The following is a 144,179-nucleotide window of genomic DNA, read 5'->3' as shown; positions in this document are numbered from 1 at the left end:
GTGAGCCAACAAACATTTTCTCCTTGATATTAACATCACTCAGATGTAAGAATTTTTTCTTTAAATAGTAGAAAGCTTCTCCTTCTTGATTCATTGCCTTCATAAAATTTTTCATAAGCCCAAGTTTAACATGTAGAGGTAGGTGGCAGTATGATGTTATCACAGACAATTAAAGGAATACACTGGATATTCTTGTTTCCAGACTATCACTTTCCTTTCAGACTATTTTTTTTAATATAATGTGAGACCTATCCCAGTTGTCCCACTTACAGAGAAAACAGCAATATTTGTTATTAAAAGAGTTTTATTGGGGTTACCACAAGTAGTTTGGGAGTTAAGCTTAAAGAGCATAAGTATTATTTAAAAAAGAGGTCAAACAATACTGTACTGTACTTTCTCAAATGGCACAGTTGGAAGGATCAGTGGTAAAATGGGATGAGGCAGATATAATTAAATTTTTTACTCTCCAACATTGCCAACAAATGCTGAAAAGATTGAAATTTATAGGGACAAGTTGGAAGATATATGTATTAATGCAAGAGATGCAGACTACCATCTGCCTGGAAGTACAGTACATGGTTTAAAAAGAAGTATTTTAGAAGCTCCTAATTTACCTCACTCACTATTATTTTTTTGTTGTATTTCATCTTATACAGTAGAGTCTCGAAAACTCGGCCTAATGTGGACCGAAGGGTGACTGAGTTTGTGAAAATGCCGGGTTATTGGAAATGGGGTTAAAAAAAATAAGTATGAGTGTTTCCTCAAAAAATACTGTACTGTACTTGTATGTATTGTTTACTTGAAAATACAACAGAGAATAAACTGCCCAAATACCCTTAAACAAAGGAAAATACGTCCGTTATGAAGGCATAGAGCCTTTACTACATGAAAATGAAAATTAATGAATACACTGTGTACAGTAATTTACCTGATAAGACAGACCTCAGAAAAATACTTTGAGGCATAAAGCTGTCTATAATGAAAATTAATTAACTAAGGATTTTTTTTTTTTTTTGCCCTACCAGGGTGTGGCTGAGTTATCCGGACTGTCGGGTTATCGAGTGCAGAGTTTTCGAGACTCTACTGTACTTTTATTTTTACATTTCTGTTAGATTGATGTTACTTGCTATATTTATGTATTACATTTTGGTAGTTCTCTCTCTCTCTCTCTCTCCCTTTTTTTTTTTAGTTTAAATTTTCGACATTCTATTTTGGAACACTTTGTAACTATTGTTTCAAAGGTTATGTAAAACTTGAGGATGGCCTATTGAATAGGTAGAAAACGTTAGTTTGTATAGAAATAATCTCAGCAAGTTAAGGTGCTTTGTGGGGATTGTGTATTAATTTAATTAATTAAGTCTCTGCTGAGTGTGATGTTTTGATTGAAAATTACTCTTGATTAAACCTGAAACACAGGAAATTATTTAGAAATAACTGAAGGTTTGCTTGATGTAGGTTTCTGTAAGTGCAATAAAGAAAGTCTGTAACCAAAATGGCTTTCCTTGGAATAAGATTTTCTTGAAATAAGAACTCAGTTTGCCACCTCAAAATTTCTTTAACAAAACCTGAATGTTTCATTAAAGAGGAAATTTTTGTTTTTTATGAAATTAAGATCTAGATAAGAGTTTAAATGTTACAATCTTATTTCTTACATGAAAATTAATAAGAATTGACCATTTTAAACTTGGAAATATTTTTTTTCATGTTGACCAGTGTTATTTATTGTTTACTGCCAGTTTGAGTAAAATTTATATAATTGAACTAAAACTTTAAAGAAAATAATTAAGGATACCTACAGAAACAGATTTATAATACAGGAAATCTTCATTAGTACAAAATTCAAGGGATGGAATAATCACAACTTTGAATTATCCGAGATTTACATATATCTGTACAGTATGCCAAATGCAGGGCTGTGGAGTTGGTAGATTTTTACACGACTCTGACTCCAACTTTTCCTTATCATTCGACTTCGACTCCGACCAGGGGTGGACTTATTAACAAAGTAGACCTGAAAATTCCTATGTCATCATGTGACCTCAGAATATAAGCTTCAATAAATATAGTTCTAATAAAGATAGAACATAGAAACTTTTTTATTCCAAAGCTAAAATACTCCTCTAAGTAATGACATAGTCAATTTATAAATATGTATTCGATAATTTTTACTTTTCCAGCTGTTATATATAACAGAGGAAAAGTGTAGTGATCAGTAAAAAAATGATCCCACCCCAAACTTTTTGCATTTTTGGACTCAGAACCCCTCAAAATGTGATATGCAGAACACCTTGAGATATGTAAAAGATTTTTTTTTTATGTACGAATGTTAGACTGTATGGGAGGCAAATTTTGAATCAGTGTCAGATGGTTTAACACAGAGTTATTAAGCTTCAAAATAGTTGAACTAAATTGGTTGGTACACATTCTAACATCTGTGCGTACAGAAAAACCCAGAATGCTTTTGCACTTCTCTAAGTTTCAAGGCTTCTTGAGTCCAAAAGAGTAAAAATCTGGGAAAGTCATTTTTTGACTGATCATCATTCTTTTCCAATGTTATAGGCCTATACTGTATAACTGCCGGGAAAGTAATAATGACGATTCTGATTATTTTTTAAAAATACAAAATAAAATGATTTTAAAAAACTAATTAAACATTAAAATTTGACACATCTACTGAATATATAAATTCATATTTATTGACTTGTTTGATGATGGCAAAGAAGTCAATAAATATGAATTTATATATTCAGTAGATGTGTCAAATTATTCAGTATTTGGTATGCATGTATGAATAAAAATAGAAAATACATTCATACACCAACAAATTACTTTAATAAAAATGTTGTACATAATATATGAATATATTGGATAATATATAAGTACAGTAGAGCGTCATTTATCCGAAGGTCGACTATCCGAAACGTCGGTTATCCGAAACGTCGGTTATCCGAAGGAATTCCAGTCAACAAATTTAAATTTTTGCCAGTGCTGTGGCGCTGTAATCTTTGGCTATGTCTTCGGGTACTCAAATATTTTACGTTTTTGATACTAAATTAACTTCTGAAGTATAATTTTTTATTGTTTTTATATTTTTCAATATATTTATTTTGTTTGTACAAAATAAAAAAATAATTTTTAACGATACAATAGTCTTCATTAGGCTTAACATCGATGAAAATTCAACGCGAAGCGACACGCAACGGAGAAAAATTTCAACACGGGATAAATTAATATATTTTTTTGTACATAATTGGTTATCCGAAAAATAAGTTATCTGAACAACCCCAGTCCCCAATTGATTCGGATAAACAACGCTCTACTGTATACAGATACATTAAACTAAGCCAAGAATATAACATTTAGACTGGTAAAGAAAAAGGTTGCTTATTTTGCCATGTTGATTAATGTATTATTTTTCATCTCTGTTATAAACTGAATTACTCCTTACAAAAATAAATCACTTCTATTAAGTCATCATTCACTGAAGCTCTTAAATCATATTTAATAATTTTAAGAGCAGAAAATAAATGCTCTACCGAAACTTGGTTGGTGGCAATGTTGTGACAATCAATGCTGTATCTTGGATAATGTCTGGATAGTGCAGTATTGCCATTTTAACATTCAAACTTGAAGAGTGGTCAATGTGATTTATTTTTTTCAGTGCATAGTAAATATCATCTTCAAATTTTGTAAGATTTCCTTTTCTGTCTGTACTCATATTAAACTCAAGCTTAATTTTGAGGGTAGAGACAAGTTTTATAAAAAAGAAAACTAGCAGATGAGCCAGATGTTGCTTGGACAAAAAGTAATGATAACGAAGATTAAGATTATTAAACTATAACCAATCTTAACCGTTTTCATTGGGTGCAAGGATTAGCTCCCCCCTCTTCTGAGACTAATTAGAGAATTTTTAGATGGGTCCAAAAGTATGTTTGATTTTTTGCAAAAATGCAAAAAATTACATATAAAATAATACAGTAGAAATGCGAGTTTTTCAGGGTAATCCTCCCTCTCCCCCTGCAAGAGGAATTTCAAAAAATCCCTTATTAGTGTACTGTACATTCTTATGATGTATTCTAACTGTATCAAATTTCAACTTTCAACTCCTAACCATTTGAACTCTGAGCTTATTATTATTGTTATTAGCAGTCTTAATCTTATAATATAATCAAGACCGGGTTGATTATGATAATAATAAGAAGCACAGAGCCCAAATGGTTAGGAATTAAAAGTTGAAATTTGGAACACAGTTAGGGTATGTCACGACAATTTACACTAAGAAGGGGTTTTTCAAAATTCCTCTCCATGGGGAGAGGGAGTGAATTAAGGCTTATCCTGAAGAACTCAGCTTCTACTGTACTATTTTAGATGCACTTTCTTGTGTTTTTAACTGCGTTTTAGTAGGGTACGTCATGAGAATGCAAACTAAGAAGGAAATTTTGGAAATTCCATACCCCAGAGGGAAGAAGAGAAGAGAGTTAGTTTTAGTCAGTATAAAGTGTAAATAATACAGAAGGAAAGTAAATAGTGGCACATATAGTACACATTTTGGCAATTAATATTAATTTAATCATTTTCCCCCTTTCTGGCAACTCAAAAACAATAAATCCAAATATTTGAATTTGTTCAAAATATTTTATTCAAAATATAATGTTCAAACAATTTTTTAGATNCACGGATTCACTCTGACATGGTTCGAGAATTGGGTAAAACCCTCATACAACAGGAAATGTAATACATTTTTACATATTTAAGTAATAATAGTTCACAAAAATTATTATTTTCGTGAACTATTAGTACTTATATATGTAAATTCTCTCTTCTCGCCTTCTGTTGATACACGTGGTCCTTCTCGAAACTTGTTTCATGTTGCCAGATCTCGATGCTTCTGCTTCTGATGTTGCCAAATGTTTTTCCCTTATTTCATACTTGCTTTACTCTTCATAAGTGCTTAGCACCATATAAGGAAATTTAAAAAGACCTTTTAATTAGAAGCAAGCAATCTAAAATTACATACATTTTGCAAAAGGTAAAGCATAGAACTGAAGATAATGCAGAAAAATGCTCAGAGGATAAGGATAACTTGCCAAAAAGAAAACGCTCTCGGTTAATTAATAGTGTTTTTAGTAATGACGAAGAAAACAATGTTTAATTTATATTAATATGTATCACTTAAAAAAATTTTAATGAAGATATTTATCTTAATTATGAAAATATATTAGCATGATTTTTAATTTTTGGAACCTAACCCTTCTTTTCGTATTAGTTCTTTGTTTCGTATAACATGGATTCACATAACATGGCAATTTTTTGGAACGTAACTACCGTGTTATACGGGGGTTACCTGTATTAATACATAACAAGTTTGGAAAATGAAAAGGAGTCAGAGTCGGGAGATTTTTGATGCCTCTGACTCTGACTAAAACTCCATGACTCCAACTCCACAGCCCTGGCCAAATGCCATGTAACTGATGTAATTTATTAAGTAAATGGAATATGATACATATACAGAATGCTATTTTCATTAATTAAAAATGAATAATAATAATAATATTAATGTGAAGGTAAACAGCACATATCCAGTAAGAACCTCACAGGTTCCTGGGTAGGTTTTATAAAAGTAAAGCAGAATTCTTCTAACTGTTGCTCAAAAAGTAGTAAGTTGCTTGAATATATTAGCCTAGAGTCCTACAAATATCTATATACAATTATCTGTTACGTGTAGCCCAATTTTGCATTCCCGAAAACCAGTCATATTTTTTTAAAACGAGAAAGAAAAGGGTAGTCCATGGATGAGGTTACACCCGAAAAATGTATTACTGTAAAAGCAAAGCCATATTGATCAGATTAGAGTTGTTCTTGGTCTATTGTTCTCTTATGGTATGGAGGCACTTTGAACTAAATGAACAAGTTAACATATGCATATCACAGTTTGGACAGAATTTTCACTTTGAACTTTAAAGTAGTCGTATTTCAAACTAACCAAATTCCTTAACGTGTAAATTTCTATATTCCGAGCTCGGACAAAAGTACAATTATGAACTAACAGAATTTCAAACTACCTGAGTTTGAATTAACAAGGATTTCCTGTATTCAAATCTGCTCTATTTTACTTTTCCAATTAACATAAATAGTAAAACTTTAAATGCTAATTTATTTACTGTAAGTTCTCATCAAATTAATTGATTTTTGATAAAAATAAATGCTTTAATTGAATATTTATACACTTAATTATCTTTTAGGCTCGATCAGCTACAGCTACAAGTAGTTCGAGTTTAGGATCGCCTGAAATGAATAATGGTGGAATGTCACCACTGCAATCTACTGGACGAATATCTCCTAGAACTCGAAGTAACTTTTCTGCATCTAATAGTCCTAAAGTTTCTGAAAGTCATGTAGAAGAAAAAATCTTAAAATCTCCAGAGAAAGGTCTGTTAATTTTACAATGATAATTATTAATTATATCATTTGTTGCAAATTGTTTTTTCCTTGTTTTACTTATAACCTCAGTATCCAGTCCTAAAGCAAGCAATTCAGGATTGAATAATGAAGCTTTCAATTTAAATAATCGTGATGAAAATGCAATGGCCACTACCACAGCTTCTGCTTCGGCAGATCAATCTATTTTAATGGAAGATGAATTTTCACTTATTGAAACTGCTAGCTTTATGAACAGATTACCACCTTGCATTTTTGGTAAGTTCTTAATTAAGTTTTTGTTGATATGACTATAAATTACTTTTTTTTTTAATTTGAAACTTGCATTAAATATACCTTAAAATAGGATTTGTTGAATGCAAACAACTTTATTCAAATTAAATCATATATCTGAAAAACAATGATCAAATGATAAGGTTGGATCAAATTGGATTAGAACTAAAACAGTCTTATCATTTTATCATTAGAATAATTCAGACTTAAAAAATAATACTGATATTTCGGAAGTAAAGAATTTAATTCAATATTTTTCCATTTTATTGTCTCAAATTCAAATCCAAATTGAATGTGGAAATTTCACTCAGAAGTGAGTGAACTTTCCATATTCCTCATGTATGACTGAAAAAATTTTCTTTTCATACATTTCTCATATATAGACCATTATTTAATGATTTTTTTCCACTTCATTTTTACTTTTCCAGCTGTTACAGATAACAGAATGGTCAAAAACTATCCCCAAGATTTTTACATTTTTGGACTTGGACACCTTGAAATGTCTAAAACTGCAAAAAAATTCAGGGGTAATTTCTGTATGTATAGATGTTTGTGTGGGGGACACAGTTTCATTCACCCTCTTTGAAGCTTAATAACTCTTATCGAAAATTTTGCAGGGAAGTTTGTGTATTGGAGAATTGATGCTATTAAACTTTGGTGGTTAAAGGTCAATGGGGTGGGGAGATAAAGGAGATCATGTCATATGTCAAATAGTCTGACATAATGATAATTTTACTTGGTTTTAGCATTTGCAATTTTTTATGAAGATCATCCCTACCCTCAAAATTAAGCTTTTTGCCACTTTATAATAATTAAACATATAAAAAGTTTTTAATAATAAAATATTCTAACAGATGGCACAACATACAAACACAGTTTTAAATGTTGCTGGGAAAGTTAAGCAAGTCATCACTGAATTTTGTTTTCTAGTGGTCTGTTCTAATCAAATGAAGAACAATAATACAATTAACATTTAATGTACTTACATGAAATGCTGTAAGAAGTGTTTAAAATTTTATAATAGGTTTAACTACTGAAATCTCTTTATGTATCGTATCTATTTATAAAATTAAATCATTAAAAAAAAATGCTTATTTTACTCCAAAATGTTCATTATTGTATAATAAATGTGTTTATAAAGCTGAGAATCTAAATTAATGAAGCTTTATTTAACAAACTTTAATAAGAATAATAAATAGTAATAAACCATAAGTTTAATTAAAATTGAAGACAGTCTATTAGAGAACAGTCACCACTTATTCACTTACATTTATCCAGAATACTGCTTTTGACAGCCAACCTTTCTTTGTACGCTGCTTTGGCCACTGAAATTTTTAAAAAAATTCCCTTCAAAAACAATGGAAAAAATATCTGACTAGAAACATAAACACCTCCTTTCTCTCCATTCCATATTGGGACTTAATTACTTCTTGAACTTTTTATCTTTTAAGGTAAGCGCTGGTAAATGTAGATTTTTAGCTTTCCCTGACGACAAATCTTTAAAATTTTTTCACTGGATAGTAATTAAGTTAAAATTAAATATGTTAGAGAAGAGATTTAATCTTTAATTTTAATTTTAACCTTAATTACCATTAGGCAAATTATGTTTTAAAATCATTATTTTACTTTTGATCTCCATAACTAAAATCTTATTTGTCAATCAATTTGTAATACACTTTTTATTGGTAAGATACTATGTCAATTGATTGATCTAACTGTAACATAATGGCTTGTTTGCAAAATTTATTAAAATTTTTTCCACAATGGATAACTTAAAAAAGTAGTAATAAAACATAAATTGCCAAATTTTTTAATATTAAACATTATCAAATACATTCTTATTTTTGCACAAGATTGTTTAAATTGTTTTTATATTCCTTTCTGAATAATTTTATTATTAGTTAGTGATATTCTTTTACCATTAGTAGTAAGTTCTGTATATCTATTTCAGTATTTAGTATATTCAAGGCATTCCTTTTAAAAATAATAAACTTGAAGTATCATTAGTAGAATACAATGAAATACTTTCACTATGTTACATATTTTATGACAGGGTAATGAAAACTTAAATATGATTTCCAGCTATTCATAATAGTTAAGTAATGTCAATGTACCAATATATTTTATAATGTGATGTATATAGACCATGTCATTTTAAAACTGTAATATATTCTATAAAGAAACTGTAAGATTGGGACAAAATTTATCATATTTCCAGCCATCTTTTAAATGGGCACAGTTATTTTCATAGATCACAAACAAAATGTTTATTCCATTATACAAAATAATAAGACTAGTCATATCATAAGGAAAAAATGGTAAAACCAGTTTGAACTATAAACATATTAGATCATTTATTATTCAATTGCTACTCATTCTCTTGATAGTTCCTTAGTAATAGCATAAATTTTGCTGAAGAGAACAAATAATACAAAGAACACATCAATAATTGACAACTCCAATTATATTATACCAGAAAATGCATTTTGTGCCTTCTGCTCCTCTTCAGTCCTTTATTTTAGATGTTTGGCTATTTCTTAAAATTATGCTAGTGACCATTGGATAAATCAACTTTGTATTCATAATCTGATTAATAGAATTAAGTTAACAAAAGGCTATAATAAAATATTTTTTTTAATTTAAATAAAAAAGAGGTTATATGCCTATATAAAAGTGAAAGTAAATGTAAATTTTTATAAAGGTTGATTAAAAAAGAAATACATAAAATAAAACTAACATAAACTATGATAAAATTACAAAGTAATTTTTAAAAGCCATAAAGGTGTGTAAAAATAAATGTAAATGCTTTAAAATGTTGAGTTAAATATTGAAAATCCTTTGAAAATAAAATAAAAAAGAACTTCTTAATCTCTTTAAAAACTTCACTGCATTGTATACATGTATCCCTCAATGCTACTGTGTATATCAAAATTGCATTAATTAAATACTCTTACTTGACCAAACAATTGCAATCTTCTAGAACAGGGATGGTGAACCTTTTTGAGTCTGCGTGCCACATAGTAAGCATATTAAGCATACTTTTCTTTAAAAATGATTATGTATGAAGAAGTTTTAGACTTGTAGTAACTATATATAAATTTGGTGGAATGGCCAAGCGGTCAAAGTGGTAGCTTATCGCTCTTGTGAACCCAAGATCAAAACCCCAGAAAATTTTCAGGTGGTGATCCATTCTTCACCATCCAACTATTTTATTTGGAGTTTGCTAAATAAAAAAGATCTCTTAGTGCCCACAGGACGAAAATAGTTTTAAAAAACTATATTTAAATAAATAAAATAATATGCTGTAATTAGAGTAAATGTAAAGAACCTGATTGAAAAAGATGATAAACCGATATTGTATAAAACGTTGCGTGCCGGATGATTTCTTCGACGTGCCACTTTGGGCATGCGTGCCATAGGTTCACCACTTCTGTTCTAGAACAAATATTCAATCAATAACGAATATTTTTATTTTAATTTTGTCATCTGTAAAAAAGTTTTCTATGATAAAAATGAGTAACTAATTTAAAAATAAAATGAAACCTTAGAGCTGCCTATCTTTGTCAGACAAAATTATCCTTGATCCAGTTTTTTTCACTTAATTTATGTGGAACACAATCATCATATTGATAACACACTAAAGTTTGTTGCAAGTTCACAAGTTACTAATTATCAATTTTTAACAACAACAGTTTTTGGAGCTCCATACATTTTGTATCCTTTAGTTGAAAAGTTCCCAAATGAAACTTACAAAATCACATTTGGCACATCTGACATTTAAGAGCATAGCATCTTCCCTCACACTATGAGTATTTTTTTTTACTGTTTAGTATTATATTCTTTACAAAACTTAAAAAGCATACATAATATGCCCAATATGCATTTTATCTGCATGCACATCAATATTATTTTATGCAAACAAAATGTGAAGTAAAGTTTTTAAATGAGCTTCTAAACAAAGAATACAATATAACCTTAGCAGTAATGTGTTAAATTTCACAACTGTCATAATTAAACTACAAATTTATGTTGGAAATCACTCTCATCATGAAAATAGCAAATTAACCAATACCTTACTTGCTGAGAAAAATACATTTCATAATGAAAGCTGTTAAAGCCATGTTAAAACTTCTGCTGTGTATTTAAAGGGATTGCCACAATTAATATTGTGTGTTAATCAAATCTTGCATTAAGCAAGAGATATCTGTATTCCTCAACCAAGTTGATATTTACAGACACAGAATACACAGTGCATTATAAAACATGAGTGGTGAAAGGGCTCATCTAATTTTGTAGTATTGGCTGCCATATCTCATTGATGGTTATTCCTGCATTTAAATTTATTCTGTTTTCTTTAATTTTAATGATTTCTAAATGTTCATAAGTTTTCTTTTTAAGAATTTTAGCATCATTCAGTGAGACCTTGCAGCCCTCTTGATTACAAAGTATGGTAACTGGTGGAATTGGTATAATTGTACTTGACTGCGTGAAGATGTTCTCTAATCCTAGTTTTTCGTGTTTTTTCAGTTTCACATACATAATAATGTTTGGTTGGCAGTTTCTTTAATCAATTTTTTTTTTTTAAAGAATTTTTGTATCTTTTCAAATACTATAGGAATATAATCCAGCTTTTTGTAGATTACTTCATAGTTGGTCATATTGTTTGTTCTATATTACTGTTGTTAAGCCATTTTTTCAATTATTTTGTTTGGGTAATTATTTAATTGGAAGTGCAATGGATATATTCAATTCATTATTTTGATCTACAAGATGGCAGCCATTACTACAAAATTAGACAGGTTCATTGTGGATATCTTCCAACTTCCCATTCACCATCCATGTTTTATAATGCACTGTACATCCTGTATCTGTAAATATTAAGTTGGTTGAGGAATATATATTTCAGTAAAGCTTTTAAAGTGATTAATAAGTCCTTTTAATTTTATTTTAAAAGGCCTTCCTTTATTTACTCAACATTTTAAAACATTTATTTTTACTCAAATATACACACCTTTTTGGTTTTTAAAAATTTTTTGTAATGTTATCATAGTTATTCTATGTATTTCTTTTTTAATCAACCTTTATAAAAATTTACATTTACTTTCACTTTTATACAGGTATATAACCCCTTTCTTATTTAAATTTAAAAAAAATATATTTTATCATAGCCTCGTTTTGTTAACTAATCCTTCTGATGTCTCATGATGATAGTTTTTTTTTTTTTTTAGCAGCTGAATATTGTGGTCTTTTCTGTTTATATATATATAACCAACGGTGTATCCAGGGAGGTGCAGTTGCTCCTCCCTACAAGAAAAATAAAAGTGTAATAATTGACACACACACACACAGCCTAGACTTATCGATTTAGTATCAGTTTAAATAATGAATATTGTGACTGGACTAGAGCCTAGAGCCATCTGTCATGAAATCTTAGAACTATTTCGCTGTTTGCTGCTATTCTTGCACTCAAAGAAACTGAGTTGTCTCCCTCTAGTTCAGATTCTGGGTATGCCACTGTTTATAACACATGGCAAATTGCTGTCTTAGATCAACCAATAGTGGAAATTCTGAATTTGTCTTTTCTATACAAGTAGAAAATCCTATTATTTCTACTTCTTACAATTCTGTTCCACAAAGCAGGATTTAATGCAGTGTAATATCTTGCATCTACTTGAAATGTCACAGGCATACACAGATCTCTTTGCATACATGTAAAAAAAGTGACAATAAACATTTATAGGTAAAATTGTGAAATTTATTTCTTCATCTCTAATCATCATCATGATAATTATTCTTTTTTTAAAAAAGGATTACGTAAGTTATAAGGATTACATTTAACAAGCACAATTAGTTAATAAATTAGAATTTTTATACGGTTGGAATAATGACACATTATGCTCTTATTAACTATCATTAATAAATAAATTATATGTACATTTTATTTTATATAAATTAGAATATGATGATATAAATATTTATTTAGCTCAATCACAAATCTGTTCAGCTATATTTCAATCTGTCCAAATTTATTTTTTCTAAAATAAAATTTTGATGTCTTCATTCAATAATTGTAATATATGACAATTAAATTTTAATCTTTGTTAATATTAAATGTAACATATTTAAATACAGTATCTGATGACTTTCTGCCCTGGTTAAATATGTTTAAAATTCTAGTAACTAGCCTCATTTTGAGTACCAAATATCATTTGATACTTTTATTATTTATTATGAGATGGATTAAAAATTCAGTTGGAATTTCGATTATACAAATTACATTAAAATAAAAACTGATTTAGCAATTTTAGTAATTATTCTTTGATTATGTTGAATCCTGATATTGATAGATGAAGTAATTATTAGAATATATTTCTCTCATAATTGAAATTAAATGTATCATCACACACACACACACACACACACACACACACACACACCTATTAATACTATGTATATGTAAATGATTTCACAAGACATTGATCAGGTTACTCCAATTCCAGAATTGGTGTGATGTCCTCTTGATGATTTAATGTTTTTGTCCTCTTGAGATGGACAAAAACATTAGATGCAAATAAAATGTTTTGTTCTGCTGGAATTTTAAAGTGTGAGTTTCATTAAGAGTCAATAAAAATATGCAATATAAATAATGAAAGTAAGACATGATTTTTTAACCACTTCCTCCATGAATATAATGAGAGGATGAGCAGACTGCATTCTTTAATGTTTTTTTAAAACAAGATCTTGGTATGTAAGCATCTGGGGAACTCTAGGATGATATGTATAATTAATGTTTATAAAAATAGAAAATTTTGCATATTGAGATGGATGAGAGCCTCAATATCATAGATTTTTGGCAGAGTTGACTTCTTCCTGAAATGTTAAAAGACAAAGTGAGAAGATACTTTATTCGTTTTTTAAGATTTTTTTATGAACTTGAGTATAATCAATCATCCTGGAATTTTTTATAATGCTATAAATTAATTCATCCAATTAAATGTATGGTAACTTTAATAATTTTTTATTATGTTTTCAGGGCTTACCGACTGGGAAGATTCTGATATTTTAGCACGAGTACTCGCCGAATCCCAGCAAGAATATCTGGATTCTCTCAAGCGTTCCGCGACCAAGGATAACGAACAGTCAAGCAGTTAACGTGAATTAAAACTTGTACATTGTGTGACGGGAGCAAAGATCTTGGCCATTTTTAAATTGTGCCACAGTGTGCAATGCTCATCCGGGCATTGCACCACAGGAGTTAAATGGACAGGAATCTTTATTTTTATTTCTAAACAAAATCATTAGTATAATTTCACAAAGTAAGAATAACTGGTGCTTGCACCACTGTTTATACTGTGATCTTATGTGCCCTCTCCCATTTCTTGCCCGGATTGTACACATCATTTCGGGGCAGAGTATTTTCAGAATCAAGTAGTAAACATTCTAAGTCAATGATTGTTTCAATGTGGCTGTGCTTCCTGTAGATTTATTAATCTGTGCCTCTTTTCCATTGAGTAAGCATAAACAGTGTAAGGTTTCATGCAAAGCAATTAAGAGCAGACTTGTCAGTTTTTAAAGGGAGGGGGAATTAAAAGGGAAAAGTGTACTGTGATGTGTCTTTATTTTATACCCAGCAAATTTTTAGGCTTTTTTAAGTGATATTTTAGTTTATTATAACTTTGCAAAACGACCAAAAAGAAATCTTTATTACTAAAATTCTTTTAAGTATCGGCATTAGACTTTTACTTCCCTTAGAATGACTATTTTTTTCCCTCCATAATGATGTGAGAATTTTGTGTAGTTATTTAAAAAACGAAAAATTCAAGACATTTTCAAACAGCTTCAATTGTTAATCAAGCACTAAATGGTTTCTTTATTGACAACTTGTTATAAGACAATTTTCAAAGCGTAATCAAACGGGAATGCAATATTGCTGGGATGTGCGGTCATCCCGATGTGATACGCAGATCACGTCGTATATAATAATCAAGTATGGCTTTTTATTCGTCTAGCGTATAGTATACTGTTTCAGGTAACTAATTCTGTTTATATCTAGGATTTATAGCAGCTGTATAATTTGGCAATTGCCATAACATTTCTTCTTTAAGATTGCGGTACGTATATTTATATACTATTAATTTTTTTCCGGTTCTCGCTCAAGTGCCATGAAGTTTCTATTTTTTTAATTAGTTCCAGTAATAGATTAATTAGTTTAACAAGCAACAAAGTATGCTGTAATTATTATTTAGTAATTAAGTAGATGTAAACTCTCTCGGACATCTGCTTGAAATTATGGAAATGTGTTGTAAAATATATATTTTTCCTTCCTTCCTTCCTTCCTTTTCTATTTATCATTGTTTTGATCATGATTTTGAAGATGAAAACTGGGGAGTAAAATTGATGTAAAAAGTTAAATAAATCGTCAAAAAATTCTGGCACAGTTGATCAAAATTGCTCTGTCAATTATAGTTTAAAAAAGAAGACATGTTTTTTTGTTTGCACAAAACTTCTTGATAATTGTAAGTTCTCTATAGATAGGAAATATTAAAATTCTTAATATTATGTTCACGTAGTTGATAGATTTTTGATTTTGTTTGAGGAATTTAGTGTTTAATTATCCAAAAAAAGGAAAGTAAATTAATATATGCCTTTAATTTTCACGTGTAATTGTTATACAGTCAAACCTCCGGACAGTGGCCATGGACGGAAACGTAAAAATTGGCCGTTATTTGGAGGTTTTTGTATGCATTTTGGTTAAAAAAAAGGCCGCTGTTTAGAGGTAGTTCGACTGTAATTACTTGTTTAAAATTAAATGTTCTCGAAATAACGGTCAAAATGAAATTATAAGTCAGTTGCGCATCACACAATTGTTTTTGCAATTCAGAAAATGGGAGACGACTACTTTCACAAAATGTATTACAATACGGTTAAAATTTTTCATTAATTTTATCATAATTTATACTTTTTCGCTCAATAAAATTTCCGATGAGTTTTACCAAAATTCCTCTCACGAAAGTTCCGTTTTATATATGAAAGTTGTAAATATCCAATGGTTGACTAATCTGAAATATGAAATTTTTCATAAATCAGTGTAATTTCAGTAAATCTTTTTTGTCTAGACTATCTTTTCCCAGCGTTATTTTCAACGATCGAATTAAAATAATGGTCCAGTAAAATCGCCATGAAAACGATTTCTTTCACGTTTAAAAGTTGGAAGTAATATTAAAAGTAATATTTAAAATAAAGGTTTTTTAAAAATAAATAATACAGGAATTAAAATATTTCCAGAGACAGACCGAAATGTTTGTCTAATTTAGAATTTCTCATTTGTGTCAATATACAAAGGACGAATTCTATAATATTTGAGTGGAGAGGGAATACAGTATTTGTTTAAAAAACACCTGGTTTTACTCAGAATAATATAAGACTTCATACTTAAAATACGGATTAATTCTTAAGCAATTCTCTAGAGTAATCTCATTAAATTTTAAATTGAATTTTTATAAATAAAGCGAATTTTACTAATTACCTGAATCACGTCAAATTTTCTCTGGACAAATTGTCTTGTGTTTTATAATTGAGCCTTAAATCGCTTATAATTTAAAACTGTTTACATCCTTTTTTAATTGTATAACGGATTGCATTTTAATTTCAGCGAAAATGAATCGTTCCTCTAACCATTCAGATGACCCGACGTTTCTTTTAATCCAATTAAATAAATGAATGTACGCAGGGATTAAAAAAGATAATGAATACGAATTTACAAATTTGGCAGGACGATATCACACGACCTTTATTCTGACGAAGAAGTCCCTTCGGAATGTTTATCGTGAGTCAAATTGTATTTGCTTTCGTGTGAAGTTCTATTTATATCGATGGATATTGTCTCACTTAACTCTTCCGAAGATGATTCTTCTGTCGGAATCGGCGGAAGTTCTCTTAATAAAAATGGTTGGGAATCATTGATGATTGCAGGTCCCCCTTCAGGCTTATCATCATTGGATCGTTCTTTCATCTGTCGCGACTTCCTCTTCTTCTCAAAGTCCACTTTTGCGTAGAGTGCCAACAATTCGGCATTTGTAGATTTGGAAGTGTTCCTACCCGAGCTCTTGTCCTCTTCTGTAGTGTCTCCCACGGACATAGCCCTCCTCGCCCACAATGCTATCTCTTCGTAAATATTCTCTTTCGAACCTGCCGCAGAACTTTTCCTGCTGGGTGGCAGTGGCAAACTACGCACTTTCATATTGGGCCTATCGTACGCGGACCATGCATCATTCAGTCTTTTGGGCACTTCTTCCGCAGATTTGCACGCTTCCTCCGCATCCTTGGTCGAAGTGATGAGGGGCGGTTCCAAAACAGGTTGACGATCGGTGGACACGGGTTCGGAACTGATGACTTCTTTTGGTCCTGGAGGATCAATTTCCGTCATTGTTGTCGGATCTTTTCTGAAAATAGAACTGTTTCAAAATCCGACTTTTTAGATTCGGTCCCGAAATTAATGCAACATCGTCACTGACCTTTGCCACACTATAAGAGAAACTGTCACGATGGCAATGGCTATTCCGGCAAACACAAGAGCAATCAGAATGCCTGAAAGTGAGAAACGTTAACGAAAATATCGATTTATATTGTATGCGTGCAAAATTATCTTACTAACTTTCTGTGAATTGCAATTCCGGTTTAAACGACTGCATAACTGCTGCGCCTGTTACGAAGACATTAAACAATTGGTATCAAATTTGGTAATTTAATTTAGTACGTTTATAAAATAATTGAACATACTTCCGTAAGTGCAGTTCAACTCTACCAACTCGCTCCATTTTCCATCATCTTGGCAACTAATGGTGTAATCTATGGCATCGTTATTTTTGCAATACACCTCTGCTAAACTTCCGTAAGTAGTAGTACCATTTACCAGCGTATAATCCAAATCATCATCGTCTATTTCAGGTTTTCCACAATAAATCGCTAAAACAATATAATAATAATAAATTCTGTTTTAAAAATATATAATTATCATCATTATGGAGTCACTTACGGTGGCAAGTTGGAGCTTTTCCACTCCACGTTCCGTCGTTTTCGCACATTCTTGTCGAATTTCCAGAAAGCATATAACCCACATTGCACGAATATAAAACTAAATTTCCGGATGATGGATGTCCCGATTGTACCGCGAAAATGTCAACTTTTCCGTGTAAAATGGGCGGTGGAATTGAACAGTTTGTTTCTGTAAATATAATAATGCAATAAATACACTTGAAATTATTAAATGCGCACGCATTTTTAAAGCATTCCTTCTTCGTATTACGATTGCTCAAATCACGCCTTACCCACATTTATCTTACCCAAACATTTTGGTGCACTTTCGGACCATTGTCCATTGGGCATACACACTCTCTCTCTCGCTCCATTTAACATGAATCCGGACGAACAACTGTAATGAGCGCGACCCGGTGATATTTTTGCCACGTGCGAACCAACGTGTCTGTCCGGCTCTCCACATTTATATTTATCTGTAAAAAGAATTGATATAAATCTCGAAAATTGAAATATGGAAGAGGAAAAAATCTTTACCTCGTTTTACGTAAATTTCAATTTCGCATAACTCAAATTCTTGTCGTACCCTTCTAGTGTCTTCTATATGAATTATATTTCCTCTCAGTTCCTCGGCGCAAGAGAGGAGAAGAGTCTGCGACACTAAAACAATAATTATTTATTCATCCAAATCGCAATATTTAAAAAAATCTACACTTTGAAATCTTACCGAAGACTCCTTCGAACGTGGCACATTTCAAGTAGACCAAACTGGTGCTATTTTTAAAGATGACATAAAGGATAAATTTATGTTTGACTGAAAAGAATTTCGATTGTTGTAACCTTCAATGCAATGAGCATCATCATCAGTGATTAATCAGAATTACCTGCTGTATCCGGCATAGTAACGGCAATTGCCTGAACCGTGTGATAGTCGTTCAGACTGACTCTCCACCAACGCGTCATACGAGGTTTTATACGGGTGCAAGTGTTTTTATCTCCATCTATAGCTAATTGAGGACGGTGCTGTAAATGATATTGCGCAGCTAGAGGTGACCCCAAAGGATGTAACGGAGTGGCTGCAAATTTCCATAAAATTTATCTTTGATAGACAAACGAAAAATAATAATAAATTTCGACTCACTGCAAACGGGTATTTCGTCTGACCATCTTCCGTCGATTCTGCAGTCTCGGAGGGAAGAACCCATTATGACGGAATCGTCTTCACAAAAATACGTAACCGTTTCCCCCACGTGATATAACTCTTTTGGTGGCTGAATACCGCCGTTGGCTGGAACACCTGGAAAACCACATCCTTGGCCTGAAAATATATGTAACTTGTAAATAATAATTACACCAGATTATCGCCGAAGCTGCTGATGATATCTTGTTACAGTCAAACCTCAGGTTTCGAACAAAATCCGAGGATTTGACTATAACAAGATAAATTCAGTTTATGAACAAAATTTTCAACGACATATACGCCTCGGTTGCCGAACGAGTTACTCGGCAAGAGCCGGCCACAGTCAGATTAGAGAGAGAGAGACGGTCAATTCCATATACGACCCGACCAACCAACGACGGGACTACCGATTCAGAAGTTAGTGGCGCCGATATTGCTTCACGTCATTAGACATCACGACACGAACCATCGATGACGTTGCTATTTAAATTAGATTTCAATGCTCGTGCGTGTAAGATACTACTTCCGTTTATGGGTACGCGTCGTAATTGAATTCAAATCAAATTAATTAATAAAAATCGCGTTAATTTGTATCCACGAATCGGTATTTAAAGGTTCTTAACTCAAATTAAATAACAAAAATTTATTAATATAATATCATATATTATAACTTTAATATTTATTAATACTAGATAGCCAGTTAATTAAAACGAAAAAACTAAAATAAAAATTCTTGCCTTTACACTGAAACCAAAATTAAAAATAAAATCAAAATTAATTAATTAATTTAAATCAAAGCAATTGAAACTTAATATTTCGGACAGTGTGTATAAAGTACTTGTCTGTCTTGATTGATTTGGTTATACAGTCGACCCCTCTATAACACGGGTTCCTATAGTTCGGATTCCTATATCACGGAGAAAAAAATGCGACCGTATTCGTACAAACATGCTAAAAAACTCATATAATTCGATAAAACGTCATCGCCGACTCGTGTCGCGACAGGATTGGTCAAATCTAGACCAATAGCAGATATTGTACAAACCGTTGAGTTTAAACGAGCAGCGGACTACTAAAAACCATTTATTATTTAACATCCATAAAAATTTTATTTATATTACTGATGTCTCCAAAGTTCAGCGAATTTTTCGCAAAAAAACATAATTTATCAGGAAGCACGCCAGCGCCATTCGATGACAAGCTCCACGACGAAAACAAGCTTAAGGAATGCCGTCGTCGAACGGTTTGCACCGTTCGACAACATATAAACTATGCTATAAACAAAAAATCGTAAGATTACTTACGATTTTTTGTTTATAGCATAGTTTATATGGATTATTCCCAAAAAATTATACGTATTTCGGAAATGTTGAGTCGAATTAGTCTAGAATCGATTAATTTTATGGAAGAAAACCTTTCAAACAGCCGTAGTCCGTAAACTGCATACGTGCTGGGCTGTGATTGGCTCATGTATTCAAGGACTCTTAGAACATCAATTTCACAAATAACGGAACGTATCTACCGTGTTATGGGGGGGGTCGACTGTATTTCATTCAGGCAGAGTTGAGTCTNAAAAAGAAATAATTTTAGAGCGACTTTGTCTTTAATTTGTGAAAAAAATAATTTATTCATCCGACGGAAATACAAATATATCGTTAATATTCGTCACCAGAGGGATATCTTGGCGTAATCTACATTTGTCAGCGCTAATCCACAGTAGATAAAAGGAGCCAGAAACCCACGTAGATAAGGATGAACTAACAAGACGTCGCAAGATTTACTATTCCAATTTTAAAGAAGAATTTTTAATCTTTATTGGTTTTTTTGTGTTTTTAAGGAACTTTTTTAAATGTAGGCAGTTGTGTAGCCTAAAAAGGAAGGTCCAGCTGTCTATTATTTGTTCTAGAACACTGTAAAAATGGTAATCGTCTAAAAAAGAAATAATTTTAGAGCGACTTTGTCTTTAATTTGTGAAAAAAATAATGGATATAGATAACATATTATATTGCATTTGTAGGCATTTTTATACATTTTATACACCTAAAAAGATAAGAAAGACTTTGTGTCAGTGATCGGGAACTGATTTACATTACATTATATTCAATTCTTACTTAATTGTATTGTAGAAAAATACAATTATTAAGAAAGAATTGAAAATTAATCTGACTCCATTGTTTTATATGTTTTTTTCATTTTATATTGTTTCTTATGGAAAAATTGGTTTTGGTTTGAGAACAAATCTTTTTTTCCGAACAATTTTTAGGAACGAATTAAGTCCCAGTTTTGATTGTATTTATAAACCATTTTATGGGTCAAATGGCTGGATAGTGCGCAAGCTTATCTCCAGTTGTGCTCGTTATTTTTCACAAATTACTAATTTGATCAAACGTACTGTAGAGCATAAAAACAACTAACAAATTATTCTCCGTGTGTGTTGGTTTATCGCGAAAAATACGCGATTTGGTAAATTTTCAAAACAGTTTTAAAATTTAAAATTGTTCTTTCAAGCAGTGGCGTGCGGTGACATTTGATGATGGGGAAGCTATGCTGGCCTGGATATAATCATTGGAAGCGTTATACAATATTTTGATATGTAGCATTCACCAGCTCAATCGCGTGAGGTCTGTAAAGCGCATGCGCACGCCAAAATATTTGAATGGTGTAAAGCTGCTTTACACCATTCAAATATTTTGGTCGTGGAAACTGTCCCGTATTCGCCAATATAACGCTTCCATTGGAAATATGCATATACGAATATACAATAGCAATCTTATCATTGTTTTTCACATGTATATACATTTGTAATAAAATACATAATGCGGTTATAATAAAATACAGTAGAACCTCGATTATCCGGACTAATTGGGGATGAAGGTAGTCCAGATAAGGAAAAATTCGGATATCGAAACAAATACTTTAATTTGTCTTTTAATGATAATACAACACGTTTTCTTTTCGATGACACATCGGTAATATTAAAAGTAAATACTGTGAATTTAAATCGTGATCAAATTTTCAAGAAACAAACGTTCATATTAAATTTAAACTACTACTGACCAACGCTAACAAACTACCTATTGTTTAAAAGGTCCTCTGGTGGCGCAAGAAGACGGGTTTTATAAAATAAAAAGCAGTTGAAACTGAATTTTTATGAATAAAAATTTGACAAACTATTTATCGTTTTATGACGAGTAAAATTTTTTCGTCGCGTTAGCGGCTTTTAAGTAATGCATAAACCTTCAAAACACGAGGCCCTTCGGACCGCGAGGCGTAGGCGGTGGCCCATGTTGCCCATGCCTTACGATGTCCTTGATCATAGAAATGATGTAATTTGAAAATAAAATTATTTATAAATACGTATGTCAAGTTATATTTTTATTACGACGCAAAATATATTTAAGAGTTTACGGCCACTGTGCCGGGTGAGACGTTGTTGAAACAAAAAAAAATTACGCATTCCATCACGTATATAAACAGTATCGTAATTCGCCAAGTGCAAATCAGCAAATTCGTAAAATTTTTGTTTATTTTGAACAATCCGGATAATCGAAAATCCGGATAATAGAGGTCCGGATAATCGATGTTCTACTGTATTAATTTTAATTAATTCAAAGTACGTTAAAATATGAAAATACAGTAATCGCACGATATGTATTTATATTTTAAAAAATAAAGAGAAGGGGCGCTTCCACAGCTTCCAGGGACGGCACGCCACTGCTTTGAAGATTTCATGGTATATAGGTATTCTACTTGTACAGGATAAACGTTTTATGGGCATTGTTTTTCCTTTACATCCAATATAGGCTATTTTCAGTTTGCCCATTTCATAGTTTTTTAATTTGATTTAGATGTGAAGTACAAAGGGGAAAAAAATTTAAAAAAAAATACAGTACATGTCTACAAAGTGGTCTGTTTTAATCAATCCACTGGAATAACTCGAATAACACGCATCTTGCAAAAACTTCATTGAACCAAAAATTGTCTTGTCTATCGGTTTCGTCACAGATGACGATACAATCGGTAAAAACGGAGTTAACTTTACTTTCTTAATTGTAAACGTCTATTTTTATAGCATATTTTAATTATATATCAAAAGCAAACAAACTTTTATCAGTGATCAGTAGCGCGTTATAGCCTCATGGGATCACAGGCAAATTTGAATTAGGGGACTCCATGAACAGTGTTGACTTCAAACATTTTTATTTGGGGAATCCCCTGCTATCCTCGTTTGTTTTTAACGCGACCTTGGTGCATCTAGGGTATGTGGATAGGGGGATATGGCCTAAATTTACATTTTGATATTCTTGGTTTTTGGTTAGATTGGTTTGGAAGTCCCAGACAATTACCCTTTTGGCCATAGGATAACGCGTCACTGACTTTTATCTAAAACATTTTCGAAAGTTATACATAAACCGAAAGAATTTACCGACTATCGATAAAATTCTTTAGACTCGGCGACTCGACCTCGAATTTTATTATTGATAAAATGTGAAGTACGAAAAATACTTATAAATTAGTAGCTAAAAAATTTCTTAGAAAACGGATTCTTCTATAAATTTAGATATCAAAATGATATTCACTTATAAAGGCTATTTCAGACCAAAATTTTATGCATATCGCACGCGACGTGGTCTATACTTTCAGAAAATAGTTTTTATTAATTCTAACAAATTATTCACATCGCATAGAGATCTATACCTTCTATGTAACATATACGCCAGGCTTGGTGTTTTTTGCCATTACGAAAATATTTTTTGGTGGAATCATTCTTTTTCTTCAGATAATGAACCGATACAAAACTCGTGCCACAACTCGAGCTCATCTTTAATTAAAATGAAAAATGTATTGAGTAAATTAGTGGATTGTTTAATTAACGTAAGTGATAGTTTTTCTTTTTTTCCTATGTCAAACATGATTCACAAGTAAAGTGCAACAGCTTAATTTTCATGCCAAAAATAAGCAACTTGTGAACAATTTCTAAGAGAGTATAGTCAGCCATAATTATTGCTCCCAAACTTATTGATATAAAAAAGATTACAAAGAATAAATATTTTTAGACAAATGCATAAAACCTTTTTATCTCGGTCTAGTAGCGAGACCAACGAGCTAGAATATAATACATAGAGTGGTGTGTCTTTAGATACAGCGCTCTTGGTGGCAACGACGGGTACTATCGACCGCCATTTTATTTTAAGTCAAAACACTGAGGTCTACATCATGTTTTGGGCAAGATTGTTTCTTTAGAATCTATTTTTCTCATCTAAATCTATATTGTTTCGTTTGATCCTAAATTTGAGATTTAGGCACTTAGATAAGTAATTTAAATCTAGATTGTTTCATCTTGAATTTAGCTATTTTCTACATTTTATTTAATTATTATAAAAAAAGATAAGATCAGAGTAGTACTTAACACTCAATATAACACTATTTTTATAATCAAAAGTACGAGCCAGGTGTTGAAGGGCTTTACTCTCAACCATACGATTATTTATATACTGAGGCCAGCCTTATCCGTACCATACTCAGTACGTTGTTGATTTTTCGAACAGTGATTTTTCTTTTGCAGAATATAAATAGTGTTCTTGTGTTTTTATAGTTATAGTTTAGTTTGTAAAAATTTTGGTTTCAACGTGTAAAAATATTTACAATGAAAAACTACATTTTGACCTTTGTCATGTTATGAACCACATTGTTGAAGTTAAAATTTTTCTAAGAGATAATAAGGAGCTAATAATTGTGGGAAATGTAAGAAGTGTTGCATTTGTATATTCAAAAATACATAAAGAAAACGTGATAAGTAGAAACTTCACCATTAGTCATTGAAATACGTGATATGTAGAATCTTCAAATTGTCATTACATGCATCATTTTGGATAGCAAAAGTACTGTATATTAACATGAGCTAAACTTTTATTCGTAATGTTGTAGACAACAACCTTAGACACTGAAGCCATAAGAGGGATTGGAAAATTACTAATCTGAAATGCATTGTAAAATATGCGAAATAAATGAACTGTTTTAATCTCTGTTAATTGCGGATAATTAAGAAAAACGTGATAAATATCAGTAGTCTCACTATTGGAAGAAGAAATCTTTGGAAGAATTTTGAAGGTAGAGATGAGTTTTTTAAAAATTTGTAAATTTAATAACGAATAACATCATTAAGCCTGATCTCTCTCAAGATATGACATTTGACACTCCTCTATCTCCCCACCGCTTTAACTTTTAACCACCAAAATTAAATAGCATCAATGCTCCTTATACACAAGCTATTATGCCACATTTCGTTTCTTATAGACGCAAACACACATACATGGAATATTTTGTTCCCTTTTATGACTTTTTTGGATTCAGGAGGTCAGAAAACGGAGATTTACAAAAAACTCTGAGGGTCAAATTCGATACTATTCCATTTACAGTCGACCCCCCTATAAGATCATTGATTTTTCCGTTTTATCTGAATTACATGTTGTACGAGTCACTTAGATTTTACAAATATGTGAGCCGTTCACAGCCCGGCACACGTATTTGTAAAATCTAAGTGACTCGTACAACATGTAATTCAGATAAAACGGAAAAATCAATGATCTTATAGGGGGGTCGACTGTATACAGCTGGGAAAGTAAAATTAAGAATGTTTAGAAATGCATCTAACTTATCGCTACAGAATATTTTGTCGTGTTTAGAAACGTTTAAAGAGTTAAAGAAAGAAATGTCTTATTATTTACTTTCAAAATTAAAAAAAAAAAAAAAAAATACTAAGTAGGGTCATTTTGAACTCGCACCATCTCAGTTAAGGGTTAAAACTCCTCCTTTCCTTCGCACACATTTACACAACGAGTTAGAATATTCTAGCTCGTTGTCTTTACAGAAATGGCACGGCCCCTTGACTAAAAGGAAAATGGCGGACGTGTATTCAATTTTCTTTTAACATGGCGTCGTTATAGTTACGCTATGTAGAATATTCTAGCTCGTTGGGCGAGACACTGTGAAACAGCGCTACCTAATTACTGAGACAATCCACACAAGAACTCTGCTAAAAGTTTAATTTTTTAATTAAACTTTTATAATCTAAAATTAAATTTAATGGGTTTTTTTAATATGATCAGTTAAGTTTCCACGACCAATTTTTTAAACGTATTTCGATTTATTCTGTCACCATCTGCAATAATATGTAATGTAGAAAATTTATCATCATCTAATCATTTCAGTATCTGATAAGTTAAATTATATAATTTTTCGTAGTAATCTTAATAATGTTCAATGGTTTTATCCATACTTGGCCGAGTGGATTAAAACAACCGAAAATTAGTAGTCGATGGCAAGTTTTTGTATGACCAAGGGGTTTGCCAAGTAGTGTTTTCCTCATTTCCTTCTCGTATCTAACACATAAATAAGAACCAGTTTTCCATAGAAAATTCTCCCGAGACGACGACAACACAACAACCATCCTTAAATAACTATCCCTCTCCTCCTGGCATTCACTTTAGTCTTTTAGGATTATGAACAAATAATCTTTTAGTGACCGCGGGGCAATGGTTAAAAATAAAACTATCGTTTTCTTCTAAAAATGTTATCTTTGCTGATAATGTTTTGTTTGGGGAATTAAAATTTTCCAATATACTCACGAATTTGCAATGCAATTAACCTTCGATGATTTCAGAAATATTTTGAAATTTTTTTGTAAATTCAGATAGATCTAGGAACTTGGCAGTTGTGGCATCCGTCAATTTAATGAACAATAGTATTGCAGAAAATTTATAGAATCTAAAAATAAAGCTGTCGTTTGTTCGCAATCCAATAGATCTAATTGCGAATACACCCCAAGAATTACTTTTAAACTTTTGATATCTATATTTTTCTATAATATAATTATTTATCATTCTATGAATAATATTACAACTACAAAAATGATTAGAATAGCTTAGCCAATCAGCATTAAATAGCTTAATAAAATCTCATAAGAAAAAATCGAGGGTGTCAAATCTGGGAAAGGAGATAGACACATTTTCGATCCTGCTTGATCGACCTGGGAAACTTCAGAGAAAAATCTGTGACATTTGTACGTTAGTGAGGTGATGAGCAGTCTTATTGAAAGTGTTTGCGTCCTTCTGTGGCATAGTCGTTTAACTGTGGAATAAGAAATTTTGCCGCCCTATCCATATACGTAATACAGTCAATGGGAAAAGAAAGGACCGTAGCACAAAACACATTTACTTTTCGACTGTCACCAAAATGTTCCACAATTGCCTATGGATTTTCGAAACCCAATATTCTGCAGTTATGGATATTTACTTCACTGCCGAGACGAAATATCGCCTCATTGCCGAATGTCTACAAATGCTTCTTATTCCTAAATTCTATCAACGTTTCTGCACAGAATTCCCGACGGGCCATCATATCTGTGTCAATAATTTTTGCAGCATTACAAATTTGTATGATTTTAAGTACAAATATTTTCATAAAACTCCCAAATCGTTAGTGTGAAATTTCGGTTAGTCAGAAATGCGAACAAAGCCCGCCCTCACTTGTTCCTCCGAGAGAATCAGTAAGACGTGAGTACAGTAATACCCCGAACTTACGCGATAGGTGGGACCGAGCGATAACCGCGTAAGTCGAATTCGCGTAAGTCGGGGTATATTTTCGCAATTTGTGTAAAATCCAAATCTGATGTATGTAAACTAATAAATGTTCTCGTTAACCTTATCTCGCCTTTTGATTCGTTCACGATTACAAGAAATCACCACATAGAGTCAAAAGTCTCCTTAGATATAACAAACACAGAAATCAATAACACAAAATAAATTGTAGCTATGCCTCGATTCCGCTCGACACATCCGAACATGTAAGCTGAACAATAGTGTGGGGGAATGAGTAATCAAGAGTTGCATGGCGTTCAAACAAAAGACGAATCGACGAGATTTGAAAATCGCGTAACTCCGGGTTCGCATAAGTCGGGGTAGCGTAAGTCGAGGTATTACTGTATGTATGAAAACAATTTCATTATAAATTTTAATATTATAAATTTGTTTGAAAATTTGAGAGTATAGTCGGAGTTGACCGTTACGTTGGTTCATCTTTGTGTGCTATAGGGGAGATTGATAAGACGATACGTCTTTTTTCCCCTTAACCTGTAATCAAGAATTTTTAATAAATATAAATATTTAATAGAAGATAGTGATGCTGATGTCACTAAGTAAACTAACCACGCGTACTCGATCCCTTTTCAAGACAAAATAAAACCAAAGGGAGTATATGAGTACAGTCGACCCCCCTATAACGCGGTAGATATGTCCCACTTTATAAGAATTTCAAGTTGTAGGTAGGAATCCTTAAATACATGAGCCAATCACAGCCTAGCACTTGTGCAGTTTACGGACTACAGCTGTTTGAAAGGTTTTCTTCCATAAAAGTAATCGATTCTAGACTAATTTGACTCAACATTTCCAAAACACGTATAATTTTTTGGGAATAATCCGTATAAACTATGCTATAAAGAAAAAATTGTAAGATTACTTACCGAGTGTTCACCGTTCGGCGACGCCATTGCTTAAGCTTGTTTTCGTCGCGGAACAGCGCACCAAATGGCGGGCAAGTTTCTGATAAGTTATTTTTCTTCGAAAAATTCGCTGAACTTTACAGATATAATTAATAGAAATAATTTTTATGGCCGTTGAATAAGAAGTGTTTCTTCACAAGAAATGTATAAAATTACAGTACTGTATTAGACTTACAGTACCTAATTTATACAGTAGACCCCCCTATAACGCTTAGATACGTTCCACGTTAATCGAATTTTACGTTGTAGGAATCATTAAATACATGAGCCAATCGCAGCGCGACAAGTGTGAAGTTTACGGACTAAGGCTGTTTGAAACGTTTTCTTCTATAAAATTAACCGATTCTAGACTAATTCCACTCAACATTTTCAAAACACGTATAATCTTTTGGAAATAATCCGTATAAACTATGCTATAAACAAAAAATTGTAGGATTACTTACCGAGTGTGCACCGTTCGACTACGCCGTTGCTCAAGCTTGTTTTCGTCGCGGAACAGCGCACGAAACGGCGGCCGCGATTTCTGATAACGAATTTTTCGCAGAAAAATAACTTGACCTTTGGAGACATCATTAATATAAATAATTTTTATGGCCGTTGAATAAGAAATGTTTCTTTCACAAGAAATGTATAAAATTAGTGCTGTATTAGGCTTACGGTACCTAATTTACATACTGTACAGACGATAATAAACTCAACTTACTAGCCTAAACTCTCCTTAGCGTAGCGCTAGACGGCGGAAATTATATATATATAATTATAATAAAGTTACAATACAATAAGTTAATATATAATTATATATACAGTACCTAATTTATATATAACTAATATATAATTATATGTACAGTACCTAATTTATATATAACTAATATATAATTATATGTACAGTACCTAATTTTATAATTTATATATAATACTGTACAGACGATAGCCAACTCAATTTAGCCGCCTAAACTCTCCGTAGCGTGGCGCAGGGCGGAAGAAAGTAGTTCGGCTGCTCATCCACTATTGGTCCAGATTCTATCAATCTTGTCGAGACACGAGTCGGCGACGAAGTTTTAGGAGTTCCTTTATACGAATATTGCTACAATTTTTTCGCTACGTTATAGGAATTTCCGTTATAGGAATCCCTCGTTATAGGGGGGTCGACTGTATATTGTACAAACGATAGTAAACTCAACTTATCCGCCTAAACTCTCCGTAGCGTGTAAGTAGTTCGGCTGTTCGTCTACTATTGGTCCAGATTCAACCAATCCTGTCGCGACACGAGTCGGCAATGACGTTTTACCGCATTTTAGCGTCTTTATACGAATACGGTCGCAATTTTTTCGCCGCGATATACAAATCCGCATTATATGAACCAGCGTTGTAGGGCTGTATTCATAAACAATCTTTCATTCCTTAAATACGCAAAAATGAACCAGCCCAAGGTCCATCTGTAATTGCGCGGACTATACATTTTGCAAATCTAACAAAACTTGCAAATTTGTAAAATATTTAAAAAGAGTTTTCATTTCGTCGGCCTATTAGCCGAGAATAATGAGCAACCAAATAATTTCCTGAAATTAATAAACGAGGAATTTGAGAGAAGTGTGTGGCATAACAAAGAGAGACTATGTGAGAAATGAACAAGCGTTGGAAGAGTTTGGGGTGAAATAGAATGTGGTTGAAAAGGTGCGGAAACAACAGCCCTATGATGGTGGCCGAATGGCCGAGCGGTCAAGATGACAGCCTACCGCTCTGAAGGACCCGAGATTCAATTCAGACGGGTCGAAATATCCCCAGGAATTTTTCGGTGGTGGTCTGTTTGGATATCTCGGGCCCAGTCCCTCACCACCCGGCCGCCCCATTGTGGGCCTGACCGAACACATAATGGGCTTGCTAAAAAGAGGGAGCATTGCCTGTTAGTGGCCACGGGGCAGAAAGAGTTTTTAAAAAAATAAGCCTATGGTTCAGTGGTTTTAATCCACTCGGATTGTTCGGTCATGTTGAAAGAATGAAAGGAGAACAATTGAAGAGAGCACACATGGGAAAAGTGGATGGGAAGCACAGTAGGTTACACTACTGGCAGGGCCGGATCATCGCATAGACAAATGAGATAAATGTCTAGGGCCCGTTCAAACTGTCTATTTTGAAAAGATTTGTAAATAAGATAGTTTACGTTTTTGTTGGACAACTGTATAATACTGGTAAAACTGGTAAAATATTATATTATTTAAATATTAACCAAAAAGGTTAAATTAAACAAGTAAAACAGCAAAACAGTATTTGGGACACGACTATGTCTCCGAGACACTACTAAGCGAAATCACTTTGACGCTCAAAGCGGATCTCGTTCTCATTCTCCAAACTTTTTCGGTATTGCTGCTTTTGGGCGCGATTGTTTAAACTTCGCTAGCCACGATGCATTTTCGATGAAATTAACCTATCCAATTTCGAAATTTCTCTCCGTTGCGCGGCGGCCCGGGTTGAATTTTTGTCGATGCCTAACGAAAATTTCCCGTCTTTGAAAAAATAATCGTGGCTATTGTATCGTCCGAAATTATCTTTTTTTTTTTATTTGGCACAAACAATATACAGTTTAACCCGATTATAACGTCAAATTTTTATCGGTCCCACGATTTTACTATACTAGATAATTAGAGAGGTTGCGGCCGACGTTTTCATCGCGAAAACGTGTACGTCGGACGTTCAGCACCGCCTTCTTGTAAGCCTAGAAGTTTGACAATGGTGTTTGGATAGTCAGTGAAATCATGCTCGACATTCCAAACACCATTGTCAAACTTCTAGGCTTACAGGAAGGCAGAGCTGAACGTCCGACGTACACGTTTCCGCGATAAAAACGTCGGCCGCAACCTCTCTAATGTCAAAAAACCTACTTGTAATGATAAAACCCTGTTTTAATGTCATATCTGAAGCACTTCCAAATTGACAAAATTAGATTACAAATTTTATTTAACAAAAAAAAAATACTGTACTACGTATTCAGTTTTAGGGTCAGAGTCCATTTCCTAGAACGACTGTGGGTGGTACTCTCACCACCTGACTTCGGTTTGCCTGTTTGTAGAGAGAATCGCTATTTTGTATTTTACTTTGACTCGGTTCTCGGTCCCCTGAGTACCTGCAAGTCTGGATTTTTTTTATGCGCGCATGATTTGGGCACTTAATACTCTGTGCCAAATTGCAAATTCTGACATGTACTCCTTCATACCTCTAAGCTGGTAACACAGCAGGCAGTACGGTTTTATAAACAAGACAGTCTTATTGACAATTAATATTTTAAGGTAATATTGTTATTGTACAAGAACTTTTGTTAGACATTTAATAAAACAAATTTCAATTTTTTAAATTTATAAACAAACTGTTCAAACTTTTCTAGAAAAACTAAAATTTATTGTTGTGTATTAAATATTTTTTATTAATGAAAATTTAAGATTTGTTTTAGTTTTTCACATTATTTAATTTTGTTTTATTTGTTTTATATTTTTTGTGTGATCTATTTCTTGTGAGAGAGGGAGGGAGCCCGGTTAGAAGAAAATGTGTAGGGCCCCAAAGTGGATTAATCCGGCCCTGACTGCTGGCCAATAAAATGCAACTCCATGATGGACTATAGATATTGAAACAACGGAAGCTTCCTTTACGGTGTTGCATTTTGCATGGCTAGCAGTGTATTTGGAAAACTATTGTAGTACTGTACATTGATCAATGTTCCTTCTAATTTTTTTGTCGATGAGCGGAACATATACTTCTCTGAGCAAAAAAAGTTTTTGCTGAGCAGATTCTGAGCAAAAAATTTTTCTGATCATATATAAAAATATAATCTTATTTTTTTCTATAAAAATTAAAATAATTAATTATAAAGTAGAGATTAAAATTAATTTTAAAACATTCTTTTATACAAAATATTATCTCTTGTCAATGATTTAATGTATTTAATTGAAATATATGTAGCAATAATCATGTTGCAGACAGAGTGAGGAATAAGTAAACAACAATTTAAATCGGTGTGCATGATCGCCTGCGCGACACATAAATTCTCGTGCGCGGCAACAATTTGAGCAGTGCGCGGTCGTACAGCCGCGCAGCTTAGAGGGAACATTGACATTGATATATCTGGAGTAAAGCGAGTGTATGAGGTATAAACGCTAGATAGCGGAAATTATCAGCATCATCTAGCAATAGGATACCAAAATTTTGCTAGAGTCGCTTTAAGTTGCTGATGGAATAAAATTTCGATTTTGTAAATAGTTTTATTTCGTATTTTAATTGAATTGGGTGACGGAAATAGCTTAAAGAAAAAGTAGTTTGATTTGATGGGATACAGCAATACAAAACACAAGTAATCTGCCAAGGAGAGTGCTTTCTAGAAGAGCTTTCTATACGAAACTAATCCCTATCTATGTGTTAGACACGTATAGAATAGCCGGCAATTTCCGTGTGGTCAGGAGTTTGTTTTTATTAAATTAAAAGAGGAAAGTCAGTTAATTCAAAAAATTGAAAAGTTTTTTATGAAACAGTTTTTGTTATAGTTTTTTTTTCATTTTCGTTTTTGAAATTTTCCACATATAGAACAAGTTCCATAGAATACCCTTTCTAAATATTTACTATAAAAATTGTAGAATTATTTTAATAATTAACAATAAAACATATACAGTATACTTTTTAAGCGGTTTTAATTTAGACTGCTCGAATTCGTTCTAAATATGGCGGTACAATATTACCATTATTTGTCTTTATTGTAGATAAATGGAATTCTAATTTTGCAACGTTGAAAACTTTTTTTAACATTGAATTTTGGGCTGTCTAACCTGAAATAAGACAAGATATTACTTATTTTACTAGTATACTACTATATCAGCATTATTTTTTTACATCGCACATGAAGCATAAAGCTTCTGTTACAGTTCTTACAGTTAAATTAGAAATCGTAGAATATCTTTAATAATTATAACTTTACAATTCTTAAAATTATACTTGAATATTTTTATCCCTCGGAGTGTTACATAGGTTTGGTAACATTAAACTATGATTATTTCATGCTAACAATTAATACAAGGCTTGGCTAATGTCTTACTAAAAAACGGAAACATGCATCATATTTAAATTACATCTAGTAATAGCCAAAAAGTTGAAGAACTAATTTTTCTCTGTTCGTATTTTATTTATTATTATATTTTTCTAGAATGACATGTACAGAAAAATATCGATTCTTTTGTTTTTAAATGAATGTCTTAAAAGAAAATCAATGTTACACCAGATGATCGTAATTACAATACCTCGTTTCAATGCTGTCTAGAGAGAGATTTAGCAGTCAAAATGCAACCAAATTTGGTATGATGACATTTCAGGACACGAAGGAAACATTTCCTTAAAAGATTAGTGCTAAATGCCATGACTATGCCATTTTTGGCAGTGTAAGCAAAACATTTAGTTTGTACAGACACTCGTGCTATACACTGACCTTAGTGATGCAGGAGATACTGCTCAAGCGGTATCAATTCTGAATATGCAAACCTGAAGACGATGAATAGTATGCATGTGGGTAGCATTAGAGAGGATCAATTACTGATCCTCTATGATGTTTTCCAAATGCAGTGTGATATTGTCTTTCACGGCTGCTAATTTCCAATACGGCCTCAATAAATCGCACATTTTAAATGTGATTTATTGAGGCCGTATAACCAAATATTACAGCTTTAAGCTTCAAAGCGCCAAAAGTTCCACAAGCTCCAAAGCTATTATTTTAAGCTCCAAAGCGCCAAAAGTTCCATAGTGGTGAGTTCTGGTACTAATTTCTATTTTTATGGAAGTTCCTTTCGCATGTTCTGAAATGGCACCTTACCAGATTCGATTGCATTTGGATTGCTAAATAAATTTCTTTATAGACAGCGTTTAATAAAGGTACTTTAATTATCATAACATCCAATACAAGTATTCCGTATTAATTATATTAAAAATAGTCTTATACAACATGGCCCAAAAGTCAGTTAACAATTCTAAAGACTAACTAAATTAATTCAATAATATATATATATATATATATATATTTTTTAATCGTGTTTTCATCAATTCTGTAATGAAAATAGGCGTTGTCCCTAATTCTGTGTCATTTTGTATATTTATNTACAGTCGACCCCCCTATAAGATCGTTGATTTTTCCGTTTTATCTGAATTACATGTTGTACGAGTCACTTAGATTTTACGAATATGTGAGCCGTTCACAGCCCGGCACACGTATTTGTAAAATCTAAGTGACTCGTACAACATGTAATTCAGATAAAACGGAAAAATCAACGATCTTATAGGGGGGTCGACTGTACTTTAGATTTTATTATAACAACTGTCTAAAAAGTTTGCTTTAACGAATATAAAATTTTAAATTTTGAATGATATGATTACAATTCCACTTTCGCAAATATTTTTAGACATCTCGAGATTTCAAAATACAGTGTAGTTATAATTAAACTGACCTATTGCAAAGTAGGCAGACCTACTAAAATGGGTTGCATTCAAAGCCTGAAAATCATTCTGCGCGCCTTTATGTTATTGTTAATACTGCCCTTACAGAATGAGGACAGGGCTTTGCTGATAAAAACTGTTTTATCAGAACGGCAGCAATAGCTTAGTTTTACTGCGAGAGTATCGGCGTTTAAAAGAATTGCGAAGAGGGCCCCATGTTAGAGAATGGTTTGTTTGTTTAGTTATTGCAACGCAACACTTGGACGATTTGCTTAGGGGGATGCCATCCGAGAGGTCTTTTTAAGTTTAATGTACCTGTCTTGTTTTCGTTTTTCTTTAGGCGCCACATTTTCACCTGGTGGTGGAATTTTGAACTATTTTTTATTGCAGAAATTTCTTCCCTGTGGTCTATATAACATATGTACCAAGTTTAATCAAAATCTGATAAGCAGAACAGGATCTAGAGGGTCTGAATAGGATCAGTTTAATTATAATCACCTTGTATAATTTAAATAAATAAAATTTCATTAAATTCTTATTACAAAAATGGAGTTTCTATGAAACTAAACAAACGCAAAATGATTTTTGGCTAATCACTTTAGCCACGAGGAAAATGAACCAATAATTTTCTTGTTCTCTGAGATCAACAAGTAAAGAACAAATGAAATGTAGCATAGTATTTTAGTAATTTGTAATGTATGCAAATTACTGAAGTGTGTCCTTCTCTTTTTTAAAAATTAGCCTGTATTGTTCGGGCGTTAGTAACTTGAATGACTAGAGTCTTTTCTTTCATTCAAGCTTAATTATTTTTTAATTTGTAAAATAATTTACAGTCGACCCCCCTATAAGATCGTTGATTTTTCCGTTTTATCTGAATTACATGTTGTACGAGTCACTTAGATTTTACGAATATGTGAGCCGTTCACAGCCCGGCACACGTATTTGTAAAATCTAAGTGACTCGTACAACATGTAATTCAGATAAAACGGAAAAATCAACGATCTTATAGGGGGGTCGACTGTACTTTAGATTTTATTATAACAACTGTCTAAAAAGTTTGCTTTAACGAATATAAAATTTTAAATTTTGAATGATATGATTACAATTCCACTTTCGCAAATATTTTTAGACATCTCGAGATTTCAAAATACAGTGTAGTTATAATTAAACTGACCTATTGCAAAGTAGGCAGACCTACTAAAATGGGTTGCATTCAAAGCCTGAAAATCATTCTGCGCGCCTTTATGTTATTGTTAATACTGCCCTTACAGAATGAGGACAGGGCTTTGCTGATAAAAACTGTTTTATCAGAACGGCAGCAATAGCTTAGTTTTACTGCGAGAGTATCGGCGTTTAAAAGAATTGCGAAGAGGGCCCCATGTTAGAGAATGGTTTGTTTGTTTAGTTATTGCAACGCAACACTTGGACGATTTGCTTAGGGGGATGCCATCCGAGAGGTCTTTTTAAGTTTAATGTACCTGTCTTGTTTTCGTTTTTCTTTAGGCGCCACATTTTCACCTGGTGGTGGAATTTTGAACTATTTTTTATTGCAGAAATTTCTTCCCTGTGGTCTATATAACATATGTACCAAGTTTAATCAAAATCTGATAAGCAGAACAGGATCTAGAGGGTCTGAATAGGATCAGTTTAATTATAATCACCTTGTATAATTTAAATAAATAAAATTTATTAATACAGTAGAGCGTCGATTATCCGAATCAATTGGGACTGGGGTTGTTCGGATAACTGATGTTTCGGATAACAGATTATGTACGAAAAAATGGTTTAATGTATCCGATGTTGAAATTTTTCTCCGTTGCGTGTCGCTTTGCGTTGAATTTTCGTCGATGTTAAGCCTAACGAAGACTATTGTATCGTAAAAAATTATTTTTTTATTTTGTACAAACAAAATAAATACATTGAAAAGTATAAAAACAATAAAAAAATAATATATCAGAAGTTAATTTAGTATCAAAAACGTAAAATATTTGAGTAGCTGAAGACATAGCCAAAGATTGCAGCGCCACAGCACTAGCGAAAATTTAAATTTGCCAACTGGAATTCTTTCGGATAATTGACTTTCGGATAATCGACGCTCTACTGTATTTAAACTAATGAATCTTTATACAGTACAAGTATGAAGTTTCATAGATTGAAAGCTCCTATAACTTGGAGGTAAAAATGTTTTTGCAATGCTGAATCTTGCATTTATTAATTCAGAAATAACGATGAATATTCGATTTAACGTTTATGAGGAAGCTGTGTGTACTCATTGCATCACTGTATGAGGATGGCGTTACATCGAGGTTTGACAGTACAGTAGAGCGTCGGTTTTCCGAAAGTCAATCATCCGAAACAATTCCAGTCGGCAAATTTAAATTTTCGCCAGTGCTGTGGCGCTTCAATCTTTGGCTATGTCGTGGGCTACTCAAATATTTTACGTTTTTGATACTAAATTAACATCTGAAGTATAATTTTTTATTATTTTTATATTTTTCAATATATTTATTTTGTTTGTACAAAATAAAAAAAAAATTTTTAACGATACAATAGTCTTTGTTAGGCTTAACATTGACGAAAATTCAACGCGAAGCGATACGCAACGGAGAAAAATTTCGAAATCGGATACGTTAAACTATTTTTTCGTACGTAAATCAATTATCCGAAATATCAGTTATCCGGACAACCCCAGTCCCCAATTGATTCGGAAAATCGATGCTATACTGTACTTTATACAAACATACTTCCTAACTTCTTTCAACTATGATTATTCATATACCATATATATCAATAGTTCTTATTAATTTATTTTGTTATTTCCTATATAAATAAGTTGCAAAACGTGACATATGCAAATATGTATTTTCGTGTGGACTATTCACGGGATCGTGAATAGTCCACACGAAATTTGTGTTTAAAACAGGGCTGTGGAGTCGGAGTCGGAGTCGTGGAGTTTTGGTGTTTTGGCCGGAGTCGGAGTCGTCAAAAAATTTGCCGACTCCGACTCTCTTTTTACTTACCAATTTGTTATGTATATGAAACGGAGTCGGAGTCGGATGGTAAGGAAAAGTCGGAGTCGGAGTCGGAGTCGGTAGATTTTTACGTGACTCCATAGCCCTGGTTTAAAAGACACTTTGATAATGAGTATGGATTATGCGATGAGGAATTTATTAAACGATTTTAAACTGTAATTACAAACTTGTCCTTTAAGAATGAGGTACAGTATATTGTGTGGCGTGAGAATTAGTGAAGGTTTTACTTTAATTCTAGAAATTTTTTGCGGAGTATACGCCACCGCGAGTTATATGCACCAAGATATTGTATTCGGTATTTGTATGCTTCAATTAATATTGACAAATTACAAAAAAAAATAATTAATGCTATTAACTATCTGCAATTTATTTGCAAGCTAATGACGACCATAAAGACGGACAGAGATGTTACTTAATAAAAAATAAAATTTTGTTCTTGTAGTTAGCAATTATCTTTTGAACGATAAACTAATAGATATTAGCACAAATTTTTCTATATTTTTCACAACTAATTTGAAAAGAACAACATACTAACTCAGGGGTGGCCAATAGTTTTTGCCCCCAGGCCGAATTGCAAAGAAAACTTTTTTCACGGGCCGAACCTGATGCTGCCCTAGGAAGATTTTGAGGTGGTGCGAGATCTCATTGTGGTGTCACACCGTAGAGACTAAATTGTACATAGAGATTACAGATACATTTTTCACATTATCATACATTATCAACATTCTACGCTGTACTTAAGAGATTTGTAATGGAGGGTTAACTCTAAACGCACAGTGAGTTGTTGACTTTTTTTTAGGCATCAAATTTTTCATCGAGCTATTCGTACTTAAATAGCTAACATTGAAAGATTAATCGCGGGCCACATAAATTCATTAGACGGGCCAGATCTGGCCCGCGGGCCGTATGTTGGCCATGCCTGTATCATGGCCATAACTGCTTGGATCGCTTATTAATTATAATACCAACAATTTTAGTAATGTATCATGACAGAGTAATTTTTAATTATATTCAGGTTATCTAAATGATCGCTCAATGACGTAATTCGCTCATCACCGTAAGGGATTTCACCCCTAATTTGTCATTAATAGTAAAGAGCGAGACGTCGTTTCTCATAACTTATTCATATTGTAGATCAAGAATTGAATACATGAAGAAAATTGAGGTCTTGTACTCTATATCGTCATCTAAATAATTCTCATGATATAATGCGTACTAAGACTTCAGTTTCTTAATAGAAAAGCGGGCAAGGACTCTTGCTCACTTTCTTGGCACTCGAGTAGGAGGCTGAAGGGACCATTAGGATGTCCGATAATTTTCAGCTATACTCGGATCTAAAATTCAAGTAATAATAAAAGCTTAAAAGGAGTAATTTTGTTGTATTATGATAAAAATCTTTAAAAGAATATTTAAGTTGAAAAAAAACATTATGGCACTAGCTCAAAGTTAAAATTGTGTGGCGCCATCTGTTATGAAATGTTATTTAAAAAATATCAAAAAGTGTTAATATTGGGAATGGAGATTTTTGAAAAAAAAAATACATTGAAACGAGTACATTTATTTTTCGGTAAACTAAAAACTTGTAAGAGTAAAAACATTACATAACTCAGAAACTTTTGAGATATAACCCCACCCCCTTTATATCTCATGAACTTTTTCCTGAAAATTTGTAAAATCATTTCCCCTAATACACAAATTTCCCTATAAAATTTCAGAAATTTTCGACAAAAGGCACAGGGGATATTACCATGTAAGCTTCAAATTCGGTGAAAAATCATGTTTCACACATACTAACATTCATTCATACAGGCAAAAACAAGAATTTTTTTTTTTTTTTTTTTGCATTTCTCGACGTTTCAAGGTCATCCAAATCTAAAATTTCAAAAATCTTGGGGTCATTTTTTGACTGATTGTAATACTTTCCCTACTATACATAACAGCCGGGAAACTAAAAATTATATTGCAACATGCACCATTTCATGAAAAACATTTATTGTTATTTTTATTACATACATCAGTTAATTTCTTTATTTCAAAACGAGGTTGAAAGCCACTGGATGAGAATACAAAAAATATAGCTTGATTAAGGTAATAAAATAGAAGATATATATAACATAACAATTATAGTTTATTCCATACCATGTACTTATGAAAAACCGAAAAAGTGCATAAAAGAAACAAAAAGGAAAGTAGGAGTAAGACTTAAAGAACTTGTCGCCGATTTAAAATATAGAAGAGTGAACTTAGTCTTTTACGATCATTGCACAATTAATAATTGCAATATTAACAAAGAAAAAAACTAAAGATTTTAAACAAGGGAAAAAATTGGTACAATAAAAAATTTAAAGACAGTTTTGAAATTATAAAAAGTCAAAAAAATATCAATAAAAATTTAAGTATAAAGATTAATGGAAAAATTGGTTTAAAATATTATAAAGCAGTATAATTATAAATACAGTAAGTTAATTATAAAATGAAGAAAAAATTATGTATTAATATATAGATTAGAAGATCGGTAAAAGATAAACGCGAAAATTCAGTAACAAAATATAATAATATAAATTTATGTAATAAGTACAACAGATAAATATAAAAAAGAATATTTTATTACGTATATAATTTATATGTTTCCAAAAACAAAAACAAAAATTTTTTAAAATGAAAACGAGATTAAGAAAAACCTGGTGGAAACCAACAACACCACTGTCCAGAAATTTTAACTGTAAATATATGTATTTTTAAAAAGTGGGCCCATTAGTGGCCGCACTTGAGTGGACTAGATCCTGAATACTGGGAGTTCGGTCGTGGAATCGCGCCTTGCTCGGACGGACTGGCAGCAAGAAGTTTTCCGAGTTTTCTCCATGCCGATGACGCCTGAATAGGAGCCAGTTTCCCATAAAAATCCTCCCGGAAGGCATTCTTTCAACCGCGCGCGTAGTGACTAATTTAGACCTTCGCGGGCCCTAGGCAAAATAATATTTATGGACCCCTTTACAAATTTTGTATTACTGCAAATATAAATAAAATTGTAATATTTAAAATTAAAGTATTCTTATTTTTACATTTGAATATCTTACTTACATTGTATTTTTGGGACTACAATAAAATTATGCAGCAATACACATTATATTTTTCTCAACAAACACTGCTTTATTCTGAACTTCACCGAACAGATCTAATACGCATATACAAACATTATCTAATTCTCAGTGATGTTGTTAGATGTCGAATGTTATTATTAATTATTAATCCTTGAATATAGCGCTAATAATATAGTAATTCGCAATACTAATGAAACAATGGCAAGTTTAGAACCTATTACGGGCCCCAATTAATTACGGGCCTCGGGCAAATGCCTTGCCTGCCTTGTGCCAAATTAGGCCCTGCGCGCGCGTTTAGGCCATTTCAATAAGACCGGTTCTTCGGTCGCATAGCGATCATCACAAAGTCTATCGGAGAAAGAGCACGTAAAGCTAGAATCTCCATATAAACCATTAAGAAGAAAAAAAGAAAAGAAAGTATGTGTATTACTTAGCACCTCTTTACTAAATGTCTTAAAGAAAAAGTACGTTGTAATTTGCCGTTAAAAAATTCTAATATGAAAAAGACATATCATATTTTACTCTACAGCGGACGGAAGAGGGGCGTATGCCCGAAACTCGTATCGGTGTGTAAGATATTCTTGAATAAAGAGTGATGTTTAATATGCCCAGTGTCTACCTACCCAGTTGTGAAGTAAAGAAAAAATTAAAAGAAGACACGGTTTCGGAATAAGTCAATAGTAATAAATTGTAAAGTGTTCTATTATTTAATAATTCTTATTCCAAATATTGTGCAGTGAAAAATAAACGAAATCGTTTAATTTTCACTGCACAATAAATGTTGCTTTATCACATCAATCCCACAATCCTACAGAATGAGATTTTGTAATACGCTGTACTCAATTTAATGGATGGTATAGTGTTATCTTATAATCGTTTAGTTGTATTGTGAAGATAATTATTAATAATTATTTATAAAATAGGAATAGTAAATTTATATTCATCTAATTCAACATATGTTTTATAAAATATAACCAATTTTTATAGAACATCTTATAAAAAGTAGTAAATTAGAAAATAAAAGATGTTAAGAAATGTAATGCAAAAGAATGAGAAAAAAGTCAATATCATATAGGACTTATCTCAGAAAATTCAATTAAAGTATAATTTAAGACACGGTCAAATTTAGGCACGTAAAAGCGTTTTAAGAATGACGTTATGATCATTCATGTTTTGGTGAAGAACCATTAAATTTCTAAAAATAAGTTTCTGTTATAGCCAAGAATATTTTGGCTGAAATATTGGAACTAAAATATTCTTACTCTTATTTAGCAATGAAAATAAGAGTCCTTCCACGGTGTTATGTTCTAGAAAATTTGATGGAAAGTGCAAGCAGTTCTCTCTGATTTATATCGTTCACGGAAGTATTTATGTTTAAACTATTGTCTGTGTGTGTATATTTTTTTAACGTCTAAAGTATTTTATTTTTGTACTTTAGTTTCATTCAAAATTTGTGGTTTGTGTTTAACTTTGGCAAGTAGTCAATGAGATAGCCTAAATAGAAAGAAATTTAATCTAAACATGGTAATATCAGTGAAGTTATTGTTTCTTTAATTGGCAAAAGCAAGGAAAAAATTCTGTAAGCAGTTTTATCTCAGAAACAGTTATTAAAGAATATATTTTAAAAATTGAATATACTATAGTTCGTTTGATTCTATAATATTTTCAGCTTTTCTTTGCATAATCGAATTTAGTTAAGAAGCAAACATCTATGTAATGTATAGAGAAGCCAACTGTAACTGAATTATGTTCTAACGGAGGGAATTTATAATAGAAACAGTAATTGTGATCATATAGCATGATAAGCTCTCAAGTTACAGTAAATTTTTAAATGTGTCTCGATAAATTAAATAGTTAAAGTTTTAACTAAGAACAAGTGATCCACTAATGACCGAGTATATAAACCAGCCACTGGGGAAGGTGTTGTTAGTCGCGGTTTCGCGTCCTTCCAAGAGGCTGGCAATGTGATTTCCAAGTTTTCTTTACATGCCTAACACCTAAATAGGGGCCAGTTTCTCATAAAAGTTCTCCCAGGAGGCACCTTTCTTGGCAGTTTATCGAAGTGTTGAGTTGTCTTATTCCATCAATCTAATCCGAACAAGTTTTGAATTCGTTCTCTTTTGAGACCAAATATATCTCATCTAGGCAGATGAGATATATTTGGTCCCTCTTTGAATGAATACGAGATTCGGTCCCTCTTTGAATGAATACGAGATTTATACACTATAATCCGATTATACTGAAATAAATCAAGAATGAAATATTGTGAAGGTTACTGCAATAAATCTGACAGCTTTCGTTGTTGCTTAGTCTTATCAACAAGTATAAAGTTTACACTTATGTTATTAAACGAACATTATCATAATATATAATTCGAAGCGTTGTTTGTTTACTAATTAGAATACATAAGAAGATATTCTATAGATCTGGATTCGATGTTCATGCGCTCGAATAACAACAGAATCCGCTTATTGTAATCAATGTTGAGTTCATTCGACAAATAACACTTTAGTGTTATTTGTCGAATAGTGTTAAATACTTAATAACACTTTAGTGTTAAATAAAACTACAATTAATGAAAACTTTGATTTCATTGACTAACACTGAAAGAGCATGTTAAGAAAAATGTATATCTTAATTGAGGATTTGTTAATTATAATTATTTAAGACACGTTAATTATGATCACATTAAACGACTGTTAACAATATTCGTAATTAAAACAAGCAGATTCTATTGTAATTTATATCTTCTTTCAAAATTTTATCAAATTAATTAGTAATTCAGCTGAGGATTTCTGTAATAGTTTCAACATTACAAGAAAACCAAAAATAAAACGAAAATAATTTTCTAAAATTAAGTTCATAAAAAGTTCGAAACATTTCATATTCAATTCTTTGTTACTATCAAAAGATACTTTATCAATAATATCACATAATCGTGATAATCTGGAGTCAAAAGGAGCGAATTGCCCTGGGCCTCAAAGAAGTAGGGTCCTTTATACAATGTTGTTTTTGTTTACTCCCTTTAATATAATAATTTAATTTGCTAGGGCTCCGTTGTGTATTTTGCTCGAGCCCCCATTATACTCTGGGCGGCCCTGGTTATTTGCTTATTTTTAATTAATTTATTTAAATTAATTATTAAATAAGAAAATAATTAATCATTTGCTACAATTAAATAGTTGACTAAATATAAACAAATAAATAATTAAATAGTGATAAGCAAATAATTATTTCTTTCTTTCATTATTTTTAATTTAACTACATATTTGCCAAAAAATACATTTTTATTTTTCAAAATTTACTGTTTACTCTTCTATACACAAGAAAAATATTTTCGAAAATATCAAAGATTATTATTATACACCAATTATAATGTTTATAATTTAAAATTTATTTTCGTAGGAAGATTTCTTAAAGTCTTTCTAAGAAAATCATTAAAAATATATTATTACTTGGCTGTTTAACGCTAACCGATTTAATAAGCCTATTAATGCATTTCCCTTATGACTTGAGTAGTGTAAATGCATATTATTATATTATAAAGCGAGAAATATCAGATTTATTTATATTAATTTCTGTCATAAGTGCTATCTCAATACCCAATTTATATAAAATAATACTGTTTATTTACAGCAAAACAGCAGAACATTTTTTTAAAAGCTGTCTTAGAATACTTAAATTCAGCAAAAAAAAAAAAAAATTCGTCCTTGCTTGATATGTGATCTACATAGCTTTGTTTTCTATATCTGTTTGAGTAGTCTTTGTGTAATGCATCCTTTTTTCCTAATCGTCTTAGAAGCATTTTGCGGAATGTTTAATTAAACACATAACTGAAAACATTCCTCACGAATGAATCCAACTCCATATATCGTCAGGATTATTCCGGAAGGGGGAGAAGAAAAACGATGAATTTTTTTGTTCCCATTTCAAAGAAACAAACAAACACACGTTCTATCGAGAGAACGAAACTGTTGTGTTGCCCAACTGCTGATTTTTTCTCGTTAATAATCCACAAGTGTAAAATGAACCTCGTGTAGATGAGTAAGATGGGAACGAGAACCAGATACGACCTCCCTGTACCCTGTCCACGTGACATGTCCGAGAAGGTCGCATCGTAAATTTCAACCGACGGAATTACTTAACTTATTAGACGAACTTAAAAAAAAGAAGATAAAAATGATTCTTACTTGCGTACAAATATGTGATGAGTAATATATGCCCCACTTTCGAGTGAAGATTTGGCAAACGTTCAAGATCCGCTGATCTTGTACATGAAATAACTTTATTTTCATCTTCAATCTGCATTTTATTTCATTAACGTGGTGCAAAATAATTTGTTTACAAGTGTAATTTGTAGAATTTTCAAAGGATTTTAACGTTAATACGAAACTTTCTATTTTCGGAGCAGACGAAGAAAGTTAAAATTGTCGTCTGCTCCGATTCTTTTTTCTTTTTTTTTTTAATCCGACTTCTCCGAATTCCTGTTTATTAACTTCTCATTCTCTCATAAATACGTATAATTAAAATGTATATATATATATTTGTAAACTTACCTTCGATATATCCGATACACAATGCTAAAACGTTCAAGAAAATCGCAATCGTATCCATTTTCATCACTTCCACATTTCTATCTTCTGCCAGACTCTTAGCCCAGTTGTTCTATAAATGATCGTCAGACGTCGCTTTTTTCATGGCGATGACGTCACGTCGACGTCACTCAGGAAACTTCAGCGATCTGCAGTTCCTCACCATTCACACTTATCGGCTTTTTCAGAAAAGTCATGCATCGAAAACACTTATGGGTGGAGAAGAAAATGTATATATATAAGAAGCGAGTTCACATTATCTCTTAAGGAAACGAATAATTTATATTATAACAATATTTCTATTTATTAATTGAAGCTGAAATCTTAAAACCTATAATTTTCTAAGTTAAAAATTTCAAAATTAGACCTAAAAATCGTTACTCTTATCATTTAATTTATTAATTTCTGTTCCCATTTTTTATGTTAAACTATCTCTACATATGAATGAATTTAAAAAAGAAAACGTTTTATCGTTTCATCATTCATCTACTGATGTTATTTTAATTGTGAATTATTCTTTAATTAGAATTACTTGGAACTTAATAAAAGAGGATATACTCTAATTGTTATAATAACCTGCTTTATATTTAGGTAAAAAAATTATTTCTAAAATTTTTAAAATCAAGTTATAATGGATTTAAATTTGATTGAAATTTTAATATTTCCATTGTTTGTATTCATTGGGTAATAAAACAAGTTATTTTATTATTTTACTATTTGAAGTTAAAATTAATCTTATTTACAAGGAAAAGTTAAGAATGAAATGATATTTTATACCTTCAACTTATAGGAACTTCATTGTGATCCATAAAGGTTAACCAAAACCGTTTACAAAGATAAAAAATATAGAAATTAAAAATTCGTAGAAATGCATTAAAATACTGTAAATTGTTTACTAAATATAAAAAATTTCATTCGGAAACAAATTTTAGCTTTGTTAATAAAAAAACTATCGTAAAACAGTTAATTAATTTTTGAATCACTCTTTAAACATGTATACGTCAGGTGTCCCATAAGTTTAGAAAGAATTTAAATTATTGTGGTGAAGACACACAGTGAGCGAGAAGTAATAGAAGAGTTGCATCCTTGAATGTGATTGCTCGGAAAAATAAAATAAATAAAACAACAAAGATCATCATAGCCTAATTCCTACGGTTCCGAACTTAAGATATACTCTGTACACTATCTCCTTTATCCTCGCCTTTTCCCATGAAAGGAAGAAACGTATTAGAGAAGGAAACGCCGACCCGTTCCTTCTCTAATACGTTTCTTCCATTTCTCCCTATCGAGGGCTTCTTCTCTCTTAAGCCCTCTCTGGTTCAAGTCTTTTTGCACCTTATCTTTCCAACGCATCTTTGGTCTTCCTCCTTTCTTCTTTCCTTTTATTTCCAGTTTCCCGATCTTCTTTCCAACATAATTGTCGCTTCTTCGCTCTACGTGGCGAAACCTCCTCAACCTGCATTCTTGCATCTTTTTGCTCAAGGGGCCCATCTTAACAGAATCTCTAATAAAATAATTTCTTATTCTATTCTTCCTTGACATTCCAAACATCCATTTCAACATTCTATTCTCCGTCACCTCCATCATTCTTGGGCTCTTGTTATTGCCCGTGTCTCCGCTCCATATAACATTACAGGTCTAACAACTGATTTATACAATTTTCCTTTCAGATTGCAGCTAACTTTTTTGTCGCATAACACATCGCTCAGCTTCTTCCAGTTCGTCCATCCACATTGAATTCTATGCTGCACCTCCGAGTTCAATCCTCCTCCTATCTCGACAAATGTCCCAAGATATTTAAAACTCGAAACCAAAGGGAGCGGCACATTTTGGATTTTAATATTAGAACTCGTCTAACCTGTACACTATATACTATACTAAATACTACATGGAGCTCTAAATACTGCTTACTTAATCACCATGCACATAAAAGATCATTCTAGTCTACTCTCGAAGTATTCTATTTTTATACAGTAGATCCCCCTATAACACGGTAGATACATTCCGTGTTATACGAATTCCGTGTTGTACGAGTCACTTTTAGATTTTACAAATACATGAGCCGTTCACAGCCCGGCACTTGTTCAGTTTAGGGGGTACGACTGTTTGAAAGGTTTTCTTTCATAAAATTAATCGATTCTAGACTAATTTGACTCAAACATTTCCAAAACACGTATAATTTTTTGGGAATAATCATATAATATATGCTATAAACAAAAATTGTAGGAACAAATTGCCGAGTACGCACCCAAAGACCTAGATTATATTCTAGGACGTTGGTGCGCACCGTTCGAAGACGGCATTGCTTAAGCTTGTTTTCGTCGCGGAGCGGCTCATCGGACGGCGGACGCGTGTTTCCTGATAAGTTATTCTTTCTGCGAAAAATTCGCTGAACTTTGGAGACATCAATTTTATTATTTTATTAGACCATTATTTTATAGAAATACCTGTATAATTTTTATGACAGTTGAATAATAAATGTTTTTTAGTAGGTCCGCTGCTCGTTCGTTTAAACTCAACGGTTTGTGCAATGTCCATTATTGGTCCAGATTCGACCAATCCTGTCCAGACACGAGTCGGCCATGACAATCTGTCTCATTCTTCTACCGTGTTATACGAACACGATCACAATTTTTCCGCCATGTTCTTTCTTTCTTTTGTAGAATGGTTCATATGGAGTTTTGTGGCTATTCGTCTTTTACTCCGCGCGCGTATAGGCTGTTCTATAAGGCCGCCTAGCCTTATAGAACAGCCTAAACGCGCGCGGGGAAAGAATGCCTTCCGGGAGGACTTATGGGAAACTGGCCCCTATTCAGACGCCATCGACATGGAGAAAACCCGAAAAACTCCATGCTGCCAGCCGTCTGAGCGAGGTGCGAACCCACGACCGAACTCCCAGTGTTTAGGATCTGGTCCACGCAAAGTTTCCGCCGTGTTATATGAATCCGTCTTATATGAACCCGTGCTATAGGAAGGTCTACTGTATATATATATTTTTTATTTTATGATTTGCTAATTGCGAAACGAAATGATGATAACGTATTTATTACGTAAAATACTGTTCTGAGCCAGATGCAATAACAAAACGCAATAACAAAAGCTTTTTGATTCCAATAGCATAATACAGTATAATTTTATACTCGCACTGAGCTTTTCAATCTAGATTGTGACAAGATCGGCGACTGTGCCGTGGTGCAACTTCTCTCGACCGTTTAAATCTCGATTGAAACAAAATTCCATCGCGAGGCCCACCAGTGGCCGAACGGTCTTCGTTCCCGCACTTGAGTGGACTAGACCAGTGTTTCTTAACAGGGGGCCGCGGCCCCCTAGGGGTCCATAAGAGGTTTGTCGGAGGGCCGCCAAATTATGCAAAATTTCCTTCAGAATATAATAAAAACAAAATTGATATATAACCGAATATCGTATTGAAAAGTGAAATAAGAAAGATAAAGTTTTCGTATTTAGTTTTTTTTTTTTTATTTATTTCTTATTTCTCCCTACTTACAACTTTGTTAGTACAGAAGAAATAAATGCAAATATACTACTTACACCGCAGTATTTACTTCTTTTATTCCAAAGTAATTCTAAGAAACTATTAATGCTTGGAATTTTGGATACAAATTCGTGTAGAATATCCTCCCGTTTTCAGCAGCAATTCTAAATTTGCTGCCTTTCGCTAGTACATATTTTCGAATATTTTTTGTTTTTTCTATAAATTTTAAATGTTTCTTATTTTATTTTTTGTTAAAAATTAATGAGTTTTTATGTTTATTTGTGTTGTTTGAATGTTATTTAAATAGATAATGAAATAATAAAGTTATGTTTTACATTTATTATATAAAGCAGTCCGCTTGAGAAGGACCCGGCTATTGCACGCGATAATAAAACTGACATAACACGCTGAAGTAATTTTCGTCACCAGTAGTGTAGCTGTATCCATATCCGTTTGCTAACATCGGCGTTCAAAGACGCACGACGTTAACAGTAACAGTTCTTTATTTCCGGGAGTTTGTACAGGGGAGACTACTCACTATTTGTGGTACAGGAAATACTCGATAGTTCGAAATCCGTTAGTTTCTAACTGTACTTTTGTCCCGTCCGAGAAAATAGAGATTTACAAGTTAAAAAATTCGGTTAATACGAAATACGGCTACTTCGAAATTCGAAGTGAAAATTCTTCCCGAACCGTGATATGCGTATGTTAACTTGTTCATTTAGTTTAAAGTGCCTCCATACTATAAGAGAACAATACACCAAGAACAACTCTAATGTGGTCAATATGACTTTGCTTTTACTTTTCAATGACATTTTCAGATGTCATTATATCCATGGACTTTTTTCCCTCTTAACTTATAAAATACGGCTTGTTTTCGAGATTGCAAAATTCGGATACAAGTAACAAACAGATTGAGATATTTATAGGCTCTAGGCTTCTGCATTTGGGCAACTTATCACATTTTGGGTCACTTTAAAAATAATTTGGCTACATTTCGAGGAATTCTGCTTTACTTTTTATAAAACCTATCTGACGACCTGTGAGGTTTTTACCGACACGCATTGTTTACCTGAAGTTTATCAGAGTCTCTAGATTTACTGGTCATTCAGCTTTCAATAGCTGTAATGCTACGATAGTGGAGTAATAAATATCTCTGCCACATCGAGCGCTGTAATCGCTTTGAGACGAAAGTTTTGATCGCGCACAGCCAAAGTCACCTGTAAATATCCGAAATTCTTTCTAAAGATGAAATTTTTCTCGTTTTTTACTCAGATATTGCTTTTGTTTTTTAAAAGACTATTTGTAAATACTATTTTAATTTGGTTTTAAACATTATTTATTCATAAATGTCGCTAATATTTATAATTCTATTAACTGTCATTTTAATGATTTTAGACTTTAAAAATTGATAATATTGTGAGATCCGGAATTTTATTAAGCTAAAAATTTAATTATTTTACTTCTGTTTATATAACGGATTGAAAGAAAAAACGACCTTAGCCGGGAATGTGTAAACCCTCCTGTCATAACTATCAACATTCTATTATTCCCATACAGCCTACAGCTCGAGTTGCACAAAGTTTATAGTTAGCATCCAAATTGCGTCACTTGTGTAGGTCCCTGGAACACCTATAACCTTTATCTCATATAACAACCAATCACTTGACCGATTTTCTCAGCAAAAAGCTATAAAAGATGTTTCCTACCCCCTCTCGGGGGAGTCTCTTAACGAAACCCTGACCGACCACATCTAGTGCGTCTCCGAACCGAGAAAATTCCGATCCTCTAACAACGATCTTCGTTTTCTTTAATTCTTAACAAAGCGGTGAATTATTTTTTCTAATAATTAGTGTTCGTTTTAAAATATTTTTGGAGTTTTCGTTAAGGGTAAAAAAAAGGTAGTCAAAAAATCTATAGTTAGACCTGTCTATACATTATTTAATATGGGTTGCCCACCAAAAGAGATTAGAAACAGATTGGAGACAGGAGGATTAAAAGCCAATAGAGATCAGACTTTCAGAAATCATATAGACAATTCTTGAAATCAGATTGGACCGTTAGAGGAAAGAGAAAAAATTAGACTTCAGGATAAGTTTTAAAAAATGGAAATTTTAATTTTTCATATTTACAGGCAGATAATGAGTTAGAGGTTGATAAATAGAATAAATGTAAGATGGCAAAAACTCAGACAGTATTATTAGATATTGACATGATAGCAACTATATAGAGTCTAAAAGACGTTTGACTTGACATTTTAATCATATATATATTTAAAATGATTCAGTAATAGTAAATGGTATTTAGGATGTCATACACTTTGTATTTTTGACACATGAAATTGCATTTCTTATAATATTTACATTGTGTCTACATATTTTAGTACAGTAGAGCGTCGTTTATCCGAAAGTCGGTTATCCGAAAGAATTCCAGTCGGCCTAAAGTATAATTTTTATTTGTTTTTATATTTTTCAATGTATTTATTTCGTTTGTAAAACATAAAGAAATCATTTTTAACGATACAATAGCCACGATTATTATTTTAAAAAGTTTACGTTAGGTTTAACATCGACGAAAATTCAACGCGAAGCGACACGCAACGGAGAAAAATTTCAACACGGGATAGGTTAATATATTTTTTCGTACATAGTCGGTTATCCGAAAAATAAGTTATCCGAACAACCCCAGTCCCCAGTTGATTCGGATAAACGACGCTCTACTGTAGTGTATAAGATATTCTGCACCAGTAGAATATGAATGAAGATTGATTTATTGATAGCCTATTCTGACATTTGTCCTTGTTTATATCTCATAAACTACTAAAACATACAGACACGACGTGAATGTCATAAGAAATGCAATTTAATGTGTCAAAATTACAAAGTTATGACATTCCAAATACTGTTTATTATTACTGAATCAAATAAAATTGTACATTTCATATAGAATTAAAAGTAATAAATTATTTGAAAAAAATAAAGTTTGTCTTTATCTGAGTTTAAATTTCTGTGGCTGCTTAAATGCATTAGAGAATAAGCTAAGGTTTTTCCAATTATATTGTCACAGATATGCAATGAAATATAAAGTAGAAAATGCAAATGTGCCTATTTATTAAACATATATCATATATACAGGAAGAGAAAATTATGTAGAAAACTTGCATTCACATTACGTAATAATATATTAGTTTTAAATTGAAACATTTAAAAAATTAACTCAATTTAAAACTAAATAAAAATGTAAAAAATACTAAAAATTGTTGAGATATTATATTAAATTTTGAATTTAATTTATCCAATCTGAAAAGGGGTTGATGATAACAGTTGATATGCTAGTATCCTTCAAACAATTTTAAATGTTCTGGAACTTTAACGGACAGATATAACGGACAATTGGAAACATTCGAAGGATAAGCATTCAGTGTTACTTGCCATTTTCCACGGAAAATCTCAGCTCTTTTACCCTCAATTATATGCACATAATTCTTAATCAGAAATCTTTCATCAAAATGGAAGTCACATATTCGCGATTTTCTTATGAGTTGTAAATATTTTCGAGGACATACGTTTCCGTTTATCTAACTGGTTCGGAAATAGTGAAAAAAAAGTCATTCTCAGCAGATTTGCAGTAGCCAGACTCACACCCAGTCACAAAACACTTACTCTGCATACTGTTGTTTTTTTTTCTCGTAGAAAAATTACAAAAATGTTTGAAAACGGCAAAACTACCTACTAACCAAATGGATAAACCAACTTCTTCTCGCCTCAAAGCGACTCGAGCGCCAGCTATCGGCAACCTGACACATTAACTCTACTTTAGAACATAGCTCAGAGACCAGTATATCTATCGACTCTGTTATTATTGGACTAAAAGTTCAAAAAAATTGTGTACCTATAAATTTCCACTGTCGTCCATCCTTCCGCGTGTACGTCGTCTATTCCACCTTAATCTCGAGAACGGAGTTACGTAAATAAAAGTCAAGACCAGATTTAGAGAGGTTAGAGGCAGGAGGCCCGATTAACTGTGTGTGAATTTCCGATGCAAACCGAAAGTCACGTTATTTCAATTCAAAACTTTTCTCCTGAGAGCAGTTAGATAGATGACGGCACGACTCTATTGCTAACGGAAAAGTTTGATGTACAGGGGCAAGACACTACACTACAGTACTAATTTGAGGTGGAGAGCATATATTTTTAATTAAATAAATTAAAAATATGAGGAAATTTCAGCCCGGCATTGTAACGATGTCACAATAAATAATTGCTCGTTATTAATTACTAGTTAACGAAAACAGTATTCTGTATATGTTTCCTTAAAAATTACACCAATTGCATGGCATTTGGCATATTGTACAGAATTGTAGATCTAGATAATTTGAAGTGGCGGTTATTTTGTCTCTTGAATTTCGAACTAACGAGGATTTCCTATATTTGTCATTATAGATTGTCCGTTACAGAATGTTCCTTTTAGATGAGTTAAAATAAATAAAACCACACAAATCGTACAGCCTCAAAGAACAAAATAAGGAATCTTACTCTGGTCCAGTAGCGTAGCGTGGGTGTCAGCCGCCCGAGGCGGAGGAAAATTTCGCTGCCTCCTTATTTAGGTATCTCAATTTACAAGACTAGAATTCAGTTTTGTCACAGAATAAGTAATGAAAAATTCCGTGCTCATTTCAATCGGTCCGAATCGTAGGTGCCACATAAATATGAAATGAAATGGTTCAAATTTTTACAAGATATTATTATTATTTATTGTTAAATTTTGCCGCCCCCTAAAAGTGCCTCCCGGGGCGGGCCGCCCCTGTCGCCCCCACTACGCTACGCCACTGCTCTGGTCTTTTCGACGATCGCGCGAAATGATGTATCAGAGTCAATCAGCAGCACCCAGCTTATACGGTATGAGTTCACTTTCGTCCAATGGATTGCCCCATTTTCGACAGAATGTGCTATTCTCATATCTTCTGGAACTGTGGTTCTAATAAGGAGTACGCGGACCAAAAGTGGTTAATGTTCGCCGCGATTTTTTACGGATAATCAATCATCATCGGTGGAGAAGGATCGCCGAGTTATGACGATAATGATAACGAGTGAATGGGTGTCCCAGGAAGCAATTTCTTATTGAGCTTACGCGAGCAACCCGCAAGAAACGTGGCTACGCGTACGAGTGTTGGTAGGAGGAATGGTAAGTGTGGTGGGAGAGCAAGCTGGTCGTCTTTCTCAAGTGGCCAGTCCGATATAGCTGAAAAATAGGCGGATTATATTGGTAGACTGTCCTATTCCCACACCTATGGTATTTTTCCACGGTCATTCACTGTTTCCACAGTGTCACATATTCAGATTTGGCTAGTTGCAATACGCCTAAACTCCACGTTGTTTCAGCAGGCTAATGATCCTTGCTTCTGCTATCTTCATTTGCTTTCTTCGACAAGTTGTCGCTTTGTTTGTAACGTATAAAGTAAGGACAATTTCAGGTTTTTTCTAATTCTGATTTGCGAATCGCATGCAGTTTGTGGAATAATTTTGGCGTGTTTAAGAAGAATAGACAACTGAAAGCTGGGCGGCTTAATGTTAAAGAAGACAGCAGCGAAAAACATCAACTGGTAACGGTTCCAGTGCTATTATTGGTTAGCCAAGGTCGTATTCCCGTCGTATTCCTTTATGCCTTCAGTTGATTTTCGTTTGTTTTCTCGTTGATATTCAGATGTAGGCCCAAACTCTGTGCTTGCGTCATCTGCGGATACGTCTGAGAATTCTGAAGTATTTCTCAGCACCCAAACACAGTCAAATCACCTCAAGTGACAGAGAGAAATGAAAATGGTTACCACGTCACAAAAGCGGCGTAAATATAACGCTTCGTATTTGCCAATTGAATTTACATGAATTGGAGACAGTGAACACCCTCTTCCACAATGTGTTATCTGCTGTGAGGTTTTGTGAAATCCAGGGCTGTGGGGTCGTGTAAAAATCTACCGACTCAAACTCCCACCAGGGTCGGACTTCTTATCAAAATAGACTTGGAAATTCTGATGTCATCACATGAGCTCATAAATAGATTTCTAATAGAACGTAGAAACTTTTTTATTCCAAAGTTACAAGACTCCTCCCTTAACGCCCACCTGTCATTAATTATGATGTAATTAAGCATAAAAAATACATAAAAAATACTTAAAACTGAAAAAAACGAAAGAAATGCGTTTATTTTGAAGAAAAAGCTTCGAAGTTTAAGTTCCTTCGTCTCGCCTTTCTGCGAAATTTAACACCGATGAGTCATTGTTTACACAGCTGGATGACCTTGAGAACAGCTGGAGTCGGATTTTCCGGGGCATTCTCATACACGTTTCGGGAGGACAAGGGTTTAAAGTAGGGTGAATATGAGCGACGCCTATATTTTTAAATATTTTAAAAAAATTAAGATTTTAATTGCGATTTCCGACTCCCCTAATTAATTAAATTTATATAAAATAAAATATATTAATTTAAAAAATTCAAAAACTTTCGGAAGTCGTTTTTGACATCAGAAAGCAGCTTTAAATAACTTTACCGAAGGAAAATCCGTACGCTACAACTTAGGAACCATGAAATAAATTTGATAAAACTCCCATTAAAAAACAATTAAGCTTTAATCGAGCCTTATCAAAGGCTCATTAAAATCGCGATAAAATTTTTTCGCGCGGGTAAAAATTTTTGCAAAAATTTGTGGACTTAAAAAACATTCCAAAAATTGAAAAAAAAAAATTTTGTCAAAAGTGGCCTTAACTACCGAATTTTTCGTAACGCAATGAAACTTGACGAGTTGTCTCGTCAATGGGCGTTAAGGTGAGTAAATATATATTCAATAATTTTTTACCACTTACCATTTTTACCGAATGCCACTTTCCCTGTGTTGTATATAACAGAGGGAAAGTGGCGATCGGTCAAAAAATGACACCTTCCAAATTTTTACATTTTTGGACTCAGGACATCTTCAAATGTCGAGATATGCAAAAGATTCGGTGTTTTTTCCTGTATGGATGGATGTTAGATTGTGTGGGGGGACGATTTTGTTCACCCTGTTTGAAGCCTAATAACTTCTGGTTTTTAAATTGGAGTCGGATGGTTTAACACAGGAGTTATTAAGCTTCAAAGTGGTTGATCTAAATCGTGCCCCCATACACATTCTAACATCTTAGGAGAGAACATCCTAACGGCTTTTACTGTACTATTATAAAATGACAAAATGCTTAATTTTGAGGGTAGAGACGAGTTTTATTTTAAAAAAAATTGCGAACGCTAATAACGAGTAAAATATTCAATAAGTTCGACCGCACTGGAGATATGACACAGGGCCCAGTCTGCACCTGGTCGACCTTTAATTAAGAACCAAAATTTAATAGCATTAATGCCACTTTATACACAAGCTACAGTGCTAAATTTCGTTTCCCATTCTGAGATATTGTTTAATATCTCAGAACAAAGAATAAAGAAATTAAACAAATTAGACACTAACACACTCGCGCGATGTTTTCCCCTTTAATTAATTAACATTCTTTTGGGTTCGGGAGGTCTACAAACGTGTAGATTTTCAGAAAACTTGGAGTGTCAAATTTGACACGATTTCAATACTTTTCCGTTTTATATACATAACAAGTTGGGAAGTAAAAAGGAGTCGGAGTAGGTGGATTTTTTGACGACTCCGAATCCGATTGAAACACCAAAACTCCACGACTCCCGACTCCACAGCCCTGGTCAAATCATTCTGTGAAACCGTCAATTCTGTTACATTTCCACACTAACTACTAGGATCTTGTAATTGAATTTTTTTAAAGGAAGTTCAAAGAACTGAAAGTGAAAATAAACTGCTTGCATCAGCCAACATCGTCAGAGTCAAACAAAATGGGGATAAAGGCATCCTATCTTCTCTGCTGCTATTTGGCTAAATCAGCAAATCCAAACGTTAGCAGAATCTCTAATTATGTCTGTTGGAAAATACATTGTGAATTGCATGCTGGGTGAGAAAGAACGGAAAAAATTGATCTCATGCCTACTTCGAATGACCCTGAATGACTCTGTTTTGCGTCGTATTGGCGACATGGCAGATGGTGGATCGTGTTAAGAATAGTTTGTACTAATCGTTGCAAATCAACGAGTCAATTAATGTAGCTGGATTGGCGCACGTTCTAGTTAATGTTAGATACATATCAAATACAGTAGAGCGTCGTTTATCCGAATCAATTGGGGACTGGGGTTGTTCGGATAACTTATTTTTCGGATAACCAATTATGTACGAAAAAATATATTAATTTATCCCGTGTTGAAATTTTTCTCCGTTGCTTGTCGTTTCGCGTTGAATTTTTGTCGTTGTTAAGCCTAACGAAGACTATTGTATCTTTAAAAATTACTTTTTTATTTTGTACAAACAAAATAAATATATTGAAAAATATAAAAACAATAAAAAAAATTATACTTCAGAAGTTAATTTAGTATCAAAAACGTAAAATATTTGAGTAGCCGAAGACATAGCCAAAGATTACAGCAGCACAGCACTGGCGAAAATTTAAATTTGTCGACTGGAATTCCTTCGGATAACCGACCTTCGGATAAACGACGCTCTATTGTAATTCCATTCAGGAAGATCTCTTTTGTCAGCCGTTAGAAAGTACGTCAAGAGGAAAAGATATTTTCTCTCTCGTTGATATTTTAATGTCCGAAAAATCTAGAAACGAGGCACGTAACTTTCCTGACTTTTATGAGATTTTATTTTAGAAATAACATTTGTACTATTAATAAAAATAAATAACTAAAATTGTATGTTGCACCATCTGTTACGAGAGTTTGTTATAAAGACTTTTGCTATTTTATAATAATTAAAAATATATAAAAACTTAATTTTGAGAGTAGAAATGAGTCTTATAAATGCTAACAACAAGTAAAATCTTTATTAAGTCTGACCTCTCGCAGATATGACACCTCTATATCCTTAGCTTCTTGACCTTTCACCACCAAAATTTAATACCATCAATGCCCCTTATATACAAACTATCATGCCAAATTTAGTTTTTTCACCTTCACCCCGTTCTGAGATATTAAGCGAAATAGACGCCAACACACACGTCACAGATTTTTTTTGGTCCTTTTTTTCATTTTTGAGAGTTCAGGGGTCTCAAAACGTGGAGATTCCAAAACACTCAGGGGGTCAAATTTAACACGATTCCCATACTTCCTTGTTATAATAGCCGGGAAAGTAAAATGGCATTGAATGATCCAAACGTGTATGCATTTGCACAGATAGAATAAAGGACAAAAAGACACGATAGACTTGTCGGTCACATTCAAAGTAAATTGGATACATTGTACTATTCACCGAAAAGCATTGGCCGCCAAGAAAATGCCCGTAACTTGCAAACTGCCCTCAATGAAGTGGTCAAAATTGTCAACTTTGTAACGGCTCATGACTGAAAGGATATTTCAAAAAATCACTTATGGCAGCTGCTATTTCGTTGTGAATGTGTCTCTTTAATCCGATTTTCAGTTCGGTAGACTATCATATACAGCTTTCAGGTTAGGAACTTCTTTTATTGGTTTGTCAAATGCATTTCGGACTTATTTGTATTTTAAGTCCCTCTTCAGTTCAAAAGTACAAACTCAGGTTCTGTTTTCTAAAAAACCCCGGTGTATAATTGGTAACGTTGGAAAGAGTTTAAAAATACAGCCATTTAAAAACACTTCAAATACATATTCACATTAATACGGTGCACTTTTTACAATTGTTCATAAAAACTTTTATAATTACAACCTTTAAAAAATGCGTATGTTCTCCATTGAAATGTTGCAGCAATAATGAACGTTTTTACAGGTTAATAACACGTGGTATATTACCATTAACAACATTCTCAAGAGAATACATCCACCTAAGAAAGGATATTTACTTCTATTTGCAACGAAATGGGTAGTGAGCAAGTAACGCTCGTTGTTGCCCGTAGAAGTCCGCTGACTCTCGCGAAGTAAAGTATTGACACATATAATGGAGCTGCGTGATGAAGTTAAGTTTTTCTTTTCGAAGCATCCTTTTGAGTTAGCAATTGTCTTCTAGACTCAATTTGCATCCAGAGTGTCGGTGTTTGGCAGATATTATTTCCTCGCGTTAATGATTTAAATTCAGATCTTCTGGTGGTCATCCACAATGGCCGAGTGGATAAAATTATTGAACACTTGTAGTTCATGGGTTCGCGCTTCGACGACAGGCTGGCTACGCGTAGTTTTCCGGGTTTATTTCATGTCTGTAACGTGTAAACAGGGGCCAGTTTTCTACAAAAGGCTTCCGAGGAAGCATTTCCCTGAGAGGGCCTTTCTCAATAGACTAATTTCTAGACGTAGATATTTCATAATTGATTATTATTTTCCCGGCTGTTATAACAAGGGAAATTATGGGAATCGTCAAATTTGATCCTCTGAGTTTTTTTCGAATCTTTACGTTTTGAGACTCCTGAACCCAAAAACTCAAAAAAAGAGGCAAAAAATTTCGTAGATGTGTGTTGTTATGTGTTTTCGCCTAATATCTCATGACGGGGTGAAGAAAGATAAACAAAATTTGGCATGATAGCATGTATAAGGGGCATTGATGCTATTAAATTTTGATTGTTAAAAGTCAAGGGACTGGAGAGATAGAGGATGGTCGCATATCTCGCGAGGGATCAGACTTATTGAAGATTTGACTTGTTAGCATTTATAATGTTTTATAAGACTCATTTATACTCTCAAAATTAAATCTTTTGCTATTTCATAATAATTAAAAATATATAAAGTTTTTATAACAAAGTCTCATAACAAATAGTGACACATATAACTTTATTTGTTTATTTTTATTAATAAATCAAATGTTATTTTTAAAATAACCTTTTTCCTCATTTTTAATTTTATTTCTTTCTTATAACAGGAAAGTGTTTTAAGCTTTGTCAAAATACAAGTTTTCAAGATGGCGGAATCTTCACAAACTGTCGATCAGAGTTGCCAACCTTACGAAGAAAATTATCGTATTTGCCTCCTTGATATTGTATTTCACTTAAAATCATCATATAGCCACTTCATCATATTCACTTAAAATCATCATTACGCCCTCACTCAGTTCGTTACACTTACGCCCTCTATCGATAGAAATAGTAACTAGGTTCCTCTATGACAATCTCTTAAACTTTATATCTGTGACTTCTTTCAACAAAAAATTTTTAGATTACATTTTACAATGCAAAAGTTTTTACGACTTCCTCTTGTAATATATGGTGCAAAACAAACCTCTTTCAGATGGGTATAGTCTAAAATATACTTTTTTCCATATAATTTCAACATATCAAACGTTAACAAATATGTAACACACTTCTTTCATTATACAGTAGATCCCCCTATAAGACGGTAGATACGTTCCGTTCTTTATGAATCAATTTTGTAGGAATCATAGTTTACGGACTACGGCTGTTTGAAACGTTTTCTTTCATAAAATTAATCGATTCTAGACTAATTCGACTCAACATTTCCAAAATACGTATATTTTTTTGAAAATAATCCGTATAAACTACGTTATAAACAAAAAATTGTAGGATTGCTTACCGAGTGTGTACCGTTCGACTACGCCCGTTGCTAAAGCTTGGTTTCGTCGCGGAACAGCGCATCAAACCGCGGCCGCGATTTCTGATATTATTTTTCTGCGAAAACTTCGTTGACCTTTGGAGACATCCTTAATATAAATAATTTTTATGGCCGTTAAATAAGAAATGTTTCTTTCACAAGAAATGTATAAAATTACAGTACTGGACAGACGATAGGTCGCCTAACTCGCCGTAGCGTGACGCTAGACGGCGAAAAATATATATTTAATTATAATAAAGTTACAATAAATTAAGTTAATATATAATTATATATACAGTACCTAATTTATATATAATTAATATATAATTATATGTACAGTACCTAATTTATATATAATTATATGAACAGACGATACTAAACTCAATTTATCCGCCTAAACGTCCGTAGCGTGGCGCTACGGACGGCGGGTAAGTAGTTCGGCTGCCCGATGACGTTTTACGTATTATAGGAGTTATTTTTACCGTTGTTTACGGATAATGCCACAATTTTTATAGGAATCATAACTATAGGAAACGCTTTTATAGGGGGATCTACTGTATAATTATTTTATCTGCATAAACCTTCGTTTTTCCAAATTTTGCGAGTCTAAAATTTTTAGTCCACTCCTGGAGTGGTCGCGAACCCCTAGTTTAAGAAACGCTGCGCTACCTGAAAAAATGTCTTTGGATAGAAACTATTCTGTAATAAAATGTATTAATTTAATATATATATTTTGTACAAGTAGAAACATAATGGCGTTTCGACAGAACGTTTATTTGTACAAATTATTCTATTTGTTGTATAAGCGCAATGTAGCTTAATACAAATGCCATCCTTAGATGTACATTACCACAGGCGGGAACCATACAATATACATTGGATTACCTCAAATACTAGGCCAAAGACTTAACTTTAGTTGGTATACACAAAACTGACTTTCACGACCAGGGTTTCTTTTTTAATTTGAAGATCCCTTAAACCTCCATGAAGTCTTATAAAAAATGAATATAATTAATGTACCTAGTACGTAAATATTATGCTATATACTTAACTTATCTTTACATACACATTCTCAGAAGACCCTCGGAGATACAAAGGGAAAACTGGAATAAACGTGTAGTACAGTTCTTTCTTCTTTAATGTTAATACCAGTTGTACGTAATCCACAGGACTGAACTTCTCTTTGACTAATCTTTTTATTCCTATTCAGTGGCGTAACGTGGGTGTCAGCCGCCCAGGGCGGAGGAAAATTTCGCCGCCCCCTTATTTAGGTATCCAAATTTACAAGACTAGAATTCAGTTTTGTCACAGAATAAGTAATGAAAAATTCCGTGCTCATTTCAATCGGTCCGAATCGTAGGTGCGACAAAAATATGAAATAAAATGGTTCAAATTTTTACAAGATATTATTACTATTTATTGTTAAATTTTGCCGCCCCCACCACGCTACGCCACTGTTCCTATTTAATGTTAGTGACAGTTCCTACATAATCGACGGAACTAAACTTCAATAAACAAAACTTACTCTAACACCTTGTAAACGTGCAGCCAGATTTATTAACTTCCTAACGTTTTCGGTCATGTTAAATGACCTTTATCAAGAAAAAACCTTTAAAATTCTTCACTTTGACGAATCTTTTTGTTCATCTCTCGGCATCTGGTAGCGTTTTTCCATATGGTGATTTGCATAAGCATGCGTTCTTTTAAAGTGGCGAGCCAAGACTTTAAACCATTTTTAATCGTGAATTCTAAAAATTTTTAAGGATATAATTTCCATTTTTAAGGATATTTTTCAAAAATGTTTTCTTTCTAAAGCTGCTCTCCAGAGAATTCTCTCTAAAGAATTTTTTACAGTATTTTAAACCAATTCTCATTGATTTTTAAACTTAAGTTTTTATTTATACAGTGTTTATTTTTTAAAATTTCTATACTTTCTTTGAATTTTCTATTATAAGTTTCTTTTTCTTTATGTAGGATTTTGACATTATTCTGATCAATATTGCAGTTATTTAGTGTACAGTATTCAAGAAAAGCTGAATTAATTCTGTGATGTTTTAAGTCTGCTACATGTTCTTTTAATCTAATTTTCATCTTTCTCTTAGTTTCTCCTATGTAGAATTTTGTATTTTCACATGTACACGGGATTTGATATACAATGTTTTTTATCTCATCTACCTGTTGTTTTTCTTTTGATGTAGATTTCATAGTATTTAATCTACATAAAAAATTTTTATACTTCGGAGCAAGTTTTACGTTGGTGTTTTTTTTAATCTCTTTATTAATTTCTTCATGTAAGCCCCTAATATAAGGGAATGGAATATATTTTATTTTGGTCTGTTCTTTATTTTTTCTAGAAGTTTTTTCATCGTCTATTCTATTCATGCCAGAATTCTGTTCATTATTTATTTTATTATTTATTTTTTTAAATAATCTATTAGGATATCTGTCTAACAGGAATTTCTTCTTCAAGTCTTTAATATTATTATATCTATATATATGAAATTGCTTGTCCTGACTGACTCACTGATTCATCATCGCCCAGAGCAAACCGCTGAACCTAAAGAGGTGAAATTTGGTACACAGTTAGGGTACGTCATGAAAACGCACACTAAGAAGGGATTTTTCAGAATTCCCCCAAGGGGGGAGAGGGAGAGGATTAAGGCTTAACTGGAAAAACGGCTTCTACTGTACTATTTTAGATGCGATTTTTTGTTTTAAACTACGTTTAGTCTTTATTGAGTACTTAGGTATATTAAATTGATAACATTTCAGACATTATACAATCTCTCTACACACCAGTGTTTAAATAAAATAAAATAAAAAACTCTTCAAACCTTTAACCGGAGTGCTTCTATTTTTAGAATTGTGAACGTTTTCATCGCCCCTCCTGGGCACTTCTTCAGGCTATAATGAATNGTTTACTATCGTCTGTACAGTATGTAAATTAGGTACCGTAAGTCTAATACAGCACTAATTTTATACATTTCTTGTAAAAGAAACATTTCTTATTCAACGGCCATAAAAATTATTTCTATTAATGATGTCTCCAAAGTTCAGCGAATTTTTCGCAGAAAAATAACTTATCAGAAATCGCGGCCGCCGTTTGATGCGCTGCTCCGCGACGAAAACAAGCTTAAGCAATGGCGACGTCGAACGGTGCACACTCGGTAAGTAATCCTACAATCTTTTGTTTATAGCATAGTTTATACGGATTATTACCCAAAAAATATACGTGTTTTGGAAATGTTGAGTCGAATTAGTCTAGGAATCGATTAATTTTATGGAAGAAAACCTTTCAAACAGCCGTAGTCCGTAAAGTGCATACGTGCCGGGCTGTGATTAGCAAGGACTCATACAAAATAGATTCATAAAGAACGGAACGTATCTACCGTGTTATAGGGGGGGTCGACTGTATTTGAATTGTATTTCAGGGTTGTTTGTATTGAACAAGATTTTTTAAAAGTTTTAAATTCTAATTCATTTTTCTTTCTTGTAATTGTAACATCCAAGTAATTTATCTCTTGATTAGTTTTCCCTTCTTGTTCTATTGTAAATTGTATTGTTTTGGTTATTTTATTAATTACTTTCGTTATTTCCTCTATTTTAACTTGTGTTTCTTTATATAGAATAAAAATGTCGTCTACATATCTCTTATAAAAATATATCCCTGGTATCTCATTAATTTGATTATCAATATCTATCATTACAAGTTCAGCCAACTTTGGACCGAATTACGGAACCCATACTAATACCTTCTGTTTGTGTAAAATATCTGTCTTTAATTTCAAAATAGTTGCTTCTATATGCAAACTCCATTAATTCTATGATTTCTGGTTCCATATTTATCTGTGTAAGTTTATTTTCAATCATTTCCCAGGTTATTGATGGATACATGTAAAGATAAGTATATAGCATAATATTTACGTACTAGGTACATTAATTATATTTATTTTTTATAAGACTTTATGGAGGTTTAAGGGATCTTCAAATTAAAAAAAAAACCTGGTCGTGAAAGTCAGTCTTGTGTATATCAACTAAAGTTAAGTCTTTGGCCTAGTAATTGAGGTAATCCAATGTATATTGTATGGCTCCCGCCTGTGATAATATATACATCTAAGGATGGCATTTGTATTTTTAAGGTACGTTATGTGCTACTTGTATAATCAGTATTTCTTGGATTTATGTGTCGGATTGTTGTTGTGTATGTAAAAATGGTTTTATATTTTTATTTGACTGAAGAGGGACAAATGAAGCCCGAAACGTGTGTGTAAATGCGTATTACGCTACATTGCGCTTATACAACAAATATAAAAAATACGACACGGTTTCAAAATATGACAAATTCTTCTGTTAATTTATACAAGTTCTTTGCACATCAATTTGATAATTTTTTCAGTTGTTCTAAAAGTATAGCAGTTTTCTTTATGTTCGAAATATGAAGGATATTTTATTGATGTTGCTGCTAAAAAACTCCAACAAAAACTCTCAACGGAAATACCAATAACAATTATGGTGGTAGTTCCGGTCGACGTCAAACAATTCACACCAACAATGCAACACACGAAGCTACAAACATAGCCATTGCAATTAAAAATTAAACAAAAATTCATTTTCGACATTAATGTAGAATACAAGGCAGAAAAGTGTATTTGATTTGCATAACGAAGAAATCCACGTAACAAAAATATCACGTGACATACACATCTACGTAACAAAATATCACGGCAGTGACATCATAAATTTGATCGATAATATATGAACAATGACGGAAGAAAATGATCAAAATCAGATTTGAATACACACAAATCTTCTTCCCATAATCAGTAATCATCGCGAAAAATTTGATTACGATTTTAAGTGTAGTTTTAAAGTTATTATCCCTGAAAGATTGCATTGGATCTGCTTGTAAGGAGTTCTGCTCGCTCCGTTCAATGAGTAAATCCGTACATAACAGAATAAATTTTAAAAAATCACAAGCAAATCATATAAAAGAAAACTATAAATTTAATTTCAAAACTATTTAAACCGAAAAGAAAAAGTTACGTTTTTTCTTTTCTTTTTATTGTACAAAATAATTAACATTTGAACGTATAAAAAATATATTCAGATTCTAATTATTTTGTACAGTTCTCTATATGAAGAATGAAAATCCATAACTTCGAATGCATACAATCTAGGCAACTTTATGCACACAACTTAAACTTAAAATATTTTATAAATTTCCAATCAGGAGCTGAGGAAGATGAGACAGAGCTGGCCTCATCCTAAAGCCATAAAAGAAATAAAAAGAAATGGAAAGATTTTTCCTATTTATTCAAAGAAGCTTTTATTTGGATCTATTTCAATTTTTTCTTCTTTTTTTACATAAATGACTAATTTTTACCTTCCCAATTCTGTTATATATAACAGAGTTAAAGTATGTAAATCGGTCAAAAAACAGCCCCAAGTTTTTTTACGTTTTTGGACTCGGGGAACCTTGAAACGTCGAGAAATGCAAGAAAAAAAAATCAAGGTTTTTTCTTTATGTATGGATATTAGTGTATGTTTGTGTGGCACGATTTTGTTCACTCTGAAACTTAATAACTCCTGTACTTTTGTCGAAAATTCTGCAGGGAGGTTTGTGTATTATGGAAATTGATGCTTTAAATTTTGGTGGTTAAAGGTCAACGAGGTGAGGAGATAAAGGAGATCGTGTGGTCGTAAGTACGGGGTCGGACTTAATGACGATTTTAATCGTTATTGGCATTTACAATTTTTTATAAAATCTATACCTATCCTGAAAATTAAGCTTGTTGCCATTTTACAGTATAATAATTAAAAATATAAAGTTTTTAATAAAAAAAAATCTCATAACAGATGGTGCCACACATAGTTTTAAATGTTGCCGGGAAAGTTAAGCAACTCGTTAATGGATTATTTTTTTAAAGTGTTTTTGGTGAAAGCCCTGGGACAAATGGCTCTGCTGATTCATCTCTATATGAGTTGAGTGGAATCATACTTTGTGCGATATGGAGAGCGGATGAATTTACAATTACTTTTATAAGAATGAATTTTAAAGAGAAAATCTTATATAAGTAACATTTTGCTTATAGGCACAGGAGTCGTTTTTAAGGTGTTATCATTGCACCTGATAATCCTTGACATTTTACATCTAAATCTAACCAATTTTTTGTATCGCATTAATGCATGAAATGAACATAATAAAATCCATGGACTGAACTGCGTGCCATCGAGTATGGTTGATAATTTCCCAATCACTCAACCAATTAAGATTACTGTAATCTGTTCCTGCTCGCAACACCATGTTTTCCCTATTGATGAGTACTTGAACTATTTTTTATTACCAAAATATTTTTCTGACTTATAATGTGTAATCCCAATACACCAAGAATAAGACGTTATGTCCACTGTTTGTTTCTGCAGATTGTTCTGAACAGAACTACAGTACTTTAATTTGAATCATTCTCTACATTATCTATACAGAGTATTTTTTATATTTTCACATTGATTAACATAACATACTAGCACATTGCTAACATGGTTACCATAATTAAGCTCATTATGGATATTAGAGGCAACCAGTATGATGAGCAATGAGAAACAATATCCTAAACTTACTCATGATTGACATATATATGTAGAATAATAATAATAAGTATATATATATATATAAAATTCATCAAAAATTAATTTATAACAAAATTTTATTAAAATGCATTATAAATATATGAAAAATACAAAACATAAAATTTAATTACTTTTACATAATTACGAATATTTATTATACAAATGTAATATTAGCAAATTATTATATATTTTATTTACAAGATCGCTTCAAGTGATAGCCTGTAGAGGGCATTTGTCAGTGAAAAACTTTGTTTTTAAAAATAAATATAAAAACCTTTATATAAAAAATAACAATTAATAATTAACATAGAAATAGAAATTAAGCTTAAAATATAAAGTTGATGACAATAATAATAATAATAATAATAATAATAATAATAATAATGGAGTTCAGCGGAATATAAATTCTAACAAAATATACATATCAATTCTAAAAAAATTGATAAAAATTTCTTATTATTATTATATATGTAATAAAATTTATTATACAAAATTGTTTCTCTTTAATTTTATTTTTTCTCAAAATTTCATTGAGAATTAACAATTTTCTTTCTTGATTTTAATTTCTGAGTTTTCTGCTTCTGTTGGCAGGTGGCGACACCTTGAGGAATCATTTCTTTTGCCTTTTTCCTGGCAACGATCGTCTGTCTGAGAGTCAATAGCGTTTTAATACTCGCACCAGTTCCATATTTGACATGCTTACCAATTAATGCACGCGGGGTTCTTTTTCTATTTTTGACACCCGTACCAATCGTATCTAATTTAAAATCGTTCGAATCACAGTTTGACATTTCAAATTTCGTCACTTCGACGTCATCAGCGGATCGATGCCTATTTCTTCGATGGTGTAAATCGAAATTGAAATTCGGTATCTGAGAACAACTGAACGATCGATTTAAATGACACGATAAATCGATTAATTTCTCTTGATCGATCGAATCTGTTTGGCCAAATGTCTTTAATCTATCGGAGAATGGATCAATCGAAGATCGATGCGCTTCTATAGGTTTATCCACTAACAAATTCGGCGCGAGGAATGGCGCTAAAAATACTCTTTTCCACTTTTCCCAAGGGTCTGGAGATAGGCGGATGCGTTCTCTTTCTATCGCAGGCTTCTTCCTTAAATCAATTGGCTCCTCCAGGTCATATCTGCTCTGGACTGGAATGTCTATCATAATCGATGTTAACTGAAATAGAAAGCAGAAAAATTAATGAACTCTGTTACAGTTTCCTTCGTTACAACTTCATATCATGTAGCAAAACCTGAATTAGGCTACATGATTAATGGACAAATTCTCACAATCCAGAAATTTCATAACCTTTGCGAAGAAAAATACTAATAAACGTTTGATTTTAATTACTCTTTTTAGAAAATTTATTCTTCAGTTAATCTAGTTTAACAGAAAACTGAATCTAAAGTTTATTCAGTTCCAGTTTTTTTTTTTTTTTCATTTAATAAACTGAAACTGTTCAGTTCAGAACACTGAACTGAATAATACACAAGAGACTGAAACTGTTAGAGTTCTGTCTCTTGAACTGAAATTCAGTTTATTTTCAATGTCAGTTCATTAACAAATAGAAATTGTTCAGTTTTTATAAATGAACTGAACAATTTATTTATTTTAAACTGAAACTGAAAAACTACAAGTAAATTAAATGAAACAAACAAAAACAATTTCAATAAATTAAATTCCGGCTTATTAATCACTCTCAAAGATGTTATCAAGCTTAAGTTTAATTAGACTTTTCAGTTTATTTAACTGAAAAATTTTGAACCAAATGAACTGAAAATTAATTAAATAATTTAATAAATTCTATTTTAAAAAGTCCAAAATGACAAAGTTAATTTCAAAAATGATCTTTTAATACTAAGCAGGAACAGATTTTNTCTATACCTATCCTGAAAATTAAGCTTGTTGCCATTTTACAGTATAATAATTAAAAATATAAAGTTTTTAATAAAAAAAAATCTCATAACAGATGGTGCCACACATAGTTTTAAATGTTGCCGGGAAAGTTAAGCAACTCGTTAATGGATTATTTTTTTAAAGTGTTTTTGGTGAAAGCCCTGGGACAAATGGCTCTGCTGATTCATCTCTATATGAGTTGAGTGGAATCATACTTTGTGCGATATGGAGAGCGGATGAATTTACAATTACTTTTATAAGAATGAATTTTAAAGAGAAAATCTTATATAAGTAACATTTTGCTTATAGGCACAGGAGTCGTTTTTAAGGTGTTATCATTGCACCTGATAATCCTTGACATTTTACATCTAAATCTAACCAATTTTTTGTATCGCATTAATGCATGAAATGAACATAATAAAATCCATGGACTGAACTGCGTGCCATCGAGTATGGTTGATAATTTCCCAATCACTCAACCAATTAAGATTACTGTAATCTGTTCCTGCTCGCAACACCATGTTTTCCCTATTGATGAGTACTTGAACTATTTTTTATTACCAAAATATTTTTCTGACTTATAATGTGTAATCCCAATACACCAAGAATAAGACGTTATGTCCACTGTTTGTTTCTGCAGATTGTTCTGAACAGAACTACAGTACTTTAATTTGAATCATTCTCTACATTATCTATACAGAGTATTTTTTATATTTTCACATTGATTAACATAACATACTAGCACATTGCTAACATGGTTACCATAATTAAGCTCATTATGGATATTAGAGGCAACCAGTATGATGAGCAATGAGAAACAATATCCTAAACTTACTCATGATTGACATATATATGTAGAATAATAATAATAAGTATATATATATATATAAAATTCATCAAAAATTAATTTATAACAAAATTTTATTAAAATGCATTATAAATATATGAAAAATACAAAACATAAAATTTAATTACTTTTACATAATTACGAATATTTATTATACAAATGTAATATTAGCAAATTATTATATATTTTATTTACAAGATCGCTTCAAGTGATAGCCTGTAGAGGGCATTTGTCAGTGAAAAACTTTGTTTTTAAAAATAAATATAAAAACCTTTATATAAAAAATAACAATTAATAATTAACATAGAAATAGAAATTAAGCTTAAAATATAAAGTTGATGACAATAATAATAATAATAATAATAATAATAATAATAATAATGGAGTTCAGCGGAATATAAATTCTAACAAAATATACATATCAATTCTAAAAAAATTGATAAAAATTTCTTATTATTATTATATATGTAATAAAATTTATTATACAAAATTGTTTCTCTTTAATTTTATTTTTTCTCAAAATTTCATTGAGAATTAACAATTTTCTTTCTTGATTTTAATTTCTGAGTTTTCTGCTTCTGTTGGCAGGTGGCGACACCTTGAGGAATCATTTCTTTTGCCTTTTTCCTGGCAACGATCGTCTGTCTGAGAGTCAATAGCGTTTTAATACTCGCACCAGTTCCATATTTGACATGCTTACCAATTAATGCACGCGGGGTTCTTTTTCTATTTTTGACACCCGTACCAATCGTATCTAATTTAAAATCGTTCGAATCACAGTTTGACATTTCAAATTTCGTCACTTCGACGTCATCAGCGGATCGATGCCTATTTCTTCGATGGTGTAAATCGAAATTGAAATTCGGTATCTGAGAACAACTGAACGATCGATTTAAATGACACGATAAATCGATTAATTTCTCTTGATCGATCGAATCTGTTTGGCCAAATGTCTTTAATCTATCGGAGAATGGATCAATCGAAGATCGATGCGCTTCTATAGGTTTATCCACTAACAAATTCGGCGCGAGGAATGGCGCTAAAAATACTCTTTTCCACTTTTCCCAAGGGTCTGGAGATAGGCGGATGCGTTCTCTTTCTATCGCAGGCTTCTTCCTTAAATCAATTGGCTCCTCCAGGTCATATCTGCTCTGGACTGGAATGTCTATCATAATCGATGTTAACTGAAATAGAAAGCAGAAAAATTAATGAACTCTGTTACAGTTTCCTTCGTTACAACTTCATATCATGTAGCAAAACCTGAATTAGGCTACATGATTAATGGACAAATTCTCACAATCCAGAAATTTCATAACCTTTGCGAAGAAAAATACTAATAAACGTTTGATTTTAATTACTCTTTTTAGAAAATTTATTCTTCAGTTAATCTAGTTTAACAGAAAACTGAATCTAAAGTTTATTCAGTTCCAGTTTTTTTTTTTTTTTTCATTTAATAAACTGAAACTGTTCAGTTCAGAACACTGAACTGAATAATACACAAGAGACTGAAACTGTTAGAGTTCTGTCTCTTGAACTGAAATTCAGTTTATTTTCAATGTCAGTTCATTAACAAATAGAAATTGTTCAGTTTTTATAAATGAACTGAACAATTTATTTATTTTAAACTGAAACTGAAAAACTACAAGTAAATTAAATGAAACAAACAAAAACAATTTCAATAAATTAAATTCCGGCTTATTAATCACTCTCAAAGATGTTATCAAGCTTAAGTTTAATTAGACTTTTCAGTTTATTTAACTGAAAAATTTTGAACCAAATGAACTGAAAATTAATTAAATAATTTAATAAATTCTATTTTAAAAAGTCCAAAATGACAAAGTTAATTTCAAAAATGATCTTTTAATACTAAGCAGGAACAGATTTTAACCTAAATAATTTTAAATTCTAGAAGTTAAATTTTCCTGTAACACATAAATAGAGTTTTTTTTTAGAACTTCCTGATCATCAATTGTTGATGTTTTTGGCTTAAATATAAATAGCATGCTAATATCCAAATTGGGATAACTCTTCTAATACGATAATGAATTCAAATTTATTCCTAAGAATTCGATAAATCTTAAAACTTGTCGATGGGTTGCATAGATGTGTATGAAATTTAATAGATTAAAAATGAGTGAAATTTAGTGTTAAAAATGAGATTATTTCCTGGGCGGAAATTGTCTTCCGACTTTTCCATTTACTTGTAAATAAATAAATAAAATTGATCATTTATTAATTTTTTTTGAAAAGAAATTAAATTATTTTATCATGACAATATAATTTCATGATAAAATAAGTGAATTTTCTGTTAGTCTTTAAGATTTAAGGGTTATAAAATACAATTCTTGATTGGCTTAAGAGTCATTAAAGATTAAAAACACTTCAGCATTCTTATCATGAAAATGTATGAAACTTATTCACAAATATAACTTTAAAAAATAATTTGCTGTTTAGGAAAATTAAATTTATTTTAATTTCCTGAACTTAGGTTGGTATAATATTTAAAAAACCAAATTACTAAGTTCAGGAAACTAATTTTTGTTAATAATTTGTTAATAATATTGTTTTTTAAATATTACACCAACGTAACAAGTTTCATACATTTTCATAAAATAACTAGATTTTTTATGAAATAACTTTACAAATTCAGCAAAATATACTAAATATTTATTATAATTCAAACTTTTCTAGGTAAATTTTATAATAACCTTATCAAATCTCTGTTCTAAAATGAATTTTTTCCTTCTCTTCATTGAGTTTTATAAAACTTTCTCATCATATAAATTTTTAAAGAATATATCATTTAATACTCCATATTTTAATTACTTACAATTGATAGAAATGCATTTTTTTCTAATTAAATAATTTATATAAATGACAGATTCCATTTATTTAATTTTAACAGCACAATTATATCGTAACAAATTAAATTATTACTTATAAATGATTATTAATTGACCTAATTTAGGTTAAAACGTTGGTTTATTTCTCTCTAATCACACAATGAAAAATACATTTACTGATTAATTGTTAAGTTTTAACCTTTCATGTTTCAACTAAATTTCAATTCAATAAATATTCAATACATTAAAGTTTAAATTGCATTGAATCGAATTAATTATTTAAACTTGTAAATTTTAATTAAAATAATTAAAATTTTAGGCTTAAATTTTTATCAGTTATTTTAAATGAGAATATTTAAACACCTGCATCCAACCTTATTGTTATCTCAATATCTAGGATGGCCCAAAAATCAGTAAACTATTGTAAAGATTAAATTGCTGATTTATTACTTTAACGAATTTGATTTACGATTTGCATTCACGAATGTTACTAGGTTAACTGTCTTTTGGACCACCCTATAGCCAGTAACAAATTATCATTATAATATATACAGTATATATTTTTTCTTCCTTCTCGCTTTGTAATAAGCCAAAAATAAATATTAATTATATTTATAATGGAATGCATAACAGAAGTATGCAAGTAACTAAGTTAATGACTCTAACTTCTATTATAAAATAATCATTTCAGTATCATTTAAATGTTAATTCAGTATACTGAATAAGAAGGTTATATTGTCTATCCTTGGCAACTTTCAAATCAATATCAAGTACAGTATATTATTTATTTCTTTTTTTATGAACTGCGTGAAGCTTACTAAAGTTTTACAATGAGATTATCCAGAACTCTAAATTATGCTTTTTTCATCCCTTTTTTTAATTTTCTCGGAAACTAACCGTAAACTTTCGTATAAATACATACCTGCTTTCGGTATATGAATTTAATAAAATAAAAATACAGTGTGGCCCAAAAGTCACTTAAGTATTGTAAAGACTACATTAACGTCCTATTCAAATACTTCATTACTTACTTGTTCAAAGTATAATGCTTTGACATACTTTCACTGAATTGTTAGAAAAACACGGTTACCTGACTTTTAGGACACTGTATTAATTTATTTCTTTATTTATAATCGAATTAAAGAGCAGAATTTATATATGTGGCAGCAATTGATGTTAAGACAAGCCTTAATTAATAAAATATATATTAAACTGTAAACGGATATCCGCTTTGCCTCAATTCAAGTTTTATGGATACTCTTATTTTAATAAGATAATAAATTATTAACCAATTTTAAGTTATTTAGGGTGCGATACTTCACATTCAGTGAGGATTAAGACATTCTGGGGCCCCCATTATAAGCTCCTAAGTTTTTCCCGGATCCGGAGAAAATTTAGGAGCTTATAATTGTTCTCACCTTCTGTAAATTAATATTTTAATAAAGAAACAAACGTCCTATGTATTTCACTTGTTCAGAAAAAATGATAACAGAAGTTCGCTCTACCCCGGGCTCTTGACAGTCCTGTCACTAAGCACAGAAGATTGGGGCCTCTACATAATCTAACTGTGGCTATGGAATTATTTATAATTGTGATGTACAAATGCAACATTAAAATTGTTTCATTTATTTCTGATTTAAAGACACGGTATTGTTCTTAATTTATTCAAAACAGTTAATATAAGCATAAACTAAGACAGTTAAGGCCACACACATATTGGGCAGAACTATAATCTAAGACAAGAAAGAAGTATAAAAAAAAATTCTTACGTCGTTGCCAGTTTCATATTTCACATTCCAGGTGTTTACTGCATTATTTTATCCCATAAGCCTATTTATGGCTCAAGGATCAAATTTAGATTAACAGAATTTAAAATCTAACCTTCCTTTCTGAGCCCCAATGTTATTACTTACAATGTCAGTTAAAGCTGAAATTTCTAACAGAATAATAATGCATGTAAAGTCATATCATGCTGAAGACTGTAGAGAGCTTACATAACCCAAAAATTAAACGTTTGCTGATATATCAAGAGATTATCAACCTATTTAACATCTGAAAGCATAGCGTCACGGAAGTTTTGTCTTGTAGGTCTATTGACTGAAAGAGATTCCATCAGTTACATATTGCATAGATAATCGAATCTTTGTTGCTGTTAATGATTAAATTCGTCTATGGTTTAATCATAAAAACAGCAAAGATCAGTTAGAGAATGGTTTCAATCCTCAATGATTGCAAATTTAGAGGATCCGATTGTTTTCCTCGTTACTTCATTTATAATTCACTTCAAACTATTCATTTGCAGAAGTCTTTAAGCCATTAATCCATTAATGCATGCAAATTTTCGATCTCAAGCTCCAATCAAACCCCTACCAAATTTTCGAGACAAGAAGAAAAAAATCAAAATTAATTTTTGAAATAATATTTCTTTTTTAATTAATTGCTGTTATTATTATAATCAAGAGAGGTTAAATAAAACTGAAAAAGTAATTAAATTTATGGCTCTACTGCATAATCTTTGATGCGGAATATTTATTCATTGGAGCAATGATTATCCCTAAAAAAGTTTAATTAATATTTATACAAAATTTATTTCAATAAATAAAACTACACATTTTTTTCCCTTTTTTTCTTTCTTGTCATGAGGCCACAAAAGCAATAATTTGACCTTAATCACCCTTCAACATCTATTACACTGTTCGTATTTTGTAGAGACTATTCGCTTAATATTCCTTTTTTTTTTTTTTTTTTAAATACTCTAATTTTCTTCTTCCTATTTTCAATTTTCTTCAAAGGCACATTTATACCTCTATCTTTTAACTGACCTGCTTTACTTTCGTCTTTCCGCTTTTACTTTTTCTTCCACTATTTATGCCATTTTCACAGAAATTTATCACTACTTNAACAAGGCCACTGACTGAAACATGGAAAAGTGGCCGTTGTCTGGAGGTTATTTTGTATTCATTTTTGTTCAAAAAACTTAAAAAAATTTCCAAAAATATTGTCTGGCCGCTATTTAGAAGTGATCGTTATTGGAGGTTCGACTGTATTATAATTTCTTCAATAATATGTATTGAGAAAATATTTAACCGGTTTTTATTGTAGAAGAAGAAATAAAAAAAAATTTTTGATGTTTACGTGTTGCTATCGGTTATCACGTAATTTTAGAGGGGCACCTGCCCGGATGGGCAATCCTCAGATACGCCCATATATATAAATTTCATAATTTTCTGTAGTTTTGATCAACATATCCAATTTTTTTTTGGTTTATTCTAATTTAAAATATGATTAATTTTGTTTACGTACATCTGCAACTCATTAGCGATTTTATTGCAATTAAATTAAATATAACAAATATTAATTTTATAACTTATAAGCTTGCTAAAGCGAATTTATAAATAGTAAATTCTAACATCTTCGTCGCATTACAGGTGCTTAATATTAAGCATAAAATTTGGCATATTCATAGAAAATTAAATTTATAACAAACCGTAAATATGCTAATGAAATAATGCTTTAAAATATTCAAGAATGAGACTAAAATTTACATGTTTATGTAATGTACAATGTAAGTTTTCCTCTTGGAAGGCTTCATTCTTTGAATAATAATTTAGAAAAACGCAGAGATGGACTTAAGACTTCTTTCTTTTCTTCTTTTAGCCCTTTCTCTCCACCAAATAATGGCACATGTAAAAATGTGAAACCCAAGCTATAGTCTCATAACGCGAGACACTCAGCTGCAGCTTGTTTAGCTTATGTATGTACAGTACAAATCTGACTTTGTATATACTCATAATTAGTAATAAATTTGAAACAAAATTAATCTTTTAATGTTATCTAATTTAAAATTATTATGAGAAAAATATAATAAAATTCACACACACAGCAATTAAATTCCGTATAAAAACTACTTTAAAAAAGAATTTTATTTGGAGATATTCTGTATAATTTATTTTTGTATTTATATATAATGCTGCCAAACCTCTGAACAAGGCCACTGACTGAAACATGGAAAAGTGGCCGTTGTCTGGAGGTTATTTTGTATTCATTTTTGTTCAAAAAACTTAAAAAAATTTCCAAAAATATTGTCTGGCCGCTATTTAGAAGTGATCGTTATTGGAGGTTCGACTGTATTATAATTTCTTCAATAATATGTATTGAGAAAATATTTAACCGGTTTTTATTGTAGAAGAAGAAATAAAAAAAAATTTTTGATGTTTACGTGTTGCTATCGGTTATCACGTAATTTTAGAGGGGCACCTGCCCGGATGGGCAATCCTCAGATACGCCCATATATATAAATTTCATAATTTTCTGTAGTTTTGATCAACATATCCAATTTTTTTTTGGTTATATTTATGATAATTTTATAATAAACTTAATTTTTATCAATTCTGGAAGATAAATAAAAGATCATTAATTAAAATTCGTGAAGAATTTTGTATGTTTCCATCAATCTGTTAGAAGCTATTCTTAGAATCAAAGTGCGTTTAAATGTCTTCTAGAAATCATAAAATTAATCAATAAATTATGAAAATATTTCACGAGAATTACAAATAGTATGGTAATTAATGTATAGCAATGTAAATAACATTGATTACTTACATGTTTTAATGGTTATTAACGAGTAAACGAATTAAATTACAAACAAAAACAACCACTTGTAAAGTTTATCTCGTAGCAAACTCCTTAACGTTTTTTTTTTAAGCGTTACTGCTAAGTAAATGCATCATTTACTTATAATTTTACAATATTACTTACTTGAGAAACAATTAAACCATTAAGGAACTAAGTAAATAACACACAAATACATTGATTTAACTTTACATTTTTGAGTTGGAGAAAATAAAATAAAAAGCAAGTTCACGAACATAACACAACAGCAACTTGTCAAGGCCACATGACAAGCGAGTGAAGTCACGGAGTAACTAAAATTGGGAACAACCTGTCTGATATCAGCTCTACTTTTACAGTAATTAGACAAAGTTACACTTAAAATAAACATCACTTACCATTCGAGAACATGAAATATTTGGTTAACAGCGAGAGAATTCTGTTGCCTTTCTTTTATGACTTCATGATTTTCATTCATAATCATGTTTAAAAAAACACACTGTAACTCGGATGGTAACCACGCATGCGTCTGTAACCTAGCGTAACGTCTTTGTTTGGAAGTGAGGCCTTCCGCTATACAAACCTACATTAAGGTGCCAATAGACACGGCTTTTGATTTCTATGGGTAGTTTATATACGTGAGGGAAGAAAAGGGATTTAAAACCAAGGTCAGAAGTGTGTAACTAACGTAAATTTTGTATAAAATATTCTGCAACGCATGATCTTAATGGTCGAATGATGTACAGTACTGTATATTTTATGGTTTAAAATACTATACTATAAAAAATTTTATAATTTCCCACGAAAAACATAATTATTATTATTATTACTTTTTGTCTTGTGTGGGTACATTTATTATACTTGATTTTATACGCGTGAAAATTTCATATATAAAATGCCCATTATATTTTAATTATATTATTTTATAATTCGTGTTTAATATTTTAATACTTTTATTATTAATTTTTAAGATAAATTTAGGAAGAAGTGATGTTTTTCACCGCCATTAATTAATTAATTGGAACTCGAGATGAAAAATACGAAGCAGAAAGCATTTAACAAGGAATTACTTGGAAAATTATTCAAAATGTAGTCGAACCTGCAACGATGGTCACTTCTAAACAACGGTCATTTTTTCAGGAATGTTTCTTTAAGGAAAGTACACAAAATAACCTCTAAACAATGGCCACTTTTGTGTTTACATCACTAATCGTTTTTCAGATGTTTAATTGTGTATAATAAATTTACATTATTATTTTTAAGTAATTAATTTTGAAATATTTTGATTTGATTTTAAGCGATAAAAATAATAAATACTAGAAACATAATTTTGTGGGAAATTACCTAAAACTGGTTGCATATATTAAAGAACAAGTCCATATAGAGGGGGAACGTCAGTAGGAAAATTTGAATCAGGCCCTAGATACAGATACCCCAAAATTTAATTTTTTTAATGATTTTTCACATAATTTTTTTCATAAAATTTAATTTTTATAGGAAAAAATGATGCGAAAAATCTGTTTTCATTTACTTTATATATACACTTTTATAACTTTCAGAGAGGGTGGAGGCACCTCTCACAGACTACACTAAAAGAATAAACAGTAATAAATTGTAATTGTATTGATTAAAGACAGTATGTATAACAGCTACTATATAATATGTTATTTATTTATTATTTATTTATATCATTTCTAAAATGTAATATATTTACACAAAGAAATAGCCTAATAGTTTTTAAATAGCCCAGTAGATCAATGTTCATTACAAAGTAGAACATAATACAGTATATAGACCTATTAGAAAATAATATGTTGAACTTTTACAATACATTTGAAATTTTCAATACTTTTTCAAGAAATTTGAGAATGTAAAAACACACACACAAAAGAAAAGTCACACAACGTCATATTTAAATTTTTTAAGTTTTTAATCTGTTCTTATCTACGGTGCAGGAATGATACGCATTCAAAATCCAGCACATTGACTCCATTTTTATTCTGAGAGACACTACAGATCCTAAGATGGAATAATTTTATTATAATGTTATTTTATGGTTTAAAAACTATTACAGTCGAATCTCCAATAACGGTCACCTCTAAACAGCGACCACTTTTCAGGAACTTTATCTTAAACAGAAATATACCTTCAATTGATCTTATTCATGTTCCCATTGTTAATAATCCTATAACAATCAAACCTGTAAACAACGGCCATTGTTACAGTGGCCGTTGTTTACAGGTTTGATTGTTATTGTTATTTTAATATTTTTCATATTGAAAAAACAAAGAACGGAGTTGGGAACATAAATTTTTTTCAAAATATTATTTAACACATAAATACAGCGAATAAGAAATGTTTACATTTTAAGATAGGCCTACTTGTATTTATGTTAACTTTAACATTATTATTTTAAAGTAATTACAAATCATTGGAAGATCGTCCTGTTTGATAAATTGCTCGCTGACAACCAACTGATCATCGAAAAAGACTTGCTTTGTTATACAATTCTCCTCACGTAACCTATCAATGTGCTGAATAATTTATCATGTAGCACATTGCATAGTTTATCGCTAAAGATTAATCATCAAGATGAGTTTTCTAAACTATAAACTATAGTTTTTTAAAGTATTAATAGAGAAATTCACTTATCTGTATTCATCTGGATATCGCATGTCTTCTGGTGGATTTTATTAAAATTAATTATTGATAAAATGATTAATTTGGTGATATTAAATTAAATGTGCATTTTAATTATAACTTATTAACTGTTGTGCAAAATATTTTTTTTCAGCAATTGTACGGAATAACAATTTTCTTTCCAAGAACGTAATCTCTATTTATGATGTTAAATATACGGAAATTAGAGTCGTAAAGCGGCGATATAGGATGACCATAATTAAAGAGTAGGTGTTCAGAAAGAATTATTGGATAAGTCTAAATCACATTTGGTACACACACTGTTTTTAGTATGCGGTTTCGATTTCCTGAAAAAAAAAAATGTTTACTTCAAAATTCAGTCGCTAGGGCGAAATTTGGAGCTGTTTTTCCTTAATATGCATATTATGTACTGTACAAATTTTATAACAAATTTTGGGTATAGAAGGAGTCAAAACAGTCCCATGCAAAGTGAGCACATGACTGCATGGAACATAAAAATCATTGATGCGATCGCAGTTTCACATTTCACATTTGTAATTGAAATAGAATTATTGCAGTTTGTTTTTTAACTCTCAAAATTTATTAGAAAATGTAAACAACACGCAAAGTAAAATAATGACAGCGCCAAACTTTGCGCCAGTGACAACATTTTGAAGTAAAATTTTTTCCGGAAATTAAACCGCATGTTTATATCAAATTTGATTGAGATTTGACAGAGTTCTGTGCAGGGATCTGACCACCTGCTCTTTAATTATGATCACTTTGTACTTTTAAAACTATCTTATGATCTTATTAAAAATAATAAGAAACAATTAAATAAGAATAAAGTTACAGTATTCAAATGTAGAAATGTAATTTTGTAAAAATAATTTTCTGATTATCGTCATGGTATGAAAAATTCGAATTCATTGTGTTTTCTAATACCGCTAAATGTTTTCTTTACTGTTTAACAGAATATACAGTATGGCTCAAAAATCAGTTAACAAATATACAGTATTATATATTTAATTAAATTAATTACTATAGAATTATTTAGCAGCAGGTTATTATTATTATTTTCTCAAACAACTTTTTGACGTTAACAAAGAATTGATTTTTTTAAATTTATTCACAAACAGGATTTTTCTATCCAATGTTAAAATTTAGGGAGTTGCCACAACTCGCCAACCCCACCTTTGAAGTTACACTTTGAGAAAATATTTAAATTAGTAATCTAGTAAATATTTTTATTTTGTGAGAAATCTTTTATCCCTTGTGTATATTCAGTACATAATTTTCTTTACATTTACAGGAAAATATTAAGTAATAAAATAAAAATTTTCTATTAACCATCTCCTTTTTCCTGTTTTTAAAGTGATTAAAAGTAGAAGATCGAGCAGAAGAGGGAACAGCAAGTAGAACAGTGATCCAATGGAACGAAACGCATCGAATTCACTCATATGTTAAAGTAGACTGAATAGAAACAAAGGACGAAACAAATGATCGAATATGCGATAAATGGAAACAAAAAATATAAAGAAGAGATCGAAAACAATTTCTCTATAATCACATGTTTTGTTTTTGCTGGATTACTTCAATGAGCAACGAAGCGATCCATCATATTTGTTTGGGATGCTTTACTGTCGTGGGATGTGTTTGATATCACGTACAGAAATATATTTAAGAAATTATATCCTTTAAAAATATATATATTTAACCATTTAAAATAGGTAATTTCGCAATTATTTTGATTACCATTAAGGCTGATTGTAACCTCTGTAGTTGTGCACGCGGTTTCTAGCAGATGGCGTTTAAAGTGTAATGCTTTTTTTTATGGGAAATCCTTTTCCAAAAATTCTCGAAAACGGAACTAGACAGAAACGCTTTGATATAGGATTTATAATCCCATTTAATTCTTCTGCTAACGCACGGATCAGAATTTTTTAAATCGAATTCGTTAATTTTCTACAGATTTCCTTCGATTTTAGAAGTTCGCATTAAAAATTTAGAGAATTCTTTATAAAATTCAATTCGAAACGAAAAATGAACCAAAAATCAGTTAACCGTGCTTCGTTTCATGTGTTTCAGAAAGAATCGTAAACTGAGCTTGGAATGTATTCGAAAGGCTGAAAATTCAGTCTTTACGATGGTTAACTCATTTTTGGGCCACCATGAACATTAAAACCAAATATATTTTCAAACTGAAACTCTTGAATAACTCTCAATGTCATAGTAGACTGAATCATCTGCCACTTTAGGACCTATTAATTTCAGGATTTTTTTTTATTTGGAAATGTTCAAAGACTTGTTCTTGAAATTTTGTTTGTACAAAAAACAATAGGGAGAAAAAAACAACACAATGTACAACGAGTTCTATGCTAATTTAACGTTCAGATTGCGTGATGCAAATGATGAAGAAAACTAAATTATAGGAGTTTTTACTCCATCCCAACTCTCATATATACAAAGAGTTTATACTATTATCAATAATTAAGCCATCCAACTGGAACTTAGCACCTATTGTGTAAGGAAGTTGAGAAAGTTAGAAAGAAAAACAACACCCACAAATCCCCAATTGGGATTCAATTCTACAGCCTACAACACTGGAGCCCGATGTAGTAAAAACTAGGCTACTGCAGCTGCATATTGGGGACAGATAAGTATTTATAGGTCCAGTTAGCTCCTTCGACTTAAAAAAAAAAAATAAACTATTCTTTAATAACAATTCGTAGAAACGAAAAAAGGAACATAAAATATCTAATCTGCTCTGTAAATACTTGTAAGCAAGTGTTATTTTAACAACGTGGCATTCTACGAAAGAATAATTTTACAATAGTTAATTAACGCTACAAAAATTTTAGAATTTACTATCAAAAATACAATAAAAGACCTAGAATTTTTCTATAATAGCTTGAAATTTGGTTATTAATGCTTTAAATACGATCAAACATCGATTTAGCGCTGGCGTTAAATTAAAGTAAAACGTCTACACGTGAGTGTGGATTGAAAGTCGCGTGATTTGTGATTTGGTGATAAAAATGTTTACAAAGCAAAAGCCATTGGCACTTTGCGAGAATGACGATACTGTATTTAGAAGGGCGTTATATCAAGGTTTGACTTTACTAAGAAATTACAGAGGCAAGAAGCCATTTTAGTAGAGTAGAGTAAAAATTAGATAATTCTTTTATCATAATCGACAAAAAGATAAGGGATGTTTCTTACTTCAGGAATTGCGAAAGAGTAAAATGACTTGTAAACTCGACCCCGACGTTATCATACGTTTATTCTTACGATTTGGCATTTAAAAAATATTAATAACAGATCTGTAGATAAAATTTAATCACAATAAATATACGAGTAACTTAATAAAAATTTTAAATAGAAATTTAAAAATTTCATCTCTCACAAAATTCTTAATCATCTAAACTTTATGAATTTCAATCAACAAAACAGTCTCGAATTTAAATTTGTTTTCACCTTAAGCTATAAAACATAAGAGATCGTCTCCTCTCAAAATAATAATAAAAGAAGCGAGAGGCCCCAAGAAAGTGTAAGATTAAGTAACGTAAGTAATTTTATAAGAGATTTAAAATCTTTATAGAAATGTTTTTCTATCACATGCTACAGGAGAAAAGAGAGTGACAAACATCAAAATTAGCGTATTACTTTCACCTTCATCTTCATCCCTTACAGACTGTATCTGTATGTCGTGATACAGCTACAACACTAATGGGTGGAATTATTATTTTATATAATCTAAATGCAGTAAAACCTCTGTACAACGGACAGTCATGAAAACATAAAAAATGGCCTTTGTTTTGAGGTTATTTTGTACACATTTTAACGTCCATTGTTTATGTTTTCGTCAGTGGCAGTTTAGAAGTTTGCATGTGAAAATTTATTGTTTTCATAATTACAGTTTTATTTCAAATTTAACATCATAATAAACATATGTAAACCAGAATACAATTTTTAACAATGCATTTTCCTATTGTAACATTTTAGAGGTGGTCGTTGTTGGCAGGTGGCCACTGTTAGAAGTTCGACTGTATTAGCTTTATAATGAAATAAATATAAATTGATTAACAGAATTTGATAAATAGCTCATAAGTTTTTTAAATAATAATATAATTATTTTTATTAATTTAACTGTTAACCCTTTATTATTTTATTTAAAATCATATATTCTTCAAAATCTTATGGAAGAATCTTATAAAAAAAATCATATGAAAATAAGAAACACTGGCAAATTTCAACATAAAATTATTTATCATATTAAGATTAACACCAAAATCCTTCACCTCAAGTAAATGCCATCATTATCATCAATCAATCTTCAGTTATAATATCATCTGTAATATATTCTAACGTAATAATTTCCCGTTACATCTAATGTAAATACAGTAAAACCCCCAATAAAAGCCACTTGTAAACGGCGACTATTTTTCAGGAACATTTTTAAAATGCATTCAAAACCTCCGAACAACAAACATTTCTTATGTTTCTGTCTGTGGCCGCTGTTTACGGGTTTGTTTTATTTACTTTTTATTCATAAAAAATGCATTTATTCACATTTTTATGCATAAAATTTAATTATATTAAGAATAAATTGCTTAAAACATATCTTAAATGTAACAATTTGTATTGTTTTATTTTTTAAAAATTCGTTCTTCTTACTAACGTCATAATATTTTTACTTAAAAATTAATCTATTAAATACTCATTAACTAAAAAACTAAATAAATATTCAAACTTTTAACAAATTTATACCAAAATTTACTCATTTTTAAATAAAAAATAAGATAAAAATTACCTTTAAAATCTACAAACCGATAAAATCCACAAATAAATTATTTTTAAAAAGTGCATTAAAATTGAATAAAATAATCGTTTACATATAAATACTGTATATTCTCGCGAATATTTTTATTAATTTTCTTTCATTCATTAATTGAGAAAGTGGATTTGAAAACGAATGAAGTAGAACACTATGAGAACTATGACAGTAGCACATCAAGTACACTATTCATTGTTACGCCTTCATTTGTACAAAATATAATAGATAAAGTGTATACAGCTGAATAAAACAAAAGCCTATTTTTGTACAGTAATCGAGTACACGAAATAATTGCCTATATGAGAGCTTTTATCAAATAACTAGGTCTATATATCCATTTCAGGTATTCGCTTAATCATAAGCACTTGTGGAAAAATACAGTATATAGGTCTTATTTTTAATTATTCTAACCAATTTCTTCGATCTTTATTCATTAAAATAACTAAAATTGGACAAATCACTTAATTAGAGGTTTTATTGGAAACTCTGTGTAAACTTTCTTTCCGTCTCATACAGTCCAATGACAACTTATATTTAAGGGTGTAATTTGTCCAAATTTCTATTATTTTATCTCAATAAAAATTTAAAATTGAAAAAAAAAAACATGNATTACTTTTAAAAATATTTATATTTTTAGCAGATTGAATTATAAGAAAAACATTGTATTATATGTAACAATTAAATTCATAATTCAAATATAATTTTGAATTGAAGAAGCTATAAACTGATTGAAGAAAATATTTTCAAATATTTTATTGAATTGATTTTTGTTTTTGTAGGAATTGATGTCTTGGAGTAAGAACATTATTGACAGCAATTAATCATTAACGTGAACAAATGTAGCTATAATGTTCAAGTATTCAGATTCATATCTTTAAATGCATTGATAAGGAAAAATTTCATAAATGGTGTAATATGAGGTTTAGAAAAAATAGTTAAAGTATTTCTTTGAATAATAATATTTACATAAAGAAGAGAACATTTTGTAAATATAGTCAAAACTGTGGACAACGGCTGGTTACTGGAATTTAGAATCTGGCCATTATTTGGAGATTGTTTTGTATGTGTTTTTCAAGAAAAAAAATTCCAGATAAAATGGCTGCCATTTAGTGGTGGTGGTTGTTGGAAGGTAGTCGTGATAGGAAGTCCGACTGTATTTACATATTTCAAATCAACATATTATACAGTTAAGTAGCAGACAACGCCATGTTATGCATAAGCACTGTATAAAAATAATATATAACATTGTATAAAGGGCTTATCACAGTCTTATATTACAAGACTTCAAAAAAGCCCTAGTATATGGAAAAACAGATAGATAGCCTGGATGTCTTTGACCTCTGACATGCCCTGGTTATACAAGATTATATAATAGCCCAGGATATACACAACCAAAACAAGCTACAGCTTAGGGCCTCGCATCACTAGCTACAATTTAAATTTATTGCTATTTAATAGTGAGGAAAAGGCCTCTTATACATCTAGGACCATATCAAGTGTAAACCCGACTCTAAATAATATCTTTTGTTTGATTTAAATACTGTATTTATCAATTTATACACAGTATGAACTTTAATTAATAAAAGCACATTGTTAGAATCACTTCAAAATAGGATTTCATGTTAAATATTAAAAAGTGACTAAATTAAAGCATTTAATAATGTAAAATGTATTTTAAATGATAATTCATTACACTTACCTAATTTTATTTATAATTGTTTACTAGTATCAGGGGGAATGTAATCATATTTAAACATCCTAAACATAAGACCCAAACAGGAAGCAGGATACAGTAGCTACTTCCGATGATTTCATTTTTCTACGTAACAATTTTACACAAATTCTATATTTAAATATACATTCATAGAATATTTCATTATATTCATCACGAATAATGAATATAAACAACAAACAAAAGTATTTTTGTTGTTAAAAAATTCCTGTAGAAGCAGCCATTTTTAAATTTAGTCCTTACAAAATAATAAGAATTATTTTATTTTTTAAAAAATATTTTAAAGACATGTCATCATTTTCAAGTAATGTAAACAGTATATTTAGTAATTCATTTATCAATGATTCATCTAATGACCGAGGAGCTCCTATATAAATGCTATTTATTAAATGAATATAATTAGAATATTATTGAGGAACTAAGAAGCTGAGGAGAGCTGAAGACGTAACATTGAGGAACTGAGAACTGAATACTGATATAATTAATACAACACTGAGGAACTAAACAAATTGGGAACTGATATAATTAATATAGCATTAAAAAGCGGAGGAGAACTGAACACTGATACATTCAATATATCATTGAGGAACTGAGGATTCTGAGGACTGAGGAGCACCATTACGCTATAAATTAATTAATGAATATAATTAAAATATTTTAATTTTATTAAGCGNAAAATATTATGGAATTTTGCTATATTTATCTACATTAAATGAAAAACAATTATATTAAATTTTAAAAATATTACATTATATAAATAGAAATTATATAAAACTTTTGAAATAAATAATAAAAAGCTTGCTTTAAATCTAATCAATATTTTTAAAAATTATTTCTCCTTGAATTTTTTAAAATTGTATTTAAATTAAATTCTTTAAACTACAAATTATACAATTTTATAAAAATCTAACGGCATAAAAAATAGCTTTAGGGAGAAAAATCTTTGTTTGTTGAATTAAATATTTTAAAGTTTAAAAAATTTATGTAAAAGATTAAAATATGTTAATTATATATATTATATAGTTTAAACTATATAATTTAAAAAAATAAAATAAAATTATAGTTTTATAAAAATCCAATGGCATAGAATATATATTTAGGAGTAAAAATCTCTGTTTAAAGACAGAAAATTATACGCTTTAATATTAAAAAATATATACATTTTTTAAAACTTTAAAACATATTTATTAGTTATATAAGAAATCAACCTACTTATATTGTTATCTATTCAAAAACTTAACGATAAAAAATATATAGATCACATTTTTCTTTATTCTACTAAAATCTTTTACTGTTTTTGTTATATATTTTATTATTACTAAACTGAAAAATATAGGGCGAACTGTATAACCCGAGGCTTCAATTTGACAGAGATTTATATTATAAATGCAAGAATAAACATTGCATTATGCAGGACTGGACTTAGAACTGTAACTTCTAACAGGCCCTTCCCTTCCAACAAATAATGAAACCTGTAAAAATGTGAGGTCTAAGCATAACAAATTAGACCCTGTCATTATGTATTATCTAGTATAGAAAACTGTACAGAAATTTAAAAAAAAATTTAAGAAATTATTCCATTAATTTAAAACAATTTTCTTTTAATGAAAAGAAGATTTCATAAAGTTTTCCTGCGAACGAACCTTGTTGAACCCGGCAAATTTCAAATAGATGTATATTTATATAAGAACGAAAAGATTTAATCTTAGATTTAGTTGTATATGAAAAAGGAATTCTTTAACTTCCGCATCTTGACGAAACTCGCCATCACTTTCTCTTTCGTGTGATGGCCTAAATGGCATCTTGTGGCTAAACAACTTCCCTATTGCATGGCCTCCAATTTCTGACCGATATAAGGCCAGTCCCACTTCCTGTTTTATTTCTAGTTGTTAAAGTAGTCCTACATTTAACAGGTTACTATTTAGGCCATAGTTTGTTGGAGAAATCACTTTCACAATCTTTTCCATCTCCATGTTATTGTTTTCATATTAATGACATACTTTTATCGAGTGAGAACATTTTTTTTTCTGTTTTAATTTTTTTATACCGTTATTTATCGAAATATAAAATCTTTGTACCCGATTAATCGAGTTCAGATTCATTATGTTTATGTAATTATAACAATTATAAATATTTTATATACCCGCACGTATAAACCAATAATTTAACGCATCATTTAAAGTTAAAATTTAAAATAACTTCGTGACTGCCATAACTAAACAATGTGTAATCTAATGTGGATCACCCAAATTTAAATGAGAAAGATTGATATTTACATATAATTCTTTCTAGATGTATTATAAGATAATTAAACAATATACATACTTCACAAAACGTTCCATATAAAGTTGATAATAGAAATTCTTAATATTTCGCACATAAAAAACCAGGAGAATGGGAAAAAAAGAAACCTGTTGCATCCAACCAGTTCTAGAGTAATGAAACGTAACAATAAAAAAAATTCTTCAGGGTAAGCAACAAAAACTTTAGAGATTCTTCTCATCTGTTATAGTTCTCCGTAGCAAGTAAGTACGCGCGACTCATAACTTTAGAACTGAATTTATTAATGTTGTTTAGCAGTGCAATGCAACACGTGGCAAAAATTATCCCCACAGAAACTGGTTTAATATGCGTATGATGTGCAACGATGATATTTCCTCTCCTACACGTGTGGCATGTCACGTGACAGCCGAAATTTCACATTTATACTCAAATATACCTCTATTTAACATCCGATACAATCTATTAAACTCTATAACTTAATGATAAATCGTATTGTTCGATCGGTTTAAACTTTAATTTATACAAATTTAAATTATTAGCAAATATTTTCGAGCGCGGAGCTATCTGATAGATGTAATATATACATATACCGCTGCGGGCTATATAAAATGGATTGATTTAAGGTAAGAGAAGGGAATAATTGTACTCACAGTTTAGGATCCATTGGCGTAAATCAACCACTCTCCTACTCGATGGTTGTTGTTAAGATGACCTCAAATTTTTAAATAGCACACAAGGGCTGCTGACTACATGCGAAAGTTTTGTAGGTCATTTCTTATGTTTATAAAAAGCTTTCGAGAGAGATAAAGAGAGAAATTATAATACTTTCTCTTATACATTTTTAATTCTTATTGGGTTTTATATTTTTAAGTAAATCTTTATTAATTTTTATTTTATTTTAAACGCTCTTTCATTAATTAATAAATAATATAATATAAATAAAAGCTAAAGTTTTGTTGTATAGATGATGTTGCTTAAATGTTCCGCATTTGGCGCTGGAATCGCTACTTTCGCTTTTTATATTGAAAATAATGCAAATTTTTAAAAAATGAATAAATAAATAAAAAGTGAGTCATTTAGAATTATAAAATAATTTTAGTCTAATATTATTTATGTTAAAATTACTTATAAATTTCATAATTAATAAGATTTATTTTATTAAAATATTTCATGAGAGGCCATCAAGGAAATTTGAAAAGTCTTGTTTTCTTCTTAAATCCTGTTTATTTTTTATTTTTTAGTTATTTTTGCATCTGATATAAATAATTTTAAAGATTTTTATCAATATTTTATAAAATTTCGAAATACAGATACATTTTTCATAATTTTTGTTGTTTTTTTAACAGTGGTCGAGAGTAAATGATATTTATTTATTTTTCTAAATTTTAAAATACATTTTAAAAATAAAAATACATTTTTATTATAAATATTTTAAAACCGTATATTAATGAAATATCAAATTTTATTTTAATATAAAATTAAAATAATTACACATTATTTCATCTTTTATACAATTATAATTTATTAATAAACATTTTTACGCAAAGCGCCATCTGTTAGATAAAATTAAAACATAAGTATAAAAGCTTCTCTTTTATAATTTCTTAACAAATTAAAGCTTATTTAAAACGTAAAATTCGTTGTTTTCTACACAAATAATTTTAAAAATGTAATATTATTTATAAATTAAAACTGGAATAAATTATAAAGACAACAATGTAATAAAATAAATGTTAAAACCAGTTATTAAAAATATTTAGTTAATTAAATTCATATCGGTAAATATAGAAAATTTATAATAAAATAATTATTATCCAAGAGTTAGAAGAATTAAGACTTGATTATGATATCGATTATTTAAAAAAAAAATTATTTAATTAGTACCATATATATTTTTAAATTTCACAAAATATTTTTAAAAATTACTAATGTATTTTCTATACTTAGTTTGTTACCAAAATAAGTATAGAAAATATAATATTAATAATGATTAAATATCAAATAATTATAACTCTGGCAACGATGATGTCGATGATTTTAAAAGTTTAGTTAATAATCTGACATTTTAATATTTTAAAATACTTATAAAATATAAATACTTTTTTTATAATAATCTTTAATAACTTATCATCATCATCATCATCATCGGCTTACGAATTTTACTGAAAAATTTCGTTAAATGACCTTCGTTTTAATGTTATTTTTGTGCATTAAATATAAAAGTGACTATTTCAGGATTCAAGGACATGTGAAATTTCGAGATACCGTGAAAAACAATAAATTCGGAAGTTTCCTACGATTTAAAACTATATTTTTATTTATTTATTATTTTATATTTTTAAAATCAATTAAATTTTTCAATGTTAATAATTGAAGTTAGGAGCTCTGAATAAATTATTAAATATAATTTAATAAAATAATTTTATTTTTAGATTTTATTCAAATTAAAATAATAAATATTAAAAATTAAATATTTTAAGGAATGGAAATATATATATATGTACCGAGCATACATGGAATACTGTAAGATACTGTATACATGCAGTATTAATTAAAACGATTATTATGTAATTATTTCTGTGTCATAATTTTTTTAATTGCTTATATAGCAATTATTTAATATTTAGAGATCTGAAAAATGAAATATTTTATAGAAAGTATTAGATTTTACGAACTGTTTTAAGAACTGGCAACACTTATTTACAGTAATGTTTACGCTTGGCAATGTGGTCACTTTTTACACAAAAGATCAATGTTTCCAAGTCCACAATAAGCTTTTCTCCTATATTAGCCATATTTTTTCGGACTGATGGAAGACCTATCGCTAGCCAGGATTGAAAAATACCAAAAATTTTCCGAAGGGCGGTCCGACCAGGTTCCGTCCCTCTCCAGCCAGCCGCATACCATTATGGTTCTACCCGAACCCATATTGGGCTTTCTAAAATTAGGCCCTACAGTATTCATAGGGCAGAAAAAGTGAAAAAATTCCCTTCCAGATTAGATCAATGTTTTCAATGATTTTCACAATGGTCAAAATTTCCCGCTCTTCAATATTATAGCCTTACTCTCTATTATATTAAAATATTATGGGACCACAGGCGTATATTAAATGGACGTTGCACAAATGAACGTTAAGCGGCGCATGATTGTAATAAAATTATTGAATTTTAAGATTAAATATTCATTTCTCTCGTTAAAAATTCTAAACCATTTAAATTGTGATATTTACAGTCGAATGGCCGAGGCACTTCAGGCATCTACGGAGGATACGAAATCGAATGCGGGTGTCAAAAAACAAAAACTCCCAGAAATTTTTATGATTGGTCTTTCCTTCGCTACCTGGTTGCTTAATCGAACTAACGATAGGCATGAAAAATGAACCCCCAATGTCAATAAGGATAAAAATATTTTAGAAAAAAATTAGTGAGATGTAGTAAAAATCATCTTTCTAGTTTAAAATATTCAAAATTGCACTTAAAATTATTTAAATTTGGTGTTAAATATTAAGATTTTGTTGTTGTAAAAGTAAAAAAATCACGCTTAAAATTATTGAGATTTAAGGCTAAAGATTCACTTTTCTTCTTAGAAATTTTTAAAATATAGTAAAATATATTGTTGAAATGTATTTACATATGTACTGTACAATATAACAATATATACTGCATTATTATAACAATATTATAACTTACCTGTTTCAAATTACTGGAATTTAATATTAATGATTCAAAACTAATGATTATTGTTGAAAATTTTTAAAATATACTTAAAATTATTGAGCTTTAGGGCTAGAGTCAACATTCTTCTGAATTAATGTGAAAAAAACCATTAAAAATCACGAAAATTGTACTGCATTTAAAAACAATAAATTTCATTGCGCAATATTAAATGACAAAATTTTATTTAATAAGATAAAAAAATTGCTTTATTTTTTATTTTACGTTATATTACATACCATTAAAATTATAACTTTCGTAAGAATTTTAAATCAAAAATAATATTTCCGTGTTTATTCTTTGCACGACTTTCCTCAAGCAAAAACCACCTTTACATTAAATTATTAAAGAAAAAAAATGTTTTAAATATTTGTATAAAATATTAATTTCCCAGTAGGATAACCAAGGCTGTTAAGGCGTCAGCGTGCCACTCTGAGGGATCCGGGATCGAACACGACGGTCCAAAAAATTTAGGAATTTTTCGGGGGGTGGTCTCTCCAGGTTATGTTAAGTCTCCTTCTTTGCAAGGGGATAAAACCCTTGCAAACTATTTAAAACTATTCACGGGTTGGCACCACACCAACGTGACATTTTTCGTATTTTTTACGTGTTTAATACCTAAATAGGGTTCAATTTCCCATAAAGTCCTCCCAGTTGGCATTTCCTGGACAGATAATCCTTGTGTTAACTTAGAAAAAAATTATTAATTTCATTAATTTTCAACAAATTTACAACTGATTTGAATTTATAAAAAAAGAATTGCATAATTTTACAATGAAGTAAATGAAAAAATTCATTTCATTGTTAAATTATACAAATAATTTAAAAATTATTTCTTTGAATGTCAGCAATTATGACAATAATTTTTAAATATAAAATTATTAAAAATAAAATAAATGTTACATATTTTATATGCTAAATATAATTTATTTAATTATAATAATTGTAAAATAAATAAAAATTGTTTAATTTGAATGAAATAAGAAACAAAAATTTATTATTATTTTCATTTTCATCAAATAAAATTATTAAATTTAAAAAAAAATGTACAGTCGATCCCCTTATAACACTGTTGATAATTCCGTTCTATAAGAATTCCGTGTTGTACGAGTCACTTAGATTTTACAAATACGTGAGTCGTTCACAGCCCGGCACACCTATTTGTAAAATCTAAGTGACTCGTACAACACGGAATTCTTATAAAACGGAATTATCAACAGTGTTATAGGGGAGTTGACTGTATTTCAAATTATTAAACAAATATTAATATTTGATTTATATTTAAGTATAGGATTGATTTTTTTAATTAAAATTTTAAAATATTTAAATAGAGAAAATTACTATTTCATTTTATTTTTTAAAACTCCTTTTATAAAATAATTGACATTAAATTTTAATAGTAATTTTTGTCATAATTCTTCTTTCTTTAGATTATAATTTATTTTATGTAATTATTATATGTCATATAAAATCTAGGACAATGACAATGACAACTTAATAAAAGGTTAAAAATACTTCTCTTTATTCTTCATTGTTTGGTGACATTAACTTAATAAAACCTTACTGAAATAATAAAATATATATATGTAAAATTAATGTAAGTTTATGATTAAATAAATTATTATTAAAGAGACATAAACAGGAAGGAAGAAATGTGATTATGTTTTGGTTATCCACAAATATAAGGTCCAAGCCCTTTACAAAAGGTCTAAAAACTATAAAAATAAAATCAATAAAACCAAATTATATTATCATCTATTAAAATTTTAATTTATAACACTTTAATATGATAATTATTTTCATGCTTTTATGCTTTTATGCCCCCTCTAGGACCTTTCAGGCTTACAGCTCTGAATTAGAATCACTTTAGCATACTGATTTATTTTTGAAATTCATCTTCTCTAACTTAATATTTATGTATAGGTCCAATTAAAATTAACTAGTAGAGCCATTTGATCAAACTGGCTTTCTCCTCTATTTGGACCTCCACATAAATATCAGTTAAATCATTAAAATAATTATTAGTGATGTTTAAAAATAATAATTAATAATTTTTACATTTTTTTGATTCAGTAATTTTTATAATTATTAAACTGATGTTTATTTTTAATTTTAAGAATTTGAAATTTCATTAATAAACACGAAATCATTAGGCCATTGACCTATCAAAATTTGGCTGAATGTCCGACAGGTCAATCATTTCCTGAAGTTGTAGACGTGACTTTTTGTTTTTAGTTTTTGTTGTAAAATATAATAAAATAAAAATCACGTGCTAATAAAATGTCACGTTTAATTTGAATTTAATGTGGCACGTGCTTTAAAATACAATTAATCATAAAATCAGAATATTTTATGTTTATTTAAGCTGACATTTCTGAATTCATTAGCAAAAAATTAATTAATTTTAAACAAAGTTATAGACTTGATTGGAATTTTTTATGTTTTTTTGCATAATTTTCTAATTAAAATTTTAAGTAAATAATATTGAAATTTATGTTAACACTATTTAACATAATTAAATTAACAAAATTATTCAAAAAGTTGAAAAATGTTCAAAATCTTATTGCATTGTTAATTTAATATCAATGATAACGCCATTTATTTGTTTTTATATAATAAGCATATGCAATATTTCATGCAATGGATTGATAGTTTGGCCTTGTAATAGGGCCTAATTATCAAACCCCGAGGATAATTAAGCCGCATAAATAGTGCCGGATTATCCATTAGGCACGTTAAGCACATGCCTAAGAGTCTCGGACTCCGAAATTACAAAAATTAAAGCAATTGCAAGTTATATCATAATTTATAAATAATTTTATAGTTACAGTTAAACATTATTAGTTCATGATGTAAAATTATTTAGAGAGGGGCGAATTTCCGTGTCTAGCGGCTTCGGAAGGTCTTAATTCGCCACTACCTGAAGGGATAATTCTTGATAGCAGTATTTAATAGCCAGGTTCTATCCTGGCTATCAAATACTGCTATCAATTTTTTAATACAAAATTATTTTATTTAATATTTTTTAATACAAAATTTCTAAATATTGTGAGTCTCATAAAGAGATAAGTAGCACACACACAACACACAAAACCTCTCTTGATCTTTGAGAGGCCGTGCTGATACCAAGAACAATATAATACCAATGGCAAAAAGTAAGCAAAAAAAAAAAAAAAACAAAAAAATCAATATAGTCGGCTTCTGCGACCTAACAGGTTTCTGGAAAGTCGTCGTTAAGCTAATTGTCGTAAATCGAGCTCTAATTTCCCTTAAGATCAGTGTTATAATCGAGATTATGTTCTTCAAAACAGTTGCATATCATCAGACATGGCAAACAAGAAAAAGACCATTCTATACAATCATAACAGAAAATTTATACCACTCATAAATCGAGAATTTTTCTATACAGGTACATGGAAGTAGCGTAGACAGAACCGATATTAAGGGCTACCGAATTGTACATTCACCCCTGTATTACTCTGAATGTAGCCACTAGCGCTTTGGATAAAGAGTAAACTCTTGTTTATTATCAGGGCCGTCGAGAGGGGAAGCTGGAAATTTTTTCCCAGGGCTCGGAGAAAACTTAGAAACCAATTGGTTCCTACTCCTATAAATCAATGCCATTTTTACTAAACAAAAATAAATAAAATCCTTAAGACTGCTTTTCATTCATAAAGAAACATCCCATGTATTTCATTTTTTAAAAAAGATGACAAAATTACGTATATAAAATGTCGACGGCCCTGCTTATTGTATATATATGTGTGTATAAGTGTATTCAGACATTTCTCCTGTATTTACTCGATTTTAATTTAATTTATTTATTTACAAAGGACCCCGGGACACCCTGGCTACATTACTAGTGTATTGCATTACTTAAATTATAATATAATTAATGTTTATTCATTTTAACCTTGTTTAAAATTGATCCATAACTTTTAAATCAGCAAATTTATTTTATTTTATTTTATTTATAACATAAAAATCTTGCTAGGGCATGCATGAACGTGAAAGACGAGTCAACTTCAAACAATGTCAAACCAGTATTATTTTTTAGAATATATTTTTAGATATTTTTTTAAACTTACCTGGTCATTAACAAAACCTTGGTTTATTATTCTAAACTGGTAGCATTTTGCTTCTGGGGAGAATTCAATGTAAACGATGCATTCTGAATTTTTTCTTTTCCTTTTCTTAAAAACAAAATAATAATAAAAGTTCTGGTTTTAAAAATAAACAATGTATTTATGCAGTTTATTTTAGTTTTATGTTACTTTTTTTAGAAATCAAAATAAGATATTATTATTTATAATTTCTTTAGCTAAGCATTGTCTACATCTGATACAACGAAAGTAGGTTATGGAATTTAAACCTTTTAGGTATGTTTGTTATTTATTAAATTGTTTAAAATTTAAATACTTATTTTGAAAATAAGTTTATACTTTTCAGGAATTAATTTTTATGATAATTGTGGTGTATCGAATCGAGAGTAGAACATTCCGCGTTTGAGGGATGGCGAAGGAGTGTAAAGATGGTGGTCACGGATGGTCGGTAAATTAAAAATAGAATTATTACATCAAAGATAATTAGCTTTGATGTAATAATTCTATTTTTAATTTATGTTGACCAAATGGGCTAGGTTCTATTGGTTCGTATGCTCTCAGTATTTACTGAACCGACACAACAATAAATTTGGATTAGATTGGAGTGATGGGTTGAGGCAACGCAACACATGAGTGATCTGCCAAAGAGGAGAACTTTCTATGGGGTACCAGTCCCTGTTTAAATGTTAGACACGCGAGAAAACTCGAAAAACACTACGTGGCTACACTGTTAGTTAGACGCGAACCCACGACTAACTACTTTATTCACTTGATGGTCACTATTTTTATTTTAATAATTTATACTTAAAATTAAGCGTACAGTATAAATAAAGCTACATTTAATTTGTAAAAATATTATTGCTCTAGACATAAAACCTACAGGAAATTATATATAGGCTATATTTTTAAGCAGGAGTAGATAGAGGGATGTCAATAGGATACTCGGTCCGTGACAGATAGCTTAAGCCTTAAAATCTAATTTTTTATACGTTAGAAAATGTCATAAGTGATGAAAAATTCGGTTTTTATTTGTTTTACAGATTTTACTCAAATATTTGTATGGATTTTGGATAGGCCTTATATTTGTGATTGGCCTGGACTCCAATTCACTTCTCTCAGATACTCTATTCAAGTGTTTCAAGATATTTGTAGATGTTATCAGATAGGTTGACACTACAGACAAACTGTTCTTTATATTACAAGTAGCATTTCAAGTATTATTTTTATGATACTTTGTTATATATTTTTTAATTTATGTGAGAGAAATTTTCACTCTTCACTTCGTCACGTGTTCACATGCTAAAGGTAAAAATATTATAATAGAATTTCTACTTTAAAAAAAAATAAAATTACAGTTACAATGATTGAACGTATTTAAAATCATCGTTTACGGTCAAACTCTGAACAATGACCACTGGCAAAAACATAAAAAAAAATGGCCGTTATTTGGGAGTTATTTTATATTTTTGTTCAAAAAAATTCCTGGAAAAAATAGTCGCTCTTTAGAGGTAATTGTTGTTAAGGGCTGTTATTGGATGTTCGATTGTATTGATGAAATATAAATATATATTAACGTATAAAGTGGCTGATTTTGCTGATAACTTATAAATCCTACTATATAAACATGATCCAGGAACCAGGTTCCATTCTTTCAAAATCTTTCCAGTTGCTCAGGGCACTGTTTGCTTTCATAAACATCCGCTTTTCCTAAATTATAAAAAATTTATGTAATTTATTTATGTTATTCTAAAAGAAGATATAATGATTTCATTATGTATATTGATTTTTGTACCTTAAAGCTATTACACATTGAATGCTGTCTTTTATTGAAAGCAGGTTTTGGTCGCTAAGAAATGTTGTATCTCATATTTCTTAAGAATTGAGTCTTGAGAGAGATTAACAATTTTGTTCTGAAAAAAGAATTTTATTAATTTTATACAATTTGTATAACTTAAATTTTTAAAATGTTACCAAAATATAAGATCCATACTCAGAATTGAAGATGGATTGGATTGGAGATAAGGCAGCACAACGCATAGACAATCAGCGAAGGAAAGGAGCCTCCGAGAGGGATTTCAGTAGAAAATTAGCCCTTATTTAAGTGTTAGACAAATGAAGAAAATCCGGTAAACTCCACGTGGTCAGACAGGTGCGAACCCATGATCAGTGTTCAATGGTTTTATCCACTCGATCAGTGGTGAGTCAGAAGTAATTTATATTTGTTTTCATGAGAAATTCTTTTATCTGTCTTTGTTCTTCGTGTATGAAACCTATTAGAAATAAATAATTACTTATAATGCCAACCTTGGTTATTTTAGATCATTTAAAAATTAATTTTAGGCTCAATACGAATACAAGACATACCCAAAAGTATAGGAAAGTAGGGTTCGATTTACGACGATTTGGTTCTAAATTAGGCACAAACTAATTTGTTTCCTTAGAACCAAAATCGTCCTAAATCAAACTCTAACNTTGTTCCTTTGTTTCAGTCATTACTCAGAAAGTAGAAGAAATCGGTGGTCAGGCCTCTATACATCAGATTTTATAAATAATAATAATAATAATAATAACAACAGTAAATAATGATACAGAATATTCATTACTATAGGTCTATCTGAGTTCATCATATTTAATTAGAAATAAATAATTACTTATAATGCCAACCTTGGTTATTTTAGATCATTTAAAAATTAATTTTAGGCTCAATACGAATACAAGACATACCCTAGTGTATAGGAAAGTAGGGTTCGATTTACGACGATTTGGTTATAAATTAGGCACAATCTAATTTGCTTGCTTAGAATCAAAATCGTCCTAAATCAAACTCTAACTTAATATAGAAAAAATTTTTAATATAATCATTAAATGAACCTAAATGTAATTAGAATTAAAATTAAAATTAAATTCAAGTTCAGTTAGGTCTCTGGGTATCGCAGAGTTATTTTCGTATACAGAAAGATCATTAAAATTTAGTCATTTATGTAAAATAAACTAAAATAAAATAAAATATGGAAACGTTATAAACCGAAGTTCTTTTTTTTTTATAAATGATAGCAAGCCTGATTTTAGGGAAGGCAGGGAAATGGGGCCTACCTAAGGTATTTTGCATGTTATTAAAAAACTTAAAAATATTGTGAGAAGTTATTTTAAAGATGCAAACAGTGTACTTTAAGAAATAAAGTGCACGTGTCGAAACTTGAGTATTCCTCTCCATATTGTCTTAATGATAAAAAACAAAAAAAAGCATTACATGAGCCCCATTGCCCAGCCATGTGGTGTAATTGAAACTATTATATAAAACATTGAAAAAAGACTGAAACTATTCAAAAACTATAAAACTTAAGTTTTTGCATACGAATTATTAATTTTTTATATATGTATTGTTTTCATNGTACTTTAAGAAATAAAGTGCACGTGTCGAAACTTGAGTATTCCTCTCCATATTGTCTTAATGACAAAAAACAAAAAAAAGCATTACATGAGCCCCATTGCCCAGCCATGTGGTGTAATTGAAACCATTATATAAAACATTGAAAGAAGACTGAAACTATTCAAAAACTAAAAAACTTAAGCTTTTGCATACGAATTATTAATTTTTTATATATGTATTGTTTTCATCATAGTTTGTGTGTTTAATGATATGTTCAAACACTTTAAATTAAAAACTTTAATTACAATACAATAATCACAAATGTAATCATCTGGAGAATCGAGCCCACTACATTCAGAATGTGTCCAAGCAACACAAACAGTAAATCTGTACCACAATTCTTTGTTTCTACCAAATTCTCTACAGATGATACAGGTATTATTACCATTGCTTGCATCTACGTCATCGTCTTCATTATAATCACAAATATCTTTCTCTTCATAATCCTCCTCATCTGTTGATTCCTTATTAATTAATGCCAGCTCCTTCTATGCTTTTCCTTTTTCAATTCGGTTCTTTTTACAGGGAGTTTTGAATTTTTCTGGCCTTTCTTATTTTCCTTCTTTCTATACAAACATTTCATGAGTGTTCCTGTAAGAACTTCAGACTGTTCTTTCTTTCTATTTTTCTCTTCTTTGATGAGCCAGGAACTGGAGAAATATTCTCAATTGGAACAATGGTATCAGTGCTGGAATGTGTATTTTGTGTTTGCTCTTTGTCTTTTATAGTGACAAACACAGTTTTTTTCTGATTTATTTGGTTCTCGTTGTTTAACTTCATTGCTTTCATGAACAGATGCAAAATCTTCTTCCAAAAAACATTTGGATTCAATTGGAATATATCAGTGGCCAGAAAACCCTTAATTGCTTTATCAATTATAACATTGAGACTGTGAGCCTTGTTGAACAACATTGCTAGTTCATATGACGTAATTTTTTTATGAATATGTGACTTCATATAGAGATTGCATTCTTGATTGAACTCAATCTACAAGGGACCAAAGAAAGTGACATCCAGTGGCTGTATTTTATGAAAGGTGTGAGGTGGTATAGACACCATGTGTACACCATTGCTTTTACAAAATTCATAAGCAGCCAGAGATGTGTGACTACAATGATTATCAAGTATCAAAATCACAGGTTTTTCTGAACTGCAATTGGTGAATTTCACAAAATGTTCCAACCATGTTACAAAAACGTCTTCATTAATCCAACCTGACTTTGAACGAGCATAAATGGCACCCGTAGGGCCATCTTTTTGAAGATATGTCATCATTCTTTATCTGGGAAAAATAAAAATTGGTGAAACTGAAGCAACATCCCACGGTGACATTCTTTCCTCTTTCCCAGCTGGAGGCTGAACCTAATTGTTTTTGACCTTTTTCAGCATAAATATATCCCAGATGAAGAACTTTAGATATGCCAGTTTCATCAAAGTTGAATATTCTACTAGGTTCAACACTGTATTTTCTCATAACACTTTCCAAGTTACCAAAAAGCGATTAATTTCTTCCCTGTTGAATGCAGTGATTCTATTAATGCTAATTACCTCGGGTTTTCTCAGGCTTAGCTTAGGATTTCGTTTTAAAAACCATACAGCCAATCTTTTCCTGCTAAACGACTAACTATATTAAGACTGTTTCTAATGTTATTCTTTTCAGAAAATTCAAAAGCCATAAGACAAACCTCCAAGAGTGTTAGTCCATAAAACAACTTAGATAGTAGCAAAATATGGTCTGCAACTGCTTTATCTTGATCCTCGGAGAATATTGCTTTTCGACTCATAATAGAAGTAGATGAGTTATCTGATTTTAAGCGTTTTTGCAATATAGGGGATAACAAAAGCTCTACATGGCTCTCTTACTCCTCTTCCTCCAGCAACTGCACTTATGGCTGCTTGAAGGTTTTCTGCAGATCATCCAGCCTTATCTGTTGTCCTTTTAAAAACACGAGGTATCTGCAAAATAACGTAAAAATAAGTAAATAAACTGATAAAATTAATGAGAGTTTTGCTTTCATTTTTGTATGTTACTGATTTGCTGAACTTGATTTGTTCCTTTGTTTCAGTCATTACTCAGAAAGTAGAAGAAATCGGTGGTCAGGCCTCTATACATCAGATTTTATAAATAANATCAAGTATCAAAATCACAGGTTTTTCTGAACTGCAATTGGTGAATTTCACAAAATGTTCCAACCATGTTACAAAAACGTCTTCATTAATCCAACCTGACTTTGAACGAGCATAAATGGCACCCGTAGGGCCATCTTTTTGAAGATATGTCATCATTCTTTATCTGGGAAAAATAAAAATTGGTGAAACTGAAGCAACATCCCACGGTGACATTCTTTCCTCTTTCCCAGCTGGAGGCTGAACCTAATTGTTTTTGACCTTTTTCAGCATAAATATATCCCAGATGAAGAACTTTAGATATGCCAGTTTCATCAAAGTTGAATATTCTACTAGGTTCAACACTGTATTTTCTCATAACACTTTCCAAGTTACCAAAAAGCGATTAATTTCTTCCCTGTTGAATGCAGTGATTCTATTAATGCTAATTACCTCGGGTTTTCTCAGGCTTAGCTTAGGATTTCGTTTTAAAAACCATACAGCCAATCTTTTCCTGCTAAACGACTAACTATATTAAGACTGTTTCTAATGTTATTCTTTTCAGAAAATTCAAAAGCCATAAGACAAACCTCCAAGAGTGTTAGTCCATAAAACAACTTAGATAGTAGCAAAATATGGTCTGCAACTGCTTTATCTTGATCCTCGGAGAATATTGCTTTTCGACTCATAATAGAAGTAGATGAGTTATCTGATTTTAAGCGTTTTTGCAATATAGGGGATAACAAAAGCTCTACATGGCTCTCTTACTCCTCTTCCTCCAGCAACTGCACTTATGGCTGCTTGAAGGTTTTCTGCAGATCATCCAGCCTTATCTGTTGTCCTTTTAAAAACACGAGGTATCTGCAAAATAACGTAAAAATAAGTAAATAAACTGATAAAATTAATGAGAGTTTTGCTTTCATTTTTGTATGTTACTGATTTGCTGAACTTGATTTGTTCCTTTGTTTCAGTCATTACTCAGAAAGTAGAAGAAATCGGTGGTCAGGCCTCTATACATCAGATTTTATAAATAATAATAATAATAATAATAACAACAGTAAATAATGATACAGAATATTCATTACTATAGGTCTATCTGAGTTCATCATATTTAGATACTAATGTGGACAATTATTAGATGTTTAGTTCTGCTTAGTATAAATGCATTAATAATTATTCCATGTAATTCCATGTAAGAATTCCATCTAATGTGGGGTAATAGGCTCATCTGGGGGTAATGGGAACCACATCTGGGCCCCACACCATTATCCCTTCACGCCATTTTATATTTCTAACCTTTGACAAGACACAAAGGGATAAAGTGAAATCTTTTCTTCATATATATTTTAATAGTTAAGGAATTAGTTAGCATTAATACACATTAAAACAATAAGTTATATACAAGAGTACTTACAGTCGAACAAATGATGGTGTTCCAATTAGAAGAAAGATGCATATGCTGTTTTATCCTCATACAATCAAACATGTGCACAGAACAACCGCCGTATGTTGACTTCCAAGTTGGCTCTGCAGCAGCCAGAAAGAAGCAACTGTTGGGATTGAAAATTCTGAACCGTTTAGCCAAAAAATAGGTGGGTCCCATTATCCGCTCATTCCCCACTTTCTCCTATTACTATTTGTATGGCAATCGATGAGAGAGCTCCCTATTTTTGTAACGTTCAGTGATGTGAGTGTTGGATCCCAAAAACTTTAAAAATAAACTTTAAAGTAAAACAAAAATCGTCTTAAACAACAAATCTAATATCACGTTTTATTAATTCAATATCAATCAATTACTTCATTTGTCATTATAATAAAAAAAATGAATGCTCGGTTGGCAATCGTTTACTTATACTATATGAATGAGGATTGCTCTAAAAGGAAGGTCATAATTCTGATTTCGAATTTGTTCACGGAAGATCCTTCTAGAACATTTGTATGGCGGGTATATAAGGGACGGTCATATGTCGGCAGCGAAGGGTAAGGGACGCTTACTCTTTCTTCATTCTGGTATTACTTTTTAGATCATGCTCCCAGATTACCCCAAAGCAAAATTTTTAGTTACGCCAATGCCCTTTAGGATAAAGCTTGAGAAAATTAAGAGCATTTTGAGAAGCGTGAAAGAAGTGAAAGAGTCTGGATGATTGACTTATCTCACTCCTCATAAACTTTAATTAAATCAATAAATTGCTGCCTATTGCATTAAAATCGAATATTAAATCAGTGATTTCTATGATAAAAACTACTAATCAAACAGTATTATTAAAAATAAGTGATTAAGGGTCACGAGAGGCCCTTATTCACTTATCTTTTTGAGGCCTCAATAAATTAAAATAAGTTTAAAAATTGAATCATATTATATAAATAGCCTTATGATAAGTGGTCTTATTAACTACCTAAATAATTGCATTTAAACAGAGTATTTTATAATTATCATTAACCGAAGTAGTGTATATTATACTGTATTTTATAATAATTATAGAATAATGGTTAAATACAATAAATAAAATATAGATAAAATGTTGCTCAAAGTATTAAACAAAAGCCATCATTATGCAAATAAATATAGAAAAAAATCTATATTTTTTTATTATTCATTTTATAAGAATTTCGCATTAACCCGTTTCAAATCGGAAGCGAATTCCAGAACTTTGTAATTATATTGTATAAAATATATTGAAAAATAGAACAAATTGTCATTCATATACGTCAGGAAACTGGTTTTTTCTCTATCGTTTCTTATTATTATTAAAAAGAAAAAAAAATGCCGAACTCTGACCCGCTCTGAATAAATCTACGTTATGAATCCATGGTTCGGCTTTTACGTTTCTTAGAGCGCCATCTCTATTAAGTAATACAAATTAAAAATATTCAAATTAATATTTTTTAAATGTCTAACTGTTAATTGAATTCATTTTACATAAGAAATTATTACTTATAAAAAAATTTAAACCAAATTTACATGTAAGATGCGTTCTGAATAAATTTATAATTATATGTGTATTTATATGTTTATATGTTATGCATACATTAAAGAATTATTATTTTTACTAAAAATATACGCATTTATTTATTTTAATATGGAATATTACTGAATATTATTAGAAAATTAAAACGTAATAACAATTATAATTAATTAAACATTTAATTATATTATTTTAAATTAAAACATTATATATTTATTTAAGTAAAAAGTTTAAACTTTGCAATAGATGGCGACACATGCTACATTATATTTACAATGGTTTTAAATTATTATTTTTTAAACTTTAGATAAAAGGTTTTATATAATAATATGAATCTTTAATGATATTTAATTAATATGTAGAATGAAAGTATTCTAATTTAGTTCCACTTTTCTTAAAATAATAATATACTTTCATTGTTATAATGGTAAAGGTATGTAATAGTAAGAAACCAAGCATATACTTTTCTCTCATTATTACTTTATTATAGAATACTTATTCGATTATATTAAATTATACATTAATTTTATTCATTTATTTAATTTTTGGTTAATAAATTTTATATCTGTCCTACGGTAGAGAGCCTCAATTCATGTATATACAATTGTTTAAAGATAAACTGTATAGAATATAGTTTAAAAAGTAAGTAAACTCTCGTCTTAAAATCCTTCCTTGATACAGAATATTACATAAATACAATAAAAATTGTAAGTGTATAATTTAAATTTTTAAATAAAGCATTTTAAAAACTATACAAAACATAACTTTAAATACAAGTAAACTTTTACCTTTCATTATATTCTCAATAGAATATCACGGTTTATAACAGATCGTCTACAAAATTCCCTAAAAACGATGAAAAAATAGCTTGAAATCTTTATTCTATCAATATTAATAGTTTAATTACGAAAAAACTCAAAAATTTTTCAAATAAATCATAATATAAGCTTTATATTTAAAAAACTGAATTTTTATTGAGTTTTCCTTGATGTTTTATCAACGTCAGCCATATTTGCGTGTGTTTAATCAAGCGATAAATATAGAAATAAATAAGCAAATAACATTTTGTACCCGTTAATTAGTATTAATCTGATATTTGTAATCAGATGGATGACTGTTGTGTTAAGAATATTCTCCATTGAGGTACTAACATACAGGCCTCTTTAAATGCTTCTTAAGTATCCGTGGTTCGGATTTTACATTGGAAATAAGTAAAATAATCATTTTAAAGAAATTAGAATTAATTTATATCATTTCATATACTTCAATAACGTTATAATGTTTAATATAAAAATTTTAATGCATAAATTGTAGAAATTGAACTAAATATTATATTAATTTGCTCAGTTATGAGAGTATATTATTGTATATTTATACTGTTTTATCAAATTTTATAATCGAATACGCTTGAAAAGAATTTAAACGTGCATTAAACTTCACTATTTTGAAAGGATGTTGACTTCTGCGATTTAAAGAAAGTTTCAAAAGTGAAAGGTTTACAGACACATCTGATCTTGGTAGAACGGAAATCAATTATAGATAATTATTTAAACTGGTCATTTCTCTTATTTTTGTTTTTGTTTTTTTGTCTGATATTTCGTTTTGCTCCATGTGATTTCAGTTCTTTTTTTAATCGTTATTATTTTTTAAGCTTCAGATTTCTCTTGAACTAACCAATTTCTTCTTCCAATTTGCCCTGTCCAATCTGGAGTTTGGCCTTCTCAATTTGTATTTCATAATATCCTTGTTTTTAATATATATATTTCAAATTTAAATGATTAAAAAAGCTGTTTTAAACCATTTCACCAGTTTTAATGCATGTTTTATATTTTCAGATTCTTCCTAACTGGTTCCTCCACTTTCATGGTTTAAGTTCGAAATATTTTAAAACACACACACACACACACACACAGAAAAAAAAACAGAAGAAGAAAGATAAAAAAGACTTTTGACTGTTCTTTACTAAAATCCTTACACTAGTATATAATTCTATTTGAAAGTCTTTTGCTATTATCTTAACTCATTAATTTAAGATTTAAACATATCAGTTTTAATCTATAGATCCTATCAAGTCTATAATTCTCGTTGATGCTTTTCTTTTTTAATTTTTCTAGACTATCTTTATATTGTCCCTATTATTTGAGCCACCTGTTTTGACATTTTTTTCATCTTTATATTATAATTAATTTATATTTATATCTTGATATCTGATTATAAATTTAAAGTAAGAATATTTACTGGAAAGGTATATAAATTAGAATTAACGTAATGAGTTAAACAAGCTATTATAGTATAAAGTACAAAAAAAAAATAGCTTCAAATGTTTGTGTTATTGACAATGCAAAAATTATTTCTTTACAGAAAAATATGCTTTAAAACGTAAAAATCAGCCATTTACAGTATTTTAAGTGAAAAGATATATTGTTTACAGTACTTTAAACACAGAAAATATGCTTTACAGTACACTTTAAATACAGAAAATTGTAGTTTACAGTAATTTAAGCTGCAGAAAATTGTCATTTTCTGTAGGCTAAGGCTCGTTCCTCAGCTTACGCTCTTCAAGTAGCCAATGTACAGAGTTTTGTATTAAAGATTTTAAGTGGATTCAAAGCCGAATATGATGCCAAAACAAACTTATCATCAGACAAAACGATCGTACTCCTTTCACATTGCAGATCACGAACCGAGGTGAAGGGCTACACCCAAAAAAGGGCAGTTAATATCCGTTCGCTCTTATTTATACGCCCTGTCGACTCTCTTTCAAATATCCCAAAAATAGGTGGAGTTTAATATACTTTAATATAAATCTATAAAATTAAATTACGATGATTATTATTAATTATTTGTATTTATAAATAAAAAATAATTTTTTCGAATTCCAGAATGAAGAGACAAACGCGCAGTGCCTTTCTGTTGAACTATCCGATTGGTCGTAGCTTATTACGTCACTTCAATTCGAAAGGAAAACTTTTATCATTGGTCACGAGATAAGAATAGAAACAATCTGGTAAGAATCTAAATTATCAAAAAATGTACGTAGATAAAAAGTGTCGTTGCGCTTTAAAACTCTTTCGTCATATCGATATTAAACTGGAGACAAAAGAATTCACGGCATACAAAAAAAAAGAGCAACAAGTGCTTGCTTTTACAGACACAGTTGCGTGAGTCATTACAATGCAGACAGCCAATCACACGAAGTTTCTCACTCCCGTGAAGGTCTATCACCGGCTCGATCTATCCAGTAGTTGTTTAACAGTCCCAAGCGACAGGTGTCTCATCGCATCCCGAAAACACCACCTTTCCATTTCGAACAACCATCAAAAATCGATATTTCATGAAACTACAACAACTTACTTGGGATTAAAAAGGTAAATCATTTCGACTTTCTCTTCTATGTTTGCTCCTGTTGACGTCATTTCACCTGACACGTGGTTCGAACAGTCACGTGAACAGATTTTGAATGGTAAGTTCGTGTAAGTTTTTTCTTATTTTTTTCTGTTTTCGACTTATATATGTTTTTAACACTTAAATTTTGACTTCAGAATGGGCAATTTTTACGTGTATACCGGAAATTTTGGACGAGAAATTACTAGATTTTCACATTCGATTACTATCAAGGACAAATGACAGGTATAAGTTTTAAAAATATTATTTAAATGATGTCATTGTGTTTTTGTAGATAACTTTCGATAAGGTTGACCTCTTTTTCTCATAATAATTTATATATTAGCTTAAATGCATATATATGTATGAACATGTATATTTTAAAATTATTTTTAAATTTCCAATGTACAGACAAATTTACTTGCTTGTTAAATCTGTTGCTACGATTCTTGTTTTCTAGACTGGAATGAGTTTATTTAATTTTTATACTTCAAGGAAGTTTCGTGTCAGGTATTTTGGGTAAATAATAAACTCGTTAGTATTGTTTTTCCTTTTTGGTATTGTTTTGCAACTTAGGATATGCTGAATAAATTTAAGTAGACTTTTTAATGAACAAAATACATATATATGTCTACAGTTTTTTACTGAACATTTAATGCCCTTTGAACACGATTAACAGGTGATATCATGAATAAGTCATTTCGAGTTGTTAGATTTTTATGGAGGAAAAAAGTAACCCTTCTTCATCAACTTCTCTGATGATAACTATTGACTTTTAGTTCTAGGTACGTCCTAGATTGATTTTCGTCTTGTTAACACGAGACAAGCGAATTATATTGAAAGGTTTCAAGAACAATAAAAGTCATTATTTGTGGGAAAAACGTTAAGTCTTTGTTCGTTTTAGTCGAAGAGCATCGACAGCAAAGATTAGGTACACGAGATGCAGTCACCATGACGGACTCGCTACGTTCCCAGATGAACACTGAACGGATATCCTCCGCCCCTTTCGCCCCCAAACGAGCGTCTTTTCTGAGGCCAATGATCTTCTAAACCTCTATTTGCCCCTATAGTGTCACGAGAAAAAACAATTGCCCATTCGCATAAACAACTGAAGTGACTGAGAAAAGAGGTTCTTACACCTCTAAAATTCACACTTCCCCCCTAAGAATTATGCATTTCGAATTTAAAGTAGAATACTCAGTCAACTCGCATTTATAATTAGTTCAAAAATTTCCAACATTCATCTTTCTCTACGGGGAATTTTTCAAATAATTTTAAATAATGGAATATTTATTTTTGAATATCAAATTTAAACTTAAAAAAATTTTTGGGGAGTTTAAGCTCTGTACAACGTTTCAATTTTTTATTACAAAAAGCATTTTCATCTTCAATATATTAAAATTAGAGACCATTTTAAGTAACGTTTATCATCCGAATTCGTCATAACTTCGTTAATTGCTGACAAAATCAGTCAAATGTAAGTCATTTTTACACTGTTTTTATTTAATAGTTTAAGAAAATAATAATTGTTTTGAATTATTTATTTGTTACCACTCGATTCAGCGAATTATTTAAAAATATCCTTATACGTGGTTCCACTCTTCGTAGATACATGTTTAATTACTTTAGAGCCAATCAGTTCTCCGAACTTAATTAAGTTTGTATTGAAAACAAACAACTCTTAAGATTATTGACGCAATAGGGTCTATTGTATGTCATTGTATGTTAAATAAGGTATCTACGCAATCACCCTTCGGGAGTCTTCGCTGTGGGAACTAACTTCATCCGGGGCCTCGTTCCGCATCGTCTGTCAAGACTGTTACGTGATGACGACTGCCACGCAATCCTCTAGCGATTATGTCACCACAACGAACCCCCATTCAACTTCATTCGAGTTGTTAGTTTAATTAAAGCGCGCGAAAATTTAGCAACGGAATTCTTTCTCGTTGCACTTCGGGAATTTTTCTTCCTTCGTTTGTTTTTTCTTTTAAAAGAAATGGATTTACACAAATACCGAAAGAGAATAATATTATCGAACTTCAAATCCTGTTTTGATCGAGGAAAAAGAATGTCAATGCAATGTTGTATTGTACCAAAGTTACTTTTAGAAGTCGGTCGTATGTTGCATAGAAGTTGTCCAACCAGTTTCTAGTGTCACGGCATGTGTCATTATCTGGCATTAACTTCCTATTATTAGAGGTTGTTCAAGCAGAGAGGATGTATTCGTATCTGGAGACAATAGCGACATTGTTTGATCCGGTCTATCCTGACACACCAGGTCCAAAATTCCAATATTAGGCAAACTAGATTAAATTCTTAATCACTTTCCATCTTTAGCATTCGGGTCGTCAATCTGTCATGCATATAAAACGCCCTTTGATTTGTATGAATACGAAGGGCATATCCTGCTTTTTCCATTAAAAATTATAAAGATATTGATGATTAATCTGTGTCGATTAACGGAAGGTGTAACCTTGATAGTGTCTAGTTGTTTGAATGAGAGACGCAATGCATTCTGGGGAAGTTAATTGATAGTTTGATGTAAAATAAAACCGCCACCATTATAAATGATAGAGCATTAAGCCTTCTTTTTTAACTTTATTTTGTAAAATATTAGAAAAAACACTGAAATTATTCGTGTGTGACGTCTAAGAAATGTTGAACATGCGAACGTAATTTTCTGTGATCAATGACTAGAAACCATATAAATAATTAATGAGATTTTATTAATTTATTTCAAGACTTGGTTTGAAATTAGCTTGTGAAATAATTAAAAAAATAACAAACAGACGAAGGAAGTTATTATTAATAATTTCTTAGATGTTCCTGAATTAGTTTCCTCGATTCTTTAATTGAAAATAATTGTATTCAGTATAATTAAAGCTCCAAATTCATAGCTTACCGCTCCGGTTCTATTGATGAGTGCCCCCAAAAAAACCAAGAAAAAAATAGTCAAGTGGTAACGTAGGATACTGATCTATAACCGTGACAAATAACCCGAGAATATTCTAGAGAAGAGAAATAAGTGGATAAAAAGACGGGTGTGACCAAAGCGTGGGTCTAGCCAATTAATCATTCCAAACTAAACGATGGTAAGTCAGACTCTACAGTATAATAAGTAATTATTAAAATCTACCTTCTATATTAAATAAATTTTTTATGATACGATGCTTATATTTTAAATTTAGTTATAAAAGAAAATAATTATTTCGAACATAATTCTGTACTATACGAAACAACAAGGCAGACAGAGGCATGCTGCAATTTTTACGTCACGGCTGGCATATGTATTGGACGAATGCCACGAATCGGATGAGTGATTTTTCGTTAGAATTGCGACATTTAAAAAAAATATCAAAACTCGTATAGAGAAGTTGAAGAATTTCAACATAGGGTCTTTAATTCTCAATGGCACTGGAAGAATTCACGGCGAGTAATACTTGATGCCGTGATTTCTCTAGTGCTGTAGAGGAAGAGGGACTAAGAGCAACTTAGAACTTTTTGACGAATTTGTAGACATCATTGGAGCATATCTCCTGCATATGCTATTCATCCTGTGATGTGGACACTTCAGTGATTAAGTTAATGCGTCGCACTCCGACCATTCCCTTTCTTGTAGATTTTTATCGTTCTACGAAGCTTTTGTTTTATTTATTCTTTTATTTCCTGAAGCCAACATAAAAAAAGAAGCAAGAAAACTTCTCCGTTCTTTGGCACTGGCACATTTTTGTGTTTTTATTTTACGACAAAAATTGTGATAGTGTCGAGCAACAAGAGGAGACATAACCTACTTGATCATCCATCTCGAATGAACTGCTCTGATTCGACTTCAAAAAAAAAAAAACAAAAAAAGGAAATTGTCCTGAAGGAAATAGTTCCATCAACAAATTCTTCCAACGGATGATTAATTCTCATTTTCGTAAACTGCTTTTGTGAATTTTTACACATTTCTTCTTGATGAAGGCTGCTTAAAGAGCGTAGAAGGGATATACACTTGGCTAACTTCCATTGCATGGATCGTTCCACACTGATTATCATTCGTAAACAGAAACTGTAAATCTTCTATATTTAATGCAAAACTCGATTATATATATGTATATATGATTTAATTTTTTAAAAACAAAATTACAAAATTCTTTTCCATATTCACGAATGGTAGGCGAAGTCATAATTATGTAATTTGTACGGATGAGAAATGTCATTCATGACTTTCAAAACAGGGAGGAAATACAGTCGAATGGGTCCATTCCTTTATTCTTTTGCGTGATATGGTAAAAACTATTTCAAGTATGACGTTGCTCTTATAACTGAATGTGTTAGATGATAATTTCATTGCTATACTTTTTATATAATAAATCTGATCCAATATTTTAATAATTTAAAATTATATTTACCTTTATATTCATGTTTTCATGTCAGAAAAATTTTGGAAATATATCTATTTCGTCTTGGAATTGGTTTTCTTTGTGTACTTTTACAGTTGTAAAGTTATTTTAAGTATTAGAAAGTACTCAAAGTATTAAAAAAGATTATATCGGAGTAACCACGAGAAGTTTGGGAATTAGACTCAAAGAACATAAATATAATATAAGAAAAGAGTCCAATGCAACAATTCTGTCACAAATGGCACAGACGCAAGACTCTGTAGTCAAATGGAATGATGCAGCCATCATCAAACCTGTATATTCCCCATTTTTGGCGGCGACGGCGGAAAACATCCAAATTTATAAGAGTAAACTACATGAAGGATGTCTGAATGCGAGGAATGCAGAAAGTCTTCCCTTTGCATGGAAGTTTATGATTAAAAAATTTACTAAGAACTCCAACTAATTAAATTAGTAATTTTAATTTTATTAGAGATATTGTTAGTAAACAATCTTATATTCTTATTTTTTATTTTTCACATGGTTAATTTTTGTTTTGTTTTAATTTATTTTATTTTATGTTATTCCGTTAGTTATTTAATTTTTTGAATTTATATTCTATTTTGGAATGCTTTAGTTCTAATTTCGTTCATAACCTGATGATGGCCTGTGAATTAGGCTGAAAACGTTTGCTTTTATGAAATAAATATTTTCTCGGCAAGGATAAAGTGTTATTTGTACGTTATGTTATTTTAAGTATTTTATGCACTGTTTTAGTTCAAAATTATATACATATCTGGTGGCCCAAAAGTCGGTTAACCACGTAAATCGCTCGAAAAATACCTCGTTTATCAAAGAATATTAAAAAAACAGTCATTATTTAATTTATTAGTAATAAGGTATTCGAATAAGACAATGATTTAGTTTTTACATTGATTAACTGACTTTAGGAGCACCATTTTTAAATGTATACACGTTAGTCAAAATTTATAGAGTTGTTTGGTATAGTATGAATGTATTGTTTATCACATTAAAGTTGCAATAACTTTCATGCATAGATCTACACTGTTTTGCAATTTCTTTCATGCATAAAAATGTAGAAGTGTTTTAGTTTACATAGACACTTCTTTAACATCTATAAAAACTTTTATTTACATTATAGAAACTGTAACTGAGTTATATACATTATCATTATAGAAAGCAAAACATTCTAATAGTTAAATATATAATCGTTATTGATATTTTATGACTTTAATTATAATTTAATATGGATTTCTCAATACTAAAACTTAATTTCCAAGCGAAAATGTTACGAAATTTATATAAAAATAAGGAATGAAGTAATCAATCTTGTTACCTTCATTTTTCTCAGCATGTTTATATTTACATGGCATTTATATATTTTAAATTAATTGAATGTATTTTAATTTTAATTTTCTCCATTTTATTATAAATATTTTAATTTTTTGTAGAATATTTTTATATATAATTATCGAAAGGTTTTTCCAGATAAATATAAAATTTTTTGGATTCAACGAATGATAAGATAATTTTTCCTCATTTTTTTTTTTTTTTTGTTTTTTATTAATGATTGATTGTGACTGTGACCATAAGCTACAACATATAACAGGCTCTTTTCCTCTATCAAACAATGATACAAGTAAAAATGTGAGGCTCTTAGTCTCATAACGCAAGATATATGTTTAGCTTACGTGCAAATCATAAATTATTTCTTTGATATTTTAACAGATAATCTAAGGTATAATTTATAAATAATAATATTTGGAAAACTTTTATAGAAACACAACTTGCCCGTGCAAATCTCTAAAATCTGTTTTCAGTCTTAATTAAATTGGTTATTGCAAAGATATAGAGTGGATCTAGACTACATGTAAATTAAATAAGCTATTGTATAGGCTTTAGGGCCTCACGCTTTTAAATTCATTATTATTTAGTGGAAAAGAATTAAGGCTACAACTAGTCTAAATCCGACTATGCAAAGATATTTGGAGTATTTTTAAGTTTAAGTATCCATCAATTAAATAATTGAAAGCATAAAAAACTTCAGTTAAAAGTTTGATAGTGGATGCTTTATTAGGTTAGTTACCTATAACCTAAAGTACAACTTAAAAAAAATTAAAACATAAACAACGAAGTAATTAACCTACTTTACATGTATCCAAATAGCTCTTAATTTATTACTTTTTGATCCAAATAACTATTAATACTATAAAACAACACTTTTTAACACAATTATTCTTAACATTGGCCTACAATTCTTGATGTATAAAACTCCAAAAATGTTTTTTTTGGGGGGTTTGTATATTAGTAAACTTGCGAAAAACTCAAATTTTTTGAGATATAAAATAAAGAATGATTGATATAAACTATTGTCTTGGATTCAGCAAGTCAAATGGATCAATAAGCTGCAGCTTAGGGATCATATTTTTTTTTTATATGTGCCATTATTTGGTGTAAAAGAAGGGTCTATTATAGGTTATAACTTAGTGCCATAACAAGTATCTTAAAATGTTCTGATATAGGCCTTTTTTACTTCGAATTCTGTAATAAAGAAGATAGTTTCATATTAAAATATAGTAATAACTTAAAACAAAACTAAACACTCTAAGCTTTTTTAAATAATTAAGCTTATTTATATGAAAATTTGGGTTGTTTTGCTTAAGTCGAAAGTCGCTTTATATGAAAATTTCGGGTATTTTTCGTGTTTGTCGTATATATGTATATCATTATTTCATTAAATTCCGCAATATAAAATGGCTGAGTGTTAAAAATCATAATTTTGACTTTAATAAATAATAATACAGTCGGTCATCCAATAACGGTTACCACCGAACAAACTGCCACCTCTAAACGGCGATCTTTTTTTCAGGAACGTTTCTTTTTAAAAATCATACAAAATAATCTCCGAACATCGGCCATTATTTTATTGTTCCCGTCAGTGGCAGTTGCTAAGAGATTTGACTGTATTAAAACAATTTTAATAATTTAATCCAAAAAATATGAAAATTTCGGGTATTTTCAGTGTCGGTTCGAAAGTTATTTTAATATATTTTTTAATCAAATTTATAAGTATTTATGTATTAATTTTTGTGTTAAAAGCATTAATTACACTGTAGCTCATTCCAGACATTTTAAATCGATGTCGATGAGAAAATTCACTATAAATACAAATCGATCGTAACAATTTTTAGAAAATTTAAACTTATAAATAATTCAGAAATCAAAATAAAAAATAATACATTTGTAATATAAAACTTTGATTATAAGATTATTTTCTATAATTTTTATTATTATTTTTTTAATGTATCCGTGTTAGTTTTGTCGATCGTCGCTAGAGGACGGTAAGTTACAGTTGTGGTGCTTATGCTTATCTGTATAGTTGTGTTCTTGTTGAAATCAGTTCTGTCAATTAAATAAAAAAAAAATAATAATAATTTGTATTTATCGAAAGGATTTTTCTCAAATTATTAATTATTTTTATGTGACGCTGAATTGTTTAGTCTTATCATTATTTCCCCAAGTATTGCTCAGGGAAAGAATATATATAAGATGGCTACAGAAGATGAGTTTGTGGAGCCTATTAGTAATAAGGAAAAGGTAAATTCTACTTATATTTAATTTCCTTAATTATATTTAATTAAAAAAGAAAAGTAATTACATTTATCCTTTTATTAAATCTAAAAGTATTGTTTCAATTATTTATATCACTCTAAACATTGGTTGGAATTAACTTTTAAGTACTTGCATGTGTACATATATAAATACATTAATGAATGACCTAAAGGCAACTCTTACCAAATATTCTATATATTTTAAGACATTAAAACAATATATATCTGAAAATGAGTAAATCATTAAATGAATTTCATTATGCAATTCATTTAACAATTGGTGAACTGTGTGGCTGTCAAAAACTTGCGGTCGAGTGGGCTGTTTTAGCCCCTTAATATGCTCCTTTTTCCTTAGTATGTCTCTTCATTAATAGAATTCACTCTTAAGGATTTTATTAGTAAAAATAACATTAATTTATATGGGTGGGGGTAGGAAGTAGTATGGCTTGGGGGAAATTCCCACGGCTTTCCCTTCTCAGTCGCACTGGCAACCCGAATGTACAGTATCATGTGCTCGGCGATATAATTTACATTTGATTAATGTTTAGACGAATTAAAAAGTAGATTTATATCTTCCAAAAAATTATATTTGTAATAATGTTTTCTATTTGATTTATAAAAGGTTGAGTAATAATTTTCAGAAGATTACACATACAGTATTCATCTGCAAGAAAATAGAGCATGGTTTGTTTGTATTAAATAAATTCAACTTTTGGTAAGATTAGTTATAATTAATTTATATTTAATTTACACAAATTATTCCTTCTTTAACTATTGGTTTGATGTAGATTTGTTATTTATTTATTGGTTGTAGCAATATAGTGATAAATCGTAAGTGTTTTATATAATGTATAGCGGATGATCTGAAAGTCTTTTGATGTAGCAGCTGTTTGTAAATAAATGCATATTGGTAATAAATATTGGTACATGCGTGTTTAAGCAAAGACTAAAATTTTAAAAAATTTCTTACTAAATTAAAGGGTAGAACCTTGTTTGCTGTTGCATTAAAATCATTAAGAAAATTTTGTAGTGCCAAAAACAAAATTTTCTTAATGTTTTTAATGCAACAGCAAACAAGGTTTTACCCTTTAATTTAGTAAGAAATTTTTTAAAATTTTAGTCTTTGCTTAAACACGCATGAACCAATATTTATTACCAATATGCATTTATTTACAAACAGTTGCTACATCAAAAGACTTTCAGATCACCCGCTATACATTATATAAAACACTTACGATTTATCACTATATTGCTACAACCAACCAGAATATGATATTTACAAGATTCAGAATTAAACATTTAATTTCAGGGATTTATATAGAAAAATTAACATCGTATATAGAAAATTCTTAAACTTTTAAAACATTCTGGTTTAAATATAAAAGAAAATAATGAATAATTATTAGAAGAAATGAAATAAACTTTCAGAAAATTTGTTTTTACTTCAACAAATAATATATTTAAGTTTATTTAAAGTAAATACATGTGAATTTTCTTATATATTTTGTAAAGTATTTAAAATTTATGTGAGGAAAGAGAGTATTAGAAATGTTTACTCGAAAAATTTTATTATGAATCTAAAAAATAAATAAAATCTCAAATATTTGCTTTTGTAACTTTTGTCATTTTGAAGATGATTCATGAAATTTTGACAATTTTGTCAAATTTAGAAAATGATATGTTTAAATATAAATTATAATAGCTTTTGAAAACAGGAACATACAGTATTTAATTTTAATTATGAATTCTTTCAACATAAGATTCTCATTTTTAGAGAAAATGAATGCTATTAACTTTTTATTAACAGTTGTTCTAATGAAATTTTTTTAATAAAAGAAACAATCAATTAAATAAAATATTTATGCATAAAGCATAATGCAGTTTTAGTATTTAATCTGATTAATAAATGTTAGAATCTCTAAATAAGGAATTTTGTATTATTGTATATAATTAAATGTGCAGATAAAGACTATATATATAAAAATATATAAAAGATATATGTGAAGATAAAGTTTTATATATATCAGACAATGTGTATTTTATATTTGTTTATCCTCTAAGTTAATTTTTTATTCTAAATTTTATATCTTAAATTAAAAATATTGAATAGAATATTTTTATAGAATATGCAATACTGTGATTTATAAAATTAAAATAAGCTGAGAGTATAATGAGGACTTTGCACTTTACATTTTTTTTTTTTTTTAGTTTTGGGTACTTCACATTCCTGACCATGAAAACAAAATTAAAAAGACAAACAATAATAAATGAATAAACAGAAACAAAGTAGTTTCCGTCTCACAAAACTTTTGCATAACAATGTTAACTTAATATACAAATGTTAGCCAGCACAAAGATTATGATAACAAGTACATTTGGCTTTTTAAAAATATTGTCAGATGTTTATATGCTTTTATATATAAATTCAAAATATCCTTTAAATATTTTGAAATAATTTTTATATAGATTAGTGTATAAGAACCTAATGATATTCAACAAAAGTCTGTGACAAGTACTTCTGGTCCTTTTAACATGTAAGAGAATGCATTGGTCACTTGTGATAATAGGCTCATAAATTACTGCTGATAGAAGTTCATCTAATCTAATCAAGATAAATGAGATCAGAAGGGAAAAAGTTGTGTCATTGATAAAAAGGAAAGAGACCTTATGATATAAATAAATTAATTGGAATTAAATAAATTTTATTGTTATGATTAAGTGTGAAATCTTCACTTTATTTTGTTAGTTATTATGGTACAGTACTTACATTTTGATATATTGATTATTGCTGTTTGCTATTCATATAACTCTAGCATTAGATCACAATTATAAGTTTAAATCAATATTATAAATATTTTGTAAAAATAAGAATTTTTTTTTTATAGCATTCAGTGGTTAATTACAATTATATTTATAATTATAATTCCATATTTAGTTTGAATTAAAATATATGTTAAAAATAACTTTAATAAAATTGACAGTTACGTAAAATAAGCAAATAAAATATATAATATGGTAACTGCTTTCAAACTTAAAGCATTTTTTTTGCATTTATTAGTATTATATATTCTTTAAAATGATTTTTTAAATATTAATATACTGTATATGATAAATGCATATTTGATAAATAATGATATTAAATGATATATAAACAATGCATTATTGTGATATAAAAATTATTGCATTATGTTATTTAAATAAAATTAAATTTGCTAAAGCAATTTTGAAAATTGTCTTTTCTTGAATTTACAAAAAATAAAAATTCTAGCAAAATTTAGTTTTTATATAAAAATTAGAATCATTAAGAATTCAGCAATAGTTGCAGAACGGCTTTAGTAATTTGAATTTCTAGTGATCAGAACAACTTAAACAAGTTTTATATTAATTCAGAGCATGCAGACACACTATCAGTAGTACATTTGTAGTAGCACAAGGTTAGGTTTTTCTCCTATTACTTTTTAGTAACTATGTTTTAATGCATTATGTGGCAAACTTTTGTGTCGTATATATTATAAATGATAGGATACATATAAAATGTGGCAAACCAAATGTCATCTTGTCTTATTTTATTGAGATGATAAAAACTGTATTTTGATGTTATCTAATAGAAGGTTTACATTACCAGTTTTTAGCATTTAAAAGTTGATTTACAGTAAACATTTTTTCAAAAGGCAGTTTTTTTTTATTTTAGTCCTTTTATTGATTTTATTTTTAATAACTTATGTTAGAAAGAAATTTAATTTGAACAAAATTCTTGAGGATGTCAGTAAGGAATGAGTGTACAAAATAATGTCTTTTTAGATGAAATTGTTTATAGTATAAATCATCATTAACACCTGAAAACAATACTTTATCAGATAAAATTTTTATTATATAAACATGATGTGTCAATTACTTATGCTTGAAAAAGTTATTTTTATTTTGATGTTATCTTTTGATTAAAAGACATTTGTGAAATGAAAACCATGTTTTTCTTGTGTTTGTTTGGCTTTGAAAATGTTTTTATTTTCAAAAAAATATATTAAAAATAATATATAGTATATAATACAAAGCATTTTTAGATACATAAAAATTTTTTAGAGTTCTTGCTTATTCCATCCGATGTTTTATTTAATCAGTTTTCAATTTTTGGTGATAAAATTCAGTATGTTCTGCATGTAATGAATAATAATAATATTATCAAAATTGTAGAAAATACAAGTTATGTCAGTAAAAACAAGATAAATTGCAGCAGTTGTATGTAAGTAAAATTGCATATAAACGCTTAATAACAGTTGTCATTGGATGATTTACTATAATTTTGTCTTATATAACTTCATTGTTAAAAAAGAAACTGTTATGTAAATATATATTATTTATAAATATAGCATGTTTTTAGGTTGATTAATATATTAAATTAATAATATAATTCAGATATTTATAAATGTTTTAAAAGTGATAATTGTTTAAAACATTCATGATGGTAAAAAGATTATGCTTTAGAGAAAAATTTTACATTAATTACAGGTTTGACCTGCAAGAATTTTTGATAAAACTAGTAAATCAGCATTAATGTAACCTGAATTTTTAACTGAACTATTCTGCAAAAAATTTAATCTAGTTTTTTAGGTTAAGAAATAAAATTTAAACCTAGAACTGAAATACCTAAAAATTCATATACAATTTATGGCATTTTAATGATAAATGAAGCATGCAATGCCATAATGTTATAAATGCCATTTTCTCTAAATATGTTTTATTGAAGAATTGAATTCTAAACAATGTTTTCTGATGCAAAAAAATATTGTGGTGATATTGACACTGTAAGTGGCTGTATTTTGAAGTTGAATTTATGTGAAGTCATAATGTTTAAAGTGCCAAAGTGCAAGTCACATGACTTTTGGCACTTAAAACATTACAGTGTCTATTTACATCATTTTGATATTCCAGAGAATTTGTAATCTAGAGAGTTTTTACTATTTTATTGTAAAATTGAAATGAATTCATTTACTAGAAAAAGTTTTTTTCTCTCTCCTAAGAAGTTTGTTTTTTGGTATTTAAATCGTTATGGCATTGCATGCTTTAAATATTGTATTGATCTTGCATGTTAATGTATGAAAGTTTAATCATGAATATTTTAATTATCATAAAAATATTTGTATTTTTATGATAATTGCAACAAAAAAAAGTTTAAAATTTACATTAATTAGAATGAACACTTTGAACAAATAAAATAAAATTTTTTAAAAATTATTCTTAATTTAGTTCATAATTTAAATTTAATGTGTTCTCTATGATGTGAATGAATTTTATGTTATAATTCTCTGAATTTTAAAGATACTGATATTATATTTTAAAATTTTCATTAGATACAAATAGTAACGGAATTTATGTTGCGGGCTCCACCGGGAGAATTCAATGAAGTGTTTAATGGTATGGATAGATGGTGATTTTAAATATTTTTAATTTATCTAAATTTATTATTACTTTTTTTATTTGTAATTTTAAAAATACCTAGCTATAACAGATTTTCTCTGTGTATGTATGTACTGTACATACCAAAAAATTATCTTGCAATTAAAATAAGCAATTTATTTTGTATTAATATTTCATTTATATTTTCATTAAACAAAATGTATTTAATGAAAAGATAAATGAAATATTAAAACAAAATAAATTGTTTATTTAAAAATAATTAAAATATTATTAAAAGATTTTTATTTCATATTTTATATAGACTTAAGTTATTAATACAGGTGTATGCTGCATAATGACAACGATACATTCTGAGAAATACTGTACATTGAGTGTTAAATAAATGTCATTGAGTATACTTAGAGAAAACTATATGGTTTTTTGTCTCCTATGAGTAGGAGACATAAAATCATATGCAGTGCTTTTTTTCTAAGAAAAATTACTGTTGTAACACCTATATTGTGACTGAATTTATAGAATTATTTTTACTGATCAACTGCTTTACTGGCTACTGATATTTTTTAATGCTATCTGCCAGTTTGTTCCAGCCAAAAAATACTCTATATAACACAATGATGAGTATTTATGTATGTAAACATAGAAAAGATACAGTCAGCTACAAATTTTTCAGTGCCATTATAATCTTTTGGGATCTGTATGATATATGTGATCCCATATCCTTATATGAATATATCAATATTATTAATAATTCATGGTATTTTGGAAGAAGGTTGAATTTATAAATTTTATTACCTACAGCATGAGCTTTTTAATATAGAAAGTAACTAAATGCCATTTATGCTTTGATAGAGAATGAGGGCAGTAGATATAGATCAAAGTATTTATAAAAACTTAAATTCTTAAGTTTTAATAAATAGTTTAATTTTCTCATGCATTCTCTGACTTTCATTTAATTACAATTATTATTTGACAAATATAGTCTTTTTATTTAAACTTAAAGAAGTTTAAAATAAAATAAAAATTTTATTTAAACTTAAAGAAGTTTAAAATAAAAAGACTGCATCTTAAAGGGTTTTTGTTGTTTGTTGAATTTTAAATGCAGATAGAGAAGAGTTATTATTTGACAAAATGTAAATCATGTCTTTCATACATAAACTTTAACTTTACAATTATTTTTGACAAGACTATGTCTTGTTTATAAAATCGTACTGCCAGTTTATATTACCAGCTTAGAGGTATGAAGGAGTACATGTTGAGAGTTGATATTTGGCACAGAGTATTAGGTGCCCAAATCATTTGTGTATAAAAAAATCCAGACATGTAGGTAGTCATGGGACTGAGAACCAAGTCAAAATAAAATACAAAATGATGTCCCTCTTTTACAAACAGGCAAAACAGGCACCTCACCCCACCGAAATCAGGTGGGGGACAGTACCACCCACAGTCATTCTAAGAAGTAAACTCTGACCTTAGGACTGAACATGTAGTTTCTTCTATGTTAAATAAAATTTGTAATCTAATTTTGTAAATTTGGGAGTGCTTCAAATATGACATTAAAACAGGGTGTCGTTACACGTAGGTTTTTTTAACATTATCTAGTATAGTAAAATTGTGGGACTGATAAAAATTTGATGTTATATTAGGGTTGTTGTTACATCTGATGATGTTATAATCGGGTTAAACTGTATATTGTTTGTGCAAAATAAAAAAATAATTTTGGACAATACAATAGCCATGATTATTTTTTCAAAAATGGGAAATTTTCCTTACACATCAACAAAAATTCAACCCGGGCCAACGGAGAGAAATTTCAAAATTGGATAGGTTAATTTCATTGAAAATGCATCGTGGATGAAACTTTGCGTGGTTGTGGCCGGCAAAGTTTGAATGATCGCACCCAAAAGCAGCGATACCAAGGAAGATTGGAGAATGAGAACGAGACCTGCCTTGAGTGTCAAAGTGATTTCATTTAGTAGTAAGTCTCCGAGACATAGTCTTGTCCCAAATACGGTTTTGCCATTTTACTTGTTTATATATGTATTTGTTTTAACATAATATTTTACAAAAATATTCAATAATTTACATAAAATATTTCAAATATAGTTTTTAATTTGTTTTTGTACCATTTGTGTTGAAATACCTCTTATCTAATAATAACTTTATTTTAAGGAATAGTTAAATATCCAGGGTGTCCCAAAAGTCTCCATACAGTGACACAAATCAAGTCCACCAATGGCTGAATAAATAAAACCATTGCACACTGGTAGTTGGTCATTGGTTCATATCTGACCAATGGACTGGCCACCATGCAGTGTTCTGGGTTTTCTTCCTGTCTCCTAAACAGAATCCAGTTTCTACATAGGAAGTCCTGCTAGAAGTTACTCCATTGGCAGATCACCCATGTGTTTGGTTGCCTTACTTTGTCAATCCACTGACACAAGTCTTAATGCTGACATTTTAATGTTTTGTGAATAAAGTTACATTTCACCTTTGTATGTACGGAAACTTTTGGGGCACTGTACAATTATTTTACAAAAAATTGAAATTTAGGCTCTTTTTTTCAAAATAATTATATAAAGGATTTCACACAAACTTTATGGGAAGTGGGTCTTGGTTGATTTAGCTTAATCTTTGATATTTAGTTCTAGTGGATCTGATCAAAAATCTCCATAAGGACACAGTCAATAAAGAGAATTTTTGAGTCCAAGTGCAAGAGTTTATTTGCATCCAAGTGCAATAATAGCATAATTCAAGCATGTGTTGTCAAGCTCTAAATCTCTTTTGTTTAAAAATATAATGATATGTTCCACACAGTTACTTTTCTATTGTAATCAAGTCTTGGCATAGTAACTCTTGCAAAAAGAATGCCATAAATCATGTGAACCAAAACAGCATGAGAATCAAACTCTTGTGTATCACATGATGAATGATTTTTCCAGTGCCAAACAAGACAGTCAGGCAAAAAGTCAGACAATGTGCCAAACCTCAATAACATCTGAAAACATATAATGTGTGTTCAGAGAGAGAGCGTTTTACACAGCAGACAATAGTTGGTTTGATTGGAGGTATGGTATTTTATTAATACAAAAGTAAGTACAGTACATACCTGTATTAGGTATAAATAAAACATTTTTGACATACCTTAACAGAAATAGTTTGTCAATAATTTCTTATGACTGACTTTGTTAAACCAACAAGATACAAGCCAAACATATAGGCAATCAGAGAAAAGCAATGGTAATTGCAACTGTATTATATTGCAAGAGATATTTCTCAACTCAATTTATACTATTAAAATGTAGTTACTGAGCTTTGAAATTATAATTGACACTTCAGTCCATAATTTGAGTTATAGAAGTTTTGAGAGAAAATTTTATGAGATAAACGTGGAAAATTATTCAATTTATGTTGAAAATGCAGGGGAAATTTTGAAATAAACATGTATGAGATAGATAGGTTCAACTGTACATATAATGCATACTTTAAGTATATAGTATATTTACTTTAATCATACTTACGACAAATTATGTATGAAAGTATACTTGTACCTGTACGTACATAAATAAGTACTGCATATGCATGCATATATATATGTGTGAATGTGTATATATATTCACATCCTAAAACATGTATAAATTGCATTTAAACATGTAAAAAAGCCTAAAAATATTTTGCCTTTAGTGAGTTTGTGCATATTGTTAGTTTGAGTTTAATATAAACATTGCTGTTTCTTAATAGACTTTCTGCATAGATATATAATGAAAACAATTTTCCAATTCTTCTGGATGAAAAATTTCCAAAACTTGTATGACTTTCATATTTGATCACTATAATATTTCTTAGTCAACACTTTTGTTTTGTTACTTACTTCCTTTGAAGTTATGATCATCAGCTGCCAATAACTTCATTTTTAAAATGTAAAGTTTTTATGCAAATACTATCTATTATGTTAATACTGTTATGCTTACTACTTATAAACTAGTGAGCTTAATAGAAAAATATCAATGCACAAATTCACTATTATTTCAGTGAATAATTAAAACAATTCTGGAATTAGTAATGCATTTGATAATTTTGTAAGGTGTTAACCTTACAAAACAACTTCCTTCTACTGATGATGATGACAGATTTTTGCCTACAGCAAAGAGCAGTTTTTATATTACTTGACGTTTATTCATATTATTATGGTTGCTATTATATGCTATGTATTAATTATGTACCTAAAAAAGTATAAACACAATGAAATAAACTGGAAGGAATAACAAAACAATATCCAATTTGTTATTTTTATTCAATTATTATACAGGATTTTTAATATTAAAGATAACATTTTTTTGCTGTTTTCATTCATGTATACATTGTTTTTACAAAAAGTTTTTTTCATTAAAATTATTAGTTAAAAGTCACACACTATCCAGATAGTTACTGTATATTATTTAAAAAGTTATTTTGCTAATGTGATTAACTTGATGTAATAGTATTGAATTTGATGTAAAATTTAATTGTATTATATAATAATGACGATTATGAATTATTATTTTTTACAATACATGCAACAACAAGCATTACAAATTTGAATATTTATAAAAATTATCATTATTACTTTAATATAAAAACAATTTTAAGTACAAAGTTTTTTTAAATCTGAAAATACAAAAATAAAACAAATGATATGTAGAATATTAGTAATTTACATATAAAAAATATTTATATAAAGAATGTTTTGTCTCTTAATTTAGCATGTATATTTTTTTTATTTATTTTAAACAATTAACAAATATCTGTTGTTATTAGATTGAAAAATATCTTCTTAAATAAAGTGTCAACTGTTTTAGCATTAGAACAAAACAATGTTTCATTTACTCGATTTATCTAATTTGATCTTGGCACGTTGTAAGTGTCTTAATGGCTTTTAAGATCAAGATAAACCTTGTATGCATATGCACATTGAAGTTGAAAATACATTTGGCAATGTAATCAATTACATGTATTCAACAATGCAATCAGGTAGACAAAAATATACAATTTGATAGAAACAGCTGTGAATTTTGTGATTCAGTAAGGTAAGAAGTGTTACAGATTGTAAATATTTTGTACATATCTTTTATTTTTTTAAATGTAATGAATGACTGATATTTATGCATATGTTTTATCAATAAAAGGAAAAGATTTTTAAAAAATTTAAATTTATTGACAATAATAAAAGTAACAGCATGAATAAATAAATAAAATATTTGATTTTTGTTTTTTTGCATATACATACATAAATTCATTTATGAGATTACAAAATATTTTTGTTACGAAAATGATGATTTTAGAATTACTGTACAACTGTAGGTATCCCACATACAACACAATACTTCTATAACATGGTTTCACTCCAACACAGTTTGAAAATTGGGGATATCCCCCATATGACTTGACTTCCAGTTTTGGATTTTTTGTAAGTTTATTATAGATTTATCATTTTATATAAAATTATAATTTATCTTATAATTAGAAGTCGTGTTGTATATTCTAACATGGTTTTGGTAATCTTCCATACTAAATTTCACAATTTTTAAATGTGAACTTTGTTACTTGATATTTTTTTTTATTCAAGTAAGCACATGTTTTTGTCTGAAATTTGCCCATGGATTTTAGAATATTGAAATTTCCAAATTATTTTGTGCTTTTCCTCAGGTTTACTTTAATGAAAACAGGTTGTACAATTTTTTCTTCCTTGTCCTAACCTTTCTATCAACCTAGTGTCATTGTCATTGCTTTCAGACCTTTAGCCCTTCAGACTGTCACTGTGTTTTCTTTTCATAGATTAATCTTTATATTTAGTAAAGTTTAAACATTTTTAAGTAAGTGTTATTAAATTTGTTTTTTAACTACAGGTAAGCAATCATTCGTAAAATGACAAACAAGGTACGACAGTATCTCAGTACTTGAACAATTCGGTATTTGAACACAAATTCCAGAAAAAAGTCACTCGGTACTCAACCAAACAAACACATGGTAGAACAAATTTTTGATGAATAACATTTTTTTTATTTCATCATCCATAAAAATATTTTATGATAGAAATAAAAACTGTAAAAATGTTGATGATACTTCTGATCAAGATTAACAAAAAAGCTGAGATGACAACAATATTTTGTAAAAAGACAATGCCCTGGTTTAACTAAAATTAATATTAATGCATAATACAGTACTTTTAATTATGATTGTTAATTAATTATTGATTGCTTTAATAATCATATTTCTCTCAGTTACAAAAAAGAATAGTATACTTTTACTATGAATTGGGTTTGGAAGATGTTTATATGCTATACTTTTGCTAACTTCTGGAATATAATCCTATGTTTTGCATTAGTCCTTTGTTTCATATAGCACAGATTCATATAACATGGCACTTTTTTGGAACATAACTACCATGTTATACAAGGGATACCTATATTGTATTTTATATTGTTGTTTGTATTTTTTTTATTTTTACATTTTTGATAAACAATTGTTTATTTTGTTAAATAAATAATTTTTTTAAAATTTATTGTGTTTGTGTTTTTTGGATGATGTTATTTCATATACGGAGTAAATCAGATCATTTGATTAAAATTACACCATGCCTATATTTAAAAGAGATGGCAAGTAACTATCTTGCCCAAGATGATAGACAAGTAGCCATAAAAAACGTAAACTCATAAACCAAATCATAAATCCCAAAAGCAGCTTCATAATATTCAAAATCTTGCAATACAGAAAAATACACCCCCAAAAACAAAGTTAAACCTAATCTAAAAACAGCCTGAAAATATTCCCCCTTCAAAATTCTATGATGACATTAAGTCGCACTAACCCCAGAAGCTAACAAAATAGAAGTGTTTAATAAAGGAACATGAAAGAGGTTAAACCTCTCAATTATAAAAGGAGGCCAAATCAGCCCCAACTCTAATGTTGGAGCCAAACTACTATGAAAAAAGCCCCAAAAAAATACAAAAAAGAAAACTTCACAAACAATAAACAAAATTATACTGGCCCTAAGTCCTTTAACCACAAGTAAATTATGATCACCATTCAAACATCCTGTAGACAATAAGTAAGAATACAAAACTTTTTATGAAAGATTTTCAGTATGTAGTCACAGTGACCAAATTGTGGCACACAAGCTGCATGCAGTTCTAGACCTTTATTACAACTCCTGTATAAGTTATATGCGGTGTGTATATAACTTACATAAAATACAGAATGTGATAGAGAATGAGGATCTTGTATTTTTGATAGGTGATATGACTGTCATGATAAGGTTTAGCCAGCCCTGATATATACTGTACAATGCATTTGCTATAGTTTTATATGTTGCTGTTTATTGTCTGGGCTTTGAAACAAACATTGCTTCAATAATTTTAAATAACAAATGGTCTAGAGATAAAAACTTGCATAAACAAACATCACAAAACCCAATAAATTTGTAAAGCCAAACAACCACTGGATTATTATTTATTTAATAAATATTAATTTAATTATAATTATTAAATTTAATAAGAGATGGTTCCTAACGCCTTCTTTTAGTAACAAATTATTTAGTAATTAATTAATTATAATCGCAGAAAAATAACCCAATGTAATTCAGTGGTTGTTTGACTTAAAAACTTGCAATGCCAAATTTGTAATATTTCAAGGAAAGAAAAAACAATAAAATATTTGGGTTTAAACCCAAAATTATTATGGAAAAGACCAAAAATCAGTGATTTAAGAGGTTTTCACTTTATACCAGGGGTGGTCAAACCTTGTCACCAAATCAAAATTATGAAAATTGCCCTTATTCTTTTAGAACTATATATATACACTAAAATACTCTAATTATTACTGTTACTTGTATTACTTGTACTTTATAACCAGTAAGAAAATTTAGAAAAATATTACTGTGTATAAGTAGTATGTACCAAATTTACAAAAAGAAATTGTATAAGGATACAGGACTATAATAATGATTTTTAAGAACTGCTTTGACCACTATGGGTATAGACCAGGAGTAAATCCAGTTTTTTAAATGAAAGGAAAATAAAATGTGAAAGTGCATGTATGGGGACCAAAATTTCTAGTTTTTTTATGATTTGTAGCTGGTCTGGTCAACAAATCAATTGCAATAGGCTGATTCAAAAAGATGGCAAAAACAGTGAAGAAAAAACAAAGGACCTAAATACAGTGATACCTTATATTTTGAATGACTCTAACATCAAGCACTTCACAGTTTGAATGCTAAATTTGACATAAATGTGTAAGACAGGCTTTATTCATGCAAAATTCAAGTACATTAACAGCCATGTGAAAAAAATCTCTTTCCACCGTAAAAGTTAGAAATAATAAAAAAAGGATCACATTTATATAAGCCCATCCATCTCATATCTTGAGTCTGTGTCCTTGCACATCACCAGAAGATTTCAAAAATTAAGATTTAACCTTCCAAGAAAATCATAGCTGGCTTTACATACAATACTATGTAACAACAGACAAATTTACTATGATAGAAAAATCAGGCATTTACTTAATTTCAAAAATTGAGATTTAACCTTCCCATAAAACCACAGCTGGCTTACAACACCAAAACAGTGATGAAAAAATGATATATATCAGGCATCAATTAGAAAATTGCAAAGCCATATAATAGAGCACCAAAATCACATTCATAATTATAGACTTTTCACAGAACTATCTAGAAGGGTTCTCTATCATTGCATTACATCCCTGTGGAATAATTCTTTCATCCTTGTACAATCTTTGGACTGTAACTGTTTATTTGTCTGGTAAATATTACTTATTGAGAAATTGGAGCAGTGTAATATGCCCACTTTAGAGCTTCTAGTAGGTTTCACTATTTAATAATTAAAAAAATTAAATCTTAGCCATCAGTACATCAATATTTTTAAATTTTAGTTTTGACTATTGATTAAATAATAATTTGATAGTGCACTGTTTAAATCAAAAACATTCATTCCAATTAGAATGTATTAACAGTAATGTTAAAACTTATATCAATGTTCTAAAATTTGTTTTCATTTTGCCTGAAGAATAATTGCACTTATTTTTTGAAGAATGTTATATTTATTTTTGTGTTTTACTCATTAAAACTTTATTAATACCAATAGACAGTACTCTTAAAATTTAATCTGATAAGACTGGTATGAGAAGATAATTATTTCCATCATTATTTTCATCTTGATTTTATTCAAACAAATATGAAGAAAAAAGTTTAAAATAAGCATCTAAACAAAGAATATAATCTCATATTAGCAATAATGTGTTAAATTTCATAACTGTTATAATTAATCTTGGTGTAGCCTAGGGCTGGCTAATTGTATAGACTTATCATACCTTGTAGGTTAAAAGTGATGAAACAGAATTAGAGTGAGTTAAAAATTGTAAGATTCACAAATCAATGTATAAACTTTTATTTAATAAGTTTATACTTTGATTTGTGAATCCATTTATGTTGAAATTTTCTATAAAAAAAAAAATCTGAAGTTATTGATTTTCAGATGTACTGAGAATTTATGAACAATACATATTTGCTTTAAGATTTAGGTCAGGAATTTCAATCTTTTCCTCTAATGATTACTTTTTTAATATTATGCAAAGTAATAATGTGTGAAAGGATGAAATTTCAACATATAACTTTCAAACCAAAGATATTTATGATTAAAATTTCTATATTAATAATTTTATTTTTATTTACTAAATAAAGAAAAAATTTTTTAAAATTATTTATATTAAAGCATTTACTACTGACTATTTTATTTCTTATAGGCTATGCTTCTCCATTTGTTTGAAATTTTTAGTATAGAACTGATATACTAAACTTATGTTAAAAATAATATTTTATTTTAAAACTATTGATTTTGATATAGAAAATCACTTGACTTGAGATGGATTTGTGTGTATTTAAAATACAAGCATTACTATATACTGATTTTTATGTAAAATGTGTACAAAAATTGTTTTTTGTATTTAGATATTCGGGTCCTGCTCAATAACGATATGTTATTAAAGGAAGAAGCTATTGAGTAAGTGTACTATAATATACATTTTCTGCTAATTAACATCTTAAACAAATCTAATGCGAAGTTTCCTCTTGTAGAGCATGTGGAAAATATAACAAAGAGCAACTAATTCCTATTAGAATTGAAGGCCTACAACACAAAGTATTTACAAATTCAAATTAAATATTACATTACTTTTGTAAATTTTTTATTTAAAATTTCTACTTATTGTATAGGTATTGCTTACTGAATATAATGAATTAGATAAAGGTTATTTTTATGATCCAAGGAGTGGCAAAGCATTTAAGTATGATCATTTGCGAAAAGAAGTGTCTGATGTTCATCCTATGGAGAGTGATATGTATATAGAACCATGGCGTTCAGCATTAGAATCTTTATGGATAACATATACCCAAGATCATTATAAACATGGCACTTGTTCTGTGTTTGGTACCGTTCAACATGGAGATATTGTTCTCATTGCATGTATTGAAGATCATCAGTTTCAACCAAAGAATTTTTGGTAAATGAATTACTGTTTTAAAATATAAATGTTTTGTTTGTTTTATTTCATTTCTGTCAAATTACAGGAATGGACGTTGGCGATCCATTTGGACAATAACAATTCCTTCTGGATTAGGAGTAGCAGATATTAATGGATTAGTAAGAGTGCAGGTTTGTTATATTTATAGTTATATATTATCAAATTATAATAAAATTTAAATTTTTATAAGTTATTTTGAATTACCAACTATTTGGCAAATATTTGAAAAAATGGCTTTTCAGTACAGTGGTGCCTCATACTTCAAATTTAATTCATTCCAGGAGGCTGTTCGAACTCCAAATAATTTGAAGTCTGAATCAATTTTTTCCCATTAGAAATAATAGAATCTAATTAATCTATTCCTACACCCTAAACAATATTCATTTCAATAAACTTAAAACTGCAAACACACAATTTAAGGTAAAAATAACACAATCAAATGCCCTAAAACTAAGTTAAAACATGAAAACAATAAATAAAATATGTAAATACTGTATAATAAAATGAAAATTGCATTAACTGGTTGCACAGTGCATCTTAAAATAGCTGCTATATCTGCCACAATTGTACAGCTTTTATGCTTTGCAATAAGTTTTTTTTTTTCCTCAATCAGCAATATTACAATCTTCCTCTTTGATTTTGTTGCCTCCACACAATTTTACAATGCCATGGTTAATAAATAAAGGTTATATTGGGTTGAACAGGCATTTTCTGCATATTTTTGACAGCTGGTTAGATGTGAGATTTAACACATTATTGCTAATGTGAAATTGTATTCTTTGTTTAGAAGCTTCTTTTAAACTTTTTTTTTACATTTTGTTTGAATAAAATCAAGTTGTAATGTTGTGGGATAAAAAGCATATCAGACATATTATGCTTTTGAGTTTCAGAAATGTATAATGCCATACAAACAGTAATAAAACAAAAATTGTAATGTATATTGGGAATATGCTTCTAAACTTTGAATATGTCAAATGTGTTTTAAAAAGTTTCATTTGGGAAATTTTGAACTAAAGAATACAAAACGTAGGTGGTGCTCAAAAGCTTTCAACAAAGGAAAATTGCAGGAAGAAATTGTTAAAAATCAATTAACAACACACAATACAGTATATATTTTTGATATGTTTGATTATAAAGTGCAAAAATGCACTGAAAACATACAAGTGTAATGTAAGAGTGAGAGCGAGACACAACTTAGTGCACAACAGATTGTCTTTATGTTTTGAGCTCATTTTCTCAGTGCCTGTGCAGTTCAAACTCTGAGACAGATTTTTATCAAATTTAGCATTCAAAGTTAGAGTTGTTTGAAATATGAGGTACCACTGTATTTTCTAATTTTAAGTCTTCTAAGTCTTTATAATAATTTAAGATCACAATCATTTCTAGGATTGCACTTATAATATAACTGTTAATATCAAAACATAAACTTAGAAAATTAAAACATCTTTTAAGTTTTGCTAAGTTAGAACAGCACTGTATATTAAATTCTTCTATTTTCTTTCATAACAAATGTTTTTAATTGTCAATAGAACTAGGATATGTACTGTACATACTAAAAATCACATAAATAAATGTTTCTTCCATTGTTCTAAAGACTGTTCCTGTGAAACCTTTTGTAAGCCAAATTGGCATAAAGTGAAGAAGTGATTATCATTAATTTATATTGGAAAAATTTTTGTGTTCACAGACTCAAAATTAACTTACTAAGTTATACTGAATATCATGTAAAACTTGCTATTCAGTAACACTATGCCACACACATAGTGTGCAACACCTTTTTTGCACACTATGTATGTGCAAAAAAGTGTTGTCATTGTTTTTCATTGTTGGTATGACTTTCATTGACATCTAATGGCAATCCATATGTCATTGTTTGTTTTTGTTTGTAAATAAACACTTATTTTGTATGTAAAGAATTTTTGTGCTGGTGATTTTTCAAAATGTCATTGAGCAAAGAGCATTTATTAAATTTTGTTTTTGCAATGGAATTACTGCTACAAAAATGTTGGAAATGTTGAGGAAAGCCTTTGATGTGATTGAGTATCAAAAACGAGTTTTCAAGTAGTACAAAATGTTCAAGAAAGGTAGAGAACATGTTGAATATCAACCATACTCTGGTAGACTAACCACTTCAACTGATGAACAACATGTCACTCAAGTTAGAGATTTGGTGCTCAATGATTGTTGTTTAAATGCTTTCTCAAGACAAATCATTCTTAAAATATATTATGGATAATGAAACATGGATCTACACTTTTCATATCAAAAGAGCTCAACAATCAAGTGAATGGCACTCGAAAGGTGAAACAAGACCAAAAAGATCACATCAAAGTCAGTCAAAAATCAAGGCCATGTTGAATGTTTTCTTTGATTGTTGTAGTGTTAAGCATCACGACTTTCTTCCAACTGGCCAAACTGTTAACAAAGAATATTATTTGACTGTTTTGTGTCATTTGTTTGAAGCAATTTGTAGAAAATGAACTGATTTGTGGTGAGAAAATTCATGGATTTTGCATCACAATAATGCACCTGATCACAATGCTCTTGTTGTTTGTGAATTTTTGGCCAAAAATTCAAAAAATACAGTTTTGCAAGCTTCATATTCATATGATATAGCACCATGTGGTCACTACTCGACTAAAATTTCCTCTTTGTATTCACTGTTTTAAGTTGATTGATGCCATAAAACAAAATTTGCTGCAATTCCTGAAGGGGTTTCATGAAAATGACTTTAAAGCATGTTTCGAGGATTAGAAATATTGGTGTAAATGCATTGCAAGTGGGAGGAGATTACTTTAAAGGGGTCAAAATAAATTTTGATGAATAAATTCAAATCTTACATTTTATTGAACCATTTCTGATACTTTTTGATCACAGAGGTGGTATTTAAATCAAACATTTGTTGGAATCAACAATTGAAATTAATGTTAAATGGTATATGACATCGTTACGTACAACGCATTGTGCCGCGGTGATGTTTTGTAAATGTTTTTCTGTTATGTAATAAAAGGTTGGTAGCACTGTTGACCCTTCGGGGAGTCGTTAGAGATGGTGACCTCATTTCACTCTCCCCTTTTCAGCACTGAACTTCTGTGAGTCAAGGCAATATAATCTTTATGTATTCTTTGTTTCTTTGTTACATAACCAGTTATGTGAGTCCAACCAGTTTTACTAATCTCCAAAAAGCAACATCAAGTCTAACAGGTTATGGGTCCAGTTATGGCAACAACTAATTAAGCATAAGGTGAAAAAGGTAAATTCAAGAGATAATGTAAACTGGATATAAATTTATGTGAGAATATTTGGTGAGAACACAAAAGGCTTCACAATGGCAGATAAAAGTTACGTTGCCATCACTAAATTAAACAACAACAACTATCACATTTGGAAATATAAGATGGAATTGCTGTTGATAAAAAACAAGTTATGGGACGTAATACAAAAGGAAATACCCTTTGATCTTGACTCATCTTGATTAACATAGGACAGAAAGGCATGCTCCATGATAGGCCTCCTGATGAAAGACAATCAGTTGCTATTAGTAGGAAAGGAAACTACAGCTAAAGGAACTTGGGAAGCCATAAGGAAACACCATGTTAAGTCCTCACCAGTGTTTCTCAATGGGGGCGATATCGCCCCCATGTGGGCATTTTTCCATGTTTAGGGGGTGATTAGTAACAATTTATATTTTGGGGGGCGAAAAACAATTTTCTGGGCGATGTAGTAAAACATTATATTAAGAATCTATATATATATATAATTGAGACGGGTTGATAATAATAATAAGTGGAGAGCCCAAATGGTTAGGAGTTGAAAGTTGAAATTTGGTACACAGTTAGGGTATATTACGAGAACGCACACTAAGAAGGGATTTTTCAAAATTCCTCCCCACGGCGGAGAGGGACAGTATTAAGGCTTAACACTTCCATCAACAATGGAAGTTTTAAGTAACAATGGAAGTGTCAACAATGGAATTGTTAAGAGAAAGTGACGTACAAGACGCAGATGCAGTTTTTTTGTTTTTGCAGGAAATCGAACATATTTTTAGACCCATCTAAAAATTCTCTAATCAATCCTGAAACAGGTGGAACCAATTCTTGCATTCTGTGAAAATGGGTAAGGTTGACTATAATGTAATAATGTTAATCTTCCCTATTGTTACTTTTGCCCGAGCAACACCGGGCCTACCTGCTAGTAATTAGATATTTTATTTCTTTATATTGTACAATAATTAAATAACATTATACTAGTCACTAATCTATTCAATGCAGTATGAATTTGGCATTAGCCTTGTCCCTCGGCATCGGAATTTTGTAGTGAAGGGGGCGATACTATGTAATGGTTTTATTGAAGGGGGCGACGATTCGTTAGAGGTTGAGAAACACTGGTCTACACTATCGAATAAAGTTTAAAAATTGAAGAAAATTTGCAATTTAAAACTAGAAGAGAAAGACAACATGGAGATACACTTGGCCAACATGGAGGAATTGGTTGATTGTTTTATGGCACTGGGAGAAACTCTAGCTGAGAAATTAAAGGTAGCATTATTAGTAGCTTGTCAGACAGCTATAACACTTTAATAACAGCACTAGACACTCATCCAGAAGATTTAACTCAGGAGTTAGTACATAATAAATTACTTGAGGAACACTCAAGAAGAAATACCTCATTAAATAAAGAATATGAAGCGGATAAAGCATTTAAAGTGGGAACACGCCCAGTAATTCAGAAAAGGAATTTGCTCAAAAGTTATTTTTGCAAAAAACAAGGACATGTAAAGAAAGAATATAGGAAATGTGTAACATGGAAAGAAAAGCATCCAAATCAGATCAACAAAATTTATTCAGAAAGTGATGAACAACATCCAAAAAAGGAATCCTATGTATGTTTTAAGACAGGAACACAAAACGAGATTCATCAGTGGTACATTGACTCGGAAACTTTGTTGCATATGTGTTGTGAGAAGTATTTATTCACAACTATTAATAGTAAACATAGAGAAAGAGTGATACTAGCCAATGGTCAAGCTCTATACACTGAAGGTAAAGGCAATGTAATGATAACCTGCATGGATGAAAATAACGAACAATNTTTTATATGGGGGCTCTTTTTTCGAGATTTCTCCATGTACGTCACAGGTGATGATCTTCTTTGACCAATGATGGGCGAAGTGACAAACTTATGACACAACAGTTAACTCATCTTCTACAGGGAAGTATTGTCATGGGAACGGAGTTTTTATGAGCGATTTTTATGAGAAAATTTGTCGGTTGTTTTTCCCTTTTTGTGTTAACCCTAACTTTTAATCTAATGAATAAAAATATTCGAATCTTAAATCCGGGCCCTCACACAACATGGAGATACACTTGGCCAACATGGAGGAATTGGTTGATTGTTTTATGGCACTGGGAGAAACTCTAGCTGAGAAATTAAAGGTAGCATTATTAGTAGCTTGTCAGACAGCTATAACACTTTAATAACAGCACTAGACACTCATCCAGAAGAAGATTTAACTCAGGAGTTAGTACATAATAAATTATTTGAGGAACACTCAAGAAGAAATACCTCATTAAATAAAGAATATGAAGCGGATAAAGCATTTAAAGTGGGAACACGCCCAGTAATTCAGAAAAGGAATTTGCTCAAAAGTTATTTTTGCAAAAAACAAGGACATGTAAAGAAAGAATATAGGAAATGTGTAACATGGAAAGAAAAGCATCCAAATCAGATCAACAAAATTTATTCAGAAAGTGATGAACAACATCCAAAAAAGGAATCCTATGTATGTTTTAAGACAGGAACACAAAACGAGATTCATCAGTGGTACATTGACTCGGAAACTTTGTCGCATATGTGTTGTGAGAAGTATTTATTCACAACTATTAATAGTAAACATAGAGAAAGAGTGATACTAGCCAATGGTCAAGCTCTATACACTGAAGGTAAAGGCAATGTAATGATAACCTGCATGGATGAAAATAACGAACAATGTTGAATATGTATGAAAGACATGCTATGTGTACCACACCTTAAAGGAAATTTAATCTCAGTCAGAAGACTAACAAGAATAGGGTTTGCCATAAAATTTGAATGGAACATTTGCTCTATCCAGAAAAACAGAGCAAATAGCAACAGCAAACACATAGTTTGTATGAGCTTGATAAATCTTATAAAGTGCTTACTGTAATTAATGATACGAAGGGATGCATTCACTTGTAGTATAGAAGATTAAGACATTGTGACATGAACTCCATAATTTCGATGCAGAATAAGCAATTGGCTGCAGGAATAAATATTCAGAAATGTTGCATATTTAAACCTTGTGAATATTGCATGAAGGCCAAAATGACTACTAAGAGTTTTACAAAGAAATCGGAAACCAAACATATCAATTACTTGAATTAATACACACAGGCATATGTGGACCAATGCAAACAGTAATGTCGAGAGACAACAAATACATTTTAACGATGATAGATGATTACAGTAGGTTCGCTGAAATATATCTTCTTAAACATAAAAGTAAAGTACCTGATAAAATAAAGAAATATGTTAAATATGTACAAACAAAATTTGAAAGAACTCCTCAATGAATCAGATCAGACAGAGGAGGTGAATTTTCAAGTACCAACTTAAAGATGTTCTTTAAAGATAAAGATATTCTATGGGAAACTATGACACCTTATTCCCCACAACAAAATGGAGTAGCAGAAATGAAGAATAGATATCTGACAGAAATGACAAGATGCATGTTAGGTGATGCTAGATTACCAAACAAATGCTGAGGAGAAGCGGTGAATAATGCAAATTACCTATAGAATAGATTAGTTACTAAAGCAAGTGAAACAACTCCATACAAAAAATGGCATGGAAAGAAGCAAACCTCTTGCATATAAGAATTTTTGGATGCTCAGCCTATGCTATTAAACCTAAAGAAACATGAAAGAAACTAGAATCTAAAGCCACAAAACTAATTTTTGTAGGATACGAGACAGCATCGAAAGCTTATCGATTAGTTGACACAAAAACTGATAAGATAACAATAAGCAGAAATATTCACTTTCTGGAAAACGTCAAGCACAAAGACTCTGAAATCGATATACACAATAATAATGAAAATTTGAAATAAGTTACAATAGTTAATAATACTTATTTAAAAGAAGAATACAAAACAAAAACAAGGGAACAAGAAATGAAAGAAACTAGTATACGTTTAAGGGGATCAGAAAGAACTACTAAGGGAGAACTATTTATTGTTTCAATTAACCTCCCATAAAGTTAATTGAAACAATAAATTTATCAGTGACAGAGAATGCAGTAGAACCAAGAGGCAATTGCAGGCAAACATTCCAAAGAATGAAGCAAAGCCATGAATAAGGAAATAGCAGCCATGAAGCATAATGGCACACAGAAAATTATGAAATTACCTCCAGGTAAAACTGCAGTAGGAAGCAGATGGGTATACAAAATTAAAAGAGATGAAAACAATAAAGTCAATTGTTTTAAGGATCGTTCAGTTGCTCAAGAATACACACAAAAATATGGCTTTGACTACGATGACGTATATGCCCCATGATCAAAACTACCACTCTATGAACACTCCTAACTATAGCCGGAATTAAGAAAATGAAAGTTAAGCATTATGACATCAAAACGGCTTACTTAAATGGAGACTTATCACATGACGTGTACATGAAACAACCTGAAGGATACGAAGAAGGATCGCTGAACATGATTTGCAAATTATTAAAAAATATATATGGCTTGAAAGAAGGAGTGAATGAATGAAATTCAATGAAACATTGCTATCTAAAGGATTTAGAAGTGTAGCCGATCCCTGTCTTTATACCAGAGGCCATAAAAGATGCTTGTATTTAGCAATTCATGTAGATGACATAATAGCAACGGCCACAGACAAACATACGTTAACCGAATTTGAGACTGAAATGAAAGAAATGTTTAAAATCAAGAATTTAGATGACTTAAAATATTATCTGGGAATACAATTTGAAAAGACAAGTACGGAGTATTTTCACTCCACCAAGAAAAATGTTTTGAGAATTTAACTTATCCAATTCAAGACCTTCTAATATTCCTATGGATACAGAATACTTAAGAAGAAATGAAATGCCTAATACATTCAAAAACAACAGTGTATACAGAAGTGCTTTTGGATCTTTATTATATCTATCAGCTAACTCGCAACCAGATACTGTGATAAGTACGAGTACATTCGATATTAGCAAGAAAAGTAACGTGTATTTGGAAAGTGATTGGTGCGAAATAAAGAGAGTCTTTCATTATCTGAATTCGATAAAAAAGAAGAAACTTAAATTAGGAAATATTGATGAAGAATTAGAACTTAAATGTTATGTAGACACCAACTGGGGAGGCAATCGTAGAGACCACAAATCGAACACAGGATATTTGCTCTTGCTAAAGGGAAGTCCTATCCATTGGGTTAGTAAAAGGCAACAGTGTGTAGCACTTTTATCCATCAAAGCCAAGTACATAGCCTTGGCAGAAGCTATTCAAGAAACTGTATGGATTAAACAACTTCTAGAAGAAATAAATCTACCAATTACAATACCTATCAAAATATTTGAGGGCAATCAAAGTTATATTCAACTTTTAGAATTAGGAAAAGTACAACAGCGCACGAAACATATTGACACAAAATACCATTTTGTACGTGATTTAAAGAATTCAGGAGAAATTACTGTAATCTATTGTCCGAGTGAACAGATGATGGCTGACTTGTTAACCAAACCACTAGACATGAATAAGGTTAAGAAATTTACTTGTGATATCAAATTGTATAACGATCAATCGTTGAGGGGATGTGTTGGAATCAACAATTGAAATTATTGTTAAATGCTATATGACATTGTTACGTACAATGCATTGTGTTGCGGTGATGTTTTGTAAACATTTTTCTGTTACGTAATAAAAGGTTGATGGCGCTATTGACCCCTCGGGGAGTCATTAGAGACTGTGACCTCATTTTCAGCGCTGATCTTCCATGAGTCAAGACAATGTAATTTTTGTGTATTCTATTTCTTTGTTACATAACCAGTTATGCGAGTCCAACCAGTATTTATTAATCTCTGACAAGCAACATCAAGTCTAACTAAATTTACTATCATTTTGTAGTCATTGATTTTGTCTATGGGTACTAAACTGTACTTAAATGAATCTTGATGCATGATTTCACTATACTGTACATGTATCATGTATTTCAATACTTTTTTATTTAGTGTTAACATATTATGCTATTTGAGAGTTTGTATTTCTGATTGGCAAAAAATGTACATGTTAGGTCATGAGACTTCTGATCACAGCCTGATATTGAAACAAAAGGTATTTAATGATGCACTCGGAACCAATTATGGTGTGATAATAAAACAATGAAAACAAATGTTTTCAAATCTCTTCTGGGATCTGCATCAGATTCTTAACCATTCCTAGATGGTTATTCAATAATGGAATAATGTTTAAATAAAAGTTTGATTATAAGTTTGAAAAAAAATTTACAAAAAACCATGTTGTGCATGCGCAATGAGTTGGCATGTCCAGATAAAATGAGTGGCTAGAGTGAGTTGTGAATCAGCTCTTGCCAGGCCAATGACAAAATCATCTCCTCTTTAACATTTATGTGCGTAGCTGTGAGGCTGGATTTAAAAATATGCATAGCATCTAACCATTTGAGATGTTCAGTGGGAGGCACAGCGAGGATGAGATTGACCCAGGAAAAGTCAGCTATCTGTTACATAAGTAGCGAGGGCTGTGGAGGTTCTCACATGATGAATATCCACCTGATGTTCTTGTATTCTGATTCCCATGGAATGTTTAGTAGAGCCTATATATATATCAGGTCTCTATTGCATCTATTATCCCTTATAGGGACACTATATACTCTGGGGAGTCTGGTGGGGTTAGGAAGGTTCTTCCCATTACGTAAGATGTTAAAAATAAATGTGCACCTCCTGAAAGTGAGACGTACATGGCCTTTCCTGGCAACCTTGGCATGTAAGGAAGGATCTTAGGTATGTATTAAAGGTGATTGGGATCCGTCTATTGATGGGCTGGTCCACTCCCCCTGTGTGTTCTGAATGTATTCTTTGATAACATTGTATCAACCTATGGGCAAGTTTGTGATAACCATGCACTGTGGCTAAATGCTCTATAGATGCTAGTTCAGTATCGAGAGCCTGGGTGTTGAAAGAATGTGTAAAGGCTCTTCTGATTAAGGCTTTATAGGCTGCAATCTTGTACAAAACTGGATTGCATGACCCACTGGTATGTATGACGACATACGTGGTATGATACACCAAAATGTGGATGGCCAAGCCTTCCACTCTAATATTTATATCCAAGAAGTGCACTTTGGTAGGGTTGGATTGTTCCATTTCCAGGGTCAACCTGTAGGGATTATTGTTAAAAGAATCGACCAAGGCCGTTACATCAGGAACAGTCTTCCAAAAAATATCATCATCATCATCATCATCATCATCAGTATACCTCATATAACTGGATGTTGGGGAGGACCTTGTTCTCTAACTGCCGCATCACCGTTTTACAAAGGTCTCCTGAAACAGGGCTGCCCATGGGGATCTCTCTACCTTGTGTGTAGATATTGCTGTAGAACTGGAATATTGATTTATAACAAATTAAGTGTGCCATTTCTAGCACTTGGTTATGTGACATCCCCAACAATATGAAATAAGATGGCCCTGAGTGCAAAAAAGGCAGGAGGAAGCTTGATGGAGGGGTAGATGGACTTACACTGGTCCAACAATGTGATGTTTCGGGAGGAGGTGACTTCTTTCAATTGTGTTATAAGCTCCACCGGGATAGTGATGGTGGAGGGTATTCAAGATGAGTGTTGGGTAATGTCCTGAATCTCATAATAATATGGGAATTATTTATTTTTTGCTTTTATAATTGCATCAAACTTATAGCAGGATTTGATACAGTTCTCTAATTGCAATTCGATATGTCCAATTTTTCATACTTCAACTTAGGTGACCTTGCTTATATTGTATATTGTAGGTGACCTTGAAATTGTATATGATGAAGATGGCTACATAGATGAGGCTTTACTGTATATGTACAGTACATATATATATATATATATATGATTATAAAATTACATATCATAACTGGATAGATATTGAAAGAATTTTTAATAAATTTATTTCAAGTGACATGGAGAATTACTACCAAATGGTAAATAATTATAAAACTGTAGTAGTAGTACTGCATAATTTAACCATAAGTAAAGAAATCTACATCACCATATGTGATTTCGAAACTCATATTTGGTGTAAAGTCAGGGAATACATTCATTTGATTCACTAACACAAGATGTGTTTCTATTTCAACACTTAGCAGTATTCCATCTTTATT

At 30.3% G+C, this 144,179-nt stretch overlaps 4 protein-coding genes, 1 long non-coding RNA gene and 1 pseudogene across 15 annotated transcripts in view; 3 read left to right on the top strand and 3 right to left on the bottom strand.

Moving 5' to 3' along the window:
- Positions 1-15,270, top strand: part of LOC111612837 (OTU domain-containing protein 5-B-like) — a 65,624-nt gene extending 50,354 nt beyond the window's left edge. For both annotated transcript variants that reach the window (XM_023354102.1, XM_023354101.1), the window contains exons 8-10: positions 6,243-6,429; positions 6,511-6,696; positions 13,745-15,270. In XM_023354102.1, the coding sequence (XP_023209870.1) occupies positions 6,243-6,429; positions 6,511-6,696; positions 13,745-13,863 (492 nt within the window). In that variant the 3' untranslated portion in view covers positions 13,864-15,270. The remainder of the gene's footprint in view (positions 1-6,242; positions 6,430-6,510; positions 6,697-13,744) is intronic.
- LOC111612835 (CUB and sushi domain-containing protein 3-like) lies at positions 9,546-45,764 on the bottom strand. 5 transcript variants are annotated; one of them, XR_002754681.1, is made up of 12 exons: positions 45,633-45,764; positions 18,887-19,063; positions 18,630-18,821; positions 18,473-18,559; positions 18,283-18,405; positions 18,054-18,221; positions 17,747-17,935; positions 17,491-17,676; positions 17,366-17,413; positions 17,226-17,298; positions 16,238-17,153; positions 9,546-10,146 (listed from the first exon to the last, which is right to left on the bottom strand). XR_002754681.1 is itself a non-coding variant. In XM_023354097.1 (11 exons), the coding sequence occupies exons 1-11, from the start codon at positions 45,694-45,696 to the stop codon at positions 16,502-16,504; spliced, it is 1,959 nt and encodes a 652-aa protein (XP_023209865.1). In that variant the 5' UTR covers positions 45,697-45,764; the 3' UTR covers positions 15,772-16,501. The 5 variants fall into 5 exon arrangements, 4 of the variants coding, with proteins under 4 accessions (XP_023209865.1, XP_023209867.1, XP_023209868.1 ...); XM_023354097.1 differs by lacking the exon at positions 9,546-10,146 and having other exon boundaries at positions 15,772-17,153; XM_023354099.1 differs by lacking the exons at positions 9,546-10,146; positions 45,633-45,764 and adding an exon at positions 20,955-21,036 and having other exon boundaries at positions 15,772-17,153.
- Positions 45,765-70,603: 24,839 nt separating this feature from the next.
- Positions 70,604-89,886, bottom strand: LOC111612831. 5 transcript variants are annotated; one of them, XM_023354091.1, is made up of 2 exons: positions 89,739-89,886; positions 70,604-71,326 (listed from the first exon to the last, which is right to left on the bottom strand). In XM_023354091.1, exon 2 carries the CDS (start codon positions 71,312-71,314, stop codon positions 70,667-70,669), a length of 648 nt encoding a protein of 215 aa, XP_023209859.1. In that variant the 5' UTR covers positions 71,315-71,326; positions 89,739-89,886; the 3' UTR covers positions 70,604-70,666. The 5 variants fall into 5 exon arrangements, with proteins under 5 accessions (XP_023209859.1, XP_023209857.1, XP_023209860.1 ...); XM_023354089.1 differs by lacking the exon at positions 89,739-89,886 and adding an exon at positions 89,131-89,622; XM_023354092.1 differs by lacking the exon at positions 89,739-89,886 and adding an exon at positions 86,773-86,860.
- Positions 89,887-98,393: 8,507 nt separating this feature from the next.
- On the bottom strand, positions 98,394-106,402 carry LOC111612834. The gene is made up of 4 exons (XR_002754680.1): positions 106,195-106,402; positions 98,895-99,174; positions 98,697-98,814; positions 98,394-98,611 (listed from the first exon to the last, which is right to left on the bottom strand). It is a non-coding gene; the product is annotated as an uncharacterized LOC111612834 (long non-coding RNA).
- Positions 106,403-113,778: 7,376 nt separating this feature from the next.
- On the top strand, positions 113,779-132,980 carry LOC111612832 (F-actin-capping protein subunit alpha-like). Of its 2 annotated transcripts, none has more exons than XM_023354095.1 (6): positions 113,779-113,891; positions 122,135-122,198; positions 132,199-132,250; positions 132,325-132,388; positions 132,463-132,749; positions 132,817-132,980. In XM_023354095.1, the coding sequence occupies exons 2-6, from the start codon at positions 122,156-122,158 to the stop codon at positions 132,947-132,949; spliced, it is 579 nt and encodes a 192-aa protein (XP_023209863.1). In that variant the 5' UTR covers positions 113,779-113,891; positions 122,135-122,155; the 3' UTR covers positions 132,950-132,980. The 2 variants fall into 2 exon arrangements, with proteins under 2 accessions (XP_023209863.1, XP_023209862.1); XM_023354094.1 differs by lacking the exon at positions 113,779-113,891 and adding an exon at positions 116,263-116,772.
- Positions 132,981-137,227: 4,247 nt separating this feature from the next.
- On the top strand, positions 137,228-141,057 carry LOC111612827 (annotated as a pseudogene).
- The last annotated feature ends 3,122 nt before the right edge of the window (positions 141,058-144,179 follow it).

The sequence above is a fragment of the Centruroides sculpturatus genome, unplaced genomic scaffold, assembly GCF_000671375.1.
Source record: "Centruroides sculpturatus isolate CEXI.00-Female unplaced genomic scaffold, Cexi_2.0 scaffold763, whole genome shotgun sequence".
NCBI lineage: Eukaryota > Metazoa > Arthropoda > Arachnida > Scorpiones > Buthidae > Centruroides > Centruroides sculpturatus.
This window is presented reverse-complemented; position numbering and strand designations above follow the sequence as displayed.

Bases quoted from the DNA above. Each gene is read 5' to 3' on its own strand.
- LOC111612835 (XM_023354097.1), bottom strand. From the start codon at position 45,696: ATGAAAATGGATACGATTGCGATTTTCTTGAACGTTTTAGCATTGTGT. The intron at 18,560-18,629 runs GTAATTCTGATT...AATTCTTTTCAG, and splicing joins TACTATGCCGGATACAGCAG to TCAAACATAAATTTATCCTT. The intron at 17,154-17,225 runs GTCAGTGACGAT...TTCTATTTTCAG, and splicing joins TCTCTTATAGTGTGGCAAAG to AAAAGATCCGACAACAATGA.
- LOC111612832 (XM_023354094.1), top strand. From the start codon at position 116,725: ATGGCTACAGAAGATGAGTTTGTGGAGCCTATTAGTAATAAGGAAAAG. The intron at 116,773-122,134 runs GTAAATTCTACT...AATTTTCATTAG, and splicing joins CTATTAGTAATAAGGAAAAG to ATACAAATAGTAACGGAATT. The intron at 132,251-132,324 runs GTAAGTGTACTA...TTCCTCTTGTAG, and splicing joins TTAAAGGAAGAAGCTATTGA to AGCATGTGGAAAATATAACA.